The sequence below is a fragment of the Trematomus bernacchii genome, unplaced genomic scaffold (genome assembly GCF_902827165.1).
Source record: "Trematomus bernacchii unplaced genomic scaffold, fTreBer1.1, whole genome shotgun sequence".
NCBI classification, from domain to species: Eukaryota; Metazoa; Chordata; class Actinopteri; order Perciformes; family Nototheniidae; genus Trematomus; species Trematomus bernacchii.
Window position 1 is genome coordinate 5,306,510 of NW_022987828.1, and position 119,789 is coordinate 5,426,298.

General features: G+C 40.3%; 2 protein-coding genes across 3 annotated transcripts in view; one reads left to right on the forward strand and one right to left on the reverse strand.

Moving 5' to 3' along the window:
• The window catches only part of col9a1b (collagen, type IX, alpha 1b), a 12,591-nt gene extending 5,670 nt beyond the window's left edge, over nt 1-6,921 (forward strand). For both annotated transcript variants that reach the window (XM_034151925.1, XM_034151926.1), the window contains 20 exons: nt 32-85; nt 195-248; nt 355-408; nt 488-541; nt 653-706; nt 787-840; nt 958-1,011; nt 2,073-2,117; nt 2,225-2,278; nt 2,370-2,423; nt 2,808-2,861; nt 3,411-3,482; nt 3,659-3,694; nt 3,780-3,824; nt 3,920-3,952; nt 4,054-4,200; nt 4,830-4,884; nt 5,810-5,998; nt 6,114-6,191; nt 6,731-6,921. In XM_034151925.1, coding sequence (XP_034007816.1) covers nt 32-85; nt 195-248; nt 355-408; nt 488-541; nt 653-706; nt 787-840; nt 958-1,011; nt 2,073-2,117; nt 2,225-2,278; nt 2,370-2,423; nt 2,808-2,861; nt 3,411-3,482; nt 3,659-3,694; nt 3,780-3,824; nt 3,920-3,952; nt 4,054-4,200; nt 4,830-4,884; nt 5,810-5,998; nt 6,114-6,191; nt 6,731-6,921 — 1,431 coding nt within the window. The remainder of the gene's footprint in view (nt 1-31; nt 86-194; nt 249-354; nt 409-487; nt 542-652; nt 707-786; nt 841-957; nt 1,012-2,072; nt 2,118-2,224; nt 2,279-2,369; nt 2,424-2,807; nt 2,862-3,410; nt 3,483-3,658; nt 3,695-3,779; nt 3,825-3,919; nt 3,953-4,053; nt 4,201-4,829; nt 4,885-5,809; nt 5,999-6,113; nt 6,192-6,730) is intronic.
• A 6,203-nt stretch (nt 6,922-13,124) lies between these two features.
• Nucleotides 13,125-106,062, reverse strand: LOC117499715 (collagen alpha-1(XIX) chain). The gene is made up of 56 exons (XM_034152299.1): nt 105,970-106,062; nt 103,291-103,413; nt 102,462-102,536; nt 102,283-102,382; nt 96,695-96,818; nt 96,294-96,569; nt 95,585-95,665; nt 94,825-94,944; nt 93,906-93,963; nt 88,847-88,893; nt 85,658-85,702; nt 76,921-76,965; nt 75,094-75,127; nt 74,802-74,987; nt 73,535-73,596; nt 73,449-73,478; nt 73,318-73,344; nt 72,731-72,775; nt 55,178-55,222; nt 53,295-53,330; nt 49,216-49,269; nt 49,095-49,139; nt 47,574-47,606; nt 44,143-44,181; nt 44,004-44,048; nt 42,845-42,880; nt 42,301-42,345; nt 41,444-41,488; nt 40,907-40,960; nt 39,671-39,733; nt 38,083-38,124; nt 36,676-36,753; nt 36,260-36,295; nt 36,035-36,088; nt 35,760-35,813; nt 35,005-35,046; nt 32,778-32,882; nt 32,548-32,601; nt 32,041-32,094; nt 30,611-30,664; nt 30,406-30,459; nt 29,978-30,022; nt 28,907-28,957; nt 28,710-28,754; nt 27,713-27,739; nt 26,067-26,120; nt 24,317-24,361; nt 23,958-24,002; nt 23,797-23,859; nt 23,337-23,372; nt 21,788-21,832; nt 20,711-20,845; nt 19,802-19,868; nt 19,572-19,709; nt 16,352-16,429; nt 13,125-13,216 (listed from the first exon to the last, which is right to left on the reverse strand). Exons 2-56 carry the CDS (start codon nt 103,376-103,378, stop codon nt 13,125-13,127), a joined length of 3,576 nt encoding a protein of 1,191 aa, XP_034008190.1. The 5' UTR covers nt 103,379-103,413; nt 105,970-106,062.
• Nucleotides 106,063-119,789: the final 13,727 nt, after the last annotated feature.

Sequence of the window (119,789 nt, forward strand, 5' to 3'; positions counted from 1 at the left end):
TCCTAATGGTCTGTATCTTTCGTTGACACAGGGTGAGGAAGGAGACCAGGGTGGATCAGGGGAGCTCGGATCACAAGGACCAACGGTAAGATACCACATTCAATTAGATTCATATATAAAGTTACAGTAAAAATATTTGTAGTTTCCTATGTCTTTTCTTCTGCTCATGAACGCACCTGTTGGTTGTGTTTCAGGGTCCCCAGGGAATTCTTGGGGCCATGGGAATGATGGGCCACAAGGGAGAGCTGGTAAGTGTTTCTATGATATTTAAGTTCATAAAAATCCATGAACTGTTGCCTTTACAATGTTTATTCTTCAAACATGTTTTTAACTGTGGATATTGTTTTCTTGCAGGGAGCTCGGGGTCTTGGTGGAGATCCAGGTCCCCAGGGTGTTGGGGGGGCAACTGTAAGTTTGTCCCACAATACAAATGCTTTCAACTTTTGCAGCAAATGTGGCCCACATGATATGATATAATGCATTTCAGGGGGATCGAGGCCAGAGAGGTGTGATGGGCGAGCTTGGGCCTAATGGAGAAACTGTAAGTAGACGCATTAAAACATGTATATTTTTAGATTTTGACAATGAACGCTGATTCAATGCCATTTGTTTATACAGTTTTTAAAAAATGAACTTTTGCTTTGTTTTTCAGGGTGTTCTGGGGTCGAGAGGAATCACAGGTGTTCCTGGTCCAAAGGGAGATGGTGTAAGTGTGATCGATAAGGTTAATATGCTCCATACATTGTCTCCAAAACGATAATTTAACATTGTTATTTTTATTACTAGGGCTTGCCCGGTGTGGACGGCCGCGAGGGTATTCCTGGGATGCCTGGAGGAAAGGTAAAGCCTCAATTATTTATAAAACTAGTAATAATGTAACAGTTTATAAAAAACCAACTGTATTTCTATTAAGCCGAGGAGCAGTATGAGCTTCATTCTTTCTGTCTGTCTCTGCAGGGACTCATTGGGAAGTCAGGCGTTCCTGGAGAGGTTGGACTTCAGGGGCTTCCTGTGAGTATGACCTTTGACCCCACACTGACTGACTCTGATTAGATGCACCTGAGTAAACTCACCAGGAGCCGTTTAAAGCACCATAGCTGAGGCATGCCGCAGAACAAACCTCATCTCCACGACTGTACTGCAGTAAAAAGCTGCAGTGAGAATGTCCGTTTTATAGCAATGTTTACTATACATAATTATTTATAACAATAATTATAATAGATAATATAAAATAATGTAAGGCTAACTTTCATAATACTACACTACTACTACAGCATTTCTGGTCTCTCAATGACATTTTCTGTGAGTATAATAGTGTATTACAATTCCCATAGTACTGTATGTAATATATTATAATATTTTTTTAATGCATTAAAATGCATTGTTTGCTTTTAGTAAAGTGAAAAAACATAAATAAATCTGTGCAAGAACAACACACAAAATGTAGACTAAAGCTAACATAAATGACTATAGTTAAAGGGGTGGGGAAGTACATTTTCTCATGCCAGTCTCATGCTCATACCTTATTATTCATTGTAAATATTAGAAATAAAAACACATTATGTAAAAGGATAAACACTACTTTATCCCTATGTCTATGCATTAAAGACATGGACATCAGAGGAAGTGTTACCCTTTCTTACCATTGTATTGTATAATATATATAACAGTTTCTGTGGTTAGACATTTCATACAAAATACTATTGATTCCCACCCTCTGTGATATTTCAAAGACAGCAGGCTCAGCTGTTAGACCGTATTCTCTGGCTTCCCGCGGCTGAAAAGTGAAAGCAACGTTTCTTGAGCCCACTAATCTGTGATTAGACTAACACAAGGCCCTAATGAGAATCAGTTGAGCAGCTCGCCTTTTGCAGAATTAAGAAAGATTTCCTAGGCATAAAAGTAATCAGCCAATTTGTATATCCAGACTACCTAAGCTTATTCGGGTCAAAAGCTCAAACCAAATGTGTTTTGTATCCACTAAGCTTTCTCTCTGCTCCAGTGTTTCTCCCAATGATTCATCCTTTGTTGTAATCAATTGTTGTTTCTGATGCAGTGTTTTCTGTTTTTAGGGTTTGCCTGGTTCATCTGGACCAAAAGGCTTGAGTGGCTCTAAGGTTGTTTGCCTCATCATTTATAAAACATTATCCGTTGTTTCTTGTATTCTTTTAGTTTTTTATTAAATTGTGAACATTTAAAAGCAACTTTGGTTGTTTCTTCACAGGGAGACGTGGGTCAGGCAGGCTTCACGGGAACAATGGGACCTGCTGGCAAAGCTGTGAGTATGATGGGCCGCACATGTTGAAACACTGTTGAGATTTTTTGTCACCTCTGTCCTGTCACTGAGTCATGTTCCTGTCACATCTCAGGGGGAGCGTGGAAACCAGGGGGGGCTTGGACCTATTGGGCCTATTGGAGAACCTGTGAGTACTTTTGCTTATAATAGTTTTAAACGTCTTTAAAGTTCATTTTAGTTTTGACTTTATAACTTAATTTCATTTTAATTTCATCAAAGTATAATTTATTTGTTTTAATGTCAGGAGAATTGATGGAAATCAAGCTTCCAATAGTGATATAGCCAAAAAATTGAAATGCTTTTTTGTTTTATCTTAATAAGTTACATTTTTGGGTTTTCTTGGACATGTTTTTATATTTAGTTTCAGTTTACGACAATATATTTCACTGCCAATGTCTATTCTAGTTCCTGTTATAATTGACAATAATAACCCTGAATTTCTTTGTCTTTATTTTGTCCGTATGTTAATTTCAACTATTACTTTCTTATAATTGTCTCTTCTTTCCCACAGGGAGCTGTGGGTGTGCAAGGCCCTCTAGGTTCATCGGGCAAGCCAGGTGGCAGGGTAAGCTATAAACAAAAGAGACCAAAGTTGGATTTTACCCGATTAAATCTCTTAATTTCATGCCCCTATTTTGAAAAGAAACTGTCCTCATGAATACCCCAGCAGCCAGTGAACATGCACATTTGATTCTATGAATGAAAGAAGCTGAAAGGAGGGAAGCCTGAAGTCCTGGCTGTTGTTTCCCTGGAATGTCTCAGAGAATAGGCCGAGGCTGGATCTCACATGAGGTCTATTTTCACAGTAAGGGGAGAGCAGTAAGCAGCGGGCTGAAAGAGCCCTCTGTTCTCCTGGCATTCCTCTGACAGTCTCTCAGTGATCAGAGAGGGACTGGCACACAGTGACAGATGAGAGAATAAGTAGCAATGAGATATTTTACAATTACTATTTATAATTGAGCCATTTCTGCCAGTGAACAGGTGTTATGCTTGAAACAGCTACAAACACTGAGGCATTGTTTTGGCTTTTAGATGCTGCTGATAACATAGATACATAAGATATCAGCGCTATTCTATTATATATTTTCATTGTTTATTTTTTTGTTTGTTATAGGGATCCAAAGGTGACCCCGGCCTCCCTGGTCTTCCTGGTCCTCACGGCCTGCCCGGAGTGAAGGGAGAGAGGGTAAGAAAACTGCTCTGACCTTTTCAGCTTGAGGACAATTGTCTGAAACAGTAACAGGGTGATTAACGCTCAGCAAAAACAGCTGATCAGCTCCCTCTAGTGTGTAAAAGTATAATACATATCGCTCTGTGTGGTGATCATTTAGCTAGTTAACACGTTTGTTTTGGTTGTTCCAGGGAGAACGTGGAGATCTAGGAACCAAAGGAGATCAGGTGTGATATCCTCATATTAAATCTTAATAAATGTTAATGGTAATGCTGTGTTTAAATGAATCATTGACAGACTGTGTTTTTATAGGGAACACAAGGTGATGAGGGAAACCCTGGAGACAAAGGGGAGCTCGTAAGTTGTGACACCAACATTATTAATTATTCAACAATGCTGTTCAGAAGAGATTCTCACCAGAGTACAATTGTCCTTTTGTGTTTCCTCCATAGGGTGAGGGTGGAGAAGGTGGAGCTAAAGGAGAGGTGAGTTCAGAATGATTATATCTACCAGTATTTTCCTGATGATTGAGGAAGTGCTGCAGTTTGTAAACATTTCCTGGTCTAATTCCTCTATCTCTGTTCAGACCGGTAACATAGGCGATGCTGGCAAAAGAGGACCAGAGGGAAGCAGAGGACAGCCTGGCATCGATGGGCCGGCTGGCACACCTGGACCCCGGGGCATGCAGGGGAACAGGGGCCCCCCTGGAGTGAGAGGGTCCCAGGGTCCTGCGGTAAATCAAAGAAAACCTTTTTTAGAAAATGTTTACAAATATTCTTACAAAGTCTTTGAAGCAGTGTGACAGAACCAAGCTCCCAACAAGTTGTGCTTTAACATTAAGACTTACAGAAATACGATTATTTAATCTTCTCATGGAAACAGTGTTTGAATTTCAAAGAGCTTCAGAGGTTTCAGTCTAATTTACAGGTACCCCCATTACCACACTGTCATCTAATTCCCCACATTTATTTTACGAGGTACTAGATTTTGGGAGTATTTATCCATTGTGAACATAAAAAAGCAAAGCAAAGAAAAGGTGGAAGCCATTAATAAGTCCCTCTGGGCTGAGAACTTCCACCTGCATATGTTATCTTTATACTCTGATGTCGTTCTTCTAATTTCAACTTGTGCAAAAGAAAATGTAACCACTAAAGCTCAATATTGAGCATCAGCAGGGGATATATAAACTACACACACAGGATGCTTTAAAAATGTTGAATTAAACAGGTTTTACAAGCCAAAGAATGGTAAAATGTTCTCCAGGAATAGAAGACCAAGTCAGTAAAAACAGGGGCATGTAGTCTTGTCATGAATGTTTTATCTACTGTTATGAAATCTATTAAATCATCCTTTTCCTTTCAGGGTAAAGAGCCGAGCGATCAGCACATCAAACAAGTTTGCATGCGCGTCATGCAAGGTAAGAACTGATAGGCCTTTGAACCCATTCATCAGTCCCTCGTGCCTCATTTCATGACTTTAATCTTTCCCAGAATGCCTCATTACACAACCACACAAGGAGCCGCCCCTCCGTGGTGTGATTGATCTGGGCGGCTGCTGAATACTCTTGAGTTCAAAAAAGGGACGACCTAATAACCAAAACATGAAATAAGCTTCAGTCTTTGTCTATTTGATAGGAAATGTTTCTCTGAAGTCACAACCTCTGTTCTCTTCATTCTAAAGCTCCTGCGTCTCACCAACTCATCTCCTACACTCATGATTTTTTTATACCCCCAAGTGCTGAAAAATTAATTTCACCTCCAGCAGACCTGCTCTCCACCGCTCCATGCAAAGAGTCTGCCTGGAAAGGATATATCTTCAAAAAAATTAATAAAAAAAGGAGCAGTCAAACAGCGGCTGCATGAATTTTCATCAGGAGCCGGAAAACTGGAATCTGGAGTGCAGAATAGCATGCTGCAGGAGCCACAGGAGATTAATATTAGATCCTTTGCACCATGAGTGCACATTTCCTGTTGCTGATTGCCTGCAATAAAGAGTATTACATCCTTTCTGCTCGATTTACCAAGGCTCTATAGAAAAAGTAGAAAAACAGCAGGAGCTCGAGGGATATCGTGACCACGGTTTCACCTTGCTCTGCTTCACTCTGCTTCAAGTACAGGAGCTGTTGGACCATCTCTTTTACCAGGGGGCTCTGGGGCTTTCAAAAATGAGCTACCTCACGATTTATAACCAGGTGTTGTGTATTAAAAAGTCTCTCGATAACAGTCAGCTTCAGCTGTTGAGAAACATTTACTGTCTTGCTGCCAGTTATGCATCTGTTAAATTACATTCAATGTATTAAAGTTCATCGGGTTCATCATCTTCTTTCTGTTTTGCTCCCACAGAACAGCTGGCACAGTTAGCGGCTAGTTTAAGAAGGCCAGAGTCGGGCGCAGTTGGTTTACCTGGAAAACCTGGTCCTCCAGGGGCCCCTGGCTCTCAAGGAGACAATGGATTCCCGGGACAGGGCGGAACAAGAGGCCTTCCAGGACTCAAAGGGCCACAAGGAATGCTTGGAGTTAAAGGACCCAAAGGTAAAGAATGAATTGGCAGGTGTTACAGTTCAGGATGAAGCCAGAGAATTATACATTACATAACATTATGACATGTTTGTATACAGATATCTTTATAACAAAATGTGTGTTACAGGTGAACTGGGAGACAGAGGCTCCAGAGGGCCCACTGCTCGAGGACCTAAAGGTCAGCCAGGAGCTTCCGGACTCCCTGGTGAGTACAGCTTGGCCTTTAAAATGTTAAAGCTATATAAGACAATATCATTTCTGAAGGTCAATTTGTCCCCCTTATCGACTTAAATTCAGATGTCTTAAAGGTGGTGTTAACAACAGGAAATAATAACCACAAACTCTGAGAATGTATATTATGGAAGCCCATAGGGGATTTGCATAAATGCAAAATTGGATTACATTGTTTACGTTACGTATTTGAGACATTGAAATTAACAGTTGCACAGTATAGTAGAGTTTTAAAATAAAATATCAAACAGCTTTATTTATTTAGAATGTAATATTGTCCAAGAACAGCCATAGGAGTATGTGAAGGAATTAATAAATAAGATTTGGATTATTGCATTTACTCAAAAAAAGCATACATATGGGAACAAGTTACAATGCTATTCCTAAATGATTTTTTTATTCTCAAATTCTATTTGAATAGAAATAGAAAGAAAAGTCCCCTATGGGCTTCCATAGAATATGGGGGCCTTTGACTGTGGGAACCTGACCTTAAAATTATTTCTGTGTCCACAGGTGAGCCTGGCAAACCTGGCTACGGTCAGGACGGTCGGGACGGGCAGAGAGGACCTCCTGGGATCCACGGACAGCCCGGTGTTCCTGGGCCTCCCGGGTCAGCCGGTCCTAATGGTTACTGCGACCCGTCATCCTGCAACCTCCAGCCAGGAGCCCAGCTTGTGGATGTGAAGGGCCCTGCAGGAAACTAAAGAGCCACTGTGGCAGAGACAGAAAGACTGATGGATCAGCTCTCCTGAGCACACAACATTTTTCACACGTTCTTCCCAGGGCCTGCGGTTTGTGTGGTGCCTTCCATCACTTAACCTCTAGTCTGTGAGCATGTATTGTGGCGTCTCCATCACAATGAGCCAGCCTCTTCATAAAAACCTTTCAATAATTGTTTTTTATGAGCCGCAATAACAGCTTGTGCTGGTGTATTTTCAGGAAAGTGTTCTCACATTTCTGAGAAGATATGAAATGATTAGAACTGTTTATTTATCCGGCTCTCCTTGTGCCTCTTTGTAATTGTTTCACAGTTCTCTTAAATAAAAGCCCCTCCACTTTCACAGAACACTTCAAACAACCACCCACAGCTTGTTTTCTTTAAGTGCCTTTTCAACATTTAGTTCTGTATATGCTAATGTACCAAAGATACACCTGATGAAACCCCTTTTTAAATATAATGTCTACCTGTCTGACTGTCTTCAGCCCCCCTGTTCAAAATAAAAAGGAGAGAGGATAAAAATGTCATCAAGTCACACTGACTTCACTTTGTTGAAAATGTTGTAAATCTGTAAAAAATAATGTTTGAATTGTGGTTCATTATATTTCCTACAAAACAACTTGATGTGTGCAGTCATGCATTTATGGAAATATATTTTAGGGATGAGGCAGAACCTCATTAATGTTACAAATAAAGAAGACAACACATGAAGTGTTTAATTTATTCTGTATACTGGTATCCTTTTGTGATGATATAACGTTTTGTGATAAATCCAAGGAAATGCAAAATCGATGTTCTCTATTGTTTTTTCAAAAACTTAAAATAAAAACACTGGAGTTTTAGATCACATCCCATCATCTACATCATCTTATGGAGTTTGCCAATTTCTAGAAATGTAAATACTCAAATGTCCCTTGTTTGTGGGCCCTTTGTGGGATCTCTATTTATCAAAATTTCCATGACAAAAGTGAACACCTCATCTGCTGATGAATACCATGTGATGAGATTAAAAGATCAGAACAGCTATGGACATCAAGGTGAGATTGTTTTGTCAAAAGCCATTTTCATATCTAATTACTTTTATTATAAAAAAAAGCTTTCAATCTTATCCTTGCATCTTAATTGTAATGTTTATAGTGGATATGCCAAAAATCACAGTTAATGCTTCGACGAAGAAACCTGGGTTGTAAGTTTTTCCTCATTATATAATGATGAACTTAAAGGCCACCTATTATGCAAAATCCACTTTTTCATTTATTTAATACATAATTGTGTCCCATCTGTGTTAAGAGATTCAGAACATTTCAGGAAAAAGGATTCCCTCTCTTTTTGTCCAGTTCCATCTATATAAAAACCTGTCTGACAATTAGCTGATCAGATTTTGGCCACTTTGTGATGTCACAATGTTTTTATGGCTTGTGTAATCATTAGCCAATAACCAACCAAGGTAACACCCGCCCACCTTATCACCTGAATCACCTCCTAGAGCACCATTGTATTTTAAACCAAACTCTTCACAAAGGGGCGTGGCCAGCAGCAGCTCATTAGAATTTAAAGCTACAGACACATAATAAACACTTTTCGAACGGGACTGAAACAGAGGGGTTTATGGGATGCTACAATGCATGACCTGTTTGGTATTTCGAGCCAAACACTTCAGAGACATGTTTTGTATATAGATCTAAAATATATTGGTGAAAAAGAGTATAATAGGGGACCTTTAAACCACCAATAATTATAAAATCTAACTTCATATTCAAAACATAACCCCATATGAAACAATAAGAAATCTTCTAACCTAAGGCTGTGTAGTGCCCGAACATATAACACAAGAACACCAGAGATAAAGCACTCAGTAACATTTATTGCACACAGGTAAGGCAGGTGCCATTAATCAGTGTAAATAAAGGATGCTGCAAAGAAAAGTGTAAATATAACCTCTGATACCTGGTCACCACATATATAAGTCCACTTTGTTTCTACACACACATGAGGTTCAATTGCTTCTTTCAGTAAAAGGCAACAGTTTGTGTTGTGATGTTCTTTCTCTCCAACATAGCTAATCATGTAGACATGTGGTTAACCAAGACTGAGGTAGATATCCAACGAAATGAACACACATTAAAGTCCCACAACACGACATGAGCTTATAGAGGAGCGGAGAGGAGCAACAGTGAGAGCAGCAGGCGGACATTTTTAATCCCAGGGACCGTGCTGAGAGGCTGATCCATATTCCCCCTCATTACAAGCTTATTTACAAGATTAGATTAAATGTGGCAACAGGATCAACTTGCATTACGGTTAAACAAAAAGAAAGCAATAATGAAATATGTATTGTTTTAAGTGCATTTTTACGAGTCTTTTTTTGGATGTATTACCACATTTGATTTAACACAAAAACACTTTGTCTAGTTTGCATTCATCTGACATCTCCCACTAACTGGATTTAAACTCGGAGCAATGTTAAAATGGCCGGCTCCAAATTGCTCGCAAAGTAGGTAGTGACAACAGCGGCCATGTTGTGTCCTCCCTATTTATCATTCCCCTGTTAAGCTAAATTGACGCCAGAAAAGTCACGCATATTAATGTCGATTCAAGCTAAATTCAATATTTGCAGAGAGTTGCTCTCATCAGTACACCAAAACAGTTCAGATCACATATTCCCGCTAGTGATGGGAATTATGGCTCTTTGAAGGGAGCCGGATCTTATGGCTCCGTTCCTTTCAAAGAGCCGTTCAAAAGAGCCGTTCAAAAGAGCCGTTTTTTTAAGGTTACTAGGTTTATCTGCAAAATAATCACCAGGATAATGATTGACTGTATTGCCAGACCTAATGTCAATAATCGGCATTGTAAACATGACACAAGGTGGCGCCATATCCATGTCATCATGTCAGTGAATGTACTTTGAATTTACCCTCTGTATGTGTTAAGTAAATAAAGTTGCCTTGCCTTGAATGAAATTCATGCAACTCTTAATATTAGATACTGTGTTTTTAAGTGGCGATGGAGATTATTTGTTGATCCTGCTTTAAAGGATATTTTGCCTTTACAAATGGTGCGCTTTATCACTGCCTGGGTTTTGGTTGAAGTGAATCCAAATGCTGCTGCGTTTTCGCGTTTGGCTCATTTTCCATCCGAAAAACACGTTGTCTACCTGTCCTGTACCACTTGTTATGACTTCTCTCTCTCGCGTATTCCGTTAAGACCCACCCCATCTCACTCCTCGTGCTGAAACCTACCAAACAGAGTAGGGGCGGGTCTTCACAGAATACGTTTGGGGAACAAAATCAAGCTTTTTAAAAGGCGAGTGGATTTTGGCAGGCAGTGAGTGCGGACCAACGATTGAACGATAACAAGAACGGCTCTCACCAAGTAGGACTCGGTTCCCCTCGTTCGTACCAAAGAGCCGTTCAAAAGAATCGGCTCGTTCGCGACCGACACATCACTAATTCCCGCTGATGCTGCCTCATTTAATTTGGTCAAGGTCGGCGTTATTGTTAAGGGAACCCATTAAATAGAATATGAAAAAGAAAAATTAGCATGATGAAAAGACAGAAGCCAATAGAAGGGGATTTTATGTAGGGTAGAACCCATAGATGTTGTCCTTCCACATTACAAGCAATGAAAAATTAAATATATGTCCAGCAGGGGGCTCTTTCAACTCACAAATGAAGTCAGCTCCACACATTTGATTTACTACCCATCTGAAATTAGACCAACTCACACTGATAAAACTTAACAGGGATAAAACCAAGCCCGCATGCTGAGAAAAGTATTAAAAAATGCTCTGCAGCTTCAGAGGAAGATGCAAGTTATAATTCATATGTGTAAGAGAAGCTTGATGACCGTCTAAGATGTGGAAATGAAGTTAAAAGTCTCAAACAGATCTTAAAGGATGAAACGCAGAAAGAAGAGAGTTCTTACAACGTCTCAAAATGTCAGATACACCCACAGAACTTTTCAGACATAAATCACAGCAGGACATTAAACATTTGTAAAGCCTTTGAGTCAAACTCTCATTAAACAGCACTCAAAATAAAAGATTGAGAAAATGTAAAATACATTTCAGGACATTCAATGTTAAAGTTTGAATGCTTTAACTTTTGTCCTGATGAAGGTCTGCAAATGTGCAGTTGTAGCGAGTTTCTGGATAAGAAAACTCAGAAGGCTTGTTTAGGTAGGGTTGAACTCAAACTTTTCTCTAGTAACATTACAACGACAATAAAACATTATGTTTCAGTAAATAAATAAATCCAAACTCCAGTCACAAGACACCCCAAAACCAGACATTATAGTGACACAGTGGTGGTCAGTGAGTGAAAGACCAGGATGTAGACATTTGTCTTTAAAGGGGCCCTATTGTGCTCATTTTCAGGTTCATTTTGTATTGTGTGCCTCTACTCAGACATTGTCAAGCATGGAAACATCTCACTGTGACATGTCTATCACGTACAATGTCTTGAAGCGCTAGCCAATAGAAGAGCGAGTGTTACATAGTGATGCCATTATGTTACAGAAGTAAACAAAGGAGTCCAATGGAGGGAAGAAACTCCATGTGGCGTGAACTTTGGGATTTTAGCCTTTGCTGACCATTTACATGCACAGACACCTATATAACACATAACAGGAAGGGGATAACCGCAAAAAGCTTAATAAGGCCCCTTTAAAACAAACAGCGAGAAACTTCAAGTAGATTTATGAGTAAATTATTCACCAAAAAAAAGTCTGAAGTTGTAGTGTTGTCGTCCGACTTCCTTTGAGTGGTTGAACAAATCAAAAATATACAAATAAACCAGAGGAATCATCATACACAACACCATGTAAACAGCGAATGTTAAATTATCATCTCAGACAAACACATTGATAACAAAGAGAGAACCTGAATGTGTCACTACAATGACAACTTGCTTATGTAAAAATGATCAGGTAATTCATTTATTTTATATAGGCGCCTTTCAAGGCTCTCAAGGTCGCCAGGTCCCATCACAAGCCCCATAAGAAAGGAAGAAAGAAATCAAAATAAAAACCACAATCACTCAACGTATGTACAGATTAAACAGACAATAAGGCGAATGTGAAGTCACACTCATACAAATCATTTCAAATTACATTCTTTGAATCTGCCCTTGATGGATGGATGTGTCTTACAAACACAGTAGTCTCAGTAAAAGTATGAATTGTAGGTTTTTGTACTGCAAAAGGTATGGCGCTCAGTACCGACGCGTAACCTACAGAAAATAGGAAGACGTCTTTATCAATTATAAAACTGCAGATTCAGTGAAAAAAAAGATTATCGTGCACAATGCAAATGTGTCATGAGTGATGATTTCATCAAACGCAACTCTCAGTAATCCAGAAACGTATTAATCCTCCTTCTAGTAATACTATTACTGAACATCCATGCTACATTTACTACAATAATAAGTACCCTCTTTAAATATATTCTTGAATAACACGCTTGAAATAAATAATTTCCATATCCGACACATCTGCTGCACTTTGGTTGCATAAGGAGCTTCAAAAATCTGTTATGTTCTCACACCACCACATAAAACAAGTTTATTCATTCAGCTAATCTCTTTCTCGCTTGCACACACACACGCACACACGCACACACACACACACACACACACACACACACACACACACACACACACACACACACACACACACACACACACACACACACACACACACACACACACACACACACACACACACACACACACACACACACACACACACACACACACACACACACACACACACACACACACACACACACACACACACACACACACACACATTTGAGATGTACCTTCTGCCAGCACATTGGCTTATCTGAATAAGAACAGAAGGGTGAAAAGGCATGCCCATTAAGGAGGCAAACAAATAATTATTAAGATCATTTTTTCAGACAGAACTGATGAAACAAAGTCATTTCATGGTCTTGAAAGACATAATGAGAGTTGACAAGGAATGCATCACAGTAGGGGATGTGAAAACAAGAAGTACAGGATTGCAGAAAGAAACAAAAAAAACCCTCAAAGGTTTTCTATCCAATTTAAAACAAACCCAACAAGAACAAGAACAATCCTGACTGCATCCCCACGTGTTTGTAACGTGAACAAAAGAGGTCAGTTGTAGGTCCGGAGTTTGACGTTGGTTTTCCAATCGGCTCCGCTGGGCTCACAGGGATGGAAGTAGGCAGTCACCTGGGTCACAGTTCCCAGGGGGTCCACGGGGCCCCGGAGAGCCCTGAGGAGTGGTCCCAGGGGAGCCTGGACAGAGAATTAGACATTATTCATTCCTGTGCCAGGCTGCACTTTATCATCGCTCAGTGGAGTGACACACTGTGTGGAAATACAAAGAGATAGTTCATAATGCGAGAAAGCCAGAGTATACATCCACTGCAGGTATTTCTGCTAGAGCTAGACCCAATAAATCAGGTTGATATATCTGCTGATATTAGCGCGTTGCAGGAATATCGTAACTGGTGTATGTGTTGTTGGATAACTAACAAGAAATTGACACCATTATAAAAAACTATGGCCACCACAGAGCACTGATGAGTTGATTTCTTCTCATCGAACAGGCTTTACTGAAAGGTAGTAATCGGAATTTTAATTGTCCAACTTTCAGGTGAAATCATAATGTGACAATTTGATTTCGAGTTAAAACCATTGAGCTGATAAACCGATTTGGTAACTAATGCAACGTGTATAAACAATAGTTTTAAGAAGATGTATCATTAAAGCCATTCAATAAGGCAAATATCTAGAATATAATATCTAGAATAATAATGAAAAAAAACATTTAACAAACTAGAACAATACTGTTAAGCGAAGTAGTACAACACAGTTTTAATTGCAGTGAACATAGATCATAATTTACTGGATGTGATTTTGCATACATTAGTCCTATCTATACTGGAAAAGCATTCTGATATACGGTATGATATTAATCCTTCTCTATATTCTCCTTTACCATTATCATTTTAATACCTGCAATATGTTTCAATTACTAAATTATTTATTTCACCGTAACGGCCATCAAGGACAGAGAAAGTACATTTCCTCTTTCTCCACTATGACGTCATCACTGCAGATGAGACATGAGTGTCTCATGTTACTAAGCAACAGCTTGCTGAAGTGACACAGCTTCATTGCCATACAAACACAAGGACCAGGGATGATATTTGTGTTTGTGACACATCTCTTTAAGCTTATAAAACCCCTCCATATCCATTACATCAGTCACAGCGGGGAAAGTGCTCTTCATTCAGCAGGAACCACAGGTACAGCCTCGTTCTTTTCCTCCCTCTGGAAACACAACTTGCCCTTTCCATCACCGACACATCCATCTCCTGCTAAACTGCTCTCACACAAAACTGTCCTCAGTACTGTGCTGCTTTGTGCTGTCCACGCCAGAGCAAAGGCACACAATACTTATCTCAAATGTCGATATTTAATTATAAAAAAACGTATGGTGCATTCAAATCTAATCTAACTGTACACTTAAGAGTCCATCATAAAACATTATAAAGCATTTTATATAACCTAAAAGTATCATACAGTAAAGCTTCATAATTGTCACACACAGATTTATTCTTTTAACAAACCATAGCGTTATTAATAGATCCCAATATGTTATAATATTTTTTTAGAATCATTGTTATAATGCATTGAAATGTGATTATAAGTAACTAAAAGTGGTCACTGGGTGTTTTAAGTAAAATGCATGTTATCATTAATAGAGTTATTATTATTATATTATTATTATTATTATTATTATAAGTCACATTTAGTGGTCATTGTAAGTTAAGGTAATAACACATAATTCATCTAAAATGTGAGTCACTAGCAAATACAGTATGAACTTTTGATACTTGACCTTATAAGTAATAATGCTTTAAAATGTGCTATTATTGGTGTTATAAGGCATAGTTAATATTTATGAGTGCGATTAAAATACAAGTCGGTTAATATAAAAGTGCTATAAGCAGGTTTTAACTCTTGATAAGTTGGTTTTAAATGCATTATAGACATGGGCGTCATAGAAACCACCAATATGTTTCCCTACCTGCATTGGTTATATTTTTGCTTATATATTTATATATAGCACAGAGTTCATTTATGACATCAAAGTCTATCTGGTAAAAAGAGTTATAAGCAATGACAGGAAATGGACATTGTGGTCAACCACTGAAATGCCATATTTCTCCATGGACCTGTAGGCTGTACTGTAGGTTAAATCTGCTCCATGTGACGAGGGGTACGAGTTGTCACTCATGATGACCGGGTGACGGGAGGTTTGGTTGGTAGAAATATGTTTCTGCTGTACAGGGACTACAGTAACTGCCCAGGGAATACAGACGCAGTGGCCTGGCACATTCAGTTTGTTAAACTTTCTGACTCTTACCGGGATGTGAACACAGTGGAAGTCTAACCCCAGCAGCTGTGCCGAAGGTGCTTCCTATCACTGTACGCCCCTGGACATAATGTCTTTCAACAGCCTAGATTAGTCCTCTCCAGAGGAGCCACTGATTTTTGTTATCATTGGCCCCACACATGCATTATGCTCACACATAGTTGTATACGTGACTTTAGGGTCAGTGATATACTCCTGCTGTCAAAGGACTGAAGTCATGGCTCCGTCGGGGGGTAGGGAGTTATTTCTTAGTTCACGGGAGCAGGGGACAAGCCGACATCTTAGGTCGTGTTAAGAGAAACTTTGCTCAGCACATAAGGCTGAACTTTAACAGTACAGGACGGACGTCATTGCTCCATCTCTGCAGCACTTTGTCCTCTGTTGTGGTCCAATTTGTGTCAGAGGTTTTACGAAAAGGTATCTGAGAGTTGCTTTTATCTCCAACATGCTGAGATTCCACATGAAGGCTGAAATACATTTGAGCTTTGAGATTTGACACAACTGATGTTTACTGAGTCTCACTTAATGTCCTTCTTTTAGACAGGTAGGAAACGTAATAAACTAAGATGTGGAGGAGACAGGGGGTCATTCAGTGAAAAAAGGGGTCAAATCGAAGCACACCAGAAGGGCAGGGAAGTACTTTCTGATCTTTCTTGCCATATTATTGCAGATACAGAGCAACTTTGCTCTCCTCTTAGCTCATTTTTGGTCTCCAACATTTTTTGACTGTCTATGTTCACCAGTTTCTGTTGGTTGATCAAAAATGAATCACCCTTCACAAGACAAACACTCATTTAAACCCTTGTTATTATAAACATATTGATGGCCCGCTTTGACGTAAAGTTCTATGAATTCGCAGTGGGTTCAAAAGTCTCCAATGCAAAGCAAAATAACTTAAAACACATTCTCTTGGATTCGTCCTTGCTGCCTGTAACAAAATGCACTGATTACATCAAGTTTAGTGTACGATCTAAGATGTCTCTTACCTGGTGGCCCCGTGGCTCCTGGATCTCCTGGTAACCCCAGACCAAGCTGACCCCGCTCTCCTTTCTGCCCCCTGTACCCTGAGGACAGACACAACACTCGGGCTGAGCACAGATACTGCCAACATCAAGTGTGCGGTGTTGTGTTTACGGAGCGCGGAACCACAGTTAGTGAGATTAGTACAAATGCCCAAACATGTTAAAAAAACTACTTTTCCCATTGGATACCTTTATTGAAATCTTTGTATCTTCCCAGGGACTTCTACAGAGTGGCTTCTTGATGATATAGATATGAACAATACGTTTCGCAATGTCCAGCATCAAGCCTGCAGCTTTGATAGTTGATGTAGGAATCCCATCCTTCTGAATAATGTAAGACCTACTGATATCCTGTCAAATTGGAAATCATCAAACAAGCCATCTGAACGTTAGCGTCCAATGAAAGAGGCGTGTACAGCTCTCTGGCAACAATATGGCCGCGAGCGCAAGTCTTTGAAGAAGAACAGAGCTTTTTTTTCAATCAAAGGTCAGATATGTTGCTCACTCAAGGCATTCAGATAAATACATATGTACCACAAACAGATGCAGAAAACAATCTTATCTATTCATTACAATAGACGTAATTTAACGGGAGGATAAACACGCTCATTAATCATTTTTTTCTTCTGTTTGACCACAGAGAGAAAGCTAATTTATCTCATTTTAAAAGGCTTTCTGCTATGCTGATTTGATTCTGCATGATTACCTCCAAGATGAAATAACACAAGGACATGCTTAAAACGTCAAAGACATGATGATGAGTCAAATAAATCAAATCAAAGCATTAACACTCATCTTCAAGGCCAGCAAGTGCGTTGTGTAGAACAATGAGCACACAAACATGTTATTGAAAGGCTTTCTCACTCCATGCTAAGCTGCTGAGTCTTTGCAGTATACAAAACAAGCAGCATACCAAGTAAGAATTTCAGGGGCTGGGAAATATATTTCCCCACGAGGCACTTAAAGTAATGGAGTCTCAGGACCAGCGGTTGCATGGAGTGCATCAGAAACATTGACAGGAGGAGTATCAAGCATCACACCGCCTGGCCCAAAGGGGAAACGCTTCGACGCTTACATGTCAGAAAAAAGGCTTATGAATGCTCCAAAACCGAGTCTCAAAAGAGAGAGGGGGCTATCCACACATTGCCACAATAATGAGACTTCTTTCAACACTCACAGAGCCTGGGGCATTCATTCAGGGAGGAGACGATCCATGAAGAAAAGAGCACTGTACCTTAAGCAAAAAAAAGACTGAATAGCACACAGGGCAATAAGCTTGGGTGGCACGCCGGATTGGTGCACTCTGATAAATCGAAAACTCCATACTGCATCTACACTTGGTTGAAAACATTTTTTTTCTCGGGCACTAATGGATAAAATGCGCTAATAGAAAATATTATTGCCAGAGAGTGTTCTTCATGCTTGATTGATAGGATTGCAGTGCTGCACCTGTTGTACACTGTTGTAAACAGCATTAACAGCAGCATCTATTTATTCTGCCATGCTAGGCTTGACAGAAGAAAGAAAGAACACCTTTCTTTGAGCAGCTGCTCCATCAAAGGCCAATTACTGCGGGATGTTTACTGATATTTCCATATTGTACAGGACAAAGGATTGCAGCGCCAAAACACAGAGTTTACAGCCAGATATAATAAAAAAAAAACACTTGTTTCAGGATTGATACATAAACAGAACGCACTAGAATACAAAATAAAACAAAAAAGAATGTTAAAATCAAAATTATTTATGAAATGCACTTAAATACAAAGGATTTACATGATTTCTCCTTACGCTCTCAAATGTAATACATGAATATAGAATGATAAATGAGCAGTCAATTATAACATAGGGAAATGGGATAAAAAAAAGAAAAAACAGATGATGCTTTTCAGCATGGGTGTTCTTTAACAGCTTGAGACTTTCACCCATGTGAAGTCAAACCACGAAGAAAAGAATAACTCAACAGAGGGGTTATTGTTCTCCATAAACAATTCATTTTGGCATATTGGAGAATAAGTCAAGTTAGATATTTCAGAGAAGCACAGTCTCCAGCCGAGGATGACGAGAAATAATGAGGAAATATTACCCCAAACTCTCTCCCCAGCTGAGTGGAGGCACAAGTCAACAAAGACAAAATTAAGGGAAGTTGTTGAATTTTTGATTTACCAAGGGAAAAAACGTTCCTCTTTGTTTTCAATACACATTTATTGCAAAGCTGCATTACGAATCACCTATAAAACACTCTTTGGAAGCTTAAAAAAATACAACAAGCTGAAGGAAATCAAAGACATGTGTAATGCAAAAGGCATTATCACAGCACACATATGTATAGTCCAGTAGTGGCCTACTTTAACTACATTATTCATGAATGAAAACAGCATTTTATATCATAGCAGTGGGTTAAAGTGTACATGGTCTTGATTAATGTGAGGTAGATATATAGCTTAAGAACAAAGGCCAATGCAGTGGTGCTTTTGATCTGCACCAACAACGTAACACACTCCTTTTAAAGTTAAGACACCGCTCTGCTGCGGACACAATACTATTCTAAGCGAGTTTGAGGTATAAAGCCTGACCGGCAAACCATTAGTGTTGCAGCAGTCAGAAAGTCATCAGTCTGATCAAAGAACGTCCACCCTCTTTCCTGACTATGCTCCTTTTCTACTTTAGAGGCTTTCTTCCCCGAAGTGAGGTATCAATACTGGGGCTCTTTCCTGTCCACATTGATAATGCTTTCTCTTATTCACAGCCAATTCTTCGTTTGTCTTCATATTTCCCAGAGAGCCGCTGTGCACCACACTCCTGGCCTTTTTCCTCTGCTTCCCGCCCCTCAGTCTGCATTGATAAACGGGTCTAAGCAAGAGAAAGATACCCATGAATCCCCAAAATACAAACCTTTATTGGTAGCCCCCATCCAATTCCAGCTTCATCCTGAGTCTTTATATACAGAAAAGAATGTTGCAGTTCACTATTTCCTGCTTGCTTTGAATATGTGTGGTGCGGACTCATAGGTGAATGAAACGCCAATAGACATGTTTCGTGGGTAAAAATATCAAAGGGTTACTGTAAGTGTCTGGTTCAGAGCAATCAAAGGTTACAAGTTATTTTCATTTCAACAGAAGTGGTTATCTTTCTGAGTTGATGTTAAGGTCCAGCAGTTGAGTTTGGCAGCCTGAGCTCTTACCATGAGTACCAGGAGGTCCGGGCTCTCCTGGTGTTCCGGGTAATCCGTCCTTCCCAGGAGCTCCAGGAGGCCCGTGGATTTGTGAAGCCAGGATCCCCGCATGTGTCTTCTGTGGCACGGCAGAGCTCGATAGCTTCTCTACAAGGTACCAAAATGAAACAACTCACATTCAAAACGGAGAAATCCTTGAATAATAACTATGGAACGTTTTCATTTGGGATCATTTGTACCTTCAAAGACCTTTAATACTTCGTTTCTGATGAGCATTTTGAGTTCTTGAATGAAGCCGGGATCACCCTGTGCGTGGAAAGGAGAAGAATACACACATATTTCATTCAGAAATTAACTGGCAGCAATGAAAATTAAATTGACTTATATCTCAACTCAAAAAACATTGAAACCCACGACAGGGAGAAGAGATTACTTCTGAAAATTCTCTTTTCTAACTATTCAGTGAAATCCCCCCTTACATTGTAAAATCACATCTGCACCTTAAATCCAGCTAGAAGTAAAAATGGATTGAGCCTGGGAATATAAAATGAGGTATTATGACTCTATAAAGAGACTTCCAGGTGTCACTTTCTGTCCATTTCTGTAGTAAAGCCCTCTGTGCTTCAGATATAAAGAGTGGCTTCTCATCTGCATGCCTCTTCTATCAAGGCGAATGTACTGTATGACAATATATATCTCTCAAAAGCTGTTAGAGCTTTTCAGGGTAAAATAGGCAAACAACAGTAGCTTTGGACTTCTTCTTCAGTCCAAACAGATTCAATCTCTGCTGTTATATAACAGTTGTGACTGCGTTGAGTATGTGTAAAATGTCTGTGACACACGGAGGTGTTTTCACTGCTCTGCTGAGCTCCAGGCACGCCCACATATCTGTCTTTCTCTCTGTCTCCATCTCTCTCCCTCTCTGACCTTCGGTTGCCTGCATGAGGAGTGGGAAGCGCTCTGCAGAAAGAGAACAGCAACCTCCCCAACAAAGCCTTGTTTGATGTCTCACACAAAAATATGTAGCTGCACCATTTCTTCCATACGAGAACTGAACTACTTTCGCAAGCTCAGGGAGGAAGTAGGCTGATGGAGGTTTTAATCATCTGCGGGGAAAGATAGTGTGTGTTTGATCAAAGTTATCTTACCAAGACGTTAGCATTCTCAAATTGTCCTGGAGCGCCAGAATCTCCTTTTTGTCCGGATGGTCCAAGCAGGCCAGGATCCCCTAAGCGCCCCCTCTCGCCTTGAACCCCTCTTTCTCCAGGAATACCGGGATCACCCTGCAGTAAAGAAGTCCAGACATGTCTTAGCTGCAATTCCTGCTGGAATACGCCACACCGCAGCCACTATTTTCCCCGCCTGACTCATCATTATCACTTAAAGGTCACCTATTATGCAAAATCGACTTTTTCATGTCTTTTCTACATCAACATGTGTCTCCTCTGTGTAAAGAGATTCTGAAAGTGTCAGGAAAAAAGATTCTCTCACTTTTTGTATATAAAAACCTGTCTGAAAATGAGCTGATCAGATTTTGCCCACTTTATGATGTCATAATGTTTTTTTGGCTTGTGTAACCATTAGCCAATAACCAACGAAGGTAACCCCCCCCCCGCCACACCACCTTATCACCTGAATCTCCTCCTAGAGCACCATCGTGTTCTTTTTAACCAAATATCTCTCAGAGGGGCGTGGGGAGGGGCTCCTTATTTTCATCTAAAGTAACAGACAGAGAATCAGCACTTTTGGAACAGGGCTGAAACAGAGGGGATTATGGGACGCTACAATGCACGATCTGTTTGGTATTTCGAGGCAAACACCTCAGAGACATGTTTTGTATATATCTGAGACCTATGATATAGTGATGAAAAAGAGTATAATAGGGGACCTTTAAGATGCGGTGCACACTGACCTATTTGTCCTAATGTGTCCAGCCAGTCACCTGTCCTGAGGTACGGTTGCCAATTATAAAGCTAAAAGCCTCATTTTGCAATAGATTACTGCTTGAGTATGACGGAGCGCTTTAATTTAGCCTTGCAAATACAATGGGAAACTGCACTGAGCGTTAAATGCCTTTATCTAGTGCTTACGTGCGGATTAGTCATATTTGTGCCGAAGTGAAGACTTTCATTACTATTCATCACAACATTTTTGTTGTGCATTTAAGTGTGAGTCATAATGTACCAACAGCTTCCTTTTAGGACATCAGGGATGACGCTACTTACACGCTCTCCTTTGGATCCTCTGTCTCCTGATGTACCTGTAATTCCCTACGAAATAAAGCAGATGAAACATAGTTTAGTCACAAGAAAAGATAACACCTCTAAATAATTGGGAAAATAAAGTTTGCTGACCCTAAAGCTTTTCACCCACTCTTGACAAAGTATTGATGTTAAGCCAGGGCACACATAATTCTCCTTTATTGTTATCCATACAAGCACAGCAGAGATTTCTATTATTTAAACCCATCGTATTGGCATATTTCTCATATCCACCATCATATTTGCAGAATTGCCTGTTCTGTTGCCTCGAGAAAAAACTTTGAGCAAGCTTTTCCTGAATTACTTGACTTTGAGAAATGTACACTTTTCAGATGACTGTGCATTGATTGCTTCTCAGTCAGCTCAGGTATATTGCTTGTATAAAATCTCCCTGTAAGAGTGTTTCACCTTCTGCAATGTCACGGCTTCTCTGCATCGCTTTCCCAGCAGCTGCCTCTACTGTATGAGGGTATAGCTGGCAGAGAAAGTACCTGTCTCTGGCTTCATGTCACAACATCCTGTGTCTTCCAATCCTTCCCTGTCACTCCTCATTGCTTCCCTTTACGGTGCTCACAGCAATACCCCTGGGAGCACCTTTGTATCAATTTCCTGCTGAATTATGGGAGCCATGCAAAAGACAATCTGGCATGATGTGGTTTTATAACAGGCATCTCTCTGTGATGCTGTTCTCCCCTGCCTGCTTTAATCTGTGCTACTCTGTATTCCCAAATGCCTTAAAAAGGAGGCTTAAATCTATCATCTTGCCCAGTGAAATGTGCTTCCATGAGCATTACATTAAACCTCAAAGCAGTGTGCGATGAGTCTCGGTAGAAAGGGGGAAAGCCGCCTGCTAGATGGCACTGTTGTCCCATGGAAAAATGAGGCACTAATGCAGGAAAACAGGATACAAGTGTATAAGGCTTTGTGCAATGCTGAGACTCTGGTGGAAGAATACCAACTAATAGTAATGAGCAAACAATAAACTGTAGGGGTTGTCATTAAAGGGAAAAAACAGTAATTTTCATAGTGGAACCAGTTTTCTATTGGACTGTATAATGGTCTGGTAATGGCTATTCAGGGCAAATATGTTCTGCATGCTGTGAGCCCATTCTGTGTGATTATGAAGTAAAACGCCTCTAATATGTTTGATGAACTAGCTAAAAGCAGACATTGCCGCAGTATTTGTTTCTATTTTTGCCAGGTTCATCAGGCAGGAAAATGCATGTTTAATCTAAGTGTCTGCTTCCCTCTTTTACAAACATTTTATCATTGCCTAAAAGCATTAACTGTATAATTAGGGTAAAAAGTCAACAAAGCCTCGAATCTGCAGGATTTGACTTCGTTTTTTATCCTTTAAAATCTCGAATATGCAAATATGCAAATAGCTTTAATGCACTCAGGAGGCTGTAGCTTGAGGTGGGGGGGATACAAATCTGCTGTGCCAACTTTCTGTAGCTCGGCGGATGTAAAGCACTGTCTATAAGGGGATTTGAAACGTGTTCGCACAACTCACCTTTTCTCCATGAGTTCCATCTTTTCCAGGTCTCCCCTGCTCAAGGAGTGAAACAAAAACAAAGACATTTTGTATTAGCCCCCACCTTCGATTGGATCAGCACTGTTGCACTCCTAGTAATCTCCACAGTTAATGAGATATCTCAACCAAGGGATAATGATCCTGATTGCTGTGCGAACACTGTTCCATTGTGTGCTTACAGGGAAAATTACAGAAACCATCTCTGATGGTAATTACACGGAGGATTGCAATCATCTACAGGACAAGTGATCGCCAACACACACATTTATCCATATTGTCCTTGAATCATGCTCTCCTTTCTCTCATATCATGGTAGAATGACCTGCTAAAAGAGCAGTGTGTTATTGAAGCTCCGGCCTGGACATAAGTGTAGTTGTCTTGGCATCATTGAGCAGTGATTATATAGGGAAGAGCAACATCATTTGTGTAGCATCCTTACAGGAACACCTTGGGGTCCCTCGGGCCCTGGGAATCCTGTCTCTCCGAGCGGCCCCCTCTCACCCTGTGGAAGAACAGAGACAGCCAACGTGTCAGTCGGCTGTGAAAAAGGAATGACGCACGGATTGACAGCTCAAAGAGAGTTAGAAGGCTGAGGCTCACCGAGTCTCCTGGGATCCCTCGCTCTCCATCAGTGCCGGGCTTCCCCTGTCAATCACAACACAGGAAGAGAACAGACGTGTTTGACAGGTCCTCAATGTTGTCATATCTACAGCAGCTTCAGCTTCACAATATACCAACAAGTCTACTATAGCTTCACAGTATATCCAGGGAACAGACTACGGGTCTACGTATATCCCAGTTTCAAGCGGTGTTGTGTTAAGGGACTTCTGTTTTGCTGGTTGTTATTCTGTGGGCTTTATGAAAGTTGTTGCCAGCAGCAGACTGAAACAACACAGATGATATGTCAACAATTGAGTGTGAGTCACTGTAAATTAATTAGAAGAAGAGAAAAAACTCACTGTAGGACCTATCATTCCAGACGAACCAGGCAAACCAATATCGCCCTGAGGGAGAGATGGATGGATGACATACACATACCATAAAGAATACACATACATCATCGTCAAGTAGGCACAGACACTGGTGTCAGAAACGGCCATAAACATGTTTATAATGGATGCTCCTGGACTCCTCAAACAAATGCAAGGAAAAAAGGCTTAAAAGCTTAAAAACAATACTTAGAAAATTCACAAATTGGGAGTTATGATTTACATCCTCGTTATGAAGACTTGGATTGGTATTTTGAGTATTGGTATTTCCTTAACACTTAAATGGGCATTCAATAATTTGGAAAATGAATTGAGTCCTGTTTACTACTGTACATTACACTATTATTACACCCATATTACACATTAATACAACCCTAATAAACAGTTATTATACCCATGTTATACTGTTATTAGACCCGTATCACACCCATATTATGGCATTATTACACATTATTACACAAACTGTAAAGCATTAACTCATCACTGTACCTTGTATGCAAGGGCTGGTTTGCCTTCACTAACTGTACGGAGGCTCAGTCACTGGTACATTTTTATATATAAAGCCATGTTAGGGAAACTTCCATCCTACATCTGCTCCCTGATCTCACGGCGAATTGTAAGTGGCTACTGCCTGAGATCGCATGCTGTGGTTTTATTAAATGTGCCAACTGCTAGGACTGTCTTAGGGAAAATAGCATTTAGATGCGCAGCTCCACTGTCCTGGAATAGTCTGCAATTAAAATGGAAACTGAGCAACCTGGTGCCACTAAATGTTTTTAAAGCTCGGTTGGATGCTACTCAATCGGAAGCTGTTGGTACCTGTGCATGTGGATAGTTATGTAAATTGTAATCCCTGTAATGCTACTGTATGATGTCCTTTTGTTGCTCTGTTATGTTTTTAATGTTTCATGTGGAACCTACTTGAGCAGGTCTCCCTTGAAAAAGAGATCAATGATCTCAATAAATAAAGGTTTGAAATGAATGAAATGAAATTAATACAACCCAAATAAACAGTTATTAAACCAATGTTATACTGTTATTAGACCCATACACTGATATTCCAACCCTATTAAACCCATATTACACATTAATACACCCCTATTACACCCATGTTACACCCATGAAACACTGTTTTTACACTCATATTAAACTGTCATTATTAGACCAATATTACACCCATGCAACACCAATATGATCCCCATATCACACTGTTAATACACTCAATTTACACAAATAAATGGATACAGAAACCATTTAAGTCTTAAAGGAATAGTGTCTTGTGTAAGTGTCTTTTCCATACAGATTTAGACTTAGGTTGGGTGAGGATGCAGGGCTAGATTGCATTAAGAATGATGCATTGATCATTGTGCAGACTTAACTGTAACATTTAGCTTCAGATTGCTGTGGTATTACTGTATGTGCAGTTAATGGCTCTAAACCGGACATTTCCATAATCCTTTTTTCAACCATAAGTGATTGAATTATAAACATTATTATATTCCCTTAAATTGACTTATACCAGGAACCCTTAATGCTTTTCAGGTTCATACTGGAAGCATTTGTTTCTTTTGTTCTTTTGCTGAATATCTCATTTCAGAAAGAAAACCTCTTAAAATGCTCTGTAATGAGAATTAAGTACAGAGAAAGCACTTTACCTCACTTTGTAATCAGGTTAGGTCAAAGCAGATAAAACGCTTCATGAGTCGATACAGTTGCTTACCTTGGCACTGGGTAGCCCTTCAAGCCCGGGTAATCCCATGGCCCCTGGTTCCCCCTGTGAGAAAGAAACACACCCCCCACTGTGTCAAGACAAAAAAAATCACTACTGGTACTAAAGGTTGTTAGTTGCCCCTTTTTGTACCAGAATGATATTTTTCTCTTACAGTCTTCAATAAGGAACTGAGTTTGGTGATGAGCTAAGGAAATATCATTATAAGGCTGTCAGTAAACATTACGCATAAAGAAGCAAATATAGATCAAAGCTACATACACATAAATTAAATTAAGACATTTCCACGTCTGATTTACATTTTTTCAGTTACGTATTATATCAGTGCCCTATTACACTGTTTTTCATCAATATATTATAGGTCTCAGATATATACAAAACATGTCTCTGAAATGTTTGGCTCCAAATACCAAACAGATCATGCATTGTAGCATCCCATAATCCCCTCTGTTTCAGCCCTGTTTCAAAAGTGCTGATTCTCTGTCTGTTACTTTAGATGAAAATAAGGAGCCACTCCCCACGCCCCTAAAAAGAACACAATGGAGCTCTAGGAGGAGATTCAGGTGATAAGGTGTTACCTTGGTTGGTTATTGGCTAATGGTTACACAAGCCAAACAATCGTTATGACATCGTAAAGTGGCCAAAATCTGATCAGCTCATTTTCAGACAGGTCTTTATTTTTATATAAATGGATCAGGACAAAAAGTGAGCAAATCTTTTTTCCTGAAACTTTCAGAATCTCTTTAAACAGAGGGGACACATGTTTATGTATAAAAGACAGGAAAAAGTGGATTTTGCATAATAGGTCCCCTTTAATATTACCTTTCGTTGTCAATTTGAAGATAATCATAAAAGGACAACCCTGCAAAGTGAGTGTATTGTATATGCTTTATGACACCTGCTGTCACACCTAGGAAAAAGAGCCCCATTTGGCAATCACAATCAGACTGGCTTTCTGCCCTATAAATAGACCCCCATTCCCAGGGTTGGAGCAAGTGGTGGCCTCTCTCTACCTCATCTTGCTCCGGCTGCCATGGAGAAACGCCATTACACAGAGAAGAGGGGCAACCGGTGCTGACATAGACGGATTGTGCAGGTAATTGTCACACATGTAGATTGTCATGAATAAGCGAGTGCGACTAAGAGGAGAGTGGGCCAGCCAGAGGATCAGCTGTGAGACGGATTGGGGCAATTCCACCACAGCACTGGAGCCGCTCACACAATTTATTAAAATGTCAAATTAGCATCCTGGTGAAAAATCACTGTGCAACAAAACAATAAAAAATGCAATTGGCCCCGCGAGAATAAAGAATTCAAGTTGATGGCAGACGCGTGGAATTGTTTCTATGTCTGCGTGGACGGTTTTCCGGCATCGGTGTGGGGGGGGAAGGACAGGACATGTTCCCACTGGCAAGACAATATGGTACAACAGTTTCATATTTGCAGGAGGTATGATCATTTTTCGCTGTGTGTTGGAGCTCTACTGAGAGTGGTTAAGTGCTCAGGCTTGAGGGTGTATTGACTTTTGCTGAGAACCACAGAGACAATGATAGAAAGCTACTGGAAACCCTGATTTCTTTGGGGGAACACTGAACATTTCTCAAAAATATATTCCTGAATAAAAAGTGTTAACTTACTGCAACTCCGTCATCTCCTTTAGGACCCTGAAAAGAGAGGAAAAGAAGAAAAAAGAGAATACTCCCATGAATGCAAGAACAGCTACCACCATACAAATCATTAATATAGACTCAAATATCATGCGGCTACTGTATGTCAGTGTCATTACAATTTATAGCAGACATCATTGCTGCTCTTATCTCGCCATTTCTGTCTGTATATTATGCTAACATCATGTAATATGAGACTGGTAAGAATGAGGTCTTTCTCAAGCAGGATTTAAAATGATCAGGATAATAAAATCCAGTCTTGTTAAGCTTTAAAGATATTTAGTTAGGCATACTTACAAGCAATTCCGTGTTTTTCTACATTAAAACAAGCAAGAAAAGATGACACATGTAGCCTTTTCTCCTCTTAACACTGATGAAGATGCTCTCTTATTGTTTGCTCCAGGGGAGCTGTTGGGCTGTGCTACGGTAGATGCAGTTCAGGGAGAAGCATCCTCAAGATTGAGCTGTGGTTCTTGTGCATTGTGCACGGGGGATATTGAAGTCTATTTTTTTGTCACTGCCTTTAGTGTTCGTTGTGCTGGATGGATCCCTGCAGGGCCTGTGAATGAACGTCTCCCAGGAGACTGGACAAGATTGCAAACGGCCCGATAAGGCGGAGCAGGGGGAGCTGATAAGCAAATCGTCTCACTTCAGCTCGGCACTGTGCGGAGCGACTCAACGTCTAAATCCATTCTGCATGTCAATGATTATTGTGTGTCCTGGGGCGGGTCAGAAACACCTGTTTGGGAGTCAGGACACCTCTTGGCCTTCAACCAACCACCAGCTCTCATTGAACATGATTGAGTGTGATAGTGCCTCAGTAGCTGAGATAACACTGGATTGCCGGTCAAGTTATTTGTTATTCAGCTCTGACTGGCTCATACAGTATCAGTGTGCCTGTGTGCTAGCGTTCCTCTGCAGCACACTGTTAAGGATTTGCTTCAGGCATAACAATGATTATGCTTACCGGAGCACCAGGAGCTCCAGGGGGTCCCAGAATAGCTCCACCGCTCTGAAAATACGTGTTTTTCCTTTGTTATGACTGCTTAAAAAATAGGGTCAAACACATTTTAACCACAAGCGCAGATTCCTCTTTTTGCTAAATGATTGAACTATGACATGCAAACAACAGATCACAATGAGAGCCATTTGAAAAGTCTTTACCTGCAGCTTGTACAGACTGCTCATCCCATTGCCCTCCACATAAGGTACACCCTGAAACACAACACACAGTAAATGATACATCTCCTCTCAGAGACTCTCCTCACTGCTCTGTGAGTTTTAGGCACCAAGCGTCTTTATAGAAAGCTGTACAGTAGGTCTGGAGCAGTTATACTCTGTTAAGCTCTTAAAAGCTACATGAGAGAGATCAATAGCTCATTTGGTGAAAACACAAAGAGAGGGATGGAGTGGGCGAGAGAGTGAGGAGTGAAAGGAAGAGAAAACACAGAGAACAGTAGACCTAATAATCCTTGAGCCACTGTTAATTCAGAAAACCAGAGTATTTCCGCAACACAAAAGAGCACACTGATTAGAAGAGATCCGGCTATGAGAACTAGCTAGTGTTCTTGGGTATTGTGGAGTGGAACATAAAGAGTGTTTTCCCCATGATAGATTGGTAGAGGACAGCTATAGTAGAAGGAGTCAAGGTTCTCATTTGGAAGCAAGCGGATGCCTATGCCCTTTTCAGGCCACTGAGCCATCCCCTGTCCTCCCAGAGAGCAGTTTATGAGACCAGGGTGTGGGGGGGGGGGGGGGGGGGGCACCGCAGGTTCAAGGGGACGGCTGATGAATTATAGATCTGCCTTTGAAAGTGCTTACACACTGGCCTTTTAAAGGGTACAAGCATGATTCTATGCCAGTGAGCAGGTCCCTACAATTTCCTCAAGTTGTGCTTGTTTGTCAGTTATGTTTTCCTTAGTACAGTAAATACTGTTGTACTGAGCAAAAATATAACTGCACTGATGGCCATTTCTGTAGGAAGAGATGCCAAGGCAATGCTTTGGCTCCAACCGTTACTTAATCATGGGTTTGGATAGTGCTGAGAAAAGCAAGATGATTAAATGTGTTCAATGTGCCAACGGAATAGTAAGGCTAGAAGGATAGTTTGTGCAACAAAAAAACTATCACATTTATTTACACGTACATGTAATGTGAAATAGAATCTATGACCTTTATGGAGTTCTTGAGACTTGTTATTACCGTCTAACTCTTCATTAGGATGGAGGAACTTACCGGTGGCCCTGGAAGCCCTGGCATGCCCTGGCCTCCGTCATTTCCCTGTCAAATAACAGAGGAATTGTTAAATATGTACATATGGAAATGGAAATATTTATCAAGTCCAGTCCCATTCTAACAGAATCCATTGATATGGAATCTCATAAGCCAACCCTGAGTAAAAAACACACAAAACGAATTTAGCAAAAAATAATCCCTGAATTATTAAGTCATTTAAAGAATCTTTTTCTTTTTCATCCTTATTACAGAAATTCCTATAGTCATTTTGCCAATCAATCTTTAACATGTATGACGGATGCATTTTAATGGAAAAGCAACAAAAAAAGAATGTACCTAATCATATCTGAATATTTTGCATGCAAACTGGCAAACATATAGTATAGTATAGTGTACACATTTGATGCTTAAACAGTAAAACAACTTACTCTTTCTCCTTTTCCACCGTGTGGCCCCAATGGCCCAGGTCTACCCATAAGCCCCTGCAAACAGAACAGCATCCTGTGTTGAAAGTTAACTGCAGAGAAAAGGACTTACACATGTCGAGATAAAAACTTTTAACTATAAATAAGTACTTTGTGTCATGAAATAATGGAATCGATATTGTGTACACATAAAGGAAAGGCTTCTTACCTGAGACCCTGTTCGACCGGTCACTCCAGGAAGTCCTGGAGCTCCTGAAAGCCCCTGTAGGACACAACGTGGATCAACATTATAATACTTCCATATATAGGGCAATAGGTGATGTGGGCACTTGGCCCAGCAGTATTATTGCTTTTTCACAACAGACTAAACTAAACTTAAGGAGTAAAATGTTATTTCATGGTCGTAATGTGTTGATGCCTGGAACAGCTTTCTAGGAATCAATGAGCAACAATAATCAGATGAAACTAGAAAAGTAAAGAGGCAGATCTTCGCCTGGTGTATCACTATCTTCCTAAAATAGAAGAGTTGAATCCCACTCAATTGTTCCTGCCGGCTCATTTAAAGTCAATGACACAAATGGGGATTTATTCATCATGCCTACCTTAAGTGGATCATCTGATATTGAATAAAACTACAGATGTTCTGGTTTTAAAATGATACCTAATTATTCTATGGATGACTGTTAGACGTTGAGTGAAGAATAGAAAGAACACACACACACACACACACACACACACACACACACACACACACACACACACACACACACACACACACACACACACACACACACACACACACACACACACACACACACACACACACACACACACACACACACACACACACACACACACACACACACACACACACACACACACACACACACACACACACACACACACACACACACACACACACACATCTTCTCAACATTTACCCCAAGATGCAGATAATAATACGGAACATAGAGCATGCAAGTATACTTTGGAGAATGAATGAAAACATTTTTCTATTCACTGCAATGACTACTGGGACTATGCTCACATCTTATCTTTATAGCACCTTTTGATATGCAGAGGCTGTGAAATGTTCCATTGACTACAGCACAACCTCTATGCATTTGTATAGATATATCATATATAATGACAATGCACATGTTTCTATCAATTATTTATTTTATGATAGCAAATATAAAACAAACTTCAACACGGCCATGTTTTTATTGAGCCTATAAAATCTATAAACAACTCTGGTGTTGAGAATCTCCTACCATCGCAGTTCAATGCTGAACGTTGACCTATGTAATGCTTCTCTTAAGCTCAACTCCTCTTAAGAGTGCCTTGTTTTTTAATTAACACACACAAACACACACACACACGGGGGCAGGCTGCGTTCTTTATAAAGTAGCTCCTTGGAGTGCAAGAGATAGGGCAGAGTGCACACGCAGCACTGAGCAGAGCTTTTGGTAGCGTCTTTTGAAAACACACTTTCAGAGTAGACGGGCTTTAAGAGGAGGCAGACATTACAATGCATTTACATTCTTTTGAAAAACCGAACTCTCAATGTCACAGTTACTTCTGGCTTGTTATAAAACTACCGGATCCATTTGGTTTGCTCAAACTTTTTTCACTTACCTCATCACCTTTATCTCCGGTGGGGCCTGCGAACCCTCTCTCTCCTTTCACTCCCTGCAGGCAGTCACAACCAATGAGAGAGGAAGACAAGCTTTTTACCAAAAATAAAAAAGGCCTAAAACTAAAGGCTGATGGGTGTAAACTTCAAAATGTATTTTCCCCTTGAAAATTGCCTAGCCGGTTTCACCATGGTAGAACATTGTATCCATAGCAACAACTTCTGCAGCGAGGCACATACAGAATAATACAGGTTTAAGAACAGCTGGTTATGCTCCCTGAGTTATTCTAAGAGGTGATTCATGAAAAACGTATGTCAATGTAAATCTCTATAGATTAGATTTACGCACAATTCCGTAAACAAAATCATATAATGAGGCAATTAGTGTTACAGATTTGTTTGCCATGTGGAGAAACTGAATAATTCATTTAGATCCGCACAAACAATTACTTTAAAAAAAAGTTCTTTGATATCTTCTGAGTGTCTTCATATCTGATTGCCTCGCCTACCTTTGGGCCTTCTTTCCCAGGGTTACCCATGGGACCTCTTACACCAGGATCCCCCTGTTACAGATAGACAGACACAATTAATATGGGTGTAAGCACACATGCTCTTAAATTATTCAATAAGCATCCCCGAGAGTACATTTAACAAGTGTCATGTTGCACAGTACGGCGGTCAGATTAACATGTACAGCATCTGTTCTCGATCGCCTGCCATGCTGATGAGTTACTTTTACCTTTTCTCCCACCAAGCCTTCTACTCCATGCGCTCCGTTGGACCCCTTCTCTCCCTTCTGCCCAGGAAGCCCTGGGACTCTCGTCTGGCACACACTGCAGGCATTCTGCCATCGGAGGCAAAGCAGGAAGCAAAGAGTGGTGGCACAGATAAGATTTCATCAGGTAAAGCTGCATTTTCGCCCTTTATTTTGTCACATCCCCTGGGTGGAGGACAAGACCCCGACTGACACAAAGCGTTCTCTAAATGTCTGCCGAGCAGGATAATGTGAACCCACCTAGAGTGTCTCTCGTCTCGGTGAGGGGTGAACTTTGTCAAACTCATTGACTGTGACATTTAGGTGAGAATCTTAAATATCATTGTCCCTAATCCAGTCTAGATATAGGCACTGGAATTCCAGGAAAAAGCAATGAGCTCTAAACTGGAGGGAGGCAGCAGAAACAGGTTCAGTGCACCATTAAAATGCTGCTTTAAAAAGAAGCTGAGTGTGAAATGTAAAATGGGAGATAATCTGTATAAGCTTGTCATTTCATTAACCTCCAAGAGTACAAGAAAATGCTCAATAAAACCAATAAAACAAATAAGGACACCATGTTATTACTAAATATAAAAATATAGTAGAAAATGTTCATTTATGTCTCAACAAGGTGCTAAAATCACTTATGAGATTGCTATTAAGCAATTTGAAAGAAGGCAATCAACAAAGTACTGAAAAGCAATGGATTGTGAGGTTGGCGTTTGATTCTTTCTATAATGAGTTATTAAATATAATTATGTTGATTTGCATTAAATATTAAAAACTGAAAAGTTCTGTCCTTCAGGTCACATGATGAGTCCAAGTGACTTACCTGCTCTTTTCAAATAGAATAGAAAGAACACATTTTTTGATTTTGTTGCTAAATGGCCATCATGAAAAGTAACAACTACTGAAGAATCTCAGGTAATAAAAACCGAAGGCTGAAAAGTGTTTCGCATTACGTTTGGCCTTGCAGTCCCCGTGCAAATTCTGGATTTGGTCAGTGATTGATGAGAAAAATTAAGGGGTAATAGCCTTTCAAAGTGAGAAACGAAGATATAAGCTCCAAGTCTGGTGGTTTGGAACATGGTTTCTTTCAGATCTTTGGTAAGCATGTGTAGGTTTCTTACAAAATGCTTTAACGTTTCATAATTGGAGGTGAAGGTTGAAGCGACAAGGGAAATCTACTGGAGGAAATTAAATTATAGCGTTTTAGAAGTAAGAGAAGTGAGAGCAATTCTCAAGAGCTTATTTGGGTTTTGGATTGAATCTGATATACATAGAAAAGGGTATTTCAAACAGTGTTGAGTATCAGCTTTCATCGTGGTTACTCTCTATAAACTAATACTTAAGAGGCCATAGTGTGCTGCCAGATTGCAGATTATTTTTTCACATTTGTTAAGCCATCTTTGTTTGTTGATTGCCTTCACAAAAACAATCACTATTAGCATTATTATGAATTTAATGAAAAGTATGCTGCCACAGAGCAATGGACACACAGATGATTTAGCATTTGTGTTTTTATCTGCATTGGTTAGGGTTATACTGTATATGGAACAGTTTAAATGTATATGGAACAGTTTTAAAATCGGACATGTAGTTAGTGCTCCCCCATTAACTCTGATTAGTGCACTATTATCATTGTGCAGTTTTCTTCTCCTAAATTATGTATTTAGGTTTTTGTGCATGCAGATCCTCACGCAAAGAAACACATTTTATAATTAACACCAATTTATCACATACTGTAATCTTTTTTTCACTCGGCATGATGGCTGTGAAATGAACTAATATGCAATCCCTTATCACTCTTCATATGGTAGGAGGAAAATTGCCACATAAGCATTGTCTCTGCATATCTAACTATAGTATATTTGCATAACTGCAGAGCAGTTTAACATCATTCTGATAAAGCCATCTCTGTATTAAAGTGTTTTGCATGCAATGTTTACATTATTTAACTGACTTTATTATCAAGATGTCACACTGTATGCGCACCTGTGGTGAATGCCTGTTATTTTTCATACTTCTCCCAGTCATCCTGATGGAGGCACTCGAGGTCTTTTACTATCTCTCTTAAATGACAGCATCAATTCCTATAGTACTATTTCAAATAATGAAACATTTTGATTTTAAAACAACTAAACCAGGCCAGTGTAAGCATGTGGTTGGTTATGAAAAGCTGTAATTATCAATAACTATTAGGGTAAATTACCTTGAGTAATGCTCCCATGTCTCCAACAATTGGCAGGGCAATCTGTCAAATAAAGAAGGAGAAAATAAATGCATGAAACATTGTCACAGTCAGAAAATAATTCAGCTGTTTGTTTGGTGGAACTGCATCTACCAAATTGGTCAAAACGTCAATCTATTAGAGCATCTTAAATGCCTTTAAGGAATGTCACTTTGCCACAGAATCTTTTTAACAAAGTCCTGTTTCAGTTTGTCATTTTCATTTTTTATCTGCAACGCTTGAGGAAACAGTTTAATCATTTTATAGCTGGAAGATGTTTTCAAAAATATTGTTGTCCTCTGGAGCTGAGAAAAGCATTTTGATTTGCAGCCAGTGTATTTTTGAAAAAAAGTAAGCGGACAATAAATGGGTGTCATGGGTGTTTACGGTGGATGAATTTAAATTGGTTAAAATACTAAAATTACAAGGCTTTGAAGCAGCAGCAAAACACTCCTTTTGAAATCCTACTCCAGCTTTCAGATATATGGTTATTGTTGCTTACTTGAAACATAAAAAGGCGAGAAAGAGATGAGAACATGTGCTAACAACAGGGGGCTGCCAATTTGTCGTAAACTGCATCATTTTCTTGAGACTGATGTTGGATAGTGAACAGCAGGATGAGCTGCTAATTATCTTCAAACTGGAGCTGCATTGTGAATAGTGACTTTGAATTGTAGCTCAGTAGTTCTCACTGCAGATCACTGATGCTGCAGAAGGAGATTTTTTTTTTCACTTACTGGTTCACCTGGGGGTCCAGCAGGGCCGGGGGGGCCTGGCCTACCAGGGGAGCCCTTTAATTGAGACAAAGAAAGGAGTCAACAATCCTCCTAGCTATGACATCAAGTGCACACGCACAGCTGTAGCTCTGCTCCCGTCTCAGTTGGTGGGGATTTGTGTCCTGGAGCTGTGATACATCACACGTGTTCTTCCACAGTGGTAGCTGACATAACTTTTATCTGCTCATATGTGAGGGGGGTGAATAAGAGTGGAAGGACTGACTGATCCCACTTACCTCTCTACCTGAAACTCCAGGAGGGCCAGATAAACCTGGGAGTCCATGAAGCCCCTGAGAAAAACCCCAGACATTGTCAATCTTGCTTTATAGAACCAGATAACAACTATAACCAGTGCAGTGTTATGTGTATTGTACAATAATTGAAACTCTGCAGGCGCCACAGCATTAACAAGCTGAAAATCATATTGTTTGTGTTGTGGATTCACAGAGTTTTCCACATACCTCAATTCCCGGCTTTCCAGAAGATCCCATGCGGCCCTAAGAACACATCACACATCTTGTTAACACTATCTGCCCTGTAGCACTCAGGATCCAATAAAGGAATTGTGTTGGACACCTTTTGCTCTATTGATTCTCTGTCTCATACAATCCTTCATTCCAAAAATGAAAGCAGACTCACTCACAATCAAACCTATGTGAGGTTCAAACTAACGGTGCAGAGAACATATGACGAAAGCAGAGGGCAACACGGCTCTACCTCCCAGTATTGACCAGAGTTTTCATCTCAGACTGTATTTAATGAACATTGATCTTGGTATACAAAAACGATCTCTCTCAGTAAATGTCTGAGAATCTCAAGGTAAGATAGCTTGAACTGTGCTGAATGTGGGAGACAGGTCAGACGGCATCATACTCACAGGTGAACCTATGATAGTCGCTCCAGGTTCGCCTTTGTCTCCATGTTCTCCGGACAATCCTGGGACACCTCTCTCACCCTGAGACAAATAAAAGGGAGCAGACAGTGATAAAGAATCCAGAAGTCATGGAGAGCTGCAGCGCTGCATGATCATAAACTATTCAAACTCTGTCAGAAGTCATATCCATTAATGTTTCGCCTTCAGTATCTTCAACAGAAAGAAACATGACGGTATCCAAGGCCATGACATGATCATGTTAATTATGTATAAGACTTCTCTGTGTCTTGGGATACACAGTATGTTTACATGTATTTGATACTTAGGATCTCTTGAGTACATTATTTTACAAACCTTCTTGAAAACTCAATATGATATCATCAAAAAAGTTTGAGATCTTTACAAATATAACAGTAAATATATAGTAAATAAAGTACGTTGACTTTTTGGTTTTGTGAAAACTAATTGTAGTTGAGACCTAAATATTTAGATGAAAGTAATAGATAAACAGTGAACATAAATGCTAAAAGTAATGGATAAATGGTTAAAACACCCAGTTCAACCACCTTGTGTGATGGGACAAAAGCGATCACCACCAAACTACCTAAACATTGACAAATACAAAGTCAATGAAACATTACTGTAGGCTAAAAATCTCAGCTTTTATCAAATTAATAGAGTTAGTTATAATCTCGTAGATCTCTGTTTTGTTTCCTACAGCACATAATGGCGATAAGCAGTAACTGTAGCTGTGTTTATAGGTGTCACTTCCCAGAGATCCAAGAGAGAGATTTTCTGGGATTATCACCACAGACACCTTGTTTGTAATTTTGAAAATGCAAGGTGTTTTATCTGTGGGCGAAAGGCTTTATCACCATTCTGTCCCCTCTTTGGGCTTTGGAAAGTGAGACCATGAGGCCATTTTAAATTAAACATATTTCAATTTTCAACCAGCTTCAACTAGTCGACACATGTGCAACTGAACAATGTTCGGCTCCCATTTATGTAACCAGCACCCGGAGTTCCGGATTTAAAATGCCTGTGATATTTTTGTGTCATCCAGCAGACCTTTACTGGCAAGGGAGGCCAAACATCATTTATGTGTTCTTCTTACCAACAAAGCGGGTTAAAAATGAGAAAAGTGTACTTTTAAATGAAAGTTGAGACTAACTTGAAAAAACATCCAATTTAAAATAAATTCCGAGGAAGATGATATATGGTGTCCTTGAAGTAGTGCTTGAGTATATTTGAAAAGGCTGTTGGGTAGAGTCTGACAATAAACCACTGACATTAACTGTACCTGAACATGTTAGTATTTGACCTCTATCTTACTATCTGCAGAAGTTAACATTGTTAGCAGTTAAGATTTAGGTAGTGTTAGTGATGCTTCACCACCAAAGTGCTTCCTACCTTGGGCCCGCGAGACCCTCTGCTTAGAGACAACCCATCGCCCTGAAAAACAACAGGAAGAAGACATCTGAATAGATATTCACTGCACCTTCATCAGCTATTCACTTTGAGACCCGAGGTGCAACCCAAAAAAAGCTGCTCCAGTGCTGTGAGTGAGTTTAAACAGTAATATGAAATCTGTACGAGGGCTACGCTCCACACTGTGAGCAGTCTGAACACAGCGTCGCATTATGAGCTCATGTTCTGCTGTTTACCACACATCGTTTCTGTTTACAGAGCCAAACTGATAATGCTATACCACAGAGAAAAACCTTGATTGGAATCAGGGCTACTGTAAGCATTATTTACTGTATACAGTTCGGATGAGACATTGATTTCTGTGGTCAGCATGTATTAGTGTTACAAGTCCTACATTGCACAATGTAAATTAGCCGTGGAGAAGTTGGAACTAGCACAGCAGTTCTCCAGTTTCAGGGTGAAATGTACCAATTCCTTCAGAAAGTTTGGGAAGTGGAGAACTTTTTGAGACTGATACTATGATCTTAAGACTGCATTTTCTCTTTGTTCCAGTTCCACTAGACATTATGCACTTACACTGCACTGAAACAAAGCCTTTATATCACAACTTCAGAATAGAGGAAGATTGCTAATGTATGCAAATAATAAAAGTCACAACAAAACCAAATTGCTCATTGTTCATTTGAAGGCAAATTCATTAAAGTGATGTTACCTTCTTGAGCGGGGTGACTCATTAAAGTACCCCAGACCATCAGCAATGACAAGTGTTTATTGCTTTTTTTCTATTTGCTTTGTCTTATATACAAAGACCATAAAATGTTAAGAATCCCATCTGCCCAGGAAGTCAGTTTTAAACGATAAACTGTTGTATTTGTTCAGTTTTTGAACTACTAAACGATAGGAGGTCATTGGCATGCTGTAAAAATGTCCTCCTTGAACCTTCACACATATTATTGCCCTCTTCTCCAATCCAGCTCCAATTTTCACAGTGCTGGATTACATTAAAGAGGTTTGAATACTTCTGTCTGAACGCATCTTTCCCTTATTACTCCGCTCAATAGAACTCACTAGCCCTTGCTTGATGAGTACCTCTGTCAGGCTTAATGTTCTCTTCAGCGTTTCCACACACAAACAAATATGATTGTTTAAAGCCATAGAGCACTTGCCAGTGATTGAAGAGTGCAAGCGTACTCAACTAGGACTGACGCTGGGGTTTTGGGGACGTTATAATGAACATTTCAATATGCAAAGCCGTGTCCATAAAAGAGAGTGCTTCAACAGCAATAAGCTCCAAAGTGGGAGGATAGGTGATTACCCAGGCTGGGGTTATCCGGTGGTGGATTACCTAATGGCATTGCATCTCCCTAATGTCATAGCAGCTATACAGCTAGAGGAGCTAGTTTATTCTACTATGTCTGCTAATGTCTAGCTGTTTGCAAATTATCTTTGTTTTGTGAATTTCTGTTGGATTGTTGTTTTACGGTTTTACACTTTTGCCTCCTGAGACTCGAAGGCTGAACGCAACAAGGTCAGAAGACAGTCAGTTTTTTAAACTTGATATGGTACCCACCATATATCCTCCTCCAGGCTCCCCCTTAGGGCCTGGAAGCCCCGTCACTGCACCAGAGTCCCCCTACAAACAGAAAGACAGTGTTGAGCTAAGCATATTCTGAATTACACACAGGGAGCTGAACAATGAAGAGTCTGGTGGGTGTAGCCATGGAACACGCCATTTAGCAGAATGATGTCGCACATGAATGGATACATTATCACTGTTTGTTAGAGGGGACAGCGTTTGGCACTGCATGGAGCCTAACAAAACCATCAAGTTCGTAGAGTAGAAATTGCTGTCCACAAGACCAAATTAGCAACGTCTGCTTTCTGTTTCCCGCCTCAAAGAATGAACTTGAAATATTACCACTAATGCCTTAGTGTTTTGTCTTTTAGCAATGTTAGCAGTCAGTTGTTCATCCAATTCTGGTCTAGTCTTAAATGGATTGCCATACATTTTGTATAAATATTTAAAGTCCCCCTGAGGAGGAATTCTTTGACTTTTTCTTTAGCAGCAATGAGGTCAAAATGTCAACTTGCCCAATACTTCAATACTACCAATAAACTGCTAGAACAGCTGAAGGCATTCCCATCAGCCTCAGCTGTACTAAACTACAACAGTGAACTTGGTAAACATTGTTTTTTATTTATTGTCACTGTAAGCATGTTAGCATGCTGCCATTAGCATTGAGTTTAAAACACCACTGTGCCTAAGAGAAGAACAAAGCCTGTTAGACATATTTCTGTTATGCTTTCAGGCTAAGTTATGGTCTCCTGGCTCCAGCTTCATATTTAGCGTACAGACATTGTTTGCTTTTCCACATTTATTTATAGACTACCGCATGAATGTTCACTACAGCAGAGATGGCACAGAGGATGTGAATTACTGTCGGAGGGTGAAGCACAGGATTCATGTCTCTGCCCTAGAGTGAACCAGAGTGACTCCAGTGGTTGGGGAGTTTTATTTTGACAAGTGACAAACCCCATATGCATGTCAATTGCACACTTTTTCTCTATCAGCATAGTATTTTAAACACATCTTACTGAAATAATTAATGTATGTACATAATATTATAAATAATAAACAGTAGTTTGAGGCATTAGTTGCCAAAAGTTACATGATTGAGAATGGCAGGCGTGGCAAGTCATTTGAAAGGTGTATTCAAACGTTGTCTCACATGCTCACCCTGTGATAAAGGATCTTAGCTTCATATTTTTCTTTTCAAGGGGGGAACTTGATTTGAAGTTTACCTACCTTTTCTCCTTTCAGGCCATCTTTACCAGACACCCCGGACTCCCCTAGCGAGCCCTGTAAATAGTGGGGAAAAGAGACACATCTATCACCAGGCCTTCATCTACTCTCACACATTTATCTCCTCCTCCTCACTGCTTCAGCGGGCTGCCGTGTTCCAACATCATTTCCCTTAGCCAGGATTTATGAAATGCCTCTTTTCCCTCCCTGCTTTTGAGTAAAAACAGATGCTCATTATGGAAGCAGGTGTGGAGAACAGATTGAGCCTCTGCCTCCGTTCCTGGCATAAAGCAGTTAGATTTGCCTCTTTCCACTAATTAATTCTTAAATTTGATTACTGATCGTCTGTGTAAAAATGCTGGACTTCTGTCCCGACTTCCTCTCTGTCTCTACCTGTTGAGGGTTATCTGCTTATCTCTATCTTTCACTTTGGCAGGCTGAGTTAGAGAGAAGAGGATATGGCAAGGTGACGGATAAGGCAATGAAAGAAAGAAAAGGTTGACACGAAGTGCTCGGTGTGTCGAGAGCCAATATACTTACTGCCTCGCCCGGGAGTCCTGGGAGTCCAGACAGGCCTTGCTTGCCCTGGCAAAACACAGAGGAAAACCAATACTTGAGAAAAGTGCCTGGCCTCTCAGATGTTACATCCCAGTGAGCTACACTGTGGACACGACTTTCGAGAGTATTTTAATAAGCAGTGTTGTTTAAGTGTCCTCCATGCCACCTTTTTAATAAACCATGGAAAGTTTCATGGCAATTACTGTGCTGTATGCAGAGGATATCGTCATTACTGGGCGGCGGTAGGTTTTCTCACATGTGTTTTGAAATACACGCTTATACCCCGTTATGCTTATACAGATAAGCTTTTTATGGGCAATCGCCTTTACAACTCATTATCTCTTAACGAACTGAAAAAGTCACATATTACCATGGTAACTGAGCTTATGTTGAACAATAATAACTGAGTTAGAGGGAACACAAGAATCTGTACCAGGCAGCTTTCTATGCCTAGCTTTTGATGATTTAGATAAGAAAGATATTTGCATTATTATGTTCAAAGCAAATTCTAGAGTCCTTAATTGAAAAAGTTCTTCATTTGATGTATTTTGATGAGTTGGTGTACTACTTGTGGAAACTAAGCGTTGTTAAAAATGTAATATATACTCATTTGTTTGCATTCATCTTAATTTTACACTCGCGCATATCCCATTATCTTGGACAAACGAGGGCAAAAAAAGGATACATGGGATATTTACATTTCCCCCCAGTTCTATTTATGACCTCCACTTAGGGTGCCCTCATCTCACTGTTGTTTATGTTCAGCAGGATTTCTATTCTTCTCCATCCGACCTACTGTAAGTGGCACAGCCGACATTGAGATAAATACAAAGTCTCACCTCTGGCCCCTGATCTCCTTTTAGTCCCGGTGGACCGACGTTTCCCTGTCACAGGAACAACAAAGTGGGAGTGAGATCCAGTTATAGGGAAGGGCGGTACAATGGAGGAGAAAAAACATTAGGTCTGTCACAGTAAAATATCTGAATTCCAGATACAAAAGTTTGGTGAGGCATACAGGTCAACAAGAAGGAGTAAAGGTCCACTTCAGTCGCAAGTGGAAGATAATTACTGTGGTGTGTCGCTACAAATGCTAGTCTTTCTGACAGGTGTTCAAAAGCAACAACATGGATATATATATATTATCTCTGGTGTGTTGTGCTGTTGTCGAGCTCAGGGCTGACTGTATGTCCAAGAAATAATATTTTCTGCAATAAAAAAGATCAACAATATATAAACTCCTCAAAGACGTCCACTGTTGTGACACCGCGGAGGGAACCAGACAGTGATACTCAATGGACTTAAAGGACTTCTCTGCCTTATTCTATTGGAGGTGGGTGTTGATTCTCAAGTTCTAGTGAAAGCTCTAAGTCTTCAACAAGTTACCTTGAAGCCTTGCGGCCCTTGAGCTCCTCTCTCCCCCTGTAGAAAGTAAAGGAGATAGACAACCATCATTTCTCAAGATGTGCAAACAGAAAATTGTCAAGTAAGTCTTTCATTTTGCTCGCTGGGGTAAGGCAAAAAGAAAAAAGGACCTTCATGAAGTTATCTTTTATATTGTGTGAAGGTGGAGAAAAGTATTTTTCCTTTGTTAAGTTTGCTTCTTTGTTCTAAGAATGTGAATACAATGAAAGCAGTAACTTTTTTAATTACCGCTAAGATAGAGCATTATTGTGCTTTTTCCTTTATACTGCACCACTTACATGGTAAACATGAGTTTTTGCTTTTTTATCTAAAATTAAGTAATTCTTCAATCATTTGCAAATTGTAATATCTATTTGTTCTTTCTATTCAAGGACTCTTTCTATGCAAGGAGCCTTATGTTGTTTGGTCGATAGCTGAATCAGTGGCCTTTGTAATCCGCATGATTTAAGTAGATGCATTTGTTGTTTTGAAGTCTAAGCAACAATTGTATGCCAATTTATTCTGTACTCCGCCTATGCGCAACACAAAGACGGCGTTGAACTCATCTGCACAGCAGGTGATGTTCAATTGTTCTTTCAAAATGAAATGTCAACTTCTTTTGTTGATATAATAAAATAAACTGGGAAAAAGCATCTACTGTGGTGTCAAATGTTGGATACAATGAATACAACGATTTGTCAATAAATAACATAGGTATAAGTTCAATATATATCACTTTCTTCAAGACACCTGAATCATCAGCGTATATATATTTGTCTTTCGGTTCTGCTAACATGTCAATTATTTCGGATGAAAGCTAGACACTTTGACATATAGGGAGTTTCAGGCAGATCTTTGCATATGGATTTAGATTTTGGAACTCTATCTCGTCATGTCTATAAGAGGTTGTGAAAAACGATGTACCATGTTCTTAATTTGTTTTGTTGTGAAATGATGATTCTTAATTGAAATATGAGTATGGCTGGTTTGCCTGACAGCAGCCCTTTGTTGGTGTTAATCTATAAACATGTTTAAAAATCTCAATACACATCTTATCACAACATGTTGGATACAATGAAACTCTATAATGAGATTTGTATGATTCAGTTTTATAGAAAATATCAAAGAGGGATATATTTACCTGATCTCCCTTTTCTCCTTGGGTCTTCACCTCCTTCATTTCATCCTAAAAAAAAGAAAAAACAAACCACTTCAGAATCTGACTGTAGAGGGACCGCAGGGAAAAACCAACATGTGTTCTGATACAAAAAGCTGCTCACAGTTGCAGAGAGCAGTCTTAATCCGTGAGCTGTCATCACCTAGAAGTAATGAAAAAGACACAGCGTTACCTAAACTGTGATCCACCGATCTCCATTCAAGTAAAAGCTGTTGATTTCTTGTCAAAATACTCAATAAAAATCAATCAAAGTAATAAGTGATTGCAAATGTATAATACATCGATAGATAGACTAAGAATGTGGAATCTAAAGCCAAGGGAAAGAGACTATTATAACAAAATGAAATGCATTGGAACGGTAAAAGGTCAAGAGGTACCAGCTGAGGCAGACTGACACCTAGTACTATAACATGTGAATAGGAGCCATTTCTAAATGTAATCCAAAACAAAAGAGGCAATAACTAGGATTCTAAGTTTTTCGACAAAACCTCTTTACCCTTATATCATTCTGTATAGTGATTAATATGAAATTCCGAGTCCTAGTGTTAATTTCACAGCAGATCAGAATATATTCTAATCTTGATCAAATTATATTCCAGGTGTAAAAACATCCAGGTCTCACTGAGGACTCATTTCTGTTCAATGGCAAAATACTGACCACACTGGACACAATTGCATTTCTGCTATCTAGTGTTCTTGTCCACAAAATTGAAAAAGGAAGTTGTCTCTAAACGGCTCTTTTTTTAAAGCACGCCCACACCAGGAAGTGGTGGAATAGTGCTGAGAAAAGAGTTTGTTACAGTTAAACTGTTCACAATGGAAATATGTTACTAGCAGGTGGCACAGACACCTCTAGATACAATCTGGGTTTGATGGATACTGAAATGTTGGTGTAAACTGCACAAAAGGTTTCAAATGTGAGGCCAGTGATTGAAGTCCATTGTATTAAAAAAACTGAGCAAAGCAATTTAGAGAGCAAATCTAATTATCCATCTTCATTACAATCTATAATTATCAGAACTCATTTACATCTAAATCTCCTCAGGCCCTTTGTGTTTGGTTAAACACATGTTTCACCCCCATGTGCAGTTATAACCAGTTCAGTCTTGGGTGGTTTAGGCATAATGATAAAAGAAGTGAGAGAAGCAATGATCATACTGAAATACATCCAAATGTTGGTGCTGGAAAAATAGAGTCTGCATGCTGGATAATGCTCCATTGAAAATATATTTAATTAATCACACCAATCACGTTTTGAACGCCAAGCTTCTTCTCCAGACACATCTTGGTGCCCTCGTGGCATGTTTGTCCATCTGTGCTGGTGCCCTTGTTTTAGGACTAATGTGTGCCAGTGAGCCCTTTGAGAGTGTTACTGTGATTAAGAGCTACACAAATAAACTTGACACGAAGCCCTTCTTCCGCAGCAATAGTCAAAATAACCTTCAGTAAGGTCCAGAATCCCCGAGTGCCCCAGCAGACTGACTGCATTATCACTCAACCTTCAACCTGCAGTCACTCACAAAAACAGCTGCTGACATTTTCTTCTTGCCTCCGATTCTAAACCCAGTTCCATCAGTATGAGACCAGATAAGACACTTCTGCCAGAGCCTTTCGCCAGAGAAGTGAAATATGCATTGACCATTTTACTCAAAATAACTTGGAATAACAGATTCACTTTACTAGATTATAAAACATATTGTAAAGCAACACTGGCAGCAATAAACACAGGACAATCTCGGAGATGAAAAGAGCGTTTTGCCACTTTAAGGACGTTGGGGGAGGGGGTGGCTGTGCATGGCTGTAAGCCCGCCGCTCCTCCCCGTCACTAATAAACAGAGGCACAAGAAGGTTTATGAAGGGAGGGTAATGATCCAAACCCTCGCTTCTGCTGTGTAAGGGAAATCAATGCTTAACTGCCAAAATTATCTGCCACGGGGAAGCAGAGAGCACAGACAGAAACTGGTACTAAATATTCAAACAGCCTCATTAATCAAATGACTAATGTTTCCTCCTCTGCCATAGTACTGTATACATCTCCTATACCCTGGGTGGTCCATACCTCACCGCACAACAATGAACACCACTGAGTATTTACGTTTTGATGGAACTTTTCTTTATCTTGCTTCCCCAGTTGAAGTGAAATTTAGGGAAAAAAGAGAGACGGCTATTCCAAAATAATTGCAAAGCACAAACCTCAATGTTTTTGAACAGCCATTAAAACCGCCCACGTTGATATCTATTCTTATTAGGGGAGCATACTTTTTGTTTGGTAGACAGAAACCAATGAAACCAGTGGAGGGTGAGCGATATTTGTTCGCAGTATAATTAAGTTGTCACATTTCCATATGAATCGCTTGCTAACAAGCAACGAGAATGAGAATAAGAATGAAAGCCATCAAAGTTTGATTCCAAGCTCATGGGTGAAGCCTTCGGAGGCTCAGTAGGCAGGAAGTCTTTAGAATAAAAACCCATTAGGACAGAGTCATATAAATGTCAAACCCCTGACTATGTGACACGTGAGCTCAAACAAAATGTTTTTATTTGACACTAATTATACTTTAATTTCTTTTTTATTTTAAAAAGGTGTCATAGTTGCAAGTGTACCATCACGGATCTTTCACTGATTTGTCACAGTGTGTTTTTGCTGAAAATGTCTGAGCAATGACTCTTATCTTCCCAGCACCTCCCGCCCTGTGTCACCTTCAGCATCAGACACACAACATGACGTCAGGGCTTCTTTTTGTATGTGTTTCTCTACTGAAAGCAGCACTGGTGACTTCCAAGATGAATCCTTTTACTATCTACAATTATGGACATTATAAACAGGTCATGTCCTGCTGGCCCTCATTAATTCACACTATAAAGATGTTTTTTTTTCAAGCGAAAGATTAGCATATCAGTTGGCGATGGCTAGTGCAAATGTGTTAATTTGATACAAGATAGGAGAAGGAAATGATCGTTCACAGCTTTCAGTGAATGGGTGTTGCTATGTTTCTTTGCTGTGTGCGTTGCATAGACTCCCTGGGAGCTTGCTGCCAACATATCAGTCAGTTCATTAGCTAAAAAGAAGTTCTTCCTGGGTGAAATTCAACACAACTATAATCTCATCTGCCTTAAAACAACTGCCCATGTTGCATGCATTTTATCAATACCAATCCACCGTTTTTGAAGATGGGGGAAAATAGGATTTTTTAGAACTCAATTCAAGATAGAGAGGAAATCTGCAGGTTAGTCAAATAATGGGAATTGGTTACAAGGTGACATGGTTCCAGGTGTGAGGAGTGACAGCATAAACACAGCACTGCTATTGCTTTTGGCTCCCCCTTCAAATGGTAGAATGTGAAACACACCATGATGCACAGATGCATTTTTCTTGTTTTTATTTGCAGAGAACAAAGCGCTAATACTACAACATTTATTTTTGGGACAGCCATGCAACATAGTTTGGTGTGTCTTATGACAAAACATACATAACATGTCATACTAACTGACAATGTATGATATTCTGTAAGGTGGGTTTTACATTGTACTTACAGGACCAGGTGGACCAGGAAGGCCAACTTCACCCTGAAAAAGAGCAGAAAAATAATATGAATCAGTACATATGCTGTATAAGAGACTGAAAGACAAAAAAGAAAAGAAAAAATGTAACTTGAGAAACTTCTTCTGAAAGCTACTGTAAATGCCACAAGTGACCTCGAAAACCTTCATCCATAGGTTTTGGAGCAACAATAAAGAAAGCAATAACATGAACAGACTTTTGAAAAATACTGCCAAACCTTAACTGAGGTGAGAAGAGCCATTAGATGAGTGGAAAGAAAACATTTCTCAGTAAAGAGCATTTCATGTGCATCATGTGAAATGTACTTATACATTTATAAGTGTTTGTGTGTGTATATATAGTGCAACCGCGTTGAACTCTTTTTAATGGGCCTATCGGGTGCTCCAGGGAACCGTGGAGGGTCCTTAATTGTGATGCATTGCATTTAGGAGCCTCCATTATTCCATTCATAATTTACAAGCTATAACTTTAGCGCTTTTAATGAAACACGGAAACACAGCACAACAGCTGTGATCATATACAGTACTATAAACAACTAAAAAGCACTTAGAGAATAAATGCTGGAACATGCCAGGCCCACACAATCATTCAAAGGTGTAATTTGAATCTTTAATTAAACAATCATAAACTCATAAAAGGATTTTATGCCAAGCTCTAGGGATGTGGCTTGGTCCAATCGTTCGGGTCCAGACTGAAATATCACATCATGACGGATTTCCATGACATTTGGGGCAGGCATTCATGGTTCCCAGAGGATGAATCCTGACTTTGGTGAGCCCCTGACTTTTCTTTCGCTTTCACAAGATTGACATATTTGGATTTTCAGGACAATGTCTCAACAAATATTGGAAGGAGTGTTATGAAATGTGGTACATGTATGCCCTTACCATGAATTATTAGGAACCTCTGAATCTTCATGTATAACTCATGGTCTACTTGGCCTATTAGCACAACATTTACATGTACCCAAGATGCATGGTTCCTGTATCTTACCATTTTCAACTAATTGTTCATGGTGATACTTGACATATAAACACATCTACATTGAAAAAAAGCGGCAAAAACCCACACATAGGCACACATCTTCAACGGCAAGTATACTATATAATTATGTCTTCGGAGACCATTAGATAATAAGCTGACTTAAAGATGATAACTATCTGAAAAGGTTTAACCTCGTAGGTCCGGTGTATCATACCAATTATATCACTTGGACCTCCACCACCTCTTTCTCTGTTTTTATCTACACTGCCATGACCCACACACACACACACACACACACACACACACACACACACACACACACACACACACACACACACACACACACACACACACACACACACACACACACACACACACACACACACACACACACACACACACACACACACACACACACACACACACACACACACACACACACACAGAGTTTCAGGGAGCACAAACAGTGGGCAGCATCGTGTATGACACGTGACATTGACGTGACTTACCTTTTGTCCTTTCATCTCTCCGGCCCCCTGAGCATCTATCTGACCCTGTGGGAGAAGGCCTTGGTTAATGAGTGTGTGTAACATCACAGCATTGTAAATGTCACTGCAGGGAAATACGTACAGGGTCTCCTTTCTCCCCTTTCCCCCCCGGGACTGCAGACTCAGCCCCCTCCACCTGTTTGTGCAGAGAGCAGATCTTTGACAGTGACTGACGGTAAAGGCAGGGCAAAAAGACAGAAAAGCTCAGAGAGTGAAACCTAGGCAAAGGCAAACTTTATAAATGAGTAATCTGGAAAGAAATACAGTATTGTGTCATCTGTAACCGTGATAGGAGAAAGGGAAACTGTGACTTTATAATATTATAGTGTTGACAGTGTGGCAGGGCGATGATAAATACAGGCCCCTGTTGCATTGCAGCATGCTTCCACTTTAAAGTCATTCCCCTGTCTGCCAATAGATGGCACTTGATGACTGCTGGCGAGCTTCCCTCAGAGTGTTTTTAATAGGATTTCTTCCTGTCAGTTATGTGGAGAGTGCTCTAAGTAAACATAACTGTAAAACAAATGTACCTGCACCTCGGCCAAGACACACAGTGAATGATTAATTAAAAAGATTTGTGATGGAACCTTTTTTCATACATACACGCAGGAGAACTACACAGCGGAAGATCCATCATACAGGATGCATATCCCAACATCTTTCTACCAGCCATATTTCCCCTTCACAGCAGATGTGTGGCATATAATTCACCAAATGCATCTGGAGTAGCTGAAATGCATTGTTTCACATCTCTGGACACGCCTGATTAAAGCTCATCTGTTGTGAAATTTGGGGATTCTTTTTCTATCAGCAAACAGAAATATAGCTTGTTCATCAAAGAGGATTGTTCCTTTGTATGACATGCGTGCAGATTTGGAGGGAACACTTTAGATACGACGACATTAAGGAGCATCTGTTTAGCAATCTGAGAAGACAGAGAGACATCTGAGAAAGGTTGCAGCATATTTGCACACTCCTTAGCGGCACCCGGACTCTAACAAACAATAATTGCCTTCCAGTCTCAGCCCCTCCCAACAGGCCTTCCACTTGCTAACGGCAGCCGCTGTGATACCATTCACTTAATGAGATATAGTCACTGTTTCCTCGTCCAAATTATGAGCCGTTATTAAGTCAGTACAATGCTGCCATGTATGAACAGATGGATTGTCCTATTAATATTTTAGGCTGGGAAGACAGTCTATAGGCTAAATTGACTTTGAGCACTAATTGAATTCCGTTCAGCTTTATCAACCACATGGGAACTCGTAGTTTTACCATCATAATCTTATCATAATCTTATCAATTAGATCATTGTTGGCGTGCTATCAGTCAGAGAACTTTTCCATAACAAGAGCCGCTCACAATGCGTGGAAAGAGCTCCCCATTGACATCAGGACAGCAGAAAGCTTACACATCTTTCGGCGCAGACTGAAAACTCATCTCTTTCGACTCCACTTCGAGCAATAAAATGAAAAACAGAAAACTAAAAACTAAACTAAATAAAAAGCACTTATATACTAACTAAGCACTTACATACTAACAAAGCACTTATAACAAAGGACTGGCTTATCAAACCAGTTGAGTAGCACTTAAAATGGTTTGGCTCTATGACACCTAATGTACTTATATGATTCTGTTTTCTTCAAGTTTGTATCTTCTTGGTCGAATGCACTTATTGTAAGTCGCTTTGGTTAAAAGCGTCAACTAAATGAAATATGTAATGTAATGTAATGCAGTATCTGCCTTACATTAACTGTAAAACACACGCTATACTGTGCAGAGAAAATGGTTTCCCACTGATTTATGACTCAATGTAAATCTCAATTATTCTTAGCCTGTGATGTGATTTGTTGTAAACATGTGTTCTGGCATAGGCTCACGGCAAACCATTTCTGTCGTTATCATTGTTAGATCTCCAAGGAAGATCATTCAAAGTCAATTTATTAGCAGAGGGGTATGTGACAAGTTAATAAACCTTTCAAATGAGATTAACTGCAGCACGGCGAGTATTTATCCAGATTATCACTGTATTTACACAACGAGAAAGCCCAGCGTGCTTAGGACAGGGAACTGGTCCACCTGTGGGGTAATATGTTGACTTTGAGGCACCTCGACTCATCTAACTGCAATTAGGCCTGTCTGCATCCCACCTCGTCTCTCCATCAATATCTGCAGTGTGCTGTCAGAGCCCGTTTGAGCCTGTCAGTGGGAGATACAGTTATGGAGATGTGATTCATGAGAGCGCAGTCTTCCAGGCACATCATGCACAGTGAGGATCTTTTGTTTTTCTCTTTAAAACATTCACACGCTGCTGAGTGACTGAGAGGGGGCTCGGTTCACACAGATGTTACACAGTTTATTCTAACTTGCGTCTGTTTTGTCCAAACTAAAAAATGCAAAAGAAGGAAGAATGTCTGAATTATTTCTACTCCTGGAAACTCTTACTTTCCATTCCTCGCTGGATTGTTTAAGTTCCTTTAAATGCAAAGTTATGTATGTTTCGCATGAGCAGATTTCAATGTAAAGTCATACCCTGGGACTCTGAAAGGTTTTCTTGTCGTTAACCTTAAACATGAATGAAAGGGAAGATGTAAGGATATGACTGATTCATGGCAAGGGCAAGGCTGGCATGCACTATTAATGTAAGCAATCTTGTTGGTGTGTTTAAACATACAGTAACATCAGCATGAGACAACGCACACTTTTATTTTGTAATTTAATCATAATGAAACCTTTAATCTAATCTCAATGGGGTGGTGGCTTTGGTCTCCTGCAGGCTTTGCCACCTGCATGTTTTACTAACTTCGTTCTGATATCGCTTTAAAGTTGCAGGTAACAGTGGGCTCACAGGTCTACTTTCTTAAAAATTGGTAAACTTTCCCCCACACTCTTGAACAATATTTGTTGCTATTACATGGAATTACCTTTACGTGTTCTTTTATTTACTGCCTTTGTCATTTATTTAATAAAAGGCCTATGAAAGTGTAAAGTCAATTTGAAATATGCTGAACCCCCAATCTCAGAGCTCCTTGCTCCTCTGCCGAGTAAAGGTTTGGCTTTTATGGCTTCATTTTATGATATGAAACTGATTCAGGTGCGATAATAAACTGCAACTCGGCAGCTAATTACAGAAGGCTCATGAAAACTTAATCAAGGTAACCTCTGTTTGTCATTTTATTCTTAAGCTTGTCTTAATAGAGCATGGCAACACGGAGTCATTTGTCATCAAAATGAAACCACTATCCTCTATCCCCACTATCGCCTATGCTTAAGCTACTCCTATCCCATTTGTTTTGAGGTATAATAAATGTGTCCTCATAAAGACAACTTTCTTTCTCAAGGTTGGCCAGCTGACACTTCTCCTTCCTCTGGGCAGAGGGAGCAGGAGGAATTCTGTGGCCTGCGCTGACACACCGGCAAACAACGCACCTATACATCAAATGAACAGCTGCGGTCAGGAGGTTGTCCAGTACACAATAGCTTTCACTCTCTGCATGATCACAAGTGGGCCACTGGAGGCCTGGTGGGTGGGTGTTAAGGGGGTGGGGGGGGGTGGCGGGTTGCAACAAAGACAGTAGGAGGGCTGGTAGAGGTCCATGTCTTGGAGTTTTTTACATCGCATATCTCATGTGCCTCTGGTGAGCTACAGCACCCCTGGGATTCATGAAAATTATTGCAAACCCGTTTTTTGTTTTTTGCAAAAGCACTGTATGTAATGGCCATCTGTCTGTTTGGAGTATGAGCACTGAGTCATGCTGTGCTGCGCTGCAGGAGGCGCGGGGTGGGAACAGCTATTCAAATTGCACAGTAGATATTACTGCGATTGACTGAAAGGTGCTATTTCTGTGTCCTGACTGACACAGAAACCATCAGTCAAGGACAGGGGTCTGGTCACACAGACGTCCGACTTGTCCGGGCCCGGTTTCCTGGGACAACTACTTACACACAGCCTGTCTTTATACCGACACACAGCTCAGATGATTAAACTCCTAGCCTATTTGGGGGACCGCTACAATAAACACTGCTCAGTCATCTTGACAATTCACCCTGGCTGGAAGTGCAGGTGAGGCCCTGTTTATCAAACAGGGAGATGACTCACATCTTTTTTAAATGCCACATGTCAGCACTTTGTTTTAAGATGAACAATGTTGTGAGTGATACCTTGACACTTGCTCCTTCCGGCGTTCCTAGGGGACCCTGCAATCAGAAGCAAATGAAACTCCTTTACGCACGGAGAATGGATAAAGAGAATGTAACACAAGCTGATTAAATCAACACTTGTGAACAGTATTTATACACATTTTTTAAATTGTTTTTAAACCACCCTAAGCCTTTCATCACCTCTTCCTAAACTAAGGCTGCATTGAATGCCAATTTTTTCTCTAATTGAGGTTTTCAAAGGATCTTTTGAATTTCTGTTGGTATATGTCTTCATCTCTCTAAAACACATTGAAAAAATAGATTTTACTTTCATAGGCTTTTGACTCAAACAGCATAGTATTATTAAGACATTTTGCCTTATTTGTATCTGCAAGTGTTTAGACATACCGGGTTTAAACAAAATGAATATTAACATAGCAAAAATGTTTAATAATGAGGCAGTTTTAGACTTTGAATGTCAGCTTTATATATACAGAAGGGTTTAAACTAGCAGGTATAGTTAAACATATTCAGATTATAGGTGTACAGTATTATAGTTTCCAACCGTTGCACTAAAATTATCTCTCATAAGTATGTGACCGGACCCCAGCAGTCTATAGATTATCTCTGAGCGCATCTTGCGTGCCTTTCACTGCCTCTCCTGTTGTCGTCAAATGCTAATTTGACTTAAAAATAACCAAGCACTGTCCTGCTGCCAATAGACAAGACCCAGTGATGCCCTGGTGTGTGTTTTGAATAGGTGATTTCGCCCCTGAGATCCAACTCAGCAAAACAGGTGACTCATAAATGCCAATACCAGGGGATGGATGCTAAGCCGGCACATGCTAAGGGTATCATCAGGACATTGCCATTTAGAAATGTCACACCTTCTCCATCCTGTCTTTCTTTTGTCCCATGACTCTGCGTCCTACAGTTTGATGAGTTATTAAGGACCCAGGAGATACATTGAGTCATGCAGGAAAGGTTTAACACGGTATTATACTGAAGATAATTGAACCTTGAGAATAAAGGTGATAGAAAAAAGAACAAAATCTTTCTGGACTTCCGGGAAAAATAAAGCAAGATAAACCCTTTGTCCTGATCGAGAGTGTAATTAGGGCGATAAAAAATAATTGGACACCCTAAGCTACATGATGCCTAAACACTCCTGTTCGTCCGGACTCCAGAGCAGTGAAGAGTCTGACAGGCTGTCCCCTTTAACACATTGTGATGCTTGTGCCATGTGGGTCACTACACAAACACACCAAAAGTGTCTGGGACTAGTTTGGATACCTGAGGAACACCATCATTCAACAAGTCAATGGGGCTTTATTGGCAGACTGGTCTTCACTCATCAATACAAGCATTGCAGGAGCTAACCTGAATACACCCCTTGTGGTTTTATGCTAATAAAACAGCCCGCTTGCAGCAGGGTGGGAAGAGTTTGAAGAGATCGATACAGCCTTAGCATGGAATTAATGGCCAAAGTTTTACTGACAAGTTTGACTATGAAGAGTGTAATTGCCTGTTTAAGCTGGATTCTGTAATGCATGTCTGTTGTAATGATTGACTGCTTTTGCAATCATGATAACTTGCAATTTGGGGAGCCTGTTTCGAGACAGGTATACATTGAAGTAGACATTGGTGATCTCAAAGGAATACAGGGTCTAATAAAGTTACATTGAAATGGTTTTTGAATGGTAGAAAAAGCTAGAAGAGGTGCTGACTGATTAAAGCTAAGTAGGTCATCACTTTTCAACTTCAATCACTGCATCTTTTTCCTTAAAGTAAGATTGACAAATACAAAAAAATACAGGTATGTTATGTAGAAAGAACATGATTTTCCTTTTCCTAAATCAAAAAGTAAGTATGAACGTGTGTCTGTGTTACTGTATGACACCTACAGGCAGGCCTCTGACTCCAGGTTCCCCACTCTTTCCTCTCCGTCCCTAAGGAAGACACAAGAGGGAAAACAAAAAAGATTAAAGATGGAACAACAGGTGTGGCTGGGCATACATGCTGCCAGCAATTACGGCTAGACAGCAACTCCTGTCGCAGTCTCTAATTTGCTTTTAATTAACAACAAGTAAACAGCTTAATTGCTGCACCCCGTGTGGCCCACTACTCTTTGTTCCCTCCTCTGGTTTACTGCCTCCTTCCCAGCTGTGTGAGTCCCCCGGTGCATCAATCAAGCCAAGGAGCAGATACAAACAGGCCGAGCCAGCCAGCGCTGTCCAGCATTGCGAAACGAGGTCAGAGGGAATCAAAGCTTTTGAGCCATTTTCTGCTTGTTCCAAGGGCTCTTTTTGTGACATTTTGTGAATTGCGAAAAGGCTTCCGTGCCTGAAAAGACTACGAGTCTTGAAAAGCTGACATCTTAATGAGATGTAATGCAATCCCGACCCAACCAAAGTTGGTATAATTTTACATCAAGAGGGTTTATGTCCTCGTGAGAAAGAGGATAAAGCTCTGTGGATATCCTTACAGCGATCCCATAAACTGGCAGAGCATCACTGGCTCTGTGTTATGAAGAGCGCCTGGAATTAGCTGGCTTTCACACACACGAGACGGATGTAAAATCAACTCAATTAGGAGATGGTAATACTCTGGCCAGTATCAATTCACTGTACGGCGTAATCATCGGCAGAAGCATGAGACAATGCAGATATCTGTAATAGGGCTACACGATTACCTCTTTTGAATAGGAGTTTCATCAATTGCTATTCTGAAACATTGTATCTCTCTCCTACTGTATGTGTCAGTACGGGTGACACAAAAACACTTCTCTCCTCCGCTGAGTTAGTGGTGGTGCAGATCTGTGGAAAGAAAAGGATCACTGGCTGCCGGAACAAAAGTACACCCCCAAATCTTTCCCTCTGACACCCCGTGTATTCACACTTTGATTAACTGGGTCGAGTTTGATGTGTGCGTTTGCCTGCAAAAAGAAGACAAAGGGAAGAACTTCTCTGAAGGCGAATGCTTTTCATCATCTGTTTGCATACACGCCTGTGCTCACATGCTGTGTTTCTCTGTGTGTAGTCCACAGATTACAGGATTAATGAAACAAGCCAAGGTGTAGCACAGTAAATATTAACCTTAATAATGACACAATGGAATTGGTGTGTGTACCTCCTTTTGGGAATTGCTCGCTTTCCAATGTTCATGCTGTTTGATGTACCAACAAAGGCTTGGCCAGCGCCTTTTGATCATCTGTGTTAATGTAGCTTTGAGGATACTTGTGATTTAATGCCAGCATAAATGAGTGCCATGTTGGAAAATAGCTGGAAGAGGTCAAATCAAGTTGATGCGTAGGAACAACATCTTTAAGCCTGAAAAATCCTCCTCTGCAAATGACTTGACATTATGTTGCATTGCAATACCCTCTCGAAATCTAAATGTAATTGAGGTAGGTTACCTTTGTGGCAGAAAAAGAGAAGTCAGAGTGGCAGGCAAGGTATTTAATAAGAGCTTGTGCATCAATGTGCCACATGTAGACTCGAAACACATCGCTTTTGTATAAAAGGTCTATTTCTCGCAAACAAAGACAGTGTTTTGGTGAGGGTGGATGGTGTCGTTTTTTTTTCTCTTCCGCTGCCCTTTCTCCCCTGAACTCCACAACAAAAGCAGATTACATAGATAAGTAATTTAGCTAATGAATATTTCATGTGCTATTATTCCAAGCAGGTCATGAATTATGCAGTTTTCCAAATTATTTCTCCACATTTGCCCTTAAACCTCATTTAACGCAAAAGTGCATTCTAATTTTATGTCCACACCATTTGCATATCATCATCAAAACAAACACTGGTACACAGACAGAAAAACTAAATGAAGGCCTCGTGTTACCAAATGTTGGCCTGAAGCTTACTTGCAGTTACCCATAAGTCACTAAATGGCTTTTAATACACTGTTTATCTGTTCTACAGTACAGTATTTCATGTTTTTATCTTATTTACTTCCAATCTATACATATTTCTCGTTACTTGCACCATCAGTTCACCAATCTCAAACCCCGCTTGAGGGAAGATTTTCTTCTGGTTCAAAATGTGCAAATCTTTTGTACATTCTGCTAGAAAAAAGAAAAGCTTTTTATCTTCAATTACTGCCTTCAAGACATATAAAACAGTCACACTGGATTTATATTCAGTTGCCGGTTTACTGGCTATACCCATCTATAGATAAACTAATACATTGCATTACAACATCCCTGCAGAATATATTGTTCTTTTTCTCCGTGCCTATAATGTTTATGTTTAGTTTAAACAGTCATTCAACTTTATGGTCGTGCGGAGGCTGTATCTTGCATTCTACTGTTTTGTTGAGCGTTTTCTCACCTACCTATACTGACATGAATGGGGTGTTATCGGAAAAAAGCTATGGCTATCTGAGTTTGCTAATTATAGATGCACTGGGTTGGGGGTGTCTATGTTGTGTCGAGGTCAGAGATGTTCTAATTTAATAAGATATTAATTTAGTATTCATAAACAGCCACGGCTCAGACACTCATTTTCACTATAAAGCAATCCATTAAAGAGACTACAGCAGGTGACCTTGGGGTTGGACTGACACTTCTCTGTGAAGAGGACCTCAGGTTAGCTCCAAAACAAATCTGTGCCCGGTGACAAGAAATAATTAGTCCGGAGCACAGCTGTCATCACCGCTTGCACTCAGTTGACTCTCCAAACTGAAACACCTGCCAGTGACACAGCGAGATAACTGCGTCTGAAGGGACTTACTGAGCCTTTCAATACGGAGATAATCAAAAGAGCAGCAACTGCCTTAGTGCCCATGAGCACCCACATACTACAGCAAAATATATAAGAGTCTAGCTTTGAGCACTAGTGTGAAAATACATGCAGAGTATTACTAGAATTTAGAGTGTTCAGGTGAATGCTGTGTTAATCTTATTCTTTTGTCTAAATGTCATGTATTGACCTCCGAGACTTTGGAAAAATTGTAACTAAAAAGATACTCTGACATTTGGAATTGAGGTCATTTAATAATCGTGTTCGGTCATGAAAGAGAGCTACTTTAAAGAGTTTGGTGTGAATACATTGCAGACAACAAGGAACGCTTAAGGGCACAGGTTGAAAGAACTATACAAGTAGCTGTTTATTCATCCATATAGATGTAGAGAAAGGGTGTCCACACTTTTTTTTCACTGAGGGCCACATACAGAAAGATATACGAGGGGCTGGACCACTCATGAGCAGTGAGGTTTAGTGCCTTATAAGTCAAGTTATAAGTTAGCAAAATCCATCAAATGTAGATAAATGATGCTTGATACTAGAATATATTTTGGAAATAAAAACAGCCTTCCTCACAGCTTTCCATTGGGTTTCATTTATTTTGTTGGCAGCTAATTCCTTAAAACAGAAGCCTCAGATTGCTTATAATAAGGGAAAATATGAAGAGTATATTTCAAGATTGTTTGCCAAATAAGTTATAAAGCTTTATTTTTATCAACTAAGATTTGTTTGAAAATGTTTTCAACTTTAATTGACCAAATGTATTTGAAAAGTGGGCTTATCAACTCGTAAAAACGACGGGAATATATGTTTACATATATACTTAAGAAGTACAATATAAGACAAGTACAAGTCTCATGTGTGGGCCATATCCCATTATATTTTCTGAATTTACTGAGGGCCAATTCAAAATGGACCACAGGCTGCAATTGGCCCCCGGGCCGTAGTTTAGACACCCCTGGTGTAGAGAGTGAACAATATCCACACCTACTTAATTATGAAACTATCAGGTCCAATCATCTAACATCTAATCATAAATGTGCCATTTAACAGTTAATCATGGTTTAATGAAGGTTACAAACAAAGTATTTTGTATTCAGCATTTCAGAAGTCATCATGTGACGAATATGTTCAAAACTGCTGACTTCACACATTTCTAGCAGGTTCTGGGAAGTCTGCAACTGTAAATAAAGCTTTGTTGTAGTTTGTCCGGTTGTTTTTGTTTTGTTTTAAAAAGCTTTCCTGGTGAAGGAGGTAGACACAACACCAGAAACATGTTGCCAGAGGTAAACTGAGGTCCAAAGCAGTCTCTAGGCAACAAGGATGAACAGGAAACTGAAACCCATGCATTTTGGATTCCAAGAAAAAAAATGAAAGAAAGAACGGAAAAGACAGAGAGAAAGACAGACAGAAGCTAAAGGGTGAAATGTGTCAGGACAAAACTACAATATGTTTTTCTTGATCTATGAGAGGTTTGAAAATAGCCGCCTGTAGTTGGACTTGGATCAGTAGTGAGAAGACTATCCTGCTCTGCTCTAGGCGAGTCACTTTTAAACTTCACTCCACCTATATATGCCAAAATGCCAGAGTAGAACATGTAAACATGGTGATAATTATAACACAGAGGAGCAACCAGCAGTTTGTGAATGTTTTCTTTCAACTAAGCCAACCTTAACTTTCTCATTTCCTCTTTCTGTTTCTCGCTCCCTCATTCATCTCTCCCTTTGTGTACAATATCACAGCTCCATAACTCCCATCTCAGCCCTCTCTGCTGTCTCCTGTTTTTCTTATCATCTCCTCTTCCTTCTCCTGTCTCCTGTCACTCGCCCCGTTCCTCCCTCACCCAACTTCCAGCGCCTGTTGGATCACCCCGGCAATCTCTGTTGCTATGCAACGCTCAGTGTCCTATAAATTTGAAAACATCCTAGTGCTTGATTATTATTTGAGCGCTGCAGTGTGAAGCCCTCCTTCAGGTCATTGCAGTAGATTAGAGGGAGGGAGAGATAGGAGAAGGCAAGGAAGGAAATGAGGGATGAGAGGGAGGTGGAGAGAGTGAAAGATGAACTGGCTTCCTGAGTGAGTGAAAGACCAAACACATATTCACAAGCACTATTTATCTGTTCCACTCTAAGAACCTGAAAACTATATAGCAGGAATGTGAAAAGCACTCTACATTAACAACTAATTCAATAATGGGGCTAGTAAAGCTAGAGTGAGTACACCTCTGAGCTGCAGTAGATTGACGGCGTATTTCCAACTTCCGACTTAATCCACATGGATCCCAGCCTGCACTCTACCATGAGTTGTAAAGTGCCAAAGGAAAGCACAGGGGGCCAGGCTCAGTCCTGCTACAAAATCTGAAAGCAGAGTCAACAGCGACAGTGAGACACAGCAGAGCTCGTTTATGATGACTCCATAATCCTTGTCCCAAATGTCAACATGTTCTCTAAGACATTCCCTGTCTGACTACCCATACTGGGATAACACAGTGGTGTAAAATGTAGAGGCCAGAACATGTCACACTTTTTGCAATAAAGCAGATATACCATCAAAAGGCCACATAATCCACCTGACAAATGCCCCTGTCAAGAGGGGTCAGGAGATAAGCTGGAGAAGCCTTCTGAAATAAACACCGCAGGACCAACTCAGACCTGACACCCAGCATAGAGCAAATATAGATTTTTTTTTTTTTTGTATATGCAGGGATAGCTATCAGTGGCATTATGAACTAATTTGATTATTTTAGGTTTGATATCTTTATCTTTTCCAACACAATCTTATCTTTGATTTCTGCTTTTATAGCATTTTAAGCTACTGGAGCTCCCAAAATGTACTTTTCTCAAATGACATTCATTTTCTAGTAAATTATATTTCACTGTGACATATACATTTAAACTGTTATTTAATTGAAGCAACAATTTGAGAATTTTTGTGAGGTTTTGACCTTGAAAACTGTTCTTACGGATACATCACACAATGTACATAAGCTGGACACCTGGAAAGACTATCACTATTCCTTGCTTTTCATACCTCTCCCTGTATCTCGTGTGACACAGAAGTTTTACGCCCTGAAGGGAAACTATGTGACATTACCAAAGCCAAGTTGGTCTGCGACAATGTTCTGTGGCTCATGGGGGAGATGACCTTTTCTTCACTGAAAAACTCACACGCCACTCCCACTCTTTCTGCCTGAGCTGAGCCCTGTCTCCCTCCGGGGACGTGTAGTCGGGCCACCTGAGCCTTTTGTCTAAGTGCTGTACTGCGTTTAACTGGAACTGACTATGTGGCTCATAAGCAGCAGCTGTATTTGCTTGGTAAACACATGTGTACACAACAGTAAGGACCGTAAACCATTATATCCCAATGTTATCTAACAATTCACCGGACAAAGAGTAGATGGTATGGAGGTTTCCGTTATTGTTGTCTGTGTTCATATACAGTGTGGGTCCAAAGTTAACAAAAAGAAAAATCCTCTCAGACGAGTGTTGATGTGTAGACCATCCAAAATTACACATCTAGAAGTGGGAACTAGTGTATCCAAACACTAAAAAGACACAGATGTGCACAGGCAGAATGCACACAGACACGCTTCGGAGAAAGTTCTTCGCTACGCAGCCTGTCACAATATTTATCCCAAAGAGATTTAGCTTGTGTGGTCCCAGGCCTCTGAAAGGTGTGAAAAAAAGGCGGAAACATACAACCATTCCTTCCTTTGGTCATACATAGAGTCCCTTAGGAACACTTGTTGTATCCAGATTCAGACAAAATACAGACAATTACTCACAAAGCCAGCAAAGGCTAATATATTCTGCAATTAATTCTGAAATGTCATCCTTTCCCCTTGCAAATATTTTCTGACTTCTCATTTAAAAATGTTCACCACGACCCAGAAAAATCTGCAATACTAGAAAATACGTATATATACCCACAGGATCTCTAAAATACAGACATTTCGGCAGCATTTTCCAAGTACAGTATAATCGGTAAATGTTATTCTCTATTTTATAAGGAAAGAAAGACCTATCTGATATGCATTACCAACTTCACCTACATTCATGTTTTGTATTGAATTCTTACATTACATCAGCCCAGCTGCTTCTAGGCGTTAGCTTCATAATATCAGCTGGGTATCAGTTGGAGAAGGGGACAAACATTCAGTCAATTCTCACCAAATATGCAGCTCGATATGCTGCAGTTCACTGAATTCTCACCAAAGCCCTTTTCACTGTGTCAAATCAGCTTTCAAGGCTTCTGAGGTAAATATTGATTTATGCTGCTGTCTCAAAATGTCACAAAACAAACCGCAGAGACCGCAGCCTCACCTGCTTCTGATTAAGGATCCAATTAGAGACAGACAGTGCAAATTCCCTACTTGTGACTGCCCTCGCTGGATGCCATCTTAGGACACTGCACAAGCTCAGAAAATGCCTGGGCACTGGAGCTTGCAGAGATCCCTTGCACTTGGTAAAAGCCTCAATAAAATAGGATTTGTTCCAGTTGTTTACTGAGGGTTAAGAGGAGCGGCCGGGGCAGGAAGAGAACGGCAAAGCCGACAGCTGCCTGGCAGGGGCTCAAATGCAGCTTAGCATTTTTCACCATTCTGACTGGCACACAATGCTCTCTTTAACTCCCAGCCATCTAAATATTCAGGCACGTATAAAGAGATGGCTGACACTGCAGCCGTCTTAAGACACAGCTCAGCTGGCCAAGATTGCACCTATAGTCTGTTGGCTAAAGCTTTCCATGAAGGCTTCCCTCACAGAGACTCAGTCCCAGATCCCACGTGACTCAATAGTGATTTGTACACACGCCACTAGATGGCAAACTAGCTTCATCACAAATGTCGTGGTGGGGGGACAGAGCCAATGAGGAGACTGTAAGCCCTCTATGAGAGAGGGTAGATGTCCTCAATGCATGAATGTATGATGTGTGTTGGGTAACATCCCTAATTAGGCAGTCTGGCAATTAGGCACTGAATACCGTAAAGGAGATTTTTCTGTAGAGGGCTTACAACGACGAGAGAAGGAACGAGACGAGAGCAAGAAGCTGAGAGTGAGAGAGGGACAATAATTTCCATACCACATTATGCGTCTTTTCAACTGCCACACAATACAAGGGGACACAGGTGGCAATACAAGGGTATCCAGTCATAGAACTCAGCATATCATTGGGTAAAATAACCCTTATAGAGCTACAAAATACATTCTCCTCACTGCCACATAGTATGCAAACACTAGAGCCAAAGGCAAACACAGGAAATGCAGACAGTGGATGTCTTCGGAAACTAAGCTAAGGCATTCCCAAGGGAGCCTTGGAGCAGCTCTTTACAACAGCCGCGTCTCTAACACGTCTTCACGGATGAGTTTTAAGAGCAAATTGATTTTAACAACTCCTAAGGAGAGGAAAGAGGCCTGATGATACTATCCGAATTTGCATTTTTATGTGGGGAAGATGATAAATCTATATTAAACTACGGGCTCAATTCCCACCAATCAGCTGCTTGTCTGTGCATTGTTTCCTTGCATTGGCTCCTCAGGAGGCCGGCGCTGCCTCTTCAATGTTCTCATCTCCTAATGGATGCTGTTGTTGGTCCTGGCTCTTAAGACATTTCCCAGTCTCATCTTGAATTTTGGGTGTATTATTCATCCCGAGCAGATTGCTCCCGCCCTGTGTTTACAGATACTGAGTGTTTCATTACTGCTTTATCCAACGAGTGAATGGGAGAAGCTGAAAATCTGCTCTGAATAAACCCTGGTTCATTTTACAAATCAAATATTTGAGGTCAGAGTGAATACACTGTGCAAAGATCCACAGGGCGCTCACTCCGGGTACTCTAGCCCTCAGCGAGTCTTATGCTTCATATCACTCACCACGCATAAGAGATTACACTAAGGTCCTGCACACAACTGCCAGTATAATATCAGGCTACTGTGAATGCAATGCTCCCTGGCATGCCATTAAAGTGGACACAGATGAATGTATCCAAATTGGTTGCGGCTTGAATGAGAGTGTGAAGAATCAAAATATGGATGGCAGGCTGTAACAGTGATGCAGCCTCCCCACTACTGTGTTCTGCAATGTGCAGGGGTAAATCTCCTCCTCCCCCTCTAGCCCTGCACTCTTGAGCCCTCCTCCCTCTTCCTTGGCCGGGGAAAGAGCTAACACAGACAGGGCTTACACAGGGCACGCTTCAATCCAAGCATCCCTGGATCCAAAACGCCCCTTTTTAGAAAGGTATTTACATTCACAGCATTTCTCGGAAGTGTCTTTGTATATTACGAGACTGTTTGGAGCCAGAGAAATCCCATTGTTTGGATGACTATGTGGACGGCGATACCTCGCAGTCGCAAGGGCCAGTCACCTCTTGTCCACTCACATACCTCAATGAGTCGAGCGAAATTCAGTTCTGCTGACCCTTTCTGACACATGACACTCCATTAGTGCTGCTATGACCTGGCAGACATTGAAACACAATTTGAAAATGTTGCCGTGGTATTAGACACAGGCCAAGGGGATGCCGGGCCCTGATGAATTCTGACACCGGAGCAGCAAGGACGCACTCGTGTATTGCCTGAAGCGCCACTGTGGTAGAGGATGTGTCCTGAGAAAGTTGTGAGGTTGTAGATGTGTGAATGAGAACCAGGCCCTGGCCAACTTTAGCTAGCCTATCTAATGGTGCATTTCCACCATGGCGCGGAGCGCGGTTTAAGCGTGCCGTGTCGTGCCGTGCCCGTTTTTGGTTGCGCTTCCACTAGGCCTAGTTACGGCCCGGCCCGGCCCGGGGGCCACTTTTTCACCTCTTTTCTGGCCCGACAAAATGGTGGTTCTATTGGGGCCAACAAACAGGGCTGAGTCGGGCTGAGTATGCTAAACTAGAGAGAGCATCGCTGGCAAGGGGGCTACAACTACAACAAGATGGACATATTTGACCGTGATTTAATTGTAATACACGTTTCAAAATGATGCCGAAGTAACAACATACTGATACCGGTTAGTAAAAACCATGAATTAATGCTTTGTCAAGTCTGCAGACAGACGGCAGGCGAAAAACCTTTTAAAATGCATGTTTTCTAAATGGAGATTGGCTAAGCTAACGCAGTATATGCTCCGACCGTCCACACTCACAACAACGGCCTATACAGACATAAATAAAGCAGCGACTGTACTCGTCATGACACAGGCAGTCTGTGGTTTGTACTTGTTTAACTTTTGTCGAGTTTCTGAACATATAAGGAGCTGTGAGCTCTGAGTGCTAACAGCTAACGGCTGTCTTGTTTTTCTGGGGTTCTCATTGAAGATGACGTCACGGCTCCGCCTACACTGCGTTACTATAGTAAATACCCCAGTTCCTAAACTGTAATGGAAGCGCAGCATGAAGTGAGCCGGCCCTGTTAAGGCCCAACGCGGCCAAGCAGTACCGAGCGTGGCCGAGGCCGACCGTGTGGTGGAAATGCGCCATAACACTCTGAGGATCTGTTGACCTACATTGCCCCTTGTTGAACACCAGCTTTTTACACTTCTACATCAACTTAGAGACACACACAAACACATCTAAACGCGGTGACCATAAAAGTGGACGAACAACTTGTGATCAAGTGGCCATCTCGAAGCCCTGCCCCCTGTATTCCTCCCTGTAATTAATTGGCCAATTAATGTGTGTTTATTCTGAACACCCATGGATGTCGCCATACTGAGGCACGCTGGGACAAGACAAGAGTCAGACAGATAAATCAAAGCTCTGTGCATCTGTCCTTGCCTGTGCCAAAAGCTTTCCCCTGTAACCCTCTTCTTTCCCCAACTGTGCCCAAATGTGAGACCTTTTCATAGCCAATCAGGTCAAATCTTTGCTTCATCCTCGGTCCCAATGCACTTGACATTGACAAGATTAATTGCCTTGTGCACTGGGAAAGCGCGCTACCTCCTGGTGTAATACAGGTGTCAAAAACGTGGCTCTCTGGATTTCCTCAACATGACTTTGTACAGAGAGAGAGACAAAGAGAAGAATAACCTATTCCTTTTTGTTTAACACAGGGTTAACACATCCCCCCCCCTGTTGTAAAATGGCACGGGGTGTAAATCTTGCCGTAAAATCCCAGCTGTGAGCCCCTGCTGACCTGTAAATTCCTCTCTCCGTGTTACTTTGCCATTGAGCTTCTACGGGTCGGGCCAAAACTGTAACTACATATCTACATCACGCTACTGTATTTAAACACTGACACTGACCATCAATATGGTCACCAACTGTGTCTCAAGGGCTAAAAATAAACCATTGCTGACATAAATGTAAATGTATACATTTCAGATATGCTGTATTTCGCCTCAGTTTGTAATAATTCTCGAATTGCATTATAAAATGTACCATAAAATGACTGAAGATAAACCAAATGTGTCAAGGTGATTTAAATAACATTTACATTTCGCCATGATTTATGATTTCCTTATCTTCAATATAAATTATATGAATGTATACTGTATATTGAGATATGAATGAATAAAGCATAGCTTCAGTGAAATAGCTGCTGTAATTTCATGCATTTACTGTATCACCCAAATCAGAGGCAGCCTCCCATGGAGGACTTCTGGCAGGAAGGCAGCTATTCTCACCAGGGACTCGTTACTTAATAATCTCGCCCTGCAGGTGCTCTGGTAGAGGTCAACAGTCTGTTACAGTTGCATCGCTGTTCATGTCTGCCTCCACCTATGGAGCGGGAAACCGCTGCCAAATGTTCCGGTCCCCACACGCCGAACCATAATTTGTTCCCTATCACTGTCACTGCCTGCTTTAGTCTCCGCAGACACACAGACCCATCCAAATGAACCTGAGCCAAGCCGATCAGATATAATATGAATATTATATATACTGTGGTGGCTCAATTATCTCAAAACAACATTTGCTCAGCCCTGTAGAGGAGAGGAAGCTAAATTGCAGTTCCAGCATGCATTTGGTTTCAGAGAACGGCGTACTTTTTCAAACTAAATTAGGTTAAATGACAAATACTATTTACTGCACAATGGGGATACATGGATTTAGTTTAAAGTAGATGAATGTTATTTTCTACTCTGACACTAATGTTTTGACCTGCATTATGCCATCGAATGGAGAAGGATAGCCGTGCCCTGTTAAAATAATTCCTATATTATATTATGTTGCCCTCACATGAAGTAACATGTGCCTTCAGATCAGAGAACATGACAAAAGTTTGGTCGGAGAGAAAATGCCAAAAGTTAACTGTTATATAATTGTTCCCTGGTATAGGAAATACATTTGACCTATAGTTTAAGCATCCATTGGACGGGTGACCTTTGAGAAATGTGCTGCTAGCACAAGGTTGAAGGTGCAAAGATGATGGGGAGAAATACGCCTGTGTCTTCGGTCAAGAATTATGGACAGCTGTCTCAGTCATTCAGCAAAGGGCTTGGATGGAAAATGTAAACACCACTATCACTTCCAAAAGACAGCAATTACCACCCTCTCCTTGGGAAATGTAGACAAGTACAGTTGCCAAGCAAAGACAAGACAGACAATATTGCCTTTACTACTGACAGATTATATCCATGTCACTTTAATATGGCCAACCAGCTGCTATTGAATCTCATCAGATTTGTTCAAATGTGATGTCACAAGTGAAGAACCGAAACAATTGTATTGACGTGCATTGATCTGGGAATGTGCTACCACTCAATCTGAAGTGATGACAGCTGACGAATATGATGTGACAGCAGTGTAAGATTAGAGAAATAGACTCATATTATTTTATAAATAGTCATATCTGCCATATAACTTGAGAGTATCTTTACTGAGAAACTGTCTTCATGAACATCATGATGACAAGTTGTTTCTTTCGACTTCTGGTATAAGGATTACATGTCTAAAGAGTCTCAAAACTTCCCTGATATGAGCTTGTGGGAAAAAGCATACTAATATAAGACTCCATACTGCTGCATGTCTGTACATCTGTAACATAAAGCTAGGGTGCCAATTGTACTTTGTATTTTGTTATTGTTGATATGTTTGAATATGCTGCTACTTTGCTGCAAAGGCAGCTGGTTAAACAGGCACATATCTCCCTGTTTGTGCTGCAAGCAGGAAAGCATTTTTGTTTTTGAAAGGCTAAAACAAAAAACCTCACAAAACTATAGATTGAAGTGGAATATCTCGTTAGACAGAAGTCAACTTCAAACATTCATCTGCTACTCAGTAGTATGTATCTAATACCTAATATATATATATATCATTCCAATAACTTGTATATAGACTCATACTGCACTATTCCACATCATCACTTTATTTCATTTTATAACTATTATTCTTTTTGTATTGCTCTTGCTCTTATTGTTATTATGTTATTATGTTGCATTGTTGGAGAAGCCTGTGACATAAGATTTTCAACTACATAATTACTCTGTAGCTATGTCAGATTGACAATAAAGAACCTTGAACCTTGAATCATGTGTTTTTTTCAATAAATGTTGACCTTCTGACTAGAAAATAATACTCTTGAACCAAATAAAAAAATAATACGATGCAAATAACATTAGTGCAGCCTCATCATTATCTGCAAATGTGTAGGAATACATGCAAAAAATATATGTGCAACATTTGAATGTCAAAGCAATATATGAAGCTTTGAACTATAAGGTATCCAACCATCAGCTTTGTAAAAACATCAAGTTCTTACGACCATCATTTAACTAGAGATGTTACCTAACAATGACTTGGAAATGAGTAATTGATTGTCAGTAGGACCCATTAATTAGTGGCTGCAGGGTGTGAAAGGCTGAGAGAGCTGATCCAGCATAGGATAAATAACCTGTTAGTCAAATCAAAGCGCTGCCATATCTGGAGCTCCACTCTAATGTTTTTTCAATAGCCATCAATAGCCAGAGTGGATTATTTTCTCTGTGGTCTTGGTGTGGCACATCATATCATTTAGTGAGAAAAAGGATTTCTCCCAGATTAATGGCTTTTCCCTCTACTAGGTCATCTTGTGTGGCCTATCTAGCAATGGTCTCAAAGCCTTTTCACCTGTTGTGTGACTTTTGTCCTCTCTTATCTCCTTGACATATGAGGCAGGAATCCCTTGTGGCACAGTGTGATCCCCCCACAGCTGAGGAACACAGGAATATTTCAATGAGAAACCAGAGCCATTTGACAAGAGTGAAAAACTGGAGACAATTGGAAATCAGTCAGTTGAAAATGTCACCTTTTACCTGATGGAAAAGTCTTTGTAGCATCAAAGATTACAGAAGTATCATCAGCTCACGCACGATAAAGGACACACCCGCATGTTTATTACTGATCTGAGGTTATTCATCTGTATACTTTGCCAACTGTGCCACTTTCACAGCAAAGTAACTAAATAAATAACCAACCAACTAGATTTAAATAAATAAACGAATAAATCAGTAAGAGGATCTGGGCTGCATAATTCATTTGAGGAGAACACATCCGTAGACAGAGCAGTAGCACTGTTCTGCTTCCTCTAGGGCTTGCTGGAGTTTCATCATCTGTGCAGCACAGCTACAGTATGTCTAATAAGAACTAACACTGTGCAGCACATCTGTCAGATGTGTACATTTTCCAAAGCAGGACACAAGGACTCCTTGACACACTAGAGGCCCTCAGCTGATTAAAGCAGATTTCAAACGCTTTGCATTCACATTATTTGCATTCAGCAAAACGCATCAAAGAAAATATTTCATCGTTTGTGTATAGATAGACTCTATTTATAAGGCTAATGCAATCGTCCTAGGAACTTTCATTAAAACAAATCGCCGTCCATTCTGTATGAAGATACAGCAACATATGAGAATCAACATGGCATTTGTCGGTGACTTATACTTAGCAAGGATTTATTTTATCCATACAGGTACATTTATACATCTAATAAGGCTTAATGGGGTGTTAGGCATGGATTAAAAACTCCAAGACCCACCTGGTAATGGGGGATTTCTTAAGGTGATTATTTATTAATCCACGGGAACCTACAGCCTTACCCAGGCATGAACCCATGTCTGCACTAAACCCACTCACATCTCTGTGCCAACAACTGAAATGCAGAATGCTGGGGAGTCTTGGCACAACATGAATAAACCAAGCTTGCCGTGGCGTTCCTGTGTATCTATAAGGAAGCAGTGTGCATTGACCGAGCGTAGGTTTTCAATCCTATTTTGAGCGTGGAAAATGACGTCATTTGGTACTTTTGCAATTCTTTTTGCTACCAAATCCTACATCCCTTGCACACAAGACGTTATTATACAGTTTCTCATTGGTATGTATTGATAGGTGTCGGGCAGGCGCTTCTCTGCACTGCATGCTGTATGAATAACGAATACTTGGTTTACAAATGACCACCGTGAAAACGCCAAGGTTGTTCTCTTCACCATGCACGTTTTTCGCCTGATCGACCGCGTAGGACAGGGTCAGCCTACAATGACAACACACAGCTTAGCACATCATCACAGCACCTGATTAATATTGTAGCACACCACAGTTAGCAAGAGGGACATATCTTTTTTTACTGGGGCTCCCCATGTTCTTTTTTGAACTGCTGTAATGTGCCACTGAGTCCCAGAGTCTGACTCTTGGCCTGTCATTCTGTGTCAATGCCATCCATAATAGATAAGAACCAAGCCTTTCATATTACTGTTAATGGCAAATGTGGAAATACATTCCCATAAATACCTAGACATGGGTCGGAGTGGCCCTTACATCCACCCCGACAAACTGCATTAGCCATCCATCAAGGTAATAATATAAAATCAAGATACTGTGAATGTTAGACATGGGGTCACAGAGGGGGCTGGGTGGCTGCCCTTGATATCCACTCTTGCATATGTTGCTTTGAGCTTCAGAGACGGATCAGTGCAAATGGCATCATTCCTCTTCTCCCGACCACAATGTCCTCCACATATCCTTGAAGTCGATCTAAATGGCTTAGAGTGGTTGTATTTCCCTCAACAATAAATTGAAGTGGACAGTGTGAGAGAAGGTCTGGTTGGATCTAAGGCTTTGTGAAAGCTTTCCTCTCCAAGCTATTCTATGAAGGTTGCAGATTGGTCAGCCAGTGTCAAGATATGCTGCATCATTTGTGCATCCTCCATGGCTCTTTGTGAAACCAATAAGTTGCGAGCGTGGAAAAAAGTTGCTAATTGGGTGAGAGTCTCCTGCTGTATCAGCTGGCCACTAGCTAGCCCCTGATAATGATACACGTCCACCGTCCTGAAATAGGCTGTGGAACTGCAGTAAGACACATTGGTTCAACAAGTGGGCCGCCACATGTGACTCGTAGAGCTAAGAATAAGCGGAAACCTTAGCGCGTTAACAGTCACCATGAAGACAGCTAGTCATCAAAGACGGGGTATTAATAGATCAGAACGGTGTCTTCAGCATCAACAACAACAGCAGAATGTCTGAAATGGCCAGTTTAAAGCCCTGTGGCTCTTTGACCTACAGTATCTTCAAAGACACTATGAGAATGATGATGGTATAGGAAACCAAGAAACAAAAACATCAAACAGGGAGTGATTTTCTATTTCGTCAAAACCAATTATGATTGAAGGATTCCTCATAAAACTGTGTTTGAGAAGAAAAGTGCACACAGTAATTTGATGCCTCTCTGACCCGCGGTCCCCTTGATGCTGAATCCCTACTTAAGTCAGGTTAGGTACGTAATAACACCTCACCAATAAAGTAGAAAGACAACAGCAACTAAAGAACATCTGCACCAGCCTCTGAGCTCATTTGTTGACCGCAAATACTTTACAATTCTGTTACTTCATGCATTGTGGGAATGGATCACTTGAGATATATTACAACCAATGACAGACAGCTCATAAATTGCTAATGTTATTGGAACAAGTTTGAATGTATTCGACACAGAATTCTTGAGATACTTGTATCCAGATGTCTCGAGGTGCATCATCTCGTCTCTTGCTCAATGTGAAAAGAACATTTGCGTGACCTACTTATGGGTGTTCTTGCGCTCAACCGGCTATATATTTCATATGTTGCTCCAATGATTTCTTCCTGTTTTTTGACCTTCCAAGCAAGTCGGAAGGGCCTATTTCTAAACACAGTGACACGGGCGAAGGTATTGACACAAGACTCAATTAAGCTGGACACAAAAGGACGCTCTCTCCACCTGTCCTTTAACACTGCCTTTCAGCTGTGATGTCAAGGAACAACAACATTCCCTACTGTCGTCAGGCCACCAAAGTGTCATAATGTTGACCTAACACAAATGTTAGAGCATCGAACATGCAAGTACTTTTCAAATACAAGAATTTAGGAAACGTTCCCATAAATACTATTGTTATGTTAAAAAGCTACGAGTTGTAAAAGCATACTTTTACAAATCCAGACACTTATCCAGTCAGGCGGGACACGTTAATAAATGTGGTGCAATGTTTCAGTTGATCCAGGCATTGACATTGACTGGCCTTTGAATAAACTGAATACTGTCCACTATAGTCAGACTGTACCATGTGTGCTGCCAGTCATACTGTGAGTGTGTATGACCCCTTGACCATGAAATCCATTCATTAATTGTCTTACAACAAACCCACACCTCCTCTTCCTTCTTTGCCATGGATCATCTTCGCCTCCCCCCCAAAAAATAACTGCCACTCAGCTGCTGCTTGGCCTTTCACCAGACCAGGTCCTCTCAGTCAGGCCACACAACTGGTGGACTGTTCCTGTTTACTCACCCTTTTGCCCTCTTTTCCTGGCTCCCCTGGGACCCCCGCCACACCCTGGGGAAAGGCACATGTATCATAGTGAATCAGGTGCTACATTCATTTGGCAATGCAGTGAGAAATAACGGTTGGCTTCCTATAAAAACTGATGCAGACAGATGTTTATGCCACATGTTTTCAACAGACCATTGGATAACCAGTGGGCTTATTTGCAGTGATAGGGAATGCAGCATTAGCTTAGTTAAGTTAGCATGAGAAGATATAAATGAGTGTGTACAGCTGCAGTTTCCATCTTTGCTCATGAACAATTTCTAGGTGACTTCTCCAGGATCCCCTTAATAGGCAATTTTCAGCCTCGGTTGATCAGAGCTTCATTCCATTATTCTACACAGTATCTTGATAAGGAACAATTAGGAAGTTAATAAAGGTGCGTACTGAGTGGTGATTTTGTTTTAAAATTATTGCACAAAGATATACTTATGGGGCTTCAATAATAGCTAGATGGACCTTAATAGTTGTACTTGATTGCTCAAGAATATGCTATGTAGACTTTGTGCAATGAGAAGAACAGATGACATTAAGATTCTTAAAGGTGTTACCTTTTCTCCTTTGTCACCTGGGAGGCCCTAGATGTGGCAAATAAAGAGTTATGATTACAATAAAACAAACTCAAGAATACAGAATGTGTAGATGTCTCTTTTGTGAAAACAATATTCATTTATTGAAGTACCTGATCTCCTTTGAAACAGTCTTTGTCAGCCTAGGAATCAAACAAAGAATCAAACGTAAGAAAACATTCATCCTGTATGGTTTTACCAATACATGTTTGGCAGTTATAGGCAACAGAATACAGTTGGTAAAGAGGTCATTATCTCTAGCTGGATGACCAAAACAGAAGTCAGAGCATGGCTATTACAACCCCCCCAGACACCCTGCTGACCACTGTCAGGAAAGGGCAGACAGAGTCGTCTGTCCACCAGGCGACGAAATGTTTACAAGGCCACATACAACATCTCATCTTTCAAATACAAGCCAAATAATTGGTGTCCTCTTTCAATTGGCATCCAAAAGTCAAACGCCGTTGACTTTTCCTGGAAACAGCTGCAGAAATGGACATTCAGAACATATGTCTTTCAAGTCAGTCGAAGGCCTCATGCAAAGAACAAACAATAGGAAAATAATTTAACAAGGAGGCTGACAGCCCGGAGATATTTGCAGCTGTATCTATAAAACAAGAGTGACAGCTCTGACCTGTGACACCCTTAATAAAACATGACTTAGTCTGTGCAGGGCTTCTGATAATAAATCAATTATTCATATACAATAGTACATATTTTGTTGGATTGTGAGCACAGAGTTTCGACCTTGGGTAACAAGCAATACAATGCAAATCCACCCCGCAGATAGTATACACTACTTTAATAACTTGCTCAATATTTTCAGCTTACACTCAATCACCAATTTACTGGTATGATTTGAAAAAGTTTTGCTGAAACTGTATCTGCTTCACAGGGAGAGATTGTTATTTTGCTCGTCCTTGTAGATGTAAAAAATGTGCATTGGAGAAAAAGCTAATGGTTGGTGGTGTACAGTACTGTGGGTATAGGCACTTTGGTGACATAAAAGTGGCAAGCCAGCAGCAGTGGGACACAGTATTTCTGTCACTCCAGAGCTGATTAAAACTGTAAGGCTGATCCCCTCATGATGTGTACATAATTATCTAACCACCCTGCAGTATACCTTTAATCTCCAGCAGCCGTCAACTCCCTGGATCCGGTGCATTGAGAGTATGTGGGTTTGCATCCGTGCCCACACATTCCCTATGTGTGTTGATAAGTGACAATGCGAGCATCTGCTAGTACATATATCTGCTGCCTGCTGACATATGTAGCTTCAATTTGAATGAGCACAAATCTGGGTTCTCTGTCCTCTAGATATTACAAAACCATACAGGAAGCCGGTCCAATTATAAGATCGAAATACATGAAGTGTGTTGTCGTTCTCCCCAGGTTTCTGTAAATGCTACAAGTTTGCAGTGAAAGACCCAATAGGTGCATGTCTCACCCATGTGGGATACAGCTACCTGTCAACCTCCCCCCCCTACGCGGAGGCCGGGAGCTCGATTCTTCTGCGCCTGGCCGCTCATCCCTGTCCTTTTTGGCCCAAGTGGCGATGCCCACCGAGCCCTGTCTATCTGCTTCTTGTTTGACCCATTCCCAGGCGATGGTAATGTGACACAGACACTGCTCACCTGCCTCACTTCCCATCACTGTGGACCACCACTGTTTTAACACTGCTTGTAGCACCAACTCGGCGACAAAAGGCTGTGAAATGTCATCACAGATAGCATAATGAGATGTAAATGTACAGTGAACTTAGCCCTGCAGCTCCAGGCAGACCGACATCACCCTGAAGATACTAATTAATAACTCCTTAAACTTCAGTCAATAACATCTTTAACATTCTGCAGTGCAGTGGAAACGGCTACGGCTAAATCTATACAATATATTTTTGACTTTTAAAAGATTTATCCTAAAGGCCAGCCATCATGTTTGTGATAAAAAACTGAAGGTCAGGCTTTTTATGATGCATAGCAGTAATATGTCAAGATATGCACTATGTGCGATAGAAGGCCATTAACTGGTATTTACAGTATGTCTTGAAATGAATGTCTTGTGACTTTCAAACTGTCAGAAAACTGGCAGGTGGGCTGCTTCTATTAAATGTGACAGGCTTTAAAATAAACACAGCCATACTATTTCATGTAAAAGCTTTGCAGTATTAACAATGGACAGGTATGATAACATTGTTTGGTGACTGTGACATACGGGCAGCCACGAAAAGTCATATAAGGAAAGAGGTTGAAGTCTTTTGACGCCAGGATAACGCAATGTAAGCAATGATCTCACACGCTTTTCACTGCTTCCCCAATGTTTTTGTCTTTGCAGATAAAAACCCATGTGTCACTGTCCAATATTCCTTGCATTTATCTCCCCCTTTCACCACAAACACAACAGGACTTTATAAAGCACCGAGCTGAGGATCTGTCGACTTTGAATCTGGCAATACCCGTTTATCAGATGAGGATGAAAGAAAAAAGCCTTTTTGTTGTTCATATCCATTTTGTTGTCTAAATGAATGTCACAGCTAAAATATGCTTGCTATGGGATATGCAGGGGACTCATTACTTTATGCTTCCAAATCTGCCTCCCTCTGTCAGTTTCAATACAAACAAACGTTCTCTCCACCCCCAACCCCACCATCCCATCCGGAAAATAGGATAAAATACGCTGTGATACTCTGTTGTCTTCACAGAAACACACAGACCTCATTATAACTTCAAGGCTGGCAGACAGAGCATTGCACCTACAATTATGCGGTGAGTTCCAAAAGACAACAACAACAACAACAAACACAAAAACCCAATAAGGGAGGAAAATAAAAGAGCGAGAGGTATCAACTAATTACAGGAAAAACATTTCATCTCATACATGAAAAGTAATCCCACAGTGGGAAGAAAAGAAAGGAAAACTTTCAAAAAGACCAATGTTTTCTGCATTGCAACCAGAGCTTATCTGATTCAGTGATGTCGGTGAACAGACTATAAAGGAGCTGCAGATAAGAACAAGGTTGGGAATCAAACTTCTCTACTGCACTTCCAGCTTGTCTTACATCCCAGGCGTATGCATTTAGGCACTGTATAGGACATACCTAAGTGGATTTCTACAGTATTTGTGATCAATTGTCAAATATATTCTAAATCAAGTATGTGAGCAGTCCCTAAATAAGAAGGCAATAGTGTGCCATAGCCATTTTTGCTGCAGGCTTTAAAGAAATACTGTTTAGAGAGGGCAAGATAAAGGGATTTGTTGGCTATGTCCATTACAAACAGCTTCTCCTATGAATATACAAATACTCTGCAGTGGAACATTTTCTCTAGGCCTGGATAAAAGCTACTCTATATGACCATCAATAAGGTCTTGCTAAGTTATGATAGCAATAACAGTATTCTTCGGCCGGCCATGTTTGGAGTAGCAATCATAGCAGCACTTCAAACAGATGGGCAAACCCCTTATTGAGGCGGGGATTACAGCTCATCAAAGTCAATGCAGATTCCCTGAAGTATCGATTGTTATTTAAAAAAGAAAAGCGAGTTACGGTGTAATTTCGTCCGGGCCAGTCTGTAAATCAGACTCTCTCACTTTGTCTCCTTTTGGACCAACCGGCCCTGGGTCACCTTTCAGACCCTGGGAATAAAGAATATATAATATATTAAATTATATTTCTTTTTAGTGGGAGTTACGGATTAAAAACTGGTTAAAAAACACCCAAAATGTGTTACTGTATGTCAATATGTTGACACTCATTATGTCATGCAGGTGTGAGATTCTCAGGCCCGACAAAACCGGTCAATAAGAGAAGAGCAGATAATGTCAATCATTAGACGCTGCATTTTCCAAAAGTGTGCAGTGAGATTGGCAATCAGCTGATTATACAGTGTCTGCCCCTCAACCCCTTCTCTGTTTTTCAGCATCGCAAGGACTCTTGATTGTCATTGCTTTTACACCTTGAAGCGGAGGACCTGAGGGTGGAATTAAACCCGCGCCTGGCCCGGGGCAAAGTCAAGCTCTCGGTAGAAATGTGAAAGAGGTGGTACAGCTGAGATAAAGAGTGATAGCTGATAAATGAAGCTTGACACACATTGACAGGCTACATTTGCAGCAGGCCTTGTTAGGTATGACATATTTAGGCCAGTAGCAGCAACTCTTTGAAATGGGTTGGGGGGGAGGACAGGAGATATGTTGAGTGTGAGCGGTCTGCGAAATGATTCAGAAATACAATAATTTGTCATGGTTAAATATAGAGATAGAAAGGCTAAAAATAGTGAGCTATATATCTGTGGAAGACGATTACCTACCTTTAACACCTTTTGTCTGGCTCCAGCAGAGACTAATTCATCGCCTATTCCTTGTATTAAACACAACTATTCATACATAAGTAGTGCTAAAATAAATCGCTATAGAAACAACAGCTAATACAGATTCCTGATAAATTGCCCTTTAATGGCGTGGTTGTTGCCTTTAAAATGCACTAATGATGACATGGTTGTGACATTATTTGATCAGATTGCATCACTCTACCTCTGCCAGTTAGCCCACTCACACTGTCAATAATAAGGGCATCTGTCTCAAAGCTGCACATGAGAGCCCAATTCTTTATTTGAATCGACAGCTTAACTACCTTACTGGGGCAATTTGACACAAGAGGATCCACAAGCAAATTCCCCTCTGAGTTATTACCAGAGCTGTGGCAGAAACCGAAGAGTACAAGGCTCATCTGATAACAAGGACGTAAACAACTTCAGGTTCAGTCGATAACAGAAGAGATTTGGATGAATCTTGCACGAGTTTCGAAAGAACTTTTTTGTAATGAGAAGATCTTGTCTCGTTGTTGTGGGGAAAAGTGTCTTGTAATATAAATGTGGTGTTGTTGTGATCTGTTACAGTCATTGTGTGTTTTCCTCTGGTTCATTTGAGGAAGGGACCACAAGGCTGACGTTTGTTCCCATTCACAGCTTTGCGATCGTGAGTTAGGAGAGAATTCAAACGCTCCTAGTACACATTATTCACTTCACCGATGAACTGTGGAATGAAATACTTTCGAATGAACATGTTGTAAAGTATACATTTCACCACTGTGGGACGGAATAAAGGATTTCTGTTTCTAACCCTTCTGAGCACGATAAGGAGTTTGACTCAGTCCACGAAGCTGATAACAGGTATACAAAATTAAAAATTCAAACACAGGGAATAGATTATGGGAATTATGGGAATTTAAGTGTAAATTAAAGGGTTTGTTTGACATTTGAGCTAATTCCTACTTTAAATGAAGCCTCATGACTAATGTGCAATTTGTTCATCCTAAAACAACATGTGACATTGGGCCATCCCTACGCATGGTCTTCAGAATTGGCCTCTGACCAGTGCGGTTCATATCAGTGGAATATTTCCTTTAATTTGTAACATCTGACAATATTCCTCCCTTTTGTGTTTTACCAACCCCCCCGATTCTACTTTTCTTTCTTCACTTACACTGTTATTTGGACTATATTCATATTATTTGAGGCCTGTAACCACTTTCATACATCTATCAATATGGTCTCATCTGTGCATTCTCTGACACCCTGCCAGTTGCCCTTTTACCTATAAGACATGTTGCTAGATGTTGTACCTATGACTCGTATTTAAGTTCTGTTTACTAAATAATGCTATGACTATTCCGGGTTTTGTTATAAATCATAAATATTTATGTTTATGCTGTATGTTTTTTTTTTAGCAAAAGCAACCTTCCCTCCCTGGCGTCCTCTTTGCAGACAGCAGACAATATGTCAACAGAAGAGTTGACAGGGAACTACCATAACTCAAACTGAATAATGCAACTGGAATTAACTTGTGCAGGTGGTGAAATATGTTTCCCATGGCACATGTCCTTATCAGAAAGCAAATGCATGTCAGTCAGAAGCTCTGTCGGTCCAAAAGTCACTCTCTCACTATAAAATATATTGAATGGTAGTCACCCAGCCTGTATTGAAGTCTAGCTAAGCTTTGCATCTGCTTTGGCTTATCCGTGTGCCACAAACAAATCGTTTCTGCTGGTAAATATTTTAATTAGAACTGTCTAAAAACACACTTTTAAATAAAAGATGAAGAATTCAGCAAGTATGCCAAATGCTAACAATTCACTTTCTAAACTTGTGCAGAGTGGTGCTCACTTTTCCCATGTGTGCTCTCGAATTTAGTATGACAAAAGATGCTCTGGCAGGAGAGAAAAAAAAAAGTACTTTGATAAAAACTTGGCTCCACTGTGCGAATGTTCAGATAATTCCAAGATTGCAGTACTTCAGTAATAGGACCTGTGGAACTGTACGGCATCTGGACTTGTCTTTAGTAATGGGCTGTATATGAAAACAACCAGCAATTAAAAGTTAGCCAGCACTTGTTTTATTGGCTAAGGCTTTTGGCAGTCTTGAAAATGTTGCATTCAGTCTTACTCTGGGACACAAAATAAATATTCTTTGCTCTAATTGTCTACTTTTCATACAGCGTCTTCTACTGTATACACACCATGCTTTCTGAGTATTTGCTTTAAATAGGTTAACTATTGTATATATTTTTGTATTTAGCTCAAGGGAACAAACAACATCTTGTCAAAGGGTTCAATACAAATCATAGTTATAATTGTCAACACGCTTTTATTAAATCATTTTTAGTAATCAATTTTGCTGTGGACTTTCTTATATGCTGTGGTTAGTTCTCATATAACAGAAAGATACTTCAAATCACTCAACTTTAGGAGAGCAAAAACTCCCAAATTCTGTATTTAATAAATCTGATTTGTGACACGGTTTGTTCCAAAGCCCTGGGCTAAAATCTGCTAAATCTTTCTTGTTGTCACTGCCGCAAATATTGTACAAAGTTGTTCAGTCAAGCGTTACCTACCAATTTTATACACTTGACACTGTTGGGAAAGTTCTGCCAGAACACTCTCTCATCCTGTTTCTCTCCTTTTTCTAAGCCTCCACCAGCAGAGACTTTAAAACAGTTGTGTAAAGTTGATAAAGTTAAATATTGTGTTAGAAAATATACAACCATTTTTGTATATGTATAAATCATTTGGAGTAGAAAGTAGTAGAAGGAGACGTCAAATATCACAGTGTTTGCTACTGAAAACAATGACTTGAGACTAGCATGCATGTTGCCATAATTAGCCGCAGGGATCATCTGGGATCCAATGTACGTTAAACAAATGTTGATTCGATTTCCAAAACTATACCTTTTATATACCAAGGGATGAGATAACCCTAATGCGCCCTGTAGTTACTATTAAGATTCAGATTCAGATTAACAATCAAATTAAATATAATTATTTTTTACTGAAGTGGGCCAGCGCATATTGAGTACTTTTACTTTGATCACAGGACTTTTACTTGTACCAGACTATTTATCTGATATTACTACCTTGACTTAAGTTACATTTAGTTTACTTTGTGACTGCCTTAAAGTCAAGAAGAGAGGATTCCTTAAATTGAAACATATACATATAGCTGTTAGAAAAGCTATAAAGGACGTGTGGATCTTAGCAAAGCAGTTTAAATCGTCCCAACTTACCTCAACTAACATAAAATTATGCAATTATAATGTATTTTGATGATTGTCAAAAAAATCCCATCTCTGTGAGAGAAAACATAAATAACCCTTCAGGGAAAAAGGATTCCTTTCCTTTTTTTAATCGTCCTATCTTCCACACCAAAGCCTAGTTAAGGTGCTGCCCTCTGTCTAATGGACTCAGCCTTGAGCCCACAGGCTTAATTCCAGAGCACAGTGTCACAGAGGGAGATGTAGACAAGACGGTCCGGATGTATTGTTAGCTTTTTTGCTGTAAGCTGTGGGCTTTGTTGCATGTTCAGGGCAGTATGAAGGGGGGATGAAGGGGCTGGGAATGGGCCGGTGCTGGCTGTCGCTCCTGCAGCACGAGGTCAGGACACTGTGGGGAGCTGTGTACACTCGCCTGCTAATTACACACACCACTGTGTCTCCCCACTGCCGTAGCTGTGGGGCCACAAGACAATCTGGCAACTCCCCAGCACATGACAACTAAAGCAAGCAAGAAGCGGGGTTATACAAAGGCAGTTTAATTATGTTTACTTCTACCTTTTACCTATCAGAGCGGTTGCAGGTCACAGCCCTTGTCTGACTGAATAATTGCATGTTTGAGTTAATGTAAACACTTTAATCATCACACAATAGGTTCATCCTCATAAAGAGAGGCTACATTATAACATAATTGTAGCTGCACTGTGTCTCAGAACATTCTGGTGGGGAAATGTTGTAATCGTGAATGACAGGCTGTTAAAGCTCTATGGAACAGGATCTGTAAGTAACAGAGATATCTTGAGTGCCGGCCTACACATGCCAGGGAGGTTACAGCAGGAAATGCCTTTTGTGACTTTCCATTTGCTCAGCGATACACCACCACATACAATATAGGAATATAAGACGAATCATATTGAGTGCTAAAAGGTTAGCTTATTAGCATATCTATTACACTCTATGATTAAATACAGTTTGACCTAAACAAAGGTCCATTAGCGAGGGGATCAGTCTTCACTGTCAGAGGGCAGAGGATATCCTGTTTTGACTTTTTCAACCACACTTTTCAACTGAACATGTATCCACAAATGTAACTGGGATTACCCACAAGATAACACGGTGTGCACTCCGTCTGTCCCACAGGACGTGTATCTGCAAAACGATACCAGATCACATGCTCATACATAGAATTCTGGCTTCTCAGGTGTCTACTCGCGCCGTAAATAACATACTTGCTTTAAAAATGGAATATGAGCTAATTGCAGTAAAGGGACAGATCGGTAATAGAGTCTCCCAGTGCATAGTGTGATTGAAATCAACAAGCTCATCTATTTGTGCAACATAACAGTTTACAATTTATTTGTTATTAAAAGATTTAATCATTTATTCTAGTCTTACTAACTGCTTCTAGCTCCACCGTTTTCACCATCTAAATAAACACAAGGAGCATTACAACTACAGTTTGAGTTGAATTATATGTTATGAGCATTTCATTATGAACATTATGAGCATATGGGAACATTAAAAGTGACGGAGCAGTTTTCAATTCACTAGCAAAGCTTTTCCTTAAACTGAAACGACTCAGTCAACCACCACTTGGTGGCAGATATAGTGTACTCATATGAAGTAGTATTGATATAATGTATTATATATACAGGTATGACCACCCAAACATTTATACCCAAACATTTATAATGTTAACATCTACAGTCTAGGTGTAGCAAAAAATGTACTTTTAAGTATTTTTGAACAGATTACTGTAAGCGACTAACTGGTTAAGAAGGGGCTGCCTTATTAAGTCGATGAGGCTCATCCACTCACAGTCACTGGGGATACTGGTTTTAACCCATTAATCCTGTACTGCTCTATGTTCAATGATGATTCTTGGGGGCTAGGTTACCTCATATATTGTATTCCACTGTCCTGCCTTCTTATTAATCTAAATCAAATACAAGGGTTAGGTCAAGATATCAAATAAATCACTGACTACAGCACAGCTGTGGAAAAGACTAATAATGAACATCCCATCACAGCTTGATTTATGCTGTTCATGGGTAGGGAGACTGTGTTAAATCTTAGAATTTCTTAGTTTCCACCGAATTACTAGAAGGGTTCTTACATGGAACATGTAATCCATTGAATCAATTGTGATAAATGGCCAAATTGTGTGGAATTTTGGGTGGACATTTCTTCACTTGAAGGCAACTAGAATCAATATTTATATGTTTACAATGGAGCAAAGCCTAATTGTATGTGAAAGTAGTAGCTCAGGGACACATAAATGCCTACTCTGATTTCCCATGAGCTCCACAGTTCATTTCAGAGAACATCAACTCATTGTTGTTGTTTACTCCCCCTGCTCTCGTCAGCCTCTGTTAGTATCGTATTTTCGGATGAGAGAGAGATATGTCAATTTAATCTCTGGGCCTCCAGTATGAAGACAGGTCCACACCACCCATTGCTCTTGTATGTTTTAAGCAATGGTTTGCTAGCTGACAATACACAGCGGGTTTGAAGCACATCTTTTTTACTTTTGATTTAGCTAGACTGCCTGTCTTGTTGCTACGCTAGTTTGAACAAGCCCAGAGCCAAACATTATTATCCATAACTACTTGTCAGTAGTGCCGGACAAACACGCCTGCTAGAAGCAAAATAAAAATACAATGTTTTACTTTTCTTTGTTCCAAATCACTCAATTGGGGTAAAGTATTATACATCCCTAAAGGGCATGCATGGAGAGATATGTGAGTGTGACCATAGAAAACATAAATGCTCATTTGGGATGCAAAAAAGCTGTTATTCCCATATTTTCTAATCGTTGACTCAAGACTGACATATAGGAATGCAATTCTGGAGATACATTTTCAGACAAACCAACGCTACTGATGATGACACACACAAACACACACAGCGAGGGGGAGTAGACCCTGGGTCCAATGCTGCCAATTTAGCAACTATCTACACTCTTGAATCCCTCTTTTATGACGTCTTTGGTAACAAAGATATTTATACAACTTTGTGGCTGACTTTGATTTGTACATACACATAGTAGACCCCTGCCTTCTCAAAACGGCTGCATTGATATGCAAATCACAAAATGACATCAACTGGTGACAGCTACACAAAGTTTTGAGCAGCTGCTTTTCTTGGAAAGGAAAACAAGCTCCAGTCAAGTGGAGCAGGGTGAACCAGTGAGTGAAGAAAGAAGGGCTGCTCACCAGCTCTGTCACCCTTTCCTCTTGATTGCTGCAGCCCCAGTAGAAAAGACTGCATTATCCCATTCCTCCATTATACTTATACAAAACTAAAAAGGCAACAAATCAGTCAGTCTTTGACGCGGATCGAGTTCATTTCCAGTTGTGCGGTCTCCCACCCCTTCAAATTTCTATGTAAATAAACTTGATCATGTCATTCATATGCAAATACAGCCATGACGTCAACTGGCTTTTCAGGCTGCCAATTGCTACTTACCTTGAATCAAAGTGAGCAACTCTGGTTGTTGGTTCACAACCAAAGCTTGTGTTTGTAACCTATTTGTACTTCTTTTTGATTCATCCTGAAATGTACTTGAATTATTGCACACTGACAATTACTGTTATCCAAGCTAGCTGTTTTGCAGGAAAACCTGATGGATTGAATGCAAGCAGTACACAATCTATCCTGTCAGAGCAGCTCCTTTTCTATTTCAATTGAGTACATTAACAGTAGGTTGCTTTTCTTTCGTTTCAAGTAATCACCAGCAGCACTATTAACACAACATAAAGCTTATTCTTGTTGCAGAAAGCTCCCTAAGATAGAGTCAGTATTTCAAATTCTGCTAATGTGTTTTTGTATATTGTTATATTCAACCAGAATATGTGTAAGAACTCCATTTATATTCCTACTGTATAGCAGCAGTCTGTGTACAAATACTCATTCTTTATCAACATGTTCTTTTATAACCTCTCTGTGCTTTTGTAACCGTACTTTAGATACATTAGCGACCTTGCGACATTTACAAAACAGTTTAGAATTACCAAGTACTTAAACTTCCAGTACCCTGTAGCTCAATGAGCATTCAGCTTCATCTTTGTTAGGTTTATTTCTGGTTTTCTTTTCCGATATTTCTCAGAATTACTGTTAGGGCAGTGTGCACGTCCACAGCCTGCAGGGAGGGTGATTTCTGTGGCAGCTGTTTGACTACTCAAGTGGGGGGACAGTGATGAAAAGTAGTCCCTTTATTAAACCACTTTAACGGACCATCTGCACAGCTGCCATCAACTGAAAGTGTGCCATTGTGGGCAAACAAATGCAGTGCAACATAAAACACGCTTTGATTCAACCAATAGTTTTAGGAGGAATGTGCAGGCTAAATTCACCAAGTTCCAAAAATAAGTTATTCATTAAAGAAAAAGGACTAGGATTTACTGGTTGTGGTTCACAAGACATATATTCATTTCATCACTGCAGCCAGGTTTAACAGCATGCCATAAAGTTTAACCTGAAATGACATCGACGGGGCTATGGTAATTTGAAAAATGAGTTTAGTCCATTAGTATGCCGAGCCAATGGTAGCATACATATCAATTCATTTCACTACAGAAGGACATTGCAGAGTCAAAAACACTTAGACGCCCTTCAGATATGACAGGCACCTGAAAACAGCCACAGAGGAAACAGTGCTTCGTTCCTCCCCACGGGGCATCATACAGAAAATGAAAAGCCTATAAGAATTGATTCCCTGACGAAACTAGATCTGGCTGATGTGCTATGTATGGAATATATGTCTGCTGGAGATAGTAGTACTTACCTTCTCCCCATCGATTCCCTTTTGCCCTTCTGATCCAAGTTCCCCCTGCAATGACAAGATTGAAAGTTAAAAGGCAAAGAAAGGACCCTTGCAAAGTTTATACTTTAATCTTTTCCCCCGACTTTTACACCATGTAGGTCCAAATAATTATTGCGCTGTTCCATCAACAGAAAACATCTATACATTCTGAAGCAAAATCAAGGAGAAACATGGTGACTACAAAAAGCTTCTTATCCATAAAACAAATAAAAAGATATATATCCTTTATATAATCTATATAACAAATGAATTCCCAAAGATTTATACCAAAAGATATTAGCAATGTCAATATACAGATATTCTGAAGTCCCTCCCATTACTAGTGAATTGTCTACGAATATTGTATTTGATAACAAGGTAAAAATGTAAAACAATACATCCAAATGTATTTAACATTGTTTATTTGCATATTGGTTTTTGGCTAATGTATACTTGATCCCACCTCAAGTACTAGCCAAAAAAAAAGGTATTATTTTACGACTAACATATCTTGAAAACAATATCATTTTCCTCCCCCAAATACTAACTTTTACTGATTAGAGCTAGAATGCATTATGACTCAATGCAACCCTTGTTAGCTCCATTATTCAGCCAAGTGGGACTGTGCTACCTACCGGCTGCTAAAAGCTAATGTTACTAGCCATCTTCCTGCTAATTTCAACACAGTGTTGTTGTTCAAAATGTTCTATGAGGGAAACGGCACGCTGAGCGCCTGTATTATAGAAGAACAAGTGTCATCATTGTCTTCAAAATGTTTGCATGGATTTAGTACAGAAGCATCTTGTGACATCCCTAAATGTTACCATATCTCTTAACATATCCAATATCTATTTTTATGAAATCCCTACAAGCATTAAGGACTTTCAATTAAACATGTTGTCCTCATCAACATGCACATTTAAGATCTGAAGGCCTCCAAACAAAAAATCCAAGCAGGAAGGACTCTTTAGGGTTTATATAATATTTTCTACCATGTATTTCTCTTGAGTTATTGTGGTGAGAAGAATGTGTCCTCACCATGGTAACATTGTGTCCCACAGACACTGCCATGTGCCATGGTGGCATGACGTAACAAATAGACATCCTTTCTAAAACGCAACTATTCCTGTAAATCAAACTGTGCTGAAGGGGTTGAGATTATCCAGAACTTTTTGTCCTGTCCTCATTGGTGGAACAAAGTTAAACCCCCCCCCCATTAAGGAACATTCAAACTGAGTTAAGCGGGAAGCCACACGCTTGCACCACAGTGACACTGATAAAAAAAGACATTTGGGAAGCAGATACCCAATTCCCAGCGATACTGTTTCTTAGTGAGCTCACTGCATCCTTTCAGCTCCAGCAAAGTCTACAGCATGCGTAAGATTATACGGGGAATAAGCTGTTTGAGGCTTATTCTCACAAATATAACATCTTAGAGGCTCTACAAATATCTTCCTGATCACTGATTCTTCTTAAGCTACCCAGCCCTTACTTTCCAAACACTCTGCCAGAAATGTATGAGATGTCTTGGAGCTTGTTGGCTCTGTTATTAGAGTGTAACCTATACACTTTCATGACCTCAGCTGGCCTGTAAAGCTCAAGCAAACTGCCATAATATAGTCCTGTGTCCATGAGCAACCATATCATTGCTCGTATCATATCGACAGCTGCATGAAATTGTTGTTCTCACAATGTGGCTAAAAAAAGAAGAAAGACATAGGAAAGCGCGAGGAAACAGCTTCATTGAAAGATTGAGCTTTGGTTTAAAACATTTTAACACAAGGAGCATTAGCACCTACTGTATATCAATGCTACTGGTGATGCTTTTAATGTGGACTTTTTCTTGTGCAGCGTTGTGTAACGAAAGAGCTTTAGCTGGCTCCCAAACCTCATCTTAGAAAGCACAAGGAGAGAGAGCTGGCTGCAAGTGTCTCCCCACAGTGAGCTTAACATCTTCTATAGATATAGGGCCAGGATTAAGTCTCCTTCCATATCTAGGGAGAATCCTATTTTCTGCAGATGCACAGAGTGCTTCCACAATGATCAGCAGAACAATTGATCACTTGAATGCAATGCAATATCTTGTGGTTATTAATGTTTTCTTGCTATGTATTTTCTGCTCCTGCTGAGAGTAGAATCACAAGCCCAGAGGTGTTACAGGACATTTTCAGATATGGAACAATCACCCGCATACTGGCGGTGTGCAAAGCATTGCATCCTGGTGACTAAAGGAGAAAAACACATGAATCCAAGTTGCCACATTTGATGGTCAACAATTTGACTAATGACATCAAACGCAATAAGCAGGTAACAAAAAGTGATAATAGAATGTAATTTTACTAAGAGCATGTACAATTTTCTCAGCTATTCAGGATTGTCACAGCACTGTCCAATTACAAACAAAGGCACTTAGCCACTCTTACATTCCATTAAATTATGCACTTTTCTCCCAATTTAAATGTCAGACTCAACAGTAATGTCTGTCATCTTGGCCCCCGCTTTTGGCCGGGGGAGGTTGGAGACAGTTCCTTTAAATACGCATTAAGTTATGCGAGCCATTTGTTTTCCACCTATCAGGGAAGAGCTTCACAGAGAGGGAGACACAGAGATCCACACAGTTCACAGCACCCGACCCTCTAGTAGAAGTTGCTACTACAGCGACAGCTACTACCCCCCCCCCCCCCCCCCCCCCCCCTACTGGCTTCCCACCCAGTATGCAGCCACCTGTGTGCAATGGGGCGCCCGGCCAATCCGCTGCTTGGGACTGAACTTGCGTCTCTGTAGCAGCACCATACGCACTGTGCCAACATGAACCCACTTGCTGGCTTAATTTGATTTTGAGATTGCTTTGTTTTCTGCGTTGCTGTGACTGGAGTCAACACAGAGCCAGCCAGTGATTCAATCCAATGATGTTAGAGAATAATCTCAGAGATGGCCACTGACATATTCCATAAATCACGAAATAAAAAACGTGCCAGATGCTATTCACTGCAAACAAAAAGCATGCAGTCAAAAGAGAAAATCTATTTGAAACTAAAGCTGAATGTATTCAGGGGGAAAACAAAAAGCTGAAGCTACCAACTGAGTGTATGTAAATGGAAACTTTAATCACAGCTTTAAGGGAAAAGCAACACTAAGGGTTTTAAGTAGTTTCATCAGTCAGCAGCCTACCTCATGTCCTGGATCTCTTGAAAGCCCGGCCTCCCCTGTGTCCGCCTGTGACGACAACAACACACAGCAGAGTTAGTGAAAGGTCTCTCGTTGACACATTAGTGAATAGCTTTATGACGGTTTGTCATTTCAACAGCGATATCGCTCCTACAGCTGTTCCACAAGTTGATGCTGACACAGTGCTCAGCAGCTGCAGATCAGGATACTATTTCCCAACAACTGGAAAGCCCAGATGTACAGCTTGTTAAAAAATCATTGTGTTATTTTAATAGTTATATTTGAAAAACAGGGCAAGAAAGTAAGAAAAGCTTGATTGTCTTAGGGTTATAACGTCATTCAGAAAAGGAAACTGATTGTCTACAATATTGTTAAGAGAGAGAAGATGGAGGTAGATGATTACTGGACAAATTAAGCTCACACAGAACTTGCTGCAAGCTAAGAATCTAATTAAATGTGATGCCCATTCAGTCAAATCTTCATTAGAAGCCCTGTTTGTTAGAACTCAATAGGCGTGTTTAGGAAGAACAACAAAATGTGGCTAAACCAAACAACTCAGAAGCTCTCTTTAAACCACGGGTTACAGACCCATTATCCTAGAACAAATACATGTAAATTAAAAACTAGCTCTGCGAAAATGCCGTTCATTGACTAGATATTTAGCATGTGGCAAGATGTAAAACGTTCCATTCCTAGCAATTAGAAGATTATTCCATTTGTGTGAGACAGCTGCTGATGTCATTTATTATACAGATACATCTCCTATAAAATGTAGTGGGCTATATGTGATTTACAGTGCTCACAATTCAGTCCTCTTACATTTAGATGTGTTCTATTCAACCGCTAACTCAAACCCCTGCTTTAGAAAGATCTGAAGCTAATAACATTTTAACACTGATGCACACACAAAAGAAACAATGGAGGGTTTTGACAGCTAATCGAAATACGGCGTCAGCGAAAAATTATAAAGTCCCTTGAATAGAATTCCTGGAATTACTCACTTTGGTACAATGGGGTATAAATTGAATTAGAGGGCACTCATTGAAAACACAAGCCATAAGGGCAGGAGAGTTGTAAACGGTGAAAAACAATTTAAAGGTATTGTAAAAGGGGAATAAGTTTTCATTTCAACATTATGCCTGTGTGTTTTTTCCGTTAGCATGTACATGCAGGAGCTGTAAATCTAGTAATGCCAGGTTTTATGTGCAAGGCCATAGAAAATGGATTTCCTTTCAAGTAAGCTGCATTCTTATAACCCAATCCTTATCTGTTTAATTTCCTGAGGGATTCTGGATTAATCATAGCAGTTTAATCCCTCTGCACTGCACTACAATCCACCATCAAACTCCTGACTGTAATGCGGGATAGTACTTTCTGTTGGAGTAACACAAAGTAATCCCTGCTCATTTTCCTTAAAAAAAATCCTCTGTGTAGGTCATGCTGATTGGCCTGCATTTCTCATAATGGGTGTTTTTTAAATGCTCTAAATTGCCCAGATGTCTTTGATTAATCTCTACAAAGTCAAGCTTAATTGTTAGAAGTATCCTCTGACTACTTACAAAATGAGATTTGCATGTTGGTAATTGAAAGTCTCATGAGCTTACCTTATTAACAGCATTTGCTATGACTTTCTTAGCCCCTTTCAATGTAAATCGGAAAGACTGCAGCACCGTTTAAGAGTCACCGGAACTCCCTAGGAAATGTAAGGATCAATAAGAATTCAATATGCTTAATCAGAGGGCCACTGCGACTATAATTTACCAGACAGATTAATGTGCAGCAAGGTCAGAGGGTAAAAGAGAGAAAGCTATTACCACGCGCGATCTTGTCAAAGCATGACGTTCCTGATATACCGCCCAGATGGCTGGGAATAAACTCCTTTTCTACTGTTTTCTATAGTGGAACATGAACATCTGCAAATCCCACAAGACATGACAAACATTTCCACTCCATGATTAACCATTTTTGTGTTCTTCAACATGCTCAAGATGCTTACTTTTAGCATATACTTGTTTGACACCATATCATATCCAGCTGTGCCTGCATTATTACATCAAATGTGTCTTAATATGTTATCATGTTGAACCAAGATGATTGATTTCTAGGTATTTATGATGAAATTGGTGTGTCACCATAACCATTAAACAGCTTATTCTGTGTGAACTCATTGTAACGCTGAATCAGGAAAATGATTAAAAGATAACCACGATGGCACGCCACTGTTATGCCTGTACAATTATTGATTTGACTCATCATTTCAACAAATGTCACAGCTCCTGAGATTTATTAAATCAACATTAAACCTGCGATTACATGTGTTATTTTACCACACTGCGAAGGTCTTTAGCTCTCTTGTTGCAGCAACAATTGATAACTCCATGCGAGGGAAAGGAGATGAGGGAGATGAACAAGGGGATTAGGAGGAAATGAACAAAACCTCTGATGTGGCAGGAACCCATCGGTAGTAGATTAGAGATTTGTCACATACACACTGTCTTTACAAAAAAAAAAATGTTAATTAAATATGAACCCTTTCTTTCATAATTCAGGTAAAGATGGACGGACAGACGAAGAAAGAAAAACGTAATAACTTGACATTCAGCATATCAGACTTTAAGCCTTGTTGTCCCAAATGGAGCTGCTATGATGCAAGAAAATGTCAGACTCTATGACAGTAAAGCGTCATCAACAATATCATCATATTACGAGCCTTATTCAGAATTAATGTTGATTTTAGTTACATTTCAGTTCATCATTTAGATGTATCAGCCTTCTGACAGACAAGTCAGATATACTTAAGCATGCCATTAATCCAAAGAACAACTTTTAAAATACATACATAAAAGATATCATAAATAAAATATGAGGACCTTTTTTGGAGCAAACACAACGATGAGGTGTTGTGAAGTGACATGTGCCAGTTAGAGTTGAATTAATGTGTAGTCCCTAATCAAGTTTTTCATTTAACTTTATTGATTTAGAGATCAAGCCTGTAATAGGATTTGTTATGAATTTCGTTGTTCAGTAAGTAAACAAGCGGTGCCAAGTATTGATTTGTTGAAGACCTGGGATTAGATTTCAGGTGTTAACAGTGTGAGCCACTGACTCATAGCACAAGGCCTGCAGAAATAATGGAACAGCCGCCTGAAAATCATCTTTAAATCATTGTTTAGCACTGTAACACGACAGATGCGTACTAAGGGTCTCTCTTGATGTGCTCTTAGGCTTCGCTTCAAAACTACCTCTGGGAATATATCATGTGAAATCTAAAGGAACTACCCACAGAAACCAGTCATTTCACTGAGCAGCAAGTCATTAATCACCAGAACCACCAACACACACACAGTGCACACACACACAGACACATGGCAGCCGAGAGCTGATCCCTGCTAGGTCAATTAGTGTTCATTAGAGGCCAATTATAACGCATTTACACATTTGATTAGTACAAACTGTTGCTATACATAACGTAAGTGCAGAATTGCCACCTACAGTAACCATATTTACTATCATATGTATATACAGTATATTATATACTATCATATGTACATACAGTATATTATAAACCTATGTTCCTGCTACAGTATTTTTGACCTTTTTTAAAGAACATTTTAATTATCCAAAATGTTGTATATTGTTTATATTTGATATACTATTTTTCATTTTCATTTTATTTTTAATTGTTAACTTTTTTCCACTTTTTAAGTATTGGTATTTTAATGTTGTGCACACTGGTCCTGTAACAAAATAATTTCCCAATTTGGGATTTATAAAGTATCTATCTATCTATCGATCTAAATTATTTGAAAACAAACCTAAAAAATACTTAAAATCAGCTAAAAAGCTACAAGTGTTTAAAAGCTCTATATCCATTTATCTAGGAACCAAATGACAATGATGATAACGCTCATTATTCCCAGTTACACGTGTCGGCTAAAGGCAAAACGTGAATTTATCTATAATTCTTGCTACATTCTACACAAATTAAGACAAAACAGCTATTTAAAATGTCAAGCTAATCTTAAGTATTCAGGCCAGAGGCACCTGGTAAGTGCAGTCTGTAGGTGAAACAGCTTTAAACACAATGCCATTTTAACAGGAAGAACATTTCACCATGTTCATTACGCAGAAAATGCCCCAATTCAAAATGCCTGTGCTGAACTCCACAGGTATAATGATTTTTACACTAATATAAATGTCGCATTTGTGCCTTCCAGGAATGAGTGGTTTTCCAGGAACAAAAGTCATCCTGCATATCTTAATCCCGCAGCCACATCATGGTAATTAAGACACTGACCCCAAGAGCCATCTGGCCTTATCAGCATACAGTAGCACCACCTGTCTATATGAATTCATTCATAGCCCAACGCATTGTCCCGTTGTTCCTTGTGCCGGCAGCAAAAAAGGGGATTTCATACTCTCAATGGTGTGATTTGTCTAGCGAAAAACTGCACTTTTTGTCTGGGCATTTGGTCATTAATTTCTCCTTGTCCTCTAACCAACACCCTCAATTTTCAGTGACCGGGCATTGAGCTGTTACAGATGCTTCCCACTACCTATTTTTCTAGTGATTGGACAAATGTAGGGGAGCATTTCTGAAGGCCCGTGACAGCTGAACATGAACCTTTGTCAGACACTACAGCACGGAATTTTGTTTCCTGAGAGAAAGATGTATTCCTCATCCTTTGACGATGAATTTCTGCCAAAGTATACATTTCCCCCCGCAGGGACTTGCTCTTTTCTTCACATTTAGACCTTGCAACTGTCCTGGAATACCAGTGACAGAGAAAACCGGCAACAGACTATCATTTGAGAGCAAAAGTACGGTTATACATCTCGAGAAAAAGCACAGTGACCCAGTGATAATTCTCTCTGTGATTCAATGAATGCTTCTGAATTATGTATGAGTTACAGTAAATTGTGGACGCTGCCTCCATACTTAAATCTACACTGCAGTGAACATATTGCACTTAGTCCCAGCATGTTTCCTTTAAATTATACAAAGAAAAAGGTACATTTGTATACAACAGCATGTAACAGCATAACAATGTAGTCCTTTCCTTGTTTCCTTTAACCCCTTTTTGTCTTGACAGTCCAACTACACCTGGAAGACTATCTCCCTGTGTTTATGATAAACAACAATAAGTATAATCAATGAGAAAATGGGTCTTGTGTTCTTAGATCTCTCTTTATCAAACAGGAATTGGATGGTGCTACATTTTGTAGGAGAACATAAATCACCACATACTTTAATCCTTGACAATAAAGCATATGTCTTTGTTTGTGGTGTATTGCTGTTGTTTTATGTGTGCTTTTTTTATATCTGAAGCATAAAAACTATAAAAAAGTTGATCACAAAGGAAAAAGAAATACAGTACTCTAAACCAATTAAGTATTTTGATTTCTGAATAAATTGTTGTAGACCCAATAATAAATATGTTTTAACTGGAAACAAATATTATCCATCGGTAAAGTAATGTAGTCAAAGTGTTATTGAGCTTTATCTAATATCTCAAATACATTTCTGCATTATAACAAAATACTGTTCTTATCTAGAAAGTTGATTCTATGACAAGTTGATTCTGTAATTTACAGACAAAATGTGAACATTATAAAATACTGTTTGTGGAATTGGACTTCACCTTGGAGCTGTACCATCTGCTCCCCTTCCAAAGAGGGCTTGAAGCCGTAAGGTCTCAATTTGCATTTTAATCTAACATTCATTTTGGCAGTAGAAATAATCATTTATAGCAGGTTCCAGATTGACAATGTATGAACAGTTTGGGAGCAGTTTAACTGTGTATGCTAATAGATCGTGGCTATACTTCCTTTTTTGGCTTTCAAAGAAGACATGTTCTGGTACAAATCTCCTTTAAACGGCAGTTAAATGCCAACATGCAGTGTAAATCAGTGCTGGTTCAGTAACAATAGGCATTACACGTACTCAATTAGAGGCCCTTGGTGGCTGGAATTGATTGTACCTTTTCAGCTGGACAGTGACATCTGTCAATTGACTTTGCGGCGGGCAGAGACAGCATCAGGGGGAGCTTGGCTGCAACCGGGGGAGGGGCCGTCCCATTAAAGGTCTGGTTGGCTTCACTCTGGATCAATAAAGAATTTTCACCATTTAAACACCTTCCTTTGTACTGTTTGCTACAGAACAAGGCAACAAAAAACTCCAAAATCCACAGTAAAACAGCCTTATCAATCCAAGGGAACCAGAGTTGTAGGTGGAATTCATTTACATCAAGCTGCTAAAAGCAATTATAAAAGTGAAATTCAAAAAGTACTAAGCAGACAAGCCGTGATAAGTCCTTGTCAAGGTTGTGTGAAGTAACTTTACACTGACATGACAGCATGCTTATGGAGACATGTAATGGTAAGGGGTCAAAGGTCATCTCTCCATTTGGAATCCCTGTAACATTAGCTCTTATTGATTAGACGGTGGTGGAAGAGCTCTGTTATTAAATGTCTTTCTCTGTAGTTTTCCTTTCATACACAAGACAACAAATGTTCACCTTCATTGGCTGATCACACTGCATAGGTTAACATACAAGCTAGTGCTATCAATATAATTGGTAAATGTGCTTGAATAGCTCACCTACTAGAGTTCCATGTCTCACAAATCCATTATATATAATCTGTATTACTTGTTTATTACTCCTTATACTTCTTATTCTGTCAAATTAATAAAATAATCAGTCGGTATTATTAGTTTGGTGAAATATCATAGCGTTTTACCTTTGGCTCCTGAAGCTCACAGCAATTTTCCATCTCGGCCATATAAGGGTCACAGTAGATGAGAATTTGTCTCAGTTCAATCTGTGGGAAAAAAATCTCATCAAGTAACCATTACAGCATCATACAGTACAGTAGTGTCATCATCACATTATGCCTATATTTCGACCATGCGCTTCATGGGTTAAGACATCACTATTTGTTCAACTGCCAGCTGCTGTAACTTGAAAACTCCCTAACATTTCCCTTTACGTTTTTTTTTTAAAAAGGCTTCAACTTCTGCATGAATTGCAGCTGCTTCAGAGCAGAACTTGAACCCTGCCATTCTTTTCCAATGCACTGCTTTCCATCTACCCAAATCACACGGCCCAAAAAGTCAGCTGTTAATGCTACTTAAGCCAAGTTCTACGCAGAGGCGCTGGGTGACCAAATGGCATAGCTGACCTCATGTTCTCTAGCACTTTAGGGGCATATCTGAGAATGTGCGCAACACAAAGGACACAATAAAGGATTTACAGAGATTAAGAAGTCTCCCCTGAGGCATGTCTTAAATACCTTTGGAAATCATTGGTGATGCATTTTGAAAAACACTGAGGATAATCCACTATCAGTGGAGAGAAGTAATAAAACAACTGCATACAAAAATTGTACGTCCTTAAAAGACGCTGTTGACTATAGCTAAAATGCTTCACGGAGTTTGCGTGGGACATACGTCTATAGGTCGTCCATCCTCCACTCGGGTGGTGATGAGAGTGCGCCCACGGAAGTCAACACTGTCTTTCTCATCCGTCAGCCTCCTTTCTATTAGCTTGCAGTCCAAATAAATGGAGACTATGTTGCTCTGGACAGAAACGCCCAGCTTGTGCCACTGGCGATCAAAAAGGGCATGTAGGTCACGGCTCTTAAACGTGTAGCGGAGAGCGTTCTTTAGCTCGCCCCGGGAAAAAAACTCCACCGCCTTCTTGCCACCATCGACCACCACAGATACCTGAGGAGCACAGAAGAGTTTAAAAACAGGGTTCTTATTGCCAATAAACATGTATCCTGTCACATCGGAGCGTATTTGTAGATACTGAAATGCATATGTGTCATTTAAAATACAGTGAGGCTCACCTGACTGTCTCCTGATTGGTCAAATATCTGCCATAGATACCAGCGATCTTTTTTTGTAGTTCTTCTTACACGGAAGATGGTGACAAGGGAGTATTCACTTGAAAGCCCATTTGGAAATATTTCTCTGAAAAACAAGAGATAACAAAGTCAGATTTTGACTGAATGTAAATATTAAAACAATCTAGAAATAAAAAGTAACAGTGTAATTTCTTAATATCTAATGTGAGCCTTAAAGCTTTCAGGGGCTGAACAATGAACCAGCCAATCAACTTGAATGATCAATAAAACATTTCAATATCCTCCAGCTGCAAAGCCCCTCACATAAATAAACCTGACAAACTTGATTCCATTTAGCTTGATGAATCGCATACAGGCTTCCCTTTCTCTCAGATAATGAAAACATGTTGAAATTGATCCAAACTCTAAGAATCCAATCTTTTACCTCACAGAGATATGGCGTGCTAAAGATATCGGGTTATAGATGCAACGCAGTTACAGGTTTATGTGTATGACCTCAGCTGCTCCGTAAAGTCAAATAACAATTCTGTATTCACAACCGAAAATGTGTTCCAACAGAAGCAAACTATGCAGAGAAAAAAGAGGGAACATATAGAAAAACAATATCATATTTCAAATCAGACACGCTCTCAAATGAATTGTAGCTTATTTACTATCTCATCTCTCAGCCCACACCCCCATTTCCTTATTCATTTTATACATAGCATAAGAGAAAAAAAACACTGTACCCTTCAAAATACCCTAACCCTTGCCCTAACTCCAGATTCAGATTAACAGTCAAAAGTGGAAGAGCATAAACATAATAAATCAAGATCAGCAAAAATAATAATAATGCAATGATAAGGTCATTGAAAAGGCAGAGCACAGCCCGAGGGAGGAGGGAGAGAGTTTCTTCAGACAGGTTGGAAATTAGTTTTCACTCCAATATATCATCTCCCATTCTCTCAGAGCTTCATACCCTCTCCTATTGTGTCCCCTGAATTCTTTGAGATTTCGGTGTAAACGGTACATGACTAAAATGATAAATACACCAAGTTAAAGCTCCCGAAAAGAAATGCCTCTTTGAGAGGCCAAGGGCTGGGAAGGTTATTTGTTGCCTGAGGGCTAAAGGACTATTTCAGCTGCAAATCAATATGGAAAGTGGCAGGGCAATTTATAAAAATGAGGATTCATAAAATAAATTCAACACTGAATATTTCTGCTTGTAAACCAACTGCTGCTTGTAAACCAACTGCTGCTTGTAAACCAACTGCTTTTACTAAATGTGTAACACATTATTATGTAGAGTTTCCACAAGGCAAAGGGTAAAACAGAACTCCTAAAGCACTTGCACCTGCAGCTTATGGAACATAATACATGTAAGCATTTTTAATATAACATATAAAGTCTGTGAAATTACAATTCAGGGCTGTTTTCTGCTCAAGCCCTGGAGTTCACACCCTTCTTTACAAAGTTCCCAACTAAGTCTGCTCGTGTTTCAAAACACGGCCCGTCTACAGTGCGGCACACTTGATCTCCGTGGGCCCAGGGGGTAAAGTTCATGACCTTGTGTTGACTGCCATCTGTGGCTAAATGGCTAAACCGGAGCTCAGCGTGGGTTGGTTTCAACACCGCTTTTCTGACTCTTGGGAGAAACGCTACTCTGCATATTCAAAGACGTGATGAGTGAAGGGAAAGGATCATTTTGCAAGCTCTCATGCTGCAACTTTCACTGTAAACGGCACCGTATTTTTTCAGCCATGTCTCATAAAAGTTATATTAATATAACTAATGCACACTGGCATATATTGGAGAGAAAAAATACATAACTGCCTACACAATTAGATTCAATAACGTTTTAATGCAAGTGAGAAGTCTCCATACTACAGAGTTGGATTGTACGACGCTGAGTAACCTGGTTCAAATTTCAAATTGTTGAAACAGCTCCAGCAGGAAGTACAGCAAAATAAGACATTTTGAGTGACAATTAGTGTGCATAACTACTCTGCATTGATAGCAACTATGGCAACGATCAGGATTAGCACAAAGATCACAGAATAACACGCTGTCTTCCACAAGAGTTACAATCCAATTGTATATTCGTAATCCATTTGAAAGGAGCTTTCTGGAAACCATCACTAGTCTTTGAAGACATCTTTGACCATGCATATTGCTTGGCTTGAACGACTCCTTGTATAATCAGGGACAAAAGTTTGACATAATGTCACAGCAACACTGCCGCTCTGGTAGAGAATCTCCCGGAAGCGGCTTTAGTGTCCCGGCTCGTAAGAAATCCTATCTAGGAGGATTCTCCAAATTAGTCAGAGGAATCAGATGGCTGTAGCCGAAACAATCAAATGTTTGCCTAGTTGGCTCACATCACTATCACTGACACTCAATCCTCTGACAGATCAAAGTGGGCTCAACCATGACAGTTTATACGCTAAATGCATCATTCATGCTAGCAAGGTCTATAACCTCCTCTCAGCAGGACTCCTGTTTCCTGTTTAAATGTGGGAATGCTTGCCAGCAGGATAGAAGGCTGCCACTGATGAAGCCAAATCAAATGCATGCCTGTGATCTGATAGAAGGATATCTTACCAATGGAGAGACATTTTATTACCGAGTGTGCATGTGTGAAGCTTAGACTGCCATGTTATCATCCTTCCAGGGTAAATAGGTGTTCTTCTGAGAGTTAACAAGCCACCAATAGCAGAACAACATCTTGAAATGTCATCTGCCACCAGGAGTGCACGCCGTATCATTAATTCAGAGTAATTTGTTAACTCCAATCAACATGGAATTGGTTTTTTTAAATGGGCAATTGTTCATGGTTGAGAAACCCCCCAATAACACAACTGTTGCTATGACTATCAAACACGTTTTCACAGTGACTGACCCCGTCTCCAGCCACTGCTAACACCCCGCAGGCTCATGCTTCACTCTCCAGAACATTCCATTTCCAACTCTTCCTGGCCTGATTGTCACTGTTGCTTCATGACTTTGCTTTCCTGCGTCTTCAACCTGAACCCTTTTAGCTTCTACTTCTGTTAACCTGGGGATTGTCAGCTACTTCCGTTTTGCCTTTAAGCCTTTGTATGATTATTTTAGCATTAAAATCACTCAAGTCTGCAGGTCTCTATTCGAGCCATTTCCCTTGCTGCCTTGTACCCACCCCGGGACACAAACCCCTGGACGTGAAATTGACAGTAAATACTGGGCAGTTAAATCACTTCAAGCCGCTAACACATGTAAGACCGCGGGATAAAACGTCATATAATCAACGTATATGGTTGCAAAATATATTTCTGACCAGGATATTGAAGAATATAGACAAGCACTGTATGTATAAGGTATTTAGATGCTGAGTCAGGTATACCGTATTGATTGCAGTAAAACCATTAATTAGCTGACAACAGTCAAAATCTACCGAAGCCCCAGATAAATAAACACAAACAAACCTGGCTTCCTTGTCCTTTCATATTTTAAAGTTTCTTCAGCATTTACATATGATGTGAAATAGCTTTCTGTTTCCCATTGAAACATTTAGCTTACTAGGTGCTTTGATGATAGTTGACATCCCAGTCACACAAATCACATAATGAGACATTGTTGTCACATTCGAGGGATTCCAATTACCATTTCAAAATGAGCAATGGCTGTTAAGGAGAAATGTATTAGTGAAATGGAAAAGGTCCTTTTGTGCTGAGCTTTATACTGACAATTTGATTCGATATTTAAAAGGCTGAAAAATAACAAACAGGTGTTCACATTTGAAAGGTTCAGCTCACAAAAAGCACAAGTAGTTTTACATTTGTATAAGGACAAGTTTGTATTGTACTCTAATGCTTGGGTATGTAATGTTTTGCAAAACCAGGATTTTAATATCAGCAATAAGAACTTTGTTCCAATGAGGTGGCTTGCAAGAAGAGAAAACCACGCATTGATCATTTTTTGCTGAACATTTCAAGAAAGAAAAAGGCACAGCATTCTTAAGACAGACCTGACTGCAGCATTGTGCTTCAATTCTGTGTGAGCTCGTTTTGAATACATGTTGCATTTCGTAGGGGCAATTTGTCACTCTGCACAAATGTTCCTTGAGTGTGTCAGCTCTGATCCAAGCACAATAATGCGTACTATGCCAAGAAGCTGGCAGAACATTACGCAGATCCAGAGAGCGGAGCATCTATTGCTGCATATCCTGCGAGTAAAGTGAGCAATGTTTTAGTGTCTGAGGGGGGGGGGGCAGAGGAGGACTCCTGCTCCGTGCAATTGCCCTCGCTTTCCTTCCTCAGCTGACATGCAGTATCACCTGTCAAAGTACTTAGATAATTGGATATGAGAGGGATAGCAGTCTCGCCACTATAACCAATGACACTGTCAGCAGTGTCATTGAGAACCAGCATCTTCTTGCACTATGAGCGCAGACTGAGGGAAGGGCTGGAGGAAATGTATTTTCGGCTGCCCGACTGAACAGGGAAGCGGATCACAAATCACCTGGCGCTAAGATTCTTTCACCTAGCCAGAGAGAGAGAGAGAGTGGCAGTAAATGTTTACAGTTGCATGTCATGTAAAAATGCTAAAAATATCCGCTCCTCCTGGAAGAATGACACAGTGTTCTCTTTCACTGAGGTCACAAAACAATAAACATCTAAGAATAAATGTTTCCAGATCCAAAACATTACTGTTAGGACAAGAACGACAAAGCGTACAGGCTCATATGTGCCACGTGTCTTTCTTGATGTTGCTAGTATGTAAGTATAATCATAAATATCATATGGAAGTAACATCCCCCACTATATCATCAATATTAGCATCAAGGTGAAGTCACAGTGCTGTTCCACCACTTGACAGGGGGAGGTCTTCATTAAATGGCACCTTAGTGTGTCATTTATGTAGATATGTTGTTATTCCTATCTTATTATGCAGTACATGCCCCAGCTTTCTTCTTCCCCTTTCCTTTATGTCCCACATTGTGTCCTTAGGAGATTTCGAGGAATAAACGCAATGTATTTTAATTCTGTTCAAATGATTCCCTGTCTAACAGCTCACCTCACAGCTTGCCCTTATTAGCCAAGGCAAATGGAACCTTTGCTCTGAGCAGAGTGTATCTGAGTTGCCTCAAGTCATGAAATACAGTAATGGACACAGTTTGTTTCTTAGAAAATCCATCCAAATCAGCCTCATTATGATCTGCACACCTTATTATAGCAGTGTTATTGTATCATTTCTCATATGGTCTTAAAATATATGAGTTTATGAAAAACCTCCTTATTCAGAACCTGCCCATATGGAAGCAAAACCAGCAATACCCTAGGTGTTAATGAAAATGAACACTGCTGTTTAATACCATTAATAGGCTCGGCTTCACATGAGTGACTGCATCTTTTAGCCTTCTCTCATCAGACTACTGTTCCATAGCAAGAGCATGAGAGTGGTAGAAATGAAGCAGGATACAGGGAGATTATTTATCAGGTTATGGAAGACATGCAGGCTGTCTGTCCGACTTATCCTCAAATGTTATGAGGTACAAGAGTACAACATCTGAACCCTAATGACGCAGAAAACAAGCACACAAGGATGCTACTCACTTTGTTGGCTTTATGAGAGGACTGCTTCCTAAACGATATGACGGAAGGTCCTCTGTGATCGTTCCCTTTCGGAGAAGAAACTTTTCCGTGAGATCAAATCCTGTGAACAGATTTAGTGTCAATATATTGAAACTGTTGACATTTATGACAAAAAGTAATTGTGATCGTCCAGAACATACCTGTGATGTCCAGAGGACGATCTAAGACATCAGTGAACCTGTGCTCCTCTACGCTCAGAGCGGGGCATGAGCCATCTACAGGAAAGCCACCAAGAAGTTGGTTGTACCGGGAACAGATGTTCATTTATGTTTTGAACCAGTTTTGTACAATTTTTATAGAAAAGGAGACAATCAATTGAATCATGAATTTATGTGGATGGTGCATTTCCTTTCATCTTCTTCTTCAGCAAAAATCCAATCAGAGCAGGAAAGCAATTCAAAGTTTTTTCCCATTCATCTTGAGTTTGAATTTATAAAGTGACCAACAGAGACAGGACTCTGAGATGTAATTTAGAGGCAAGATCCGCTTTACCGAAAATGTAATGGACTTCATGAATACGGACATTTCATTAACATTTTTACAAGAATAGTTTTGTTTCAAGCTCACACTCTCAATCTATTCTAAACATAAAGTACAACACAAATATCAGATGATGGCATTACAAAGGGTTGTTTGGCACTGTAAATGTATTGTGAACTAAAAATGTTTTGTAAAACATTAATATATAGAGAATTTGAAACATTATGCTTAGCTTAACAATAGCATGGACATGTTACCCTCTCCATATGAATTTGTGAAGTTATTCAGTTTAATATATGATAAAATAAACGCCAACAAAGCCTTTCAATCATAAAATGTCTGACCGTCTATTCATCTGATACAGATTTGTATATTATAGTGATACAAGGTGTCTGCTTTATGTTAATATAGGGACATTTAAGAGTACAATAACTGGTTACACAGTTGAAAGACACAAGTTGCCGGGCGAGGAAAACAAAACACACATACCTGTTCGTTCACTCACTGCCATTCCAAAAGTGCAAGGAATTACATTTACAGTCCAAATCAAAGCAGTCCATCTTAACAAGCAACCCATGGCTCTGACACTAGAAAGCAGTCCCACCTGGAAACCTGGAGACAAACATAGACATTTTTATTTTACGTTTAAAAAATAAATAAATAAATGGATCAATTGTGTTGTGTTACTTATATTTGAACAATATCTAATATATAACTTCATAGCAGACATTAAAAAACAATTTGGCACCAGTTATTGTTATTATACACGTACCATTTGGCTCGGTTTAACTGACACTTGGACTTATTGAGATGGTCTAGTTCTGAAACAATCCGATGTGTATCTACTTTTTTAACCAAACATACACTTTAATTCTCCTCAAATGTCATTCATACATTCACTAAATGAGATAGTGTTCGAAAATTGCACTATTATGAGAATACGTTTGACCTGTAAATCATTTTTAATTCTCTTAACAGCCCACGCTTATGCCCACTTGTAAGTCCCTAAAGCCTCTTTGTGTTTATGTAAAGCCACTCAATCTGGAGAATGCACTTCTGAGTCCTTCCTTCATTAGTTTTCATGAACACCTGCCATGTGATGAATGAAGATGTTCAGATGCAGCTAAATCATTATACACTAAGCAATGTTTATGTTTAGGTTTGTAACTAGCAGCCAAGCTCCCTTTTGCTTTCCTTAGACGGTTTGTAATCCATTAGGCCTGTGTGTCGTTACCACAAATTAGCAGAGGAAGTGCGCTGATACTTAACTTCAGAATATAAATGGGGCGATTTGAATATGGAAGGTGTAAATCTAAATGCAATATATTGATGTTAAAAAGATAAAACAAGTGACTTTGATTCATTGTTTTTCTTCCTCTAACTTTATCTCATTAACTTCATTAATCTCACATTAACTTTAAGAATGTATGAAAAGTTTGATTCATGATTGCTGATCCTCAAGTTTTTTTTTTTATCATGTCTTCTTTCATAATGCCAAAGCCTTGATCTGTATGTCTGTAGTACTCTCTTAACACTTGTGTTTTGATCTGTAAGCTGACAGCAGTGTCTTGTTCAAGGACGTCACCAGCGAGAATAAAAACCTGGAAATCTTAAGTAGTTCTCTTAAGCCATTTGACAGAGGTGCCAAACCAAATCTTCAGCATTACTTGTGCCGTTTCAAAGAAGGCAATTATTATTTTTTAGGGCTAAGTCATCCTGGATAGCAGGAGTGTGGTCAAAAGGATAGTCAATCAATTTCAGCAGACTATTCCAGCTCAAACAAAACGCTTTCAAAAACTTCAGAATTGATTTGCCTGCCAAAATTGGTGCACTGGCAAAGAGTCGATTATAGAACACATAAGAAAAACATTTATTTCAGGCGCTAGACTTTTAGGGACCACAAAAAGATGGAAGAAACTCAACAGAAACCGGTTTACACATCATTAAAGCGTGATTGAAAATCTATTTGTTTTTGTGTTTATTCTATTCAAACAACAGAAAGGGACACATCTGTGTGTCAATCCAACAGAAGATAAAGGGAAAAATCATTAATTTAACGACTAACATTATTATTTCAGTACTTGGAAAGTAGTTTTGTGACATCACAACTTGAATTCTGTTGCAGAGACTATAATCCTTCCTTCCTGTTGTACATTTATATATTCCCAGAAGGGAAAAAACTAATGAAGACAGAGCAGAGGACTGCACTTGACCTCCACAGACCAGAAAACAGCCACAACACATTCAGGGAATTTATATGCCCCGTCACAAAGTGTGTCCCCAAAACCTTTTATGATACTCTCCTTTTTTTAACTGCGTCTATCCTATCAAAATAAATCTTGTCTGAATGATTAATTCCCAATCCTGCTCCAGGCACTTGTTCCTTCCACTGGATCATAAAGTTTTGCATGTAGGCCCATAGTATCATGGCGCATGGAGATGAAGTGACTCTGCCTTTCACAACTACAACCATGCATGGGCCGTAGACAAGCAACACTACAGAGGTATCACATTCCTTTTCTGTGTGAAGGAGTAATGCGATTCCAGTTATTTTTCCAAATACAATCAATGCACACAGTTCATCTGCAGTCAATTCATATTTTTTGTAAGAAATTATGTTTTTATTTAAGACCACATGTCGTTTTAAATCATGCAGTTTAGTGTACAGCACCATCTGCATGGATTTCAATCTTAAATTGAGAGTGTATTTAATTGTGTAGGCTACTATTAAACAGTTAAGTTAAGGTGGAAAGGGACGTTACTATAAGCTGTCACTCCATTATTCATAAAATGTGTCACTTCTGTATTATTCAAAGAAGCGTGTTTCACTGCGCGACCGCTGATTGGCTGCTTGTTTTTTTTGTAATACTTTAATAATTACACTATGATGGATTTTCTTTTAGTGTCCGGACAATTTCGCACTCTGCTGTTAACAAGTCATGCAATACGGTACGTGCTTACTGCTCCGGAGCGTGCATACATCTGAATAACCTGTTCATAAGGGGATGGTCCCGGTCAACACACAAGTTAAAGAACCATGCGGAGAAAAAAAAACACTTTAATACGGAGCGACAAAGATGCGAAATGAATCCGTTATAAAAAGGTTTTCACGCTGATATTTAAGCCGTTTTTTTGTATGTACTGTGAAATAAATCTACGAGTACTTACAGTTGGTGAGAAAGTTTCCTCTAAGGCAGAAAAAAAGAAAAAGGAGCGAAAAGAGTATAATCCATGTGTGATAGCGATCAGTGTGATTCCGGATTCCAGGACTTGGAAATAAAAGTCACAGTGGGATCGCCAGCTAGATCGCAGTCCTTATTAGTTGCACCGAGTGGCCCTCCCACTCTGTCATTATTACTGAGACGCACCGACAGAGACTTCAGCAAACAAGAGGAGCACGCACTGAAAGCTTTCATATTAAGAGCGAGTGCATGCCCAGCGGGGGTTCAAACTCTTCTCTAACTCAGCCAGGTGCGGGAATTAAACACAGTTTGATGTATTGTCTTCTTAGTAAATGTACTGAATAGAGGTCTAACTCTAAGGGATTTGCTAACCTTTTAAGGTGGCTTCTTTAAGTAAAGTAAATATAAGAACAACACAAAAAGTCTTAGGGTTCATTGATCATGAGAAAGAAAATTGATGATTCATTATATAATAGAATATCAGAATCAGAATACTTTATTTATGGGGGGAAATTGGGTATTGTGACAGATGAGAAAGATATATAATAAAAGATACATAATAAAACAATATATATAATACAGAAATGTATGTGAACTAAAAGACGTTAATGTAAGAAAGTTCAATAATAAAATAGAATAAAAGTTGTTTATATGAACACAGGAGGATTAATACTTTATATTATTTATATTGAGCTCATTGTTGAAAAAACAGCATTATGCTATGGATGTTCCAACATATTATAGTGACAGCTCTCAGCTCTAAAGGCAGGCCTGGTGCTACAGCAACATACACATACTATTTTAGCACCATGTCGCATTACTGCCATGTGAGCAACAGCTTTAACTTCCACTTTACATGCACATGCACATGCAGTCTTATCAGTAGTATCTACATGCTGACCACAACCCACTAAGGGTCTCCTCATGTTGAACATGAGTCTATACTGTATGCCTCATCCATATTGTATTACAGTGTTTTTCTAACTAAATGAAGGTTAAAAGCACAGGTACTTTGTCCCCTGACGTTTTTGTTGAAACAGCACACCGACAGAAACAGGTGTTTGGGCTCCACACACATAACTGTTTAGACAGATGATTTCAATGCACCCTCCCCTTCACCACGGGGACACACACAGACATACTTTGCAGTGGTGTGATGAAAGAAACAGAGAAAATGGTATGAATAACAACTACAATGAAGCAGATGGCAATATTTCTTTCTTGAACATTATACAAACATAAGCACTGAATTATTGTTTTGGTCTTTATACTTGTTTGTTTTTCGTTCTTCGTGCGAGGACTGAAAAACTTGAATCGTTGGCAGCTTATTAATTGCAGTCTGCCTTAACTAAGAGCTTTATTTACTGGGTTTTTCTGTAAATGGAATCATTATTATATGTTTATATTAAAACTTTGCATGAAGGGGTGGGAGTATTTCCATTCAAATACTATAAAACAGCCATTTTGTGCAAATTGACTTTTGTCTTTTTAATTGGAATGCTACCACTGTGACATAAACTCAACACTAGCTGATGTATTTATTTGTACTCTGTGCCAGGATCTATAATCAGCCCCTGTGTTCTCTGGACTGGTGGATTCATGCCTTCAATATTGGTCTGTGTTTCAACAGCAGTTCATTAGAGCCTTTTCTTCACAAACAATGGATTGATAATATGGTTGGGCACAAGCATTTAGAGGGACAGTTTCTCCATTCAACTCAAAAGGACGCCCTCTCCATCTGCAATCACATTCTTTGACTTTAAATCATTTATTTAACCTAAAATGCATGGTGGTAATACAAGCTTCTCTTCAACATAGCATCTGAAACAGTGGAACTGTTTTTTGCACACACAATACCTGAAATAAAAATGGTTAACTGTGAGATGTGTGGATTGCTACCTCTGAAAAACTAATCATTTACATGTTTCCATTAAATACATTTTTCCTTACCACTATTAAATTACAGTGGCAGCAGAAATCTTGGTGGGGCTTAACTCTAAAACCTTTGCAAATAAAAACAAATAACTGAATGTGTTTTAGGTGAACTGACCCTTAAAGGAAAGGGCAAGTATAGAGCTTTGGTGAAATAATGAAATAGTATGGTGCCTTGATGGCCCAGCAGTCTACATTTTGTATCAACTTCACCTGTGCCCTTAAAACAGTTAGTCAGTGGGCGTTCAAGGTAGGTGTTTTTAATGTGTTCAACCATAAGAAAAAATCCTGTCTTCTCGTACTTAATGTGTTATTGAATTTAAACAATATCATTTTAAAAAGTACTATAATTTAAAAATAGTTATACTGACAGAACATCTTTCTTCAATCACAAACAAAGTGGTATTTGGGAACTACATTATCTACTGCCCAACATCACAGTCAGTGCATCACCTAACCGTATGTGCATTTGCTGTCAACTTGCTAAATAAATAGAGTGTGTGTCAGCGCGAAATAGGTGACAAATGCAACCCAGCAAGTGCTGCATCAAGGTAAATGTACCAAGCACATCTAACTGGAGTGACATCTTATAAACGCCAAGGTCCCAAAAGCTGTCAGGAGGCTCTAAAATACCCTGGAGATGATTGTTGTCACGAAATATTCAGTCAAAGTATTCATACAAGAATGAACATAAATGAATAAGAAAGTCAAACTCAATATAGTGGGATGTAGAAGTTTTCCAATAAATATTCCATGAATAATACATTGTCAATTGATATTGAAGGAGTTCATTAGTTGTTATTCACATAGTGTCTGGATCCCTGCCTGGAGTTCATCGCTGGCCCGGCCAGACTCTACAAACCTTTCATTTTGGAGAATGAGATCATTAAAATGTTTTGAATAAAGTCCAACATATTCACCTTTGTCATTTGGAACGATGTCCTGTACTCAGAGTGTTGTTAAAAGCCATGCTGTTGCCTGGCTGCTTCTCTCTGGGCAAATACAGAGTGTGTTGGTGTTGTGTGCCAAACCTGTATGAAAGAGGGTGAAATTCTATCATTTGTTATAGCTTGAATTTCAGGGGTTGATGCCCTGCTTGTGCTATCCTTAAACTCCTCACTAAATCACATGCTGTCAAAAGTGTTCACAGCATTTCTTTGGCAGTTCCAAAGTAAACACATCAGTAATCTGATAGGGATTATCCAGGGCAGCAGATTGTTGTCAAAAAGAGACATTGCTGTTGTTGTTCATTTTTCCTTATTGTCTTCAAATGATATTACATGACATGATCTCCACTCTAAGATAGACATTTCAGCAGTGTCCCAAGATATCTTTGTATTTTATGTCATACTTGATTTTAGAGATGTTGGGCTAAATTGGCAACTGTAGGCCATTACTACTGTATGACCTTTAAGACTGATAAATGGACATTTTTCATTACACTTTCTAATTTGATATACAAATAAATATTGCAAGCAACATATCAACCATTTACTTGTGAGGATATGAAGTTCTAGTTTCTAAGAGGCTGCAGAAATGTAACTAAACCCCCTGTCAGAGGATAGAAATGCATGTAACTCTTTAAAATAACTTGATCGTGCCATTTCAGCTTTAACCATTCAGTAAGATATAGAATTATAAGGCAGACAGAGTGGTTTGACAAGCAACAGATCTATTGGTAATGCTGTTTCTGACCCCAAGACATTACATTTACATGTTTGGCGCCCCTCTGACGTAACTCGGAAAAATCCTCTGACACATAATGCCAGAAATTGCCCTTTAAGAGTTTTTTCACGCCATGATTTTCTGTCCACTTAAATCTCATGTTTTATTCAGCCAAAACAAAGTGATTTTATAACATATGGCTGCAGGTTGTGCCCTCTATTGATGCTTCCCATTTGAGAGTTTTGCATCATGATATTATTTAAATTATTTGTAAAATACCCCACTTACCCTTTGACAACAACTGCCAGTGATTTGAAGACATTTGAAGGATTCCCTGAAGATTGTCTTATCAAGCTGGATTGAGAAACGGTACATGTCATTAATGCAAACTGCAAACATGTGAAGATGGCAGATAAAAGTGATAACTGGCTCACAGTGTACAATACAAATCAATCAATAGCTTTATGTTTAATGTGAAAAAAATCAAAAACAATTGCATGTTCCATGGAATAAATATAAGCTACACGATAATGATAATGATGATGATTTGTCACACAAGATGAGCAAGGAAGCCAGCCGGCTAATTAAGTTGTTGTGAGAAAGAGTCACAGTTGAAAATATGTTGTAAAAATTCCTCTTATATTTTAATCTTGCCTGCTCAATAGACAGAAAGCGTGTGATATATATTCAAAATGCAGAGGATTTACAACCTTTGTTGACTATTAGCTAAGTTAGCAAGGAGCTATGGGTTAGCTAACACTAGCTGGCCGGTTACTATATTGTAAACTAAACTAAATGAAAATCTACCACAGCCATATAGTTGAACCTAAATGTATGATTCACGCAGTAGTGTGGCGTGGGGAAAAATTTAGGGGAAGCCCATTTTTTTGGGTTGGTTGGGGGGGGGGGGGGGGGGCAATAACGTAACCAGATGAGTGATTACAGCGCCCGGTATCATTTTACACACATTTGTATCACACAGATGCAGGACTTGCACACGCCTGTCATCTAACCGACAAGTCCGCACGCACTCTCCAGCCGAAACTCTCGTTTTATTAATTTAAGCATTTTCTTATTAATTTATGCAGACACACCCCCCCCCCCCAAATGCAATACCAGCCGCTCAATGCGCAGTGCAGATTCGGTAATGAATAAAAAGAAGCATTCATTCACAAAGTAAATCAGGAGACCTTTAAAGTTTTATGTACACATCAAAGTATCAGTAGGCGTGTATGAAACACATGAATTCAAAAACAATTATGTACAGAAACATTTGCATGCGATAGTCCACCTTCTCTTCCCTTCCCTTTCTAACACACGGCAAGTGCAGCAACAGTCCTCGTCTCTGTAATTAGCTCAGTCCGTAGTCCAAAAGTAACTAAAAAATATAAACAATCTCATCTATTCAGGTGAAATCGCCAGCCGCTTCTGAAGGGAAGCCAGAGGCAGCTGGCTTCCCTTGGCATGGCCCTGATCAATCACAGGTTGGCAGGGGCATCACGTGGGCCTCATCTGATTGGTCAATCCCTCAATTTTTTTCACCAAGGGAAGCTCGATCCGACTGGCCTCCTCTCGCAACAGTGAATGCAATCTCCTGTTTCACCATAATATCGAGAGGGGCGCTGTTTGTTTCACTCTTTGTAAAATACTCAATGAGAGTGGGGGAGAGACGGGCCGGCAGCAACACACAGCAAAGGAGAATTATCGAAACAAAACAAAGTGTTTTTATTTAAATTATAACTACAATCCGAAAAAACAGGGGAAGCCTGGCTTCCCTTGGCCTCCGGGAGAAAACGCCACTGGATTCACGTCCTGCTAGCCAAATAGCCTACCTGTTAAAATCAAGCCCCCAGGAAGTGCACCGGACAGTAGCCTACTCTGATGAAAATATCCGAGAGTGGGAGCTCCGGGGGCGGGGCTTAAGGGGCGCATGCTCTGTGAGCGCACATACTGGGTGTTTCTCAATGTCAAGTACGCTTGCTTGGTAGCACATGTCTTCCGAGCGTCTTGCTTCAGAAGCGAGGCAAGAATACTTCCTGGCATTCGGAAATGAAGAGTGGAACAGGCGAGCAAGTGTGCAGGTGTGCGTCATATGAGAGGCCCCGCCTTACATTTTCCGCCACAGATTTGGGGAAATTGGTCCGTGCGCAAAGCATTGTGGGGATTTTAAGACCGCGGAGTCTCCACATGTGCAGCCTCGAAATTTCTCCAAACGAAGTACGCCGGGCTCGGTAGAATTCCAAGTATGCTGGACATTGGAACAGTACTTCGGCGGCACTTGATGACGTAGTATGCTTGAAATAGTGGCTCTGGAGCAGCTTTACTCGAGATTGAGAAACACCCCGTGTCTACACATGTGCAGCCTCAACATTTCTCCAAACGAAGTACGCCAGGCTCGGTAGAATTCCAAGTATGATGGACATTGGAACAGTACTTCGGCGGCACTCAATGACGTAGTATGCTTGAAATAGTGGCTCTGGAGCAGCTTTACTCAAGATTGAGAAACACACCTTCTGCTCTGACAGCCAGGCATGATGGGTAATCTGTGACGTTTCGTTCTCTCAAAAGTTGGGCCATTTTGTCCTCATGCGCCAATGAGCAGCTCTCATAGGAAAGAACGAGACCCCGCACCAATGAGCAGCTCGCATAGGAAAGAACGAGACCCCGCCTCCAACGCTGTATCCAGTTCTTATCAGTGGCGGCCATCGGGACGTTCGGGACGAATCCCGATGGGGCCGGCGGTACCGAAGTGGGCCGGTCGAGAGTCCGGGGCTGATTTTTTAGTCCCAGTCCACCCCTGGTTCTTATTATACATCCATGGTTAAAATGCATGATCTCCTGTCAACGAAACAGAATCAAAATAATAAAGCTACAGCTGATTTAGGCAAAACCATTTCTCCGAAGAAGGGGGGGCGTCGTCCCATACAATTGAAATATCGGTTCAAGTATTCAACAAACAACTGAGAGCTGTCAGTTTTAATCATGCTCACATCTGACTGACTGTTCTACTGTTCCATGGACAAGACATGAGAAAACATTATTGCAAATATACAAATGTACTTACCTATGCATTCTCACTTTGCTTGCCCTCTAGTGGCTGTAGGGGTTCATAGCGTAACATATAAGATAGTCAATACATGCTGAACCAATATCAGTAAATTGCCACATTTCTGCATGATACTCTAGTTTTGGTGACTGTATTCTAAGGTTTTCATTGGTTAGGTCAATGCTGAAAAACATATTCTTTATCAGATTGTCCTATGGATAATAATATCCATAGGACACTCTTTGTTAGTGAGGTAAATCTGATAAATAATATTTATTTCAGGATTGATCTAACCGATGAAAACCTAGTTTTCTAGTGTGGGCATCTTGCAATCTGCCTTGTCCCAACCTCTTGCTCTTTTTCCAATAGCAAATTGCATTGATCAACCATGCAAATATATAATATATATTTGTTGCAATTCTTACATGGCACTGCTGGCATTGTACAACATTTAGGAATTGTTCTGAGTTGCTTTTCAGATATTGTGAGGGTGGTGGTGTTTTGATATATGGGACATATTCACAGTATATTGATCCAACTGGAACTGCTTTCTGTGATAGTATTCATGACCCGGATATAGCGTCCAAACAAAATCAGTCCTCATTGATGCAGTAAAGCTGCATGCTGAAGCAGAGTTTCAACTCCAAGAGATTCAGCACATCCTGTATAATCTGTTTATGATTAATTGTTTTCACAATATTTAATTGAAATGATAATAAAGCGATCAATTCACTAAGACGTATCACTGATAATTGTTCAAGATAAATTATGCTGAGAAGAAGGCGCATATCAGATTTGTGCATATGTGCTGTTCAAACAAAATCATGTTTCAGCCTATACACTATTCAGCGTCTTTGTAAAATCTGGTTATCATAACATTGGTATTAAGCGGTTTCTCTTTGATATATGGGCTTATAGTGTTTCATTATTACTTTGAAGGTGAGCATAACATGTGTTGGGCAATTATAAACAATGATAAACAGCATTGATCATATACAATGTTCCCTATCACAAACACATGCACACATTCCCTCATATTCACACAGCAAATTTGAGCTTTGAATAAAACAACAAAGATCAACAATGTACTGTTTTATACTTTGTTCTGCTCCCCTTAATGCAGAGAAAATATCTGAAACTCACATTGTCCAGAATAAAATAATACAGCACTCTCCTCTTTGGTGTTTGTGTGTATTTGCATGTGCATACGTGCTGCTGCATGTGTGTAGCATCATATTTGCACAGGATATGTACGTATCTTACCTCAGCAAATACTTTTGTTATGGATGAGCGGTTGTTTGCCTTGAATGCAAACACACTAATCGCTCTATTCTGACTCTTCATTAAGCCAGGGAAGTCCCCATTGTTGAAGGGCTTTAGAAGCAAAACACCTGTCCTTTTTTCCATTTCATCATTTAGTAAATTGACATATGACAAAGCACTAGACAAAGACAGCATACTGTGTATCACTAATCTGTATGCAGACATAACGATTGATGTGTACCTTTGATGTGCTCGTAAAAATCACAAAAGCCATTAAGGAGTCTCATTCATCATTTCTGAGAGTTCACCTGGGCATGAAAGCTTCAAGTAGAGACAATAAAAGAACAATTATTAAAAGGATACAATAACATGTGAGTTTGGCCTACAGCTATGCTTTAGGTCTGAGGGCGAAATATGATAATATAATTGACCCATCCATTGAAATGTAATGAAAGTAAATCAATGGAAGCATCGCTGGGAAAGCTGTGTGAAGCAGCTTTTCTTTGATATCATCTCAAACATTCACTGGTTTAAAATACATTTTGAACATGAGGAACAAGTGCAGGCATGAATCAAAAATCACCTAAAGTCAATTTGAGGTAACATAAACTGCAATATGCTTTAAAAGTCATATCTAGAATACACAGTAAATGGGCTATAAAACATATGTGCTGAAACACTGCATCTCCATTGGGACCACAGCCAATTTGTTTGCCTATTGTTATATCTTCATGACAGCAAATTAGCATAAGGACTGCAACTTTCTTTTCATTATCACTCTATCTACAAATTGTTTAGTTTGAATGAAAGGGAAGAAAGCTGAAAATGTAAAAATTCAAGCAGCCAAAGACCCAAACAGTTTGCTAAATCATTTTCTGTATAGAGCAATAAATGGGCTATAGTCATTGCAATGCTAAATGGCATCGCAATCAAAAGACAGTGTTGCACCAACAGTATTTTTATGTACAATATCCCGAATTGAATGTGGCTGTTTAGTGCATTTCACAGGACATTGTATTGTGTGTGTTTATTAACGAGCTGCATGCTCTCATCTAATGTTCACGTGATATTTTACATACATTTACCTATGAAGGGCAAATGCACAACATGCAAATGATTCACACCCATAGTAAATTATATAGTCAAGGTTAGAGTAAGGTGAGGTCACTGGGTAAAAGATGATAGCTGAGGTTAGAGTGCACCTACTGTTCTCTAAATAGAAAATATGCATCAGAAACTGACGCTATATCGACACATCACATATCACATTGATGACAACATACACCAAAATCACTGCACTTTATCACTGTCTGCTGGTCACATGCCCTCCAGCCATTTCTCACTGACACATTCTGTTGGAGGAGGTCACATTTAATGGTGGCAGTGCATTTTAATTTGAAGAATTAAAGGACAAATTTGATAGGGGAGCAAGCGCTTCAGGGCCAAAGCTTTTGGACAAATTGGAAGCTATTTCTGCAGCGTCTCTTGTGCTTTTTCAGCCTGGATGAGAAAGCTGGTTAGGATGTCAGAAAAAGAGTGGATGAGAGGTGGAGGAGAAACTATGAATTATCATCCTTGTGATAAAACATGGAGTAGGTAACGAGGGGTTACGTATGGTAACCCTTGTTATATAAACACAGGCGGAGCCCTCTACTGGACTCTATGGGTACTCCCCTTGATCCTATCATGCAAGCATTCATCCACTGAGACTTTCTAGACGTAGCCGGCCCCGGGGCGGGCCTACCTGAATGCGCACGCATCTCACCGCATAAAAGGAGGCCTCGCCTCCTGACTGTCATCCCTTTCTCTTCAGCAAGCAAGAGAGACACAACTGAGTGAAGAGAGACGGATACATTTAAGCAAAACAACGAAGAAAATGGACTCACCATTGCTGGAGTAGCGGCCCTGTCCTTCGTGTCCGGGCGCCATTGCAGGCGCCGACCTCCACCGCCAGTGCATTGAATGCCTAGGGTCCGACCACGCGGCGGCCAACCAGGGCCCGCTTACGGTCTGCAGCGCCTGCCGTCTAATTCCTCGGCTCAGCCGCCATCAGCGTCTGGCGCAGTTTGAGGACTGCTACAGTACGTCTCGCCGGTGGAGGACCCAGAGCTCGTCGTGGTGGAGATGGAGGACCACGAGGAGGGAGTGCCCTTCGTGTTCGCCATACCAGCGGACTCGTCGCTTGTCGTCTGATGTTTCCGGCGACCGCCAGGAAGGCCAGCAGCACATGTCTGCGCGACAGGACTTCCCGGCGGTGATGACTATGGCGGCGGTGCGTGCGGGCTTCGGGTGGGCAGAGGGGAGAAGGCCCCTGCCCCCGCTGCCGCGTGACCGCGAAATGCTTGAGTATCTGGATAAGATGTTCAGGCTCGGGGCACAGATGGCATCTCACCGCATGAAAGGAGGCCTCGCCTCCTGACTGTCAATCAGCTGCGGGGCCCCAGCGATAAAGCTGTGGTACTCCATGGTGACCCGTCCCGCCGCAAAACTCCCCGTGAAGGGAAGGGGGGTCGACACAGAAAGGGCCGACTCTCTACTGAGGACCTTGAACGCGCCGCGGTGCGCTGTCGTGGGAGCACGCGCTCCACCATGATGCTTTCACCCAAACAGTGAAATGCATCAAGCGGAGTTTTTACACTCAGCGTTAAATGTTTCCTAACACTGCTACGCCGGCCATAATGTCCCTGTACCCGCATAGCACGGTTTATCACTCTCACCCGCGCATGTGCACTAGCTGCCTCCTTTACTGGAGTTACAACCTGGGCAGCGATTGGGGAATCTGTACGGTCAACATTACGTGGCTGTGTGGGTGTGTGGAAAGAAAAGACACTCAGACTGGAATACAAGCAATCTCTTTTATTGTTTACAAAAGATGACCTTGCCACAGTGGGATCAAACAGGAGCGGAGGTCGGAGCGGGAGCGGGAGCGGGAGCGGGAGCGGGAGCGGGAGCGGGAGCGGGAGCGGGAGCCGGAGCCGGAGCCGGAGCCGGAGCCGGAGCCGGAGCCGGAGCCGGAGCCGGAGCCGGAGCCGGAGCCGGAGCCGGAGCCGGAGCCCGCCGGGTTCGGTCAGCCTGTCCCCGTGAGGGCCGGTACTGGGTCGGTTCCTCGGGACGGACCGCGGAGGCCTCTCTCTCCGCCTTACCACCTCCTGGCGCTCTCTCCCTTGCGGAGAGGCCTGAGGGCGAGCCAGCGGCAGCATGCGGCTGAGCTGCGCCTTCTCTCCCTCCAGGCGGCTGAAGCGCTGGGTGACCGAGGATATTGATCCGAAGAGCCCTTCCGTGGTAACGGGGGCCCCAAGGAGATCGTCTCGGTCTTTCTTGGCCAGTGCGGTCAGACCTAGCCACACGTGACGCCACGGTGGCCAGGGACATTACACGACCGGCTCCGGTAGCCATACCGTGGACCAGATTATTCATCTGTGCCCCGAGCCTGAACATCTTATCCAGATACTCAAGCATTTCGCGGTCACGAGGCAGCGGGGGCAGGGGCCTTCTCCCCTCTGCCCACCCGAAGCCCGCACGCACCGCCGCCATAGTCATCACCGCCGGGAAGTCCTGTCGCGCAGACCTGTGCTGCTGGCCTTCCTGGCGGTCGCCGGAAACATCAGACGACAAGGTGTCGCCATCGTCGTCCCTCTCCCCGACGAGCGGACCCGCCCGGTCCGCTGGTATGGCGAACACGAAGGGCACTCCCTCCTCCTGGTCCTCCATCTCCACCACGACGAGCTCTGGGTCCTCCACCGGCGAGACGTACTGTAGCAGTCCTCAAACTGCGCCAGACGCTGATGGCGGCTGAGCCGAGGAATTAGACGGCAGGCGCTGCAGACCGTAAGCGGGCCCAGGTTGGCCGCCGCGTGGTCGGACCCTAGGCATTCAATGCACTGGCGGTGGAGGTCGGCGCCTGCAATGGCGCCCGGACACGAAGGACAGGGCCGCTACTCCAGCAATGGTGAGTCCATTTTCTTCGTTGTTTTGCTTAAATGTATTCGTCTCTCTTCACTCAGTTGTGTCTCTCTTGCTTGCTGAAGAGAAAGGGATGACAGTCAGGAGGCGAGGCCTCCTTTTATGCGGTGAGATGTGCGCGCATTCAGGTAGGCCCGCCCCGGGGCCGGCTACGTCTAGAAAGTCTCAGTGGATGAATGCTTGCATGATAGGATCAAGGGAGTACCCATAGATTCCAGTAGAGGGCTTCGCCTGTGTTTATATAACATTGGTTTTGTGACCGGCTCACTGCAGCAACCCCTGCAACGTATAGTGTCATTATGAAATGAAAAGAAAAAGAGCATAAACATCAATAAACTATTAGGCTATAGCCCAAATCATTACTTGATTGACAACTATTTGGATGTTTCATACCTTTTTCTCAGCTAAGGCCTTATAATATAAGGTACATGATTTCCATTAGGGCACGTTGCCAAGCCTCCTGATATGAAGCTATGAAAGGTTGCATGAATTAAGATGACCTATACCTCCCCTGTGAAGTGAATAATGGGTTGAATGAATTACATTAGTCTAATTAAAAGTTTCAAGACAGTAGCATAAATGAAGTTTAGATATATGGTTATTGATTTTAGTGATTTAAATTTGAAAGTGTCCAATAGTGACCGACTAATTAACTGGTGTTCTTCATTTGAAATTAGTAGCAGACCAATTTCTTGCAATATAATTTAGAGAAGTATTACTTTCAGAAACTTTGAAGCCTCAATGTCACTTGCAAAAGTAATTACTTGAGTAATAATTTAATTTGGTCTCAATAATTCCAGACATGGTGAAGCATGATTGCACACTCTAATACTGTTGTAATTTAAGGGACAATATACTTCATGAATGGAGTAGGCTTCTCCTGAAAGTGCACACTTAAAACTGTGAAGTGGGAGGTAGAATATAAAGCCAGAAAGAAATCCTTATATTTAGATACCATGGGGTCTGAATGCAAGATAAATTGGATAAGAAATGGAAGAAATGGTGAATGTGCCTGGCAAATGGGTAGAAACTCTGCATGCACAAAAAACCCAAGCTGATTGATACACTACTCATAGAGTCTTGAAAAGTTTATATAATCCCATTGCTGAATAAGTCTGGATCCCCTGCTGAATGAAACAGAATATCATGACTCTAAAGTGTCATTTCTATTTCTTTTAAGTATGTTACACTGAAAAATGTAAAATGTGGTCTAGTTATGGATAACTTGTTTACACTTCAAATAGATATTTAAAGTTGAGTTTAGACTTTCTACTCTCTTGTTGTTGAGATACAGAATATAGAAGAAATGCCCAAAACATTGTTTTCAGTATGAGGTACAAGAAAATAAATATTGGTTATGCATATTTCTTATTGGAAATGTAAGCAAAAAAATATCAGGCATATATCACAGAGAATATTAAAATGACCAACCAAAGAGGAGAGACCAAAAGAAGATTAACCATAACCCTAATGTAAATATGTATTGTATAAAGACAAAGTCATCTGAAAAAGTCAATTGTATAGAAAGCGTAGACAGGCTTCTAGGGAGCCACTGCTTGGACAGCTGTTCTAATATGGAAAAGTTTGGCATGTTAACAATATAATTTTTACGAGGAATACAATATCATATGGGGATTAGCTTCAGCCCCACAAACAGTGGCTGTTGACTGGTGTGGGCCACTGCGGTGGATAATTGATGACAAGTATTACCCCAATGATCTGCTCTACACATGGGAATGCAACTACAGGTGCACTGCACCTAGTTTACAGCGACCTACTTCTAGCTTTTCAGCAAATTGAAAACTGAAATAAAACACATTAGTTTTCTGGATAGACTGGATGATTACTGAATGTTTGCTTAGGTGCTGACTGGTCGGACCATATGCCAAATCGATATTAACATTTTCAAAAAAATTGAACCAGCAGAACTATGCTTA

Excerpts from the sequence above, each read along its gene's own strand:
- LOC117499715 (XM_034152299.1), bottom strand. The coding sequence starts at position 103,378 with ATGGGTTGCTTGTTAAGATGGACTGCTTTGATTTGGACTGTAAATGTA. Across the intron at positions 32,602-32,777 it reads AAGGCTTGGTGGGAGAAAAG|GGGGATCCTGGTGTAAGAGG; the intron begins GTAAAAGTAACT and ends TATCTGTAACAG. Across the intron at positions 30,023-30,405 it reads ACGGTGGAAAAGGAGAAAGA|GGAAATGACGGAGGCCAGGG; the intron begins GTAAGTTGTTTT and ends GTTATTTGACAG.